This window comes from Perognathus longimembris, chromosome 11, assembly GCF_023159225.1.
Source record: "Perognathus longimembris pacificus isolate PPM17 chromosome 11, ASM2315922v1, whole genome shotgun sequence".
NCBI lineage: Eukaryota > Metazoa > Chordata > Mammalia > Rodentia > Heteromyidae > Perognathus > Perognathus longimembris.
The window spans coordinates 62,503,688-62,647,866 of NC_063171.1; the positions used below are offsets into that span (position 1 = coordinate 62,503,688).

General features: G+C 39.3%; 1 long non-coding RNA gene across 1 annotated transcript; it reads left to right on the forward strand.

Annotated features, from left to right (window-relative positions):
• Positions 1 to 57,892: 57,892 nt before the first annotated feature.
• Positions 57,893 to 114,725, forward strand: LOC125359551. The gene is made up of 3 exons (XR_007212575.1): positions 57,893 to 58,118; positions 92,819 to 92,970; positions 114,613 to 114,725. It is a non-coding gene; the product is annotated as an uncharacterized LOC125359551 (long non-coding RNA).
• The last annotated feature ends 29,454 nt before the right edge of the window (positions 114,726 to 144,179 follow it).

A 144,179-nucleotide genomic window follows, 5' to 3' on the forward strand; every position in this document is an offset into this window, starting at 1 on the left:
TCAAGTAGAGTTCTGTTGGGCAACCAACCATTGGGATTGATCCCAGATGTTAATTAAAGGTGAGATCTTGGAATAGCTTAAGTAGGAGAATGTCAGAACTTGGGTTCTGTTTTCAACAGATTGGTCCAGCTGTTATGTAGGAAAATGAATTATAAGAGGCGAAAAAAGAAGGTAAAATTACCATCCGTCATGATTTGTGGCTATAGAGACAAAGACTCAACAGAGCTAGAGAGATCGATAGGAAGACATTTACTCGAAAATCGAATTATTATATGATCATCTTCAACATGCCACCTGGCAGAGATGAAAGGTTTGCAATATAGACTTTAAAAGAATTCTCACCCCGCGGAAATCTCGAGAAATGAATTTGCAGGTGTTTTCCGAGCATGTAAGCGCTCACACTTCGAAAGCCGTATTGACAACACCGTGCTCTTTTCCAGAGTCGCCCGTGACAGCGTGACAGCGTGACAGCAGCCCTTCACGCACCGGGCAGCTTGACAACACAGATTCCAGCCAGGAAGGCGCGTTCGATGCAGATGGATTACATAGCAATAGTTGCTAATGTGTTTGTTTTCTGGCTTGAACAAAACATAGGAGAGACTAAGGCATCCATTTGCCATGAAGCTTACACAATTTCTGTTTACATTTGAGATCTTTTAACTACCTGAGCCCCCCAAATCACTTTTATTGTATAGCATCAATGGAGTTGTGCTTGTGCTATAGAATTAGACCTGAAAGGGCTCTTTCATTAAGTCACAGTCCTGAAAGTCAATATTTCTGAGTTTAGACTTTGGAATATACTGACCCTTGGATCTAATAGGAAATCAGCTAATGAGTGTAGAAGATAGATTAATCATGCCTTCTCAACATGGGCGGGGATGGCACACAAAAAATACTTTCCTCAGAGAAACCATTTCTGAATCTCCTTATGCTATATCAACATTATATATTACTACAGACTGTATTCAACATACTTATAAATTTCTTTAATGCTATGCATTTTGTGGTTGTTGTTTATGCTGGTCCTGGGGCTTGAACTCAGGGCCTGGTTGCTCTCCCTGAGCTTTTCTGTTCAAGGCTATTTACCCTACCACTTGAGCCAAACTCTACTTTCGACTTTTTTAATAGTTAGTTGGAGATTTGAGTCTCATAGAGTTTCCTGCCTGGGTTTCGAACCTCAGCCCTCAGTTCTCAGCTTCCTGAATAGGTAGTTAGGCTATGAGCAGCCTAAGCATTGTTTATTGAGACAGGGTCTCACTGTGTAGCCTAAGTTATCCTTGAACTCACAGTCCTCTTACGTCCACCTTAGGGCTGAGTGGTCCCTTCATGATTGCATGAGGTTTTGGCAAGGGCAGGTCCACAGGGACTCGTGCTTGCCCGTGTAGGTTTCCAATTCTATCCTGACTGAAAAAATATGGGGGTATTTTGTTACCAAAGGAGTGACTTGCATTTATTTCACTGTGTTGTGGCTTATTTTACATTCTCTGCTGGGGTTCAGCCACTCTCAACAAGTATATCCCACAACATGCCACCTTGGCATATTATTTCTAATATATTTTTGTTTGTTTTTCTAACTGGAAAAATAATATGGCTCATTCTAAGAACATACACAAAAGAAAGAGGATGCAAAGTTTGAAGTCGCAAGTCTTTCTGGAGAATGAGATACACGGTACTCCACATTAGCAAGTAGGACTGTCACAGCAAACACAGCGGATGTTGTCCTACGGCATTTGTAATCCAAGGAAGAGGCTAAGTTCAACCCAGTGCGCTGATGACCCTTGCTCTAGATAAATACTGAATTATTTTGTGTCTATTCTGATCATTGTTTTCCAGATTTAGTACCTTGGAGTTGAGTATCTGATTTCTACTTCATTTTGGGTCACATTTTTTCCCCTTCTTTGTAGAGCTGAGGATGAAGCCAAGGGCCTTGAGTGTGCCAGGCAAGTGCTCTCCAACATTTTAACACTCTTTTTCTTTTTGAGCCTGTCCTGGGACTTGAACTCAGGGCCCAGATGTTGTCCTTGAGCTCTTGTGTTCACGGCTAGTACTCTACCACTCTTCCACATCTGGCTTTTTGGTAGTTACATGAAAATAAGAGTCTCTTGAGTGTGTCTGTCTGGGCTGGTTTTGAGCCATGATTCTCACCCAAGAAAAGTTTCTTGGAGCTAGAACATATGTCAAACCTGATCCATTCCTTTCTAATCTCTCTTTGACATCTTATTCAAAGCCATGTAAGTGAATAGGTATATTTGCATGATTTAAAACAATCATTCTTTCTTTTTCAGCTACTAGTGTCTACTTTGACCAAATGGTGTCCTAAATTTAGTTTACTCCACAAAGCAAAATTTTCTGACAAGTGAATTTTTCTTCAGGTCTGAACAGTGTTCATAGTTAATAATAAATGTTTTGCAGAACTATATATTCCAAATTCACAAAGAAACATTAAAATCCTGGAAAGGAAAAGATAAAGAAAGGGAGAAGAAATCCCAACTCATTTAAAGGATGGCTAGTCAGCGTTCTTGATTTCCTTCTAACTCCAGTTACATACTAACCAGTTCGTTTTATTCTTCTAAAAAATGAATTGTTGGTTTCTTAACTACGTAGAAGGGTTTTTTCCCTCTCAGCCAGGTATTTCTAGAATAAAAAGGATTTATACATTGGAAGGCATAAAAAGAAAATATCTTTCCACCCTTTGATTTTAGCTTCTAGTCTTCAGGGACATGTGCAAAGTGCAATGGTGGTGATTTCGCTTTCTTTGCTACAGAGGAACATAGAAACAGACACAGTGTTTATTGTTAGAATGGATATTAGGATGGTGATGTAACTCAGAGACAGAAAACCTAACTATCTAGAGTTAAATAGTGGGTGGGCTAGGGCTATATCATCTTCTTGCTAGACAACATTTACTGGGTACTTACCAAATCTGAGTAAAAGAAGTGCTACCACAGAGGTACTAAATATGTCTATATTTAATTTTTATTTTCTCATTTTTTTTGCCAGTCCTGGGACTTGAACTCAGAGCCTGGGCACTGTCCCTGAGCTTTTATGCTGTTTTCAAACACTCTACCACTTGAGCCATAGCTCCATTTCTGGCTTTTTGGTAGTCAATTGGAGATAAAAGTCTCACAGACTTTCTTGCCCAGGCTGATTTTGAACCATGATCCCTAGCTCCCAGCCTCCTGAGTAGCTAGGATTACAAGCATAAGCCACTAGCATCCGGCTATAATCTCTCTTTTCTAGTAAGAGGCAACGACCACTGTTTAAGGCAGTGCTGACTCGTATTAAAAACATTTCTACCAGGTTCACAGATCTCTAGACTCCCTACCATCTTTATAAAGGAAACAGAATAGTAATAAAAACTAAGACTAAAATAACAACAAAAATATATGGCTTAGAAAATTGTACTCGTAAATTCTGTATTGAAGAGCAAACCTACCTAAATATTCTATATTATTTACTGTCAGCCAACAGACTCTTAAAACCTGGAGACTTAAACCACAAAGTGTTTGCATTTGGGATGTCAGTGACATCACAGGTTGGCTTTTCCATTGTCTTTCTTACAAAGGCACAGAGAAAAGGTGTTCTCTGCCCTCTCCTTCCTGTCTTGGTTGTTCTCGGGCAACTGGAAGAGTTTATCTACCTTGAAAAGTGAATCCACACAACTCTTTCCTCCTTTACTGTATAGACAAAGAAACAGGTTGGGAAGAGTATCTCTCTTTGTTCCAGTCATTTCTTTACCTATTCACTCATTTGTTAGAATCAGCATTTATTCAAAGTAGAGAAGCACGCATGGCTGGGAGAAGACAAAATACAAAACCAAGCAGGATGGGACCTACAATAATGAATGTCTAAATTAGGACGATCAAGCCCAGACTTGCAGAAATAGAGAAGGAGTGTAATTGAAACATAAAGGTGTGTGTATATGGGGAGGTACATGTGTGTGGTAGACGTGCATGTGGTATGGGTGTGTAAGTTCTCAACAAGCAAACAGAAGATGCCATTTTACAGACAAGCAAGACCCATTTGGAAAACTTGTTTACCACCTCGTGTCAAAGCATAGTTGGAACCTTGGGAGGGGTGAGCAGACATTAAGTTTTCGGCATAGGTGCCCAAAGAATGAATGATTTCACAGTGTGGAAAACTATCTTGGCTACATAAACACAGCCTGGCTTGCCTGAAGTGGGCAGACAGTGCAGGAAACTTGGATCTCTGACGATTGTGGTTTTTAAATTTAGCTCAGCCTTTGAGATACAGCACAGGAGGGATAAAGACAGCAAGATGTGGAGGTAGACAGTTCTGGTTTTGAGACTGGCCCTACCGTTCATGGACGTTAGAGTCTTGCTTTCTTACTTCAAGGCAATAGCAATATCTGTTGCCAAGGTGATCATATCAAATGCCTTAACGTGTAAGAAGCCCATGATGCTACTTGCTGTGTCTCTCTCCCATGTAAATGTTATTTTTCACCATCATTACACATTAAATTGGTAGTCATCTGAAAAGAGAAACATTGGCCCATCTGACTTGTAGAAATGTGATCTTTTAATAATCTCTTTTTGTGTAGAGAATTTATCTTAAGGGGAGAAAAGTCCCTTCTCAGTAGCATCTCACCACTGACAATAGACAGAATTTGCTTTAATTTTCTGTGAGTCAAAGAAAGTACACTTTAAAGAAACTGAAATTGACTCCTTCTTCTATTCTTTCAGAATACCCTCAACCCAAGGGCCCAGTTGTTCTCTGAGAACTGTTTTAAAATATGACCTATTCCTTTAAAGCTTCATATTTTATTACTTATCCCCCTGCTACCCCCAACTTTCAAATAAAAGTTACTGTATTCCTTTTAAATAAGGAGAGGTCTGTGTGGGGCACACATCTTGATTTTGATAGTGCCAAGGGAATTATTTTGTCAAAGCAGTAGTTCATGTTCAGACCGCACCCAACGGAACCTAAAGCTCAAAGGATTTGACTAAATTTAGAAACCACAGTGCTCAAAGTGGTTCTAAATTTGACAGACAAGACTAGAAGCAAGCAAACCATCATCATAGATCAAATGATCTTTTCTATTGTGAAAACAGATCAGACAAGATGCTGTTTTCCTAAGTTTAGAAAAATCAGACCCTAAACTAAAGATAAAATGAATTTTTTGACATTCAAAACAAAACTAAACAAAAATGTCTTGTTAGCACAGAAAAAAAATTGTCCCCACGAATATTTAAAATGACTCTCTTTCTGTTTGTAAAACAGAAAATATCAAAGTTACTAATTAAAATATTAGGGAGGAGAATGAAAAAAAAAATTCTACAGGCTTGGTGGCAATGTGTCCAATCCTAGTTTTAATATTCTCAAGGGGAGCTGATGTGTGGCGATGGAGTTCATGCTATAAATCTGAATTGTCTGAAGATGTCTACCTCATAAGCACAGTATCACACAATGACATTATCTAAATGAGAGTGTTGTCTGTGGTTTCATATTATTTAAATTATGCCTGACAGTTTCAGTTCTTAAAGTCCTTTGTCTCCATCCTTTGCTGTGTTCATCAAGCCCACTGATGAAAATTTACTAAGTCTTTGCTTTTTCAGGGCAAAAATCTCAGGAATCGGCATGCTACCTTCTCCCATTCTAGGGCTGTTCTTCAAACTAGTGTGATACAACTGTTTTCCAGAAATAATGAGACATCTAAATGTGTATAATTTTCAGTTGGATTGCAAAAGGAACTTGATATTCTTTAAATTTTTATAAAAATTAAATAATCTGTATTTCAAAATCATAGCAGTCTAGGATTTCATTAATATGGAAGCCAGTAGGCAAGTTCATTCAGAGTCAAGGAGAAGGTGAAAGCAATGTATTTTCAGAAGGGGAGAAAATTGACAATTTTAGAAACCAGTGGATAGGGAAACCAATCTGTAAGAGATCTATTTTAGTTTTGCTGTGTCTTTCCAGGGAGAACTCAAATAATATAATCTCTAAAGGCAAAGGCAAAATTCAACAAAATAATCACCAGAAAGTGGGTATTCAAAAAGGGGTGGGGCCAAGGGGAAAGCGATAGATGAATGAAGAGAAGAGGGGTAGAGAATATAGTCAAGAATACAACATATATCCTACAAAATTGAGAGTTATGGAAGAGAGGGGGGAGGAGAGGGATGGGTGAGACTCTTGAAAGGGGTGACATTGATGAAGGTACATTGTGTTCATGAACAGCTTTGTTAAATGGCAACCCTTTTGTTCAATTTCTTAAGGATAATAATAAAATCAAATAGTATGACCCTTTCCCAAATTAGGTTATTTCTAATCAGTACACCATCAGCTTTTTATAACATCTCAATTAAAATATAAATTCAGATAGCAAAAATTTTTTAAAAACCAAAACCCTACAACCAGTTCAAGCAAATGACAGATGTTGAGACATAGAATTTTAGACCAGAAAGATTCGTTTTATGCCATGTTATGGGAAAGCTAAAGTTGTATTGTTTTTATTAACATCTCTGTCTTCTGATAGGATTTGTTGCAACAGCTCATGCACAGTAATGCATCAATAAATTAATTTTGGATCATGAATTTGTACAGGAGTGGTATCAGGCATCTGTGTTCCTGGTGGTTATCTATCTCTATATTTATGGTACACTATTTGAACCCAGAGCCATGAATCTAAATTAAATCATACTGACTAACGGAGTAATTAACGACAGGGAATATTTTTACTGTGTACAGGTAGTTTATAAAACATTTTGTTTTACAATTAAGAAAAATACTATTTTTCTAATTGCAGCTATAAGGCATTTTATTGTAATGGCTTAGAATATCCATCTAAGAGAGAAAATGACAAGGTGTCCTGAAACAACCAACATGAATAAAATTAGGATGTAAACATTTCTAAATGCTTATCATTTGAATTTTATTTATCCATTTAATAATTAAGATGCTCTCATTATTGCTAACTCCCCTCAACATCTAAGACAGAATCTAGCATACCAATGACCCAATACATTTTCTTGAATAAATATAAGTTTACACAGAACAGCCAATGTAAGGCACATTAGCATCTAGAAAGTCTATCCCTGTGAAAACTTTAGATATTTGGCGTGAAATTTTAATACTGAAATAACCTCTAGATACTTGAAGCGGTATCACCTATAGAAGAGAGAATATAAAGCTTAGACTTCTGAAATTTCATTCCAGCTTGGAAATTTATGATTCATTTTTAAAAGGTCAATCAGAGGAGAGAATGCTTAAAAGCTAGTTTTAGACCCAAGAGAGCTCAAAGTATGTCCTTGTGATATACTCTTTCATGGGAAGACATACTTTACCACAACAATGGAGTAACGATAGTGTCAACAGAAATGGTTCTAACTCATGGAGGGATGGAGAGAAGTCCTGGAACTAGGGTGAGGGAATTTCTTCGACAACAGTAGGTCTTGTAAGCACCAGGCTACATGAGAGTGTGAAGACCAAGCAACAAATGTCTCTGTCTCACGGGGGAGGGTGAAATAGAACTAATAATTGCAAGATAAAGTACCTAGTGAGACTGGTCAAAATATCAAAGCTATTTTCAAAGATATTTAATGTTTAAAAAAACTCAGCATCCAGCTGCTAGTAGCTCATGCTTGTAATTCTAACTATTCTGGAAGCTAAGATCCAGAGGCTCACAGTTTGAAGTCAGCCCAGTCAGAAATGTCCATGAGGGGCTGGGGATATGGCCTAGTGGCAACAGTGCTTGCTTTGTATACATGAAGCCCTGGGTTCGATTCCTCAGCACCACATATATAGAAAACGACCTGAAGTGGTGCTGTGGGTCAAGTGGTAGAGTGCTAGCCTTGAGCAAAAAGAAGCCAGGGACAGTGCTCAGGCCCTGAGTCCAAGGCCCAGGACTGCCCCCTCCAAAAAAAGAAGTTCATGAGACTCCATCTCCAAAAAGAACCAGCAAAAAGCCAAGCTGGAGGCATGGCACATGTGGTAGAGAAACAGTGAAGCAAGGGTAAGTTTAAATACAAGATATAGCAATTCTGGGAGGGAAAGATAAAGAAGTCTAGGATAAACACAATCTTTAATAAAGAGTTCAAATCAGAGCAAGCTACTTTGCTCAGAAGTAAATGATATAAAATGATTTTGAAAAACTGTGATAAACACCCAAGTGTAATATAAATAAAATTTTTATGCAATTTTGTGGAGAGGAAGTAGAAATAAATGTGTTGATATCAGTGTTCAGTTTAACATCTCTAGTAGGAAGTCATTTGTAGCAATAATATATGTTGTTTAGTCATAAAGAGGCTGAAAAAAGCTAATGTAACTGAAATTTCTAGCACAATAAATAAAGGTACCGCTTTTTCCCTAACCTCGTTTCTACTAAGTGATACACAGTATTGCTGTTGATGAACTCCTATCACAAAACACTTTAAGGAACACTTTCACACTGATAGTCAATGTTTTCTCATTCTTCCTTCCTCTCAATAAAGTTATATCACAATTTTTATTCAAATAATGTCTTGGCAGTTTCTTCCTATGCCTTTAAGAATCAATGTGTTGTTAAGGTCTTGAGCTAATAGTGTGTTCTTTTTTTTAAACTAAGACAGTAATTTATTTTGAGAACTGAAGAAGTTGAAGTTGTTCGTTTATGTTGTTCCTTTATTGGGGTGGCGGGGGGGAAACCGAGGAGAATCTGAAAAGACCATAGACCTTGAGTGAATACAAAGAACGGCTGAAATGCACAAGTACTGGTTTCTAGGATTCCTTCATCACTCAACCAAACTATAGCAAAGAAGTTCCTGTGGCTTTCTCTAGCAGCAATCTCTCCCTTTAATCCCATCTTTCCCAGACCTTCCAAAATTATCCCCTAATCACAGATCTGGTCATTCATTTGCTTGTTCAAAAGTTCAAAAAACAACTACTGACTGACAGTGTGACATTTAAGACCTTCATTAGTCTGATTCCAAACTATTTGCTCATCTTTATTCTTAATTATTGTCATAAATCTACATTCTTGGTATCGAATAGTATACCATCCCATCTCCACACACGCTAGTCTTTCCCATCACCACCCATTTTCATGTTAGTGCCCGCTGGTTTTCTACACATAAACACCCAAAGACCCAGAAGAGCTACTCCAGGTCTCTCAGCTGCCACATTATTATGTCTCCTTGCCTGTTTCCAGGCTGCACTGAGTCCCAATGATCACAGGTGCAGCATATATTATTTGGATCCTGTGACATGCTTATGTCTACCAGGTTTTCCCCTTGAATGCAGAATTCCAGTCTTCTGCAGAGGTATAACTCTAAAACAGATCACAGGGCACTCCATACCCTCTAGAAAACGTCAGGTGAGACAATTTGGTAAAAAAAAAATTAACAATAATTAAGATAATTCTAATCAGAATCTCTCTAACTGGTTACATTTAAAATTAAGTACAATATGAAAATCCAAGTCTCTCTCATTTTATCAGGAGAAACGATTTTAACACAAAGGGATAGACTGGGTTCTGTATAGTAGGCACCAAGGAGCAAATCTTAAATAGTGGTGAGGTGGGGTTCTTTTGATTTTTAATACTCAATTTTGTTTAACCATTAAAGTCTATATATTTATCAATCATCTATCACTTATCTATCTTTTCCACCATCTGTCATGTTTGCTACCTATCATCTATCGGTCATATTAACCTATAATAAATCGTATCTAGCCCTCTATCCCTCTACCTACCCCTCTATCCCTCTATCTATCTATCTATCTGTCTATCTATCATCTATCTCATTTTAACTCTTAAGCTTTCCACATAGCTCAGGAAAGACAGTGCTCTACAAACAAGGAGACATTGGTCATTTTCCCCTTCTATCCATTCATTCCATTGCTCTTTAACCATTTCCTGAAATAGTTGAACGCATCCGTCAGAGGGAAAGAAGGGAATTGGCGATTGGTCTGTAAACCCCCGCTCCGCCACCACCACTGCGCTACTCCTGCCCATGGTGGAGACCATCAACACATGCTAAAGAGGGGCAAACCTTTTACTCTATTCACTGAAAAACAGAAATCTTCTCTATCCTCACAGAAACAAAGCCAGCTCTTCCAGACCAGTGTTGAAAGGGGAAATTAAATGTGCTCTGAGTGTCACTGTTAGAATTCAAACCCTCAGACTTCATGTAACTCATTTGCTGATTGATTCCTACCACACTGCTAAGGATGGAGAAATTGGAATGGCACTTTCATGAATACCAGATTGTGAGCTATTTGAGATTTCAAAAAGACTTGAATTACATATATTAAATATGAGTAACAATATCAATACAAATAGTTTATTAGTAGTCCCTTTAAATATCTTTGAAGCCATTTTCCTGTTTCATAAACATCTAGACTGCATACCATCTGCCAATGCTTATTTTAATTCATAAAAAATACTATGTTTAAATCGAAATGTAACTGACAGAATTAGAACAAAAGGGAAAGGGCAAGAGAACAAACTGAATAAATTCTAAATATGACTTCTAAAGAGAGACAATATAAAAGCTATAATCTTAGCTTAAACCTTATGCTCTTTAAACACAGTAATTACAAGACATCTGCTGGGAACACAGCTCTGCTATTGGGCGACCTTAATTGCCCTGTAATATTTCCTGACACTCCCCAAAATATGCCCCATTGCTAATAATTCATTCACATTTCAGCACCATTATTAGCTACTAATTCAAACAATAAAGACAAAGACAACAAATGGATGACCTTGAACAATTACCCACTCAATGAACAGAATTTATTTTGTGCTTTTCAAAGAAGTAACTGCTTTCCTGTAATTCTGAATAATACTACCAAATCAGGCAAATGCAGACGAGAGAGAGAGAAAGAGAGAGAGAGAGGGAGAGAGAGAGAGAGAGAGAGAGAGAGAGAGAGAGAGAGAGAGAGAGACGGACTGTGGCACCAATCACCAATTTAAGGCTCCTCTGATATTCTTGGAAGAATGAAAATAAAACATATTTGTGTAATGCTTTTAGTGAGGGGGAAAAAGAGAGAAAACATGAGCTGCAGGCAAACTACAGAAGAAAAATGTGAAAACCCAATGCAACCAAACAACCAACCAAACAACAAACCTAAATTCTCTTTGTAATAATAAGGATGATTCAGTCATGGATAAATGGATAGCCAAGTCTACACTCAAACCATGATTTCCTTTTTTCTTTCAACCTGTGAGAACATTTAGAGTCACATAAATTCAGAGCCAGAATAAATATTCACTTCTCACAGAAAAATGGTAGGAGTTTAATGGACAACTCCTCAGAGGCTCTTTTTGATATATATATATATATATATATATATATATATATATATATATATAAACACAATCTGCCAAGTTAACACTCCCTCCTCCTCACCACCTCCTTGTTTCTCAAGAAATTTGAATTTTTAAGGAAATGTATGTTTGGCCTTTACTAATATAGAATGCATTAAAAGGAAATCCGTAAATAAGTGCTTACATATGCTCATGAGAAATAAGACAGACACCTCAGATTGAACTATTTGCCAACAAAGAGGAGTAGAGGGAAAGGATGACTGAGGAGACCAGCAAAGGAAGTAATGAAGGACCTGGGCCAACTTCCATGAATGTAGTGACATTCCTTAGATGTGCTGGGAATGTCTGAATTGGTGTGATCCAGTCAGAAATGCACGCTTTTAGGAGGTTTACTGGAAATAAGAGCCTCACAGACGTTCCTTCCCCGGCGGGCTTCAGTGATTCTCAGATCTCAGCCTCCTGAGTAGTTAGGATTAGAGGCCTGAGCCGCCAGGGCCTGGCTCCATGGTTTTGATTAAACTGAGTCCATACGAGCCTCACCATACTTGTCTGCGATTTTGAAAATGTACATCTGTTTTGTAGAGCATTAGAAAGTGTATTTACAGAACAAACACTTCATAAAGCACAAACAAGCTAGCGACAAGTCCAGCCAGAACCTCACAAAGAGGAGTGTAAGCTGTGAACCTCCCACCATAACCCTCACCGAAAGGGCAATGGTGGCATCACCGATCTCCCCGACAGGCTAGAACCAGCAGCAAAGCAGGAACACGATGAATAGATTCGGGGTCTGGAGCCCTGATGCTTGGATCTAAGGGAGCGCTCAGCCTTGGAAGGTCTAGGTGTCCATGCACGGTTACTAAGCATGCTCTTCATCTGTGAAAGTCTGTCAAAACTAGCAGAGGCAAAGTAGGAAAACCCAGCTGAATCAGACTTCGTTTATTTTTATTCAGGGGTGTCCATGGTGTGTTGGAGTGTTAAGTTTTTGCTTGATGTATAGAACATGAACTTCAGGTCACAATGGTATCTTAGCTTTTAACTTTATAACTCACTGAAATTCATACCAAACTGACATATTCTTGCAAGTTGATCTCCACTTGCTCTTGGCAAAAAAAAAAAAAAAACAAGCACCTATCCATACAAAGAAAACAGGTCCAGGATAGATAAGTAGCTATCAAATACCCTTGCAAAATAACATTCTGATGAGAGGAAGGTAAATTAATCAGACTCATGGTGATTAAGTTTCCTTGAAAATACACTAAGAAAAAAAAATAACAGATGAATGAGCCAAGGGCTTTGTAGAAATCCATTTTCAGCCAAATCCCAAACATCACTCTGCACGCTCCTCAAAGAACTTGGACCTGTTTAAAAGAATGCATTGTTGAGCTACAGATAGACTATTTTTCACTTTAAAACACTCAAACGCATTTATATAAAATTTACTCTTGTGTGATTTTTATTAAAGGAAGGAGCCCTGTGGAAGTTTCTCCTCATATTTGCATATTAAAAATTAATTTCCAGGGAAAGGTCAACTCTAGGTGTGCATTTGCTCACTTCAAATAAAGCATGTATGTCAAGGATTTAATACTCCCAAATATAGCTTCTGATCAAAGAGTCAAAGAATTTTCTCTACTAAAATCCTGGTTGTAGCCTTTGTTTGGAAATAATCTCAAGTTCATTGTCGAGATTTTAGGATGCTGCTATTTTAGGAAGTAAGTTAATGTATTCAGGCTCCAGCCCACATTCCATTTATCTGGAAAATTATAGAGCACAGGCTAAGAGGCACAATTTTTCTTAATAAATAGGTGCACAGTGTCATGAAGTTAACTGCCTAGGTACAAAGACAAGGAGCAATGAGACAACTTCCTGCCAGGTTGAGTACAATTTCTGAAAAGGAACTTACTTGCCTTTTTAATTTGTTTTTTTTAGTTTTATCTTCTGCTTCAATTTTTAAATAGCTATTTAACCTAAAACTGTTTAGACTAAGTTACATCTGTTTCCTTGTAATTTCGATAAGTCCTCTGCAGAAATCCCCAAATTCCTACTTCAACTTTAGGCTGTAGTTTAAGCTACATATTTCTGTTGGGAAACCACAGTGTAGCTTAGATGTTAAGCCAACCTCCAGTCAGAATGGATTTTTTTGATTATTCTAAAAATTTGGGTTCCACAAGCTCTCTATGGTTATAGTTCATGTATGTTTAGAAAAACCTGGAGAGGTGAAAGGAGCGCATGGTCTAACATGAGCTTCACCATTTAGCCTCACAACACTCTCCTTGTTGAGTTTTCTTTGAAAAAGTAAAGAAAAAAGAAAGTGAAGCAAAGCTAGAACGGAGATAAGTGAATTTATTTAAGTAAGGCAGAGGGCTAAATCAACATGACTTCAAGCAAAATTACCATTTTGCTTGTCACATCCCATTATTGCTGAATATTTAACATGTTTGACTAACCTTTAGTAGCTCGAAATGGAAAGTCTCAGGTGAAGATTTTATGAGGTACCTTTTTTGAGGACATGAACGCTTAGCTCCCTTTATTAACTATATCTTCAAGTAAATCACTTGGAAATATTCAGCTTTTTTTTTCTTTTGTACAGTGAGCTGTGCTGTGCTGTTCTCTGATCTTACATCTTTGACTTTGTCCCACGGATGGGGAATGTGCGGGATCCTCTGGCAGCCAGGCCTTCCTTCCCAGGGGCCCTCGGCGGCGTGCCCCAGGGAGCCTGTGCCGTTGTCACTGGACACCCAACACTGACAGATGGCAGAGAAACTAGATGAGGCGTCACCACGCATCTGACCTTTCTTGCCAATGCGATGCAAGTTGTAAACAAAGCCAAGTGGCCATTGGATGGCCAGCCAGTAGATCAGAAGCTGTGAGGTCAGGAAGACTCTGCCTTTCTCTGCTTCCGGCTGGACCACAAAGACCCTCACCCACAGCAGAGGATTCGGGCTGCTGTTATTGTTTTTCAAAGAAAATATGACACATATACACAGTGGATTACTATTTAGTGATGAACAAGAATGAAGTTATGCCAAGTGCCAATGGCTCAGGCCTGTAATCCTAGCTAGTAAGGAGCTGAGATGTGAAGAATCATTGTTCAAAGCCCACTAGAGCAGAAAAGTCCAAGAGATTCTTATTTCCAAATAACCACCAAAAAAGCCAGAAGTGGAATCATGGCTCAAGTGGTAGAGCACCGACCTTAAACATAAAAGCCAAAGGAGCGTGCCCAGGACTTGATTTCAAACCCCAGAACTGGCACGCACATGTGCACACACACACACACACACACACACACACACATACACACATTCATCTTTAATTGCATGTATGAAAAAAGAAGTGCTGAGGAGAGCTGAGAGCTCTCTGGATGGACGCCATACAGAAAACCAGGAGTAAGAGCGGCAGCCATAAGGGCATGGTGGAGACTCTGTGCTTTGAGGAAGTACCGAGGACTTGTCTTGAACCCAGTCCAACCTTGAGGAAGTCTAAAGACAGGTGGACCTCACCATCTTTGTGAAGAAAGTCCCTAAAAGACAGTGATCATTTAGTTACAGCTTCAAATCAATGTATGACAATTACAGACAATGGAGTTCAGTGTTTTCAAGGACAAATCGTAGATACATTATTGACACAGACGTCAAAATAGCTATCATGATGAATTTGTTTCCTTGCTTTAAGGCAAGACATGCTCACCCACAAGTGTTAGAAGACAGAAAAAAGGCATTATGTGTGGTTTGTTTTGTTCCTCTAAAATAGCTTACTATTGCCTTCAGTGATTTGCATGTTTATGTCCATTTATATTTGCTGCGATTAATACCTATTCTGTGGATACTACACACTGAAGGCCATCTTAACTCGTGGGGATGTAAAATGTTAGCATCTTTCCCTGAGAAACTCAAAATATATTTAGCAAAGCCTGAACACAAGCATGCATAAATTTGCACCATCGTGTAATAGGTACCATGATATATTTATGTATTTGTAAAAGCTGAAATGACGTGGCTGTTTAGATTGGGCAAGAGGGGGAAAACATTTTCAAAATACACAGAGACGATCTTTGACCTGGGCATTGAAGGCAGAGATTAGCCTCCTTCAGTCTAGAGTTCTGAATTCTTCCTGCTAGAAAATCCTTAGCAATTTCTTATTTCCATTGCTTCATTTTGAGTATAAAGAAAATGAGATGCAGAAATGTCAAGTAATTTTGTGAAAAGCATAAAAATTAAAAAGCAAAGAGAAATGAAATAAGGGAATCTTGTTTTCTAGGTCATTAGACTTTCACTCAAGGATTCTGATCACAAATCAGTTTTCTTCTCATCATAAATCCTAAACCCAAAGACAATTCAGGTCAGCTCATTTAAGTCCAATTCAGATCAATTTATAGAGTTGCTACTGGATAAAAAAATAACTAAACTCAAATCTCTATTTCAATGGAACCACAAGTCAAGTAACTACATGGTGGTAATAATTTTAGATGTTTCAATATCTAAAATTTTCCCATTATTTACCTCACTCACTTGGAAAAAAAATGTACTATGAAGTTTGGCATAGGAGCACGAGACTACCTGGTTTTTTATTTGAAATACCAGAAAATTTTAAGTGACAAATGTTATGTATTGTTTATAATGGTTTGGAGAACCCAGCACCATCTGAAAATTCTTTGCGAGGATCTAGCAACTTTTAATTGGGCCTTTTGCCATTTTGACAGATGGTCAGAAAATATCACTAGCCAGAATGCCAAGGATGGGTACTGATCGTGAGCTGTGATTTGCAGCCCTCATTACCCGAGTAGCTTTCAAGGTTGATTTACAGACTCCTGATGACCTAGATGAGCAGTGCAAAAATGGCTCTTCACTCAGTGACTGGATCTGAGCGCTAGGATTTTCTGCTGTCTTGGAGTTCTTACCATGGGAAGCTACATGGAAACCCATCTGGACGCCTAGTGCAACTCTATGTAATTCCAAACATTTGTTTTTATAAGGGTGTAGCTTAACCCCAGGACAGCTTGACAACAAATTTGTCAACCAAGTATGAAATGTCACGATATGTTCTCTGATCAAATGACACAGATATCTTTGTCACTTTGACTTCATATTTTCATTCAAGACTGATTATTTTTAAGTTTCTGGTGTGTGTGTGCGGGGAGGGGGCTTGAATTCAGGGATTCAGGGTCTGGACACTGCTCGTTATCTTCTTTGATTGACCCTGGAGCTCTGCTACTTGACCCACAGCTCCACTTCTGATTTTTTGCTGGTTAATTGGAGGCAGGAGTCTCTCTTACTTCCCTTCCTGCCAGGGCTGACTTCAAACAGGGATCTTCAGATGTCAGCCTCCTAAGTAGTGATGATTATAGATGTGAGTTACCACCAGCACAGGCTTGATATTAAGTTTAAATATTTGCGCTTGAAGATTCAAATATTCAATGGCTATTCAATAAATCTTCAAATTTGAACTTAAGGCTTTTATTCCAATAGTTATTTATTTTCCAATAGTTATTTGAGATAACTGAATTAGTCTGATCCTTTGATAAATGGAAATTAGTATTGCTAATGCATGAGCCATTATAATCACATGTACATACACACACACACACACACACACACACACACACACGTGGATCAGTTTGAACCACAGGGACTACATCTCTTCTATGCATCACCTCTCTGGTCTTTCTAAAGATGCCAGTGTTATTATCAACCTCATTTTCACTTTTAATATAAGACTAATGTAATATAATTAACCTATTAATTAAATGCTAATACGGTCATTCGTAGAAGCAGATATCTTCAAATTAAAATAAATTGTAATAACATGTACTATAAATTTAATACATCTTAAACTGTAATTTACAAGGTGGAAATTGTCAAGTTTTATGAAGCTTTCTTTTGGTTTTTGTTAAGTGCAATCATTACTTTTTCTTCTGTTTTTCAGACATTAAAATAGGGTTAAGCATTTCACAATTATTCTCATGTGGAGCATAGCATACTATCTGTTTATGTCTTTAATTTTTGCACATCATAGTTAAATACTGATTCTACTTTTGCACCTGAAATATTGAGTAATCGTGTGGAAAGGAAATGGTGTCTTTTTTTCCTTATTTGTTATTCTGATTAAAGGAAAAGGACACACTTCTCTGACGCCCAGTCCTGTAGAGTCTTGTGGGATAATGTCAGTTCACGATGCAACAAATGACAAGACTCATTAATACATTCGGTAAAATTACCATGCACTAAAGGGGGGAAAACATTAATAATTGATCTTTCCCATTGGGGAAAGGAAGCAGGATAGATGATTGGCATTGTTACTTCTTTGTCTTCTTTGAAATTCAAGGACAATAATAATCAGTCAATTCCTCCATTCTTTCTCTAGTTTGAAAAATAGGATGTGAAGGAGGATCTGGCACTTCACACGGAAGATAAATTGTATTTACTAATCTTTCTTCCCACCCACCTGCCCTTCAAACAGAAGCACCTTTTGATTGGTTATTTTTGTACAGTGCCTATTGAAATGCAAATGGAGATCTTCTTTTTGCACTTGAACTCACCATGACTCACTTCAGAGCTCTTGATAAATAGGTCATAAGGTAAATTCTTTAGCACCAAACAAAGAAAAAAGTAGAAAATCTGGATTCTCATACATGGCTGACATGTTCGCGCGTGTATAAAGTGGAAGAACTCGCTAGTTGGGTGGGGACAGTAGGTGGATTGGGCTCAGTAGTGGCTAAACTGAAAGGAATCTGGAATAAAGCCATTCTTAGATTGTTTGTCATGAAGTGTGTTTTCTTTACCCATTCCACATTATGATCCTGTGTCCTAACACAGCATAATCATACCAGAAGACTCTCAGAGGATGACTGGATACCTTGAAATGGAAGTGCTTTATTATAAGAGATAGAGACGGAGATGTATATAGTGTGCACATCCATCTTCCTACTGAATATTATAGAAAGCAAATTTATAAGTAGACATTCTCTTCAGTTAGGTAAGTCTACCTTTGGATGCAAAAACAGAAAGGACCTAGAAATATCAAACAAGGTTTAAGCATAATTCCGGAAATTTAAATCATTATTTCTACTCTATTTTGGAACAAAATTGTTGATGGATCCTGTGATAATATAAGTATATGTAAATAAACATAGTAGAAACATTAAAAACCACGATAGACCATATCAAAGAAATGAAATATTTTAAGACTATTACCAAATGGTTGAGTTTCATGAAGTATTTTTTTCTAACTAGATAAAAGAGGAAGTGAAGACTTTCTATTAAATACTGATATCACAGAAAAAGAGGAAATGGTTAATATTAACCCCTTCTTCTATTTCCAGTTAGTGTCTTATCTTATGGGTCCAAATGGATTCTTTCCCTTATAGCAGAAATGAGTGGATAAATGGAGGACAGGATTTAAAACAATTTGTTGGATCTGGGCTCTGATGACTCACGCCTGTAATCCTAGATACTCAGGAGGCTAAGATCGTAGAATCAAGGTTTGAAGCCAGCTGGGGTGGGAAATTCCTGGAGACTCTTATCTACAATGAAGAACCAAAAACTCAGAAGTGGAGCTGTGGTAGACACTATCCTGGAGCAAAGAAGCTCAAGGACAGTGCCCAAGCCCTGAGTTTAAGCCCTCATTTGTCACACCGGGAAGAAATTTGTTGGTCAACATGGAATCACTGTACAGATTTATAGGAGGTGGTGTGGAACTTCAGCACAATTGTATCAGCTTTTACTAAATACATCAGGGTAATTAGCATTTCTTCCTCTTGTGTCATGCCTTTGTCTTCTCTCCTTCAGCTCCTCATAAACTGTCCCTTACGTCATCTGTAGTCTCTCCACTGCAATGGAGGACTTTAGAGCTATCTACCTGTGTTATGGGACTGGGTCTCCCCCCTCCCTCCACCTATGATCCTCTTTCTTCACAACTTCCAATAACCAGAGCTACATTCAGAACACCCCTTCCAGCTCCCACCTATCAGAAAAAAGCACATGGCATTTGCTTTTCCTGGGCCCAGCTTATTTATAGGGTGATTCCATATGTGAGCTAGAGTGAATATTGCCACTAAAAAATATAAGCCTGGGTAAATATTTTTGATATTCTGATTTAATTTCCTTTGCATATATGCCAAGTATTGGGACAGCTGACTCACACGGTAGATCTTGGAATTTTTTGAGGAATCTGTAGACTGTTCTTGATAATGGCTATGCTAATTTCTGTGTTCACCCATGGTGAAGAGGGGTTCCATTTACTCTATGTCATTTGTTGTTTTGGGCCTATTTGATAAAAGCTATTCTAATTTGGAGTTAGATGATGCCTTATTGTGGTCTGGTTTGTTATTTCTCCAATGGATAATGATAATTAATTTTCATGTATTTATTGGAAATTTGTTTTTCTTATTTTCAGAATTTTTATTTGGACCTACTGTAGATTTGTTGTTGCTATTAGGTTTTGGAGTTCCCAAAACATTCTAGATATTATCAGACAAATAGTGTGCAAATATTTTCTTATTCTGAAGATTGTCTCTTAACTACATTGAATATTTCTGTTACTGTGCAGAAGCTTCTTAGTGAAATAGTCCCATTTGTGCCGTTTTACTCTTATTTCTTGTGCTGCTAAGATCTTATACAAAAAGTAATAGTAATTGCCAGGTCAGGCAACAGTGGTTCATTCCTATAATACTAGCTACTAAAGAGACTGAGATTGGGAAGATTGCAGGCTGAGGTCAACATGCACAGAAAAGTCCACCAGATTCCATCTCCAAAATAATCATCAAAAGTAGGACTGGGAAGTGGCTTAAGTGGTAGATCACCAGCCAAGAGGAGTCTAGTGACTAGAAGACCCTCAGTTTAAACCCTAGTTCTCTGGCATTAAAAAAAAAAAGTCATTGCTTATAGCAATGTTTCCTTTTTGATTTCTCACTTTATTTATTGAGTTCTTCCTTTTCTTTTTTTAAACATATATCTGCAGTCCAAAGTGGTATTATTGAGATATTTCTATACATTCATATACTGTGTCCTAATCACATTCCTCCTTCCCCCCACCTTCCTCCTTAAAACTATTTCAACATGTTTTATTGCTTTATTTTATACATATATACAAAAAAATCATTCATCATATTCACCCTCCTTGGGCTAGAAATATGTTTTCAGAAAACCCAACAATTATATATATATACATATATATATAATTTCTATTTTGTTTCTTTTTGTGCTTAGACTTGTTATTTTCTCTATTAATTTTGGGGTTTTTTTTCCCTCTAGCTTTTCTTGGCCCTTGATTTGAATCACTACATTACATCATTTACTGAAAAATCTTACTGTTTTCTTATTACCAGAATTTATTGCCCCAAGTTTTCCTCTTAGTAATAATTTTGTAGCATGCCATACATTTTTAGCAAATGATGCTTCAAATTTCATTTGTTTTGAGACATACTTCAATTTTGCTTTTTGATTTCCTAATTGATTCATCATCAAAATAGCATGTTATTTCATCTACCTGGATGTGTATAATTTTATATGTTTCTTGTTTTCTCGATTTCAGGTTTTAGCACATGATGTGATTTTTATTTGGAAGAATGTGGGGGACATGGTTTACAGTCTAGTAAAAGAACTATTCTTAAGAGTATTTCCATGCCGATGGGATGAGTGTGTATTTGCCTTGTCTTCATGCCCAACTTTCCACTTGGTGAAATGTTCTGTGATGGTACGATAGGTCCATTTGATCTCAGGTATGATATGATTTCAATTTTTTTGTCGATTTCTATCTGGTAGATGCATTCTTGCATGAAAGTGGAAAGTTGATATCCTGCACTACTATTGTACTGGAATCTATATCTCTGTTTGGATCTGGCTCTGTTTGTTTTGTGCAATTATATGCATCAAGTTCATGTACATCTGTTGGTGATCACTTATCTTCTTGTGGGTGGATCCCTTGAACATCATCTAGTTACTTTTTTATGCCATTTTACAGGTTTTACTTTCAAGTCTATATTTTCTATTATATAAATATAGCGACCCTATATCAGCATTTGGTGTCATTTTGTGAGGAATGTTTGCTTTCTATCTTTTCCACTTGGGTCTGTGTGTATAGTTACTTCTGAAGTGACTTTCTTATGGTCAGCATTTCATTGGATTTTATCAAGCCACTGAGTAATACACATTGACATGATTCATATTTAAAGTGATTGATAAATACTTGTTCCTGTGATTTTATTAATGTACTTCTATTTCTTTGGATGTATTTTATTCATTTCATTTCCTTATGTTGTTCATCTTTACAGTTTGATGGTTTACTGTATTCCTAAGGCTTCATTCTTTGCCATTTCGTGTCTGTGTTTCTACAGTTGTAGTGGGATTTGTACCTTCCCAGGCTTTCTTGAGTATAGCTATTATTCTTTCTGTTATTCTCCTTGAGCATAGTTTGTAAAGGTGGCTTTGTGAGCGATTCTGTTAGTCACTGCTTGCCTTGGAAAGGCCCTTTCCTTTCTGAAGGATGGTCTTGCTAGGTAGAATATTCTTGATTGACAGTTTATTTCTTTCGGAACTTGAGTTTGTTATTCCACTGTCTTTTGGCTTAATGGTTTCTGAGAAGAAATTTGTTGTTATTCTAATGGAGTTCCCCTTAAATATGACAGTACTTTTATGATCTGGAGAATGCTGATTTTATTTAGACCATTTGATTATAATATTCAGCCCTGAGGATCTTTTCTTTTGTGTCAGTTTAGGACACTAGGAGCCTCCTCTGTCTAGTGTCCATATAAACTTTTCAAGCCAGGAACTATTTTCAGTTCATAATGTATTGTACTTGTATTTCCTGTCTCTTATCTTTGGTATTCCCCAAATTTTATTTATTTATTTTTGTTAATGCAATTTTTTATATTTTTCTTTGTCTTTTGAGATATCTTTAAAAATATTTTTCAAGTTCATATCTTCTTTCTTCTACTTCATTTCTTTCTTCTTGGCACAAGGTGGTGTTAAGGCGCTGTATTTTTTGTTATATTGAGTTCTGCATTTTTAAGATTTCTTCTTTCTTTTCTTCTTGTTTTCTGTTCCTGGGGCTTAAACTCGGGGTGTTGAGCTCATACCATTTGAACCATGCCTTTAATTATGGTTGTTTTTTTTTTCTGTTTAATTGGAGATACCAGTGTCTTGGATTTGTCTGCCTGAGCTTGCTTTGACCCATGATTGTCAGATCTCATCTTCCTGAATAGCTAAGATTATAGGCCTGATCTAAACACCAGTTGCATTGATAATATTTCTGTTTGTCATACTCTGCTGAATTTCTCATTCACATTATGAATTACTTTTGTAAATTCGTCGGATTGTGTTTTCTGTATTCCCTGAAATCTCTGAGTTTCCCGGAATAATTTCTTTGAGCTCCTTATCTGGTTGGCATCTGTCTCACCAGTAGGATTTTTGTTTTGTTTTGTTTTGTTGATGGCACAGTTGTTAAGGAGCTATTGTCTCCGTGCTATCTTGCTTTTCCATACTTCCTGTGTCCTTACGTTAAGCTTTGTGCATCTGGTGATTCAATTGCGTCCACCATTTTTTAGATGGTGAATTTTGCAGAAAGTAACTTTCTACTGGAGATGGATTTTCAGGTGTTCGTTTGGTGTGTTACATTGGCTTTAGTCCAACCACAGGAGAGATGTCATAGTGGAGCTTCCTTGTGGCCTTACTGGCTCTCCTTGATGCCTCTGGGAAGGCAAAGTCAGGGAACCCTCCCGACTGTGGAACTGAAGGAAGAGACAGGTTGGACTCCAGGTGCTGTGTGCGTTCACCCAACTGAGGCGAGCTCTGCTCAGTCCAGCAGTGAAGCGGAGACGCTGGTGGACGCTGGTGTAAGGATCAACTGTGGACACTTCTTCAGCAGCAGCAGTGGTGACCCTGGCTGTCCATGCGTGGGCTTGAGCTGAGTGGAGGTGCCAGGCAGCTGTGGGGGCTGCCCAGCCTGGAGACTGGAGGTGAGGCCGCCGAGGACCGTGCACCTGGCCCGGGGCCTGCAGCACTGGGTCCTCACCCACAGGGGTGTGGGCTCTGAGGACGGCCGCTGGGGCTGGGAACAGAAGTTGGTTTTCTGAAAGCAAAAGGTGGGGCTGTGGGCTCTAAGCAGCTTCCCGCTCCCAGCGCCAAGCCTGTGAAGACTGGAGCTCCCCTGTTGGTAACCACGGCAAGCAGGCCTGCGGGGAATGCTCTCCGCCCCCAGTGAGGAGTTTCTCATCTGGGGATGCACAGGTGCCATTTCCAGAATGCTTCTATGGTGTCACTGTAGCACTCCGTGTAGTTCTCCTCCAAGGGGAGAGGAGGCAAATCTATAACAGCTGTAATGCAGCTGTCTGTCTATCTATCTATCTATCTATCTATCTATCTATCTATCTATCTATCTATCTATCATCTGTCTATCATCTGTCATCTGTCTGTTTATCTATCATCTATCATGTCTGTCTATCTATCTATCTATCATCTGTCTGTTTATCTATCATTTGTCTGTCTAGATATCATCTATCTATCTTTTATCATCTATCATCTGTCTATCATCTGTTTATCTATCTATCATCTATCATGTGTGTCTATCTATCTATCATCTGTCTATTTATCTGTCTATCATCTATCTATCTATCTATCTATCTATCTATCTATCTATCTATCTTCCTATCAATCTATCATCTATGGGTTGATTTGGTTCCTCTTTGTGGAGCAGGAGGTGAGTAGTTGCAGGACCAGAGAAACTCAAGGTCAAGATTTTCCAAGGCCCACTGTTTACAACAGCATACTTAATGATACAACTCTGAAGCTTACACACAATGCCTTCTTCATAACCATTACATTTACTTTGGGGGGCTCACTTCATCCATGGCAGTAGGTCTAAGTCACTGGCTTTGTCTTGTTCAGGTGCTCTTACATTGTTCATTGATGATTGCTAAATCCTAGGCTCAGTGCTGACCTATTCAACCTTCAAAATAGCTTCTGTAGGGCTGGGGATATAGCCTAGTGGCAAGAGTGCCTGCCTCGGATACACGAGGCCCTAGGTTCGATTCCCCAGCACCACATATACAGAAAACGCCCAGAAGCGGCGCTGTGGCTCAAGTGGCAGAGTGCTAGCCTTGAGCGGGAAGAAGCCAGGGACAGTGCTCAGGCCCTGAGTCCAAGGCCCAGGACTGGCCAAAAAAAAAAAAAAAATAGCTTCTGTAGTTAACTCTCACCGCAGAGGGAAAAATGAAACTGAGCTTCTAAACCAATGTCCTGCTCCTTACATCCATATATTACAAAATATTTCAATGCAAGATAATTAGGTGATAACTCTGATTATTTTTCACAAAGTCTGAAGAGTATATTTTACAATCCTGGATTGTCCAATTTCTGTGCTACAGATTACAATTATATCAAATATTTTAGCCATATTAAGGGAGATATTAGAGTCTTTGAGAAAAGATTTTGTGTCTACTAAAGGAATGATCTGACACTTTTATTACAAGTTTTGGTACGTAAGTGAATCTTTTTTTCTTTTTTGTGCTAATAAAGTGCTTTTAGAAATAAATTCCTTCAATTTATATGTGATAGATGGGCATATTAGCATAATACTCTGAAGTATTAATCATGAGAGTCACTTATTTTTACCTAAGAATTATCTCATAAATTTTGAAATTGTGCACTAGCCACTACGTTTAGCTATATTTCTTCCTGTAAACCCACAATAAATGGATGTATTATAATAAATTAAATGATAAAAATTATGAGTCTAAGAATCTCTTCTATCAACAATGTTATACTGTTTAATGTCTACTAATGTCTGCTTATACCCAGAATTCAATTAGACTATGGATCTAATTTCAGTAAAGGAAACAGAAAAGTCTGTACATTTTCTTGTGAAGCCAGAGATATAGGAATTATTAACATATAAAAATGTTGTTACAACACTATTGCAAATATTAGAGCAATGAGCTCTAATGTGGTTTTTCCCAAAAGACTGAAAGAAGATTATGACACTGCTTGATGGGAAGGTAGGGCATTGAGCAATGATACTGCAACTATTCAGTCTAAAAATACATGAACTGGGGATGGCTTCCTGGGACTAACATGTCAGTGACATCAAAGATTCAGGGACTTGGCTCTGGTTTGCCAGCATTTCTATCCACTGTTACAATCTCAAAGTCCACAAAGCTAACACAACCATCTCCATTTATTTACCTTCAGAAAATGGCCCACACAGAAAGTTAAAAAGTTGGCTTTAGCCTTTGGTACTTCCAATGGGAGGAACCAAATTTGCATTACTAATCACAGTTGCCAAGGATGCAGGAAATGTAGTTTTTACCTTACCCATTATGCAAATGGGAGATATACACAGAAAGAGGGTGGAATATGAAATAACTATATCTAGCTGAGGTCTTGGCACACAATAAATGAACTAAATTCTTGATAGTGACAATTTAAGTTGCTTTACTGCAAAAGGGGACAAGGCTCCAAAATAACACTGTCAAAGATCCATATTCTGAAAATAGACAAAATTTTTCAAAATGGTGCATGTGATTTGAAAGGGACCTGTTCTTATGTAATACTGAGATGCTCAAGCAAAGCTGGACTCTATGTAAACTCTTGCCCTTCATCTTAAGATTTTTCTAGGAGACATGAATACTAGAATGGAACTAAAATTAAAAAAAAAACACATTTTGAGGGAGTTGGTCACAGGTGGCTCGTGCCTGGAATCTAAGTTACTCAGCAGATGAGATTTGAGGATCCCAAGGTGAAGCCAGCTTAGGTGAGAAACTTTGTAAGACTCTTATCTCCAATTAACTACCCTCCCCCCCCCCAAAAAAAAAACAACTGGAAATGGGGCTGGAAGTTTTAAAGTACCAGCCTTGAGCAATAAAGCTAAGAGACAGTTCCTGCATCCTGAATTCAAGTACCAGCATACACACTATGCACACACTAAACACACACACACACACACACACACACACACACACACCCCACAAAATTTACTATCTTGCTACCAGTTTCCCTCTAATTCTAAATTATTTCTCAGGTTTCACTTCGATTTAAATAACAGTGATATAGTTTGACTCCAGATAAATATTTTCAGTCCTGATTTCTCTTTCACAGGCTGAACATGAACACCTAAATTCATATCCAGCCCCTCTCCTTAAATGTCTCCTAAATATATCCTGAAAGCATAGATCTGATGACCACACTCATTCTAAGTAAGAACTGAATCTCCTTCACCATGAAATGGAGATTACATTCTCATAAAGTAGTGTCCAGTCACTCGCCAAAGAAAGAAGCCTAAATTGCTGCCACGGTACTTATTTTTCTTAGAATAAAATACACTTACCATAGAAATATAAAATACTGATAGAATCCAGAATAAGATAAAATTCATCTGTGATCTTGCAGTACTAGTCAACATTATCGCCCTTATGTGTGTGCATAGAAACATTTTACACAAATGTCCTGACTTCAAACTGATCTGCAAGTGTCCGTAAAAACCGATATTTGTCCAAAATAAAGTCAAGAAAAACAACACTAGAAATAAAAAACAAGAAGTTTGTTCTATCTATCCTAAATAGCCACCATTTCTAAGTACCAATCTCCCTAGCTTTCCACTACTTTGAACTATAATTATCTAGAATGAATGTGATTTCCAATAGCAATTTCTTCAATAATAGACATTTTTCACCATTGAGATCTCCAGATTCTAGGTCTTCTCACATTTCTTTAGAAGCTAAAGGTAGTTGTAGCCTTCTGTGCCTCTGCTTATCTGCCTCTCATAAGTTTGAGTCTAATTGTTTCTTGGTCTTACAATGCTCTTGTGAAGATGATAGCTATGGGAGAACCTACATATAAATACAAGAACCACAAAAGACACTTTGTGTCTGTTTTAACCAAAGGTGTGTGGGGAGGGGGAATAAAAGGATAATACCAGATAAAAGGATAATAGCAGCCATCACCTCCTACCTCTGATACAAGAAATTGTCTTGGTCAATGTCTGCTGAATTTTGATTCTTCCAAACAGGCCCATGAGAAATGATGGAGTTGCAATGCATTTCAGATTGAGAAATTGAATCTTATAAAAAAAATGAAATGTTAAGAAATGAAATAAAACAATTAAAAAACCCCCAGCACCTGGATTTGATACAGCCTGGCTGATTATCCGCTTTAGGCATGCTGGGAGCTATTTTGTTTAAGCCTGAAATTATTTATTTCTAACCAAAGAATGCTGAAACTTTTTCTTGTAGAGATTGTCTGCTGGCAATTCCTTTTCAAGATTAACAAGCCTATCATCAACAATAACACATATGTGGTTTGTATGTGTATATGTACAATGTAGCCCTGGTAAGTTCCATGAGTGTGCAAAAAATTGCATCTTTTCATGATATAGATATAGTTTGAAAAATCAGACAAGTTCATAGTTGCACATTGTAAAATGTTTGTTTCATATGTTTTTTTAAAAAGTTTTCAACAAGTTGAAACCATAAACTTACTTTACTGCAAGGAAGCAAAAATCTAAGCCCTATTTTCTCCTACTCCATGTCACAGGGTTGAGATTCTCCATAAAAGCTGTGATGAACCACAGGCTATGGATTTGAAATCTCCCTAGAGGGGAACATGACCACATTGTCAGTGTTTCCTAAAGGCCATTTATAAAACAAAAACAAGGACTGAGGTCTAGAGTACAAAGTAATAAATATACACACACATATACATATATTTATTCATAAACGTACATTTTATAGTCAACACTAAAAACAAATATATGTTTGCATAAATAAATGCAAATATTTTAATATTTATACCTATACATTAATATATGTGTCTATTATATATAACACCCACTTGAATGAACTTGCTGGCAGGGCTGATTTAGTTTCAGTTATGGTTGTGTGGGCAGGGGACACATTTTTTGCCTTTGTGGTTAAGGGACTGCATAAGTCAGAGTTCTCAAGGTTGCACTGCATTTACAAACAGGCTCAAAAAAAACCTTCGTGGTTTACAACAACTATTTATTATTCACATAAATAAATTCTTCCCAGACACTGGCAGCTACAGGTCGGCCGGCTGCTGTGTTTGCCTCTGGCTGTGAGTCAGGTTGGAATCTGCTTCTCGGAGCTCATTCTCAGAAGAGGCTGCTGCAATCGCTCTTTCCTGGCACCTGGCAGGAGGGACACACGTGAGAAGCTGCCGCAGAAAGCTGATCCTCCTTTAGGAAGTGTCCCTGAGTGCTTGTGTATGAGGGTTAGATCACACCCACTCTCAGCAGCTGCCAAGGCAATTCACCAACACCAGGAGTGAAAGGATACATCACCACCTGTAAGAACAAGAAGGAGCATAAAATTTACCCCCCACCCCCAGCTAAAAAATATTACCAAGCAACCACTTGGAAACAATAACACACATCCTTTCATATTCCCAAGAAGTCGGTGAGATTCACAGTACAGGGCCTCATTTAGCAGACAAAGGAACACTCCGGCAAGTACATCTCGTGACGTGCTAAACACTCATTGCCAGCCACACTCCACTCCATCTCCACTACAATGCTCGTTCTAGTACACCATGGAATTGAAGGTTGCTCATCCTCGTATTGCCTCTAGTGATAAGCACAGAGGATTGCTTATGACGTGGATATAAAAATAGGCTACTCATTCATTGAGCCATCCATTTTGATTGACTTTCTTGGGCCAGGCTCTATGGTAGAGGAGCAAATCCTTGAGTAAGATAGAAACTGTTCTCCTTAAGCCTACGTGAAATGAGAAACAAATTATTTTTCAGACATTTTTTTTCCTTTCATTTCTTCATTCTAAATTGAAATTTCCTTCTGAATTTTCACTGACATAAGCCTATTTACATGTGGACAGAACTAGAATATTACATATATTATTTTTTCTCACATACTAGATCAACATCTAGGGTAAGAACAAAATAATCAACAATGAGAAGAGGTTCACGGTACGTAATCCCCGGGGGTTCAACTTATAGAAAATATTCTTCATAAAGTATAGTTTTCCATCTTGTCATTCTAGATCCTTCTATGTGAGTCTTTAAAGTTTTCATCCCAGTAACAAGTGATTAGTATTTACTTTCAGATCCATACGCTGAAAATGGAAGATTAATAATCAGCAAAGTAGTCAAATGTGGTTTGTCTAGAAATACCTTGGGGTTCAGGGAAGGCAGCCAGGATCAATGGCCGAAAGCAAAGGAGAAACAGGGCCTTGTTGGTAGCCCAAGACTGTAGGAGGCTGAGATAGGGGGATTGTGGTTGAAGCCAGCTAGGACAGGAAAGCCCGTGAAACTCTTATCTACAATTAACCACCAGAAAAGCAGAAGTGGTACGATGACGCAAAGTGGGTAGAGTGCTAGCCTTGAGAAAATTAATAATAATAATAATCTAACTAGTATCAAATCACTACTATCTTTAAAAAAATAACATAGCAAAGAGGTAAATCTCAGCCTTACATTTACAGTTCTGCTCAGTTATATTTTTTGTCAGTTTCCCTCACAGCTGGGCCAGTCTTCCTCTATCACCGACCTGCCTTGTGCCTTCCTCCAGTCATGAGCAAGCTCACCACAGCCAACCATGGTGCCCTACAGCAGGGAGTCTCCTTCACAGAGGGGGCAGTCAGTACTCCAGCGCCCAGACACTCAGGGGAACAGCCTCGCAAAGCCAGAAGGGTCTTATTTTCATGGTTTATATTTTACCCCAGAAACAAACAGGACATGCTTATTGTACACATGCACATATCTGTTACATTGTCACACTAGGCTTAAAGGTACATTTTGAAAGCCGGAGATGAAGAAGACTTCAGTGGGAATTAAATAAAGAGCAAAACCCAGGTGGCCTTTGCTTTCTTGAAGCTTTTACAGGTAAAAAGCGACAGGGAAATTCTAAAACCGTTAAAGTCAGGTGTTTGTTGGTACATGAATAAATTCGATACATGCTATAAAAGCATCGTCATGTCCATGATGGAAAATTCAGTACCCCCCAAATATAGTTAATTTGATGTTCTTTACATAATTTAAAAACTATGTATTTACTTGTACTATTATTACTACTCCTTAAGTAGTTATACATGGGGGTGTTGATACAGCTTCTTCAATGTCACCTCTTCCCTTATTCTATTACCTATTCCTTATGTCAAGTTCAGTTTTTAATTTTATTTAAAAAGTGCCGATGATTAATTAATTGTGAGTGGCTTTAAATACAGCCTAGTTTAGGTTCTTTACACTTACACGCTTAATTAATTTATAGGCACCTCAACATTTTATGTTTCATAGTTAAATGTGTTGCAGTCTACTTTCATTTCAGCATTTTTATCATATAACTGCCAAAAATTGCAAAAAAAAAATTCCAAAAGGTCTTTCATCATTTCAAAATCGTCATTCGTTTCTTATTTCCTAGGTTCTCTGCTCTGGCTCAATTGACAATCCTCCCTGAACTCCGGCTTCAGTGCTCTTCAGTCCCTCCTCTGTCAGAGCAGAAGAGCAACCCTCATCAGCAAGCTTCAGATGTGGTGTTCCATGGGCCAGGGGCCTTCTCCAATCCCTTGTGTCTTTTGGACTGCTGGATATGGAGGAGCCTATGGTGATGGAACAGAAGGCTTACTTGTGCATGTTTTGACTCTGTGATGAGGCATTAGTCTCTGTGATAATCCTAGGTGGAAAGGATTGTTCTCAGTTTGCTATTTTGGTCAAGAGCAGGCCTTCTAGGAGCCTGTTCTTGTCTTGTCCAATATAACAGTTCTTCATCTGCCTGTCCGAGTGAGCCAGTGTTGAGTATTCTGCCAATAGCTGAGAATATTTCAGGGCCCAACTCAGAAACTGAAAATAGAGCCATGAAATGGATTTGAAAACCCAATGAGTTTTCTGTGATGTGAGCTCAGATCTACAGTCCACTATTCAATGTCCCTCTGAATCGCAGCTTCTTGATTTCAAGAGAGACTCCATTAGGCAAAACCCCTGACAGCCCCTCCTGGGTATCTAAAATGTATAAGCCTTTTCCTTTTCTTGGTGCAAGGACTGCCTAGTAAATTTAAACTCATGCTGGGGATATTTGCTGAACAATTTAAAATATGAACTTGGAATATTATTACAGGGACTTTCTTGAAGATATTTAATTCTAGCAGCTTTTATCTGTGAACTGGCTAACTACACTTGGTAAGTGTAGTGGACATTTCCCTGTTTGATGTATCATTTCATAGCTCTTTCATCAAGTAAATTTTTCCTGAATGAGAAAAAGAATTTTGTCTATGGTTCTTCCCTTTCAACTCTAGAGATCATCTTGATACTTGCTGGATGACAATCAAACCAATCTAGTGAGCACAGTAATTGCTCTTTGTTTGATGTGGGATCGGCATTTATTTCATCAGCAGAACTTGGCATTGCCAATAACTGTCACTCTTGTTGAAATTCGCCATCAGAATACAAAGTCTATAGATATGCACACAAAAAAATGGGTTTCAAGAGGGTAAACATTTAAAGTCTTGGAATCCTTTCTCCATTATACCAGATACATTATAGGAGAAACATTCTGCTATCTCAATGGTAGGAGTATAATCCCCATTGGAACCAAACCCAAACTAGGGAATACTTCAAAGTACTCATCAAGGTGTGAGGCTGGAGTTCATGGTAAGTGCATCCAAGTTGATACAGTCTGAAAATCATTTCTGCCTTCCTCATCCTATCACCTTAGAATTAATTCTTACAGAGACACGTTCTATAAAGCAGAAAAGTCTTATGTTTCTTTTTTCTAAGGCAAGCTTACAGATTTGACAAGACAGATTAATTTAGGAACCACACATTTTTCTCTTCTATGTCTTAAGGCCATAATGTGTCAACATACCCCCTCCCACAGATTTACAAAAATATGCAGCTATAAATGGCAACCATGGTTTCTTCATGCTATTTTATGTGTTTTGTCCGGAATAGCCAAGGAAATCAGGCTACAAGCACTGCCAAGTACATGTTCAGAGGTAACATTTATAACTTCATCTTCGTAGCTATTAATGAAATCGTTGGCCTCATCATTGCTACACAGTTTAGCAGCGATTTGTTTTCATTGTATAAACAATAAAACTCATCTCGCAGGTTTTTCATGTGGTTATTTCCCTAAAAGTAACACACAGGCACACACACACATGCACACACACACACACACACACACACACACACACACACACATTCTTGAATTAAGTGGTTCTCACATCTTACCTAGAAGGCAAAGTCTACTTGAGCAGAAGGCAAGCTTTAAATGGAATTAGTTCTTGCATGTTTCTTCCTGTCTTACCCTACAGTGTAAGATCCAGGATGGTTTGAAGATGGCCATGGCCCCATCTCTGTCTGGTCACATTAGACCCTGCGCACTGGGCTCCAGGGGACAGAGCTGCTGCTAGCCTTGCAATGAGCCTCTGCTCCCTGCTCCCTTCCTTTTGTATCTTGCTCTTCACCACTCACAAATGCCTGAGATGATCACCTTAGTAAAGGGTTATGCTGGTCTAGAGTTTGGGATATTTCAGTCCACAAGTGGCTGGTCCCAGGGTTTCTAGTCTTGAGGGAAAGCAGTGTTGGATGGTGAGAGTTTCTACAGAAAAAAGCCCTCACCTTAGAGCCAAAGAGCAAAGAACAACAAATACACCTGAGTCCCCCAACGCCGTGGAAGCTTCCAGAAGTGTCTTCATGGCACTCATTCTCTCCCCAGAGTAGCAGCCCTCCCACACATGGGCCTTTGGGGAACCAACTGTAGCTGATGTGCTGTCTCCCACTGTCAGGTGAGTATCCACCAACTCACCTTGAGAAACATGCCATCCCGACATCCTGGACCACAGTTAGTGGGCAGGGCACGGCCCACTTGATCTTCTATGCAGTGTCATGCTGGATTCAGCACATGGTTTGCATCTTTGCTTACCTACAGGTGAGTAAGCTGTGAGACTTAAAGACACATCCCACGTAAGATAAAAAGGGGTAGGGAACTGTGGATAAAAGAGAATTATTGTGTGTGTGTGTGTGTGTGTGTGTGTGTGTGTGTGTGTATGTGTGTGTGCTGGTACAAGAGCTTGAACTCTAGGCCTGGGCACTATCTCAGCTTTTTCACTCATGGCTGGCACTTGACCACTGAAAACAACCCCCCACTTCTGGCTTTTCAGTGGTTAATTTGAGATACAAATCTCATTAACTTTCCTACCTGGGCTACTGTCTAAACCATGATCCTTCTATGTCAGTCTTCTGAATGACTAGATTCACAGGGGTTAGTCACTGGGTGTTAGTCAAATTATCCTATCTTTAACCCTTTAAATCAAGTGGTGAGGGAAGTCTTCTCATGTTTGTAAATCTCTGGAGATAAATATATAAATATATGTATGTACATACACACACACACACACACACACACACACACACACATTTGCTTCTTTTCATTCCTTCCAAACCTTTCATTAGTCCTTTAGCTCATTTTAGTGGGTTCTGCTTCCAGACTACAGCATTTCTGGTCTGCTTATGGCTTTGAGTTCATCTTAGGTTAATGTAAGCCTTTATGTCTACCTCTTCACACAAGAATGCATTAGTAATTTATCTCTTTCCTCCCCATCATGAGCAAATCTTCATGCAGTTAATTTATTTATGACCTGTGGAGAACTGATAATAATAATGAAGCCATATAATTTATGATATTTCAAAAATATCATATCTTTTTGAAACAAGAAAAAAATATTGATGAGTCAGTTTTTTCAAAATAATAACTCATAACCCTGGGATATATCTTCCAGGCTTAAATTGTGCTTCTTAAATTGAATTTTTTCAGTGATGAGTTGCAATATATCATATGCAACCAATGAAAACTCCAAATGCTTTATTTTCCCTTCTGTATTATCATATTAAAGCCAATTAATGTTTAAGCCTAAAAGTTTCTATTACTAATGATCCTTCGCTTCAAGCTATTAATAAAATGCTAGACCCATTAAAAACACTGTTATAAGAACATGATTAATGATCATTTGAAAATCACATGGTCCTTTTTACCTGATAGAATATACTAAACATGAAAATTGATCACTCAGATGAAGTAGTTATTACATGAAGCCTTTGCTATTTATTTATCTGTTTATTTATTTTTGGTGCCTCTACCAAGGTTTGAACTCTGGGCCTTGAACTTTTGCTTGGCTTTTTTTGTGTGTGACTGGTACTCTACCACTAGAGTCAAACCTCCAGTCTGGCACTTTTCTGATCTAATTGGAGACGGAATCTGAGAGACTACCCAGACTGGCTTCAGACCAGGATAATCCTGATTTCAGCCTCTTGAATAGGTAGGATTACAGGTGTGCCACTACGCTAGGCTTTTACTTTTAACAATAGTGCAGAAATTTAAAAAGAAATGTGGATTGGTGGGATATTTAGTGATCTTATTAATCAATGGATAATGTATGATTGTCGTATGATTTTTAAAGTTATATTTTCGGAAACAATGAAGTTTGCCAATTATAAATATAAGAGAAATAAAAACAAATAGTAAAAATTGTATTCGTCTATTGTACATGCCACAAAAATTGCACATAATATCATATTCAGTCTGGATATCATGGTGCATCTACCCATAACCCCAGCTCTGAGGATGTTGAGGCAGGGGAAATCACAAATTTGAGTCCAGTTTTCACTATATAGCATGATCTTATGTATATGTACATATATATGTATATGTATGTATATACATATAATATAGAGGCAATAAAAAATCACATTCCATCTCAAGTAAGTGAATTATATATATTATCTATTGGTTGGACATGAGGTGTATAAACTAATTATTTTTCTGGATCAAATGAAGTTTAAATGTATCATCTGCAGTCACAAATGACATTTAAAATCTACAAAAAAAGGAAACTCTTAATCAAGTATATCTAAAATGTCCACATCTGGCTGGGTGCTGGTGGCTCACGCCTGTAATCCTAGCTAGTCAGGATGCTGAGATCTGAGGATTGTAGTTCAAAGCCATCCCAGGCAGAAAAGTCCCGAGACTAACGTTAGCTCTAATAACTACTCAGAAAAGGCCAGAAATGGTGTTCAGTTGTCAGTGTTAGCGTTGAGCACAAAGAGGTTCAGGGACAGCGCCCAGGCCCTAGACTGACAAACAACAACAAAACAACATACCTACATCTAAGGACTAGTGTTGAAATATTGTTTTACTTATTGGAGTATGGATAGCCTGTCTTTGTACTTTCATGCAGAAATATACTAATTGTCTGATCCCAACTATTTTTGCTGAAAGTTTGTGCCGTGAGTCTGTAAGGCCAAGTTCTAGTGAGATATTGGCTTCCTTTCTCTACTAACTCATTTATTTACTCACTGTGTTCATTCATTCACTCACCCAGTCATCCATGTGTTTATTCATTCCATTAGTAAATACTGTGCTGTTCCAGACCATGGGTTTAATGACGGAGGAAAGCCATAATTCTTGCCCTTGTAGATGGAGTATGGAGCCCAATGAACAGGGAGACATTTATCAAGGAAACACACGGTCAGTGCTACTATGTAATTACTAAGCAAAGAACAAGATAAGCTAACAGAAGAGTTATAGGAAGGTAACTAACTTATGTAAGATGTTCAAAAGGTGACATTTATACTAATTTCTGGATAACAACACCTGCCTTAAAGACAGTTAAAGAGGTATTCTATACAAAGATACCTGAGGAACTAAGGTGAAATTTTCACACATCTAAGAATATGAAGGGCTACTTGGCCAAAGAGGTATGTATGAGAGAGAGAGACAGACAGACAGACAGACAGACAGACAGGCAGGCAGGCAGACAGACAGAGAGACACACAGAGAGAGAAACAGAGAGAAACAGAGAGAGAAACAGAGAGAGACAGAGAGAGAGGAAGAAGAGGAGGAGGAGAAGCAGGAGAAGGAGAAGGAGAAGGAATGGGAAGATGGAAGTTGGGGCACAAATGTGGATATTCAGAACACTTAAAGGCACTGATTTTATTGTAAGTTCAAATGGAAGGCTTCTTAGGTTTTGTCAGGAGGGTGCTGTGCTTCTCCTTGATTGCCAGGTAAGGTTTCAGGTTGGATGCTTTCCAGGATGGAATGAGAATTAGCAAGCCTGCCCATGTTGACTAAAGGGACAGCGTAGGAGTGGTCAGAGATGTGACATTCTTTAAAAGCAAAGTTCAGTATGTCCGTGGGAATTTAGTAGGGACAGCACTACTATATAGTCATTGAACTGGAAACTGAACTTGATGATGGCTTTTCCTCTCGCAGATTTTCTGGGTCTGGCTTCCTTCCCAGATAGAAGGGAATGCTACTCAAATATTTGTGACTCCGTCTACCTGTAGCTTTCCTGTAGCTCATCGGGTTGAACATTTCTTACTGTGCTCTACCAATTGCAATCAACTGCCAACTTCTTTTACACACCCCTCACCATGATTTTTGGCCTGTCCTTGTATTTGAGCCGACACTATACGCCCGCCCACACATGTCAGCCTCCATTTCTATGTCTCTTTCTAAATTCTCCTCTCAGATCTTAATCACTTCAGTAGGTTTAAATACCACATAGACATACAGATTTCTCAATTTTCTTCCAGACACAATAATTCTTCTAAGTGCCAGATTTGTGTCTCTCACTTGACATATCCTCATAAATGCCTTGTAAGTATCTCAGCCTTCATAGATTCATGTTTTGATCTTTCTTGCCACTCCTACTAGTCCCCAACTTTAAAAAGAGCACAAACATGTCCTCTGTGAATATTCCGTTCTACACAATGACACCAGCATAAGCACTGCTGTGCTGCCATCACTTCTGACTTTCTTGATTCACGATCAACAGCTATGGCTTGAGTATAGCCCCAAAGTTCATATGTTAGAACCTTAATTCTTGCGGGGTGGGGGATAGGGACAACAATGCCAGGTAGGAGAAAACAGGAGGAATTCACAAGAGGTGAAGACAAATGGATGGATGAGGCCGTTCTCATGGAATGGGTTAGCTATCAGGAGAACCCAGCTACCTCTCCTTTTTTCTCCTTACTACTTCTCCTCCCCTACCTCTCCTTCCTCCCCCTCCTCCTCCCCCTCCTTCCCTCTCCTTCCCCATCTACCCCTCTCCCTCTTCCTCTCACCCTTCTCTCTCTCACACACACAGACACACACTCGCACACATCTGTTCCCAGTTCTGATTTGTACCATGTCAGGAAACCGTGTGTGGCTCTTACCAGGCAAGGTTCACCCTGAGCTGGGCTGTTCATGAAGCACTGAACATCTTTCCTTCATAAATTACACAGTCTCAGACACGCAGTTACAGCCACAGTCAACAAACTAAGACACTCCTAAGCAAGGAAAAATCTCAGCATTCTTTGCATAATGTTGTTCAGAAACTGCCTGGAATTTATTTAATTTCCTCCTCACATTCTGCCCTTGCCTCTCCCTTTGCCTCTGCAAGAGCTAATTGATTTACCTGATTGCTCTGTTACTTGTGTTACTTTCTTCCACTCCATGGCAAAGCAGAGTATCCAGTGGTGTCTTATCTCCAGAGGCACAAGCAATCCAACACAGCAGGATGTCTATTTACAGGTAGTGCTTCCCCTTCCTTTTAGCTGCTACAAAATTTATTCAGTGCTACAATTAATTCAGAGAGGAAAGTACCAAGAGGTTGAAGTATACCACCCAAGAAGTCAGGCATACTGGGGACTGGTGGGCTAGTCAATACTTCAACTCTTTTTGTTTTTGTCTTAAGCCAACCCAGTGCTGTCTCAAATGCTTCCACACAAAGCATAAAGAGCAAATAAAACAAAATGAAATCATGCAGTCAAGATAAAATAAAAGTATATGATTTCCGCACTTCAGTACTTACATTCCTTAAATGTTACTGCGTTTTGGGTGAAATGCATGTTTGTAAAGCTGGGTGTTCAGTTTCCTTGTGTCTAATTTTCTAGTTTGTGAAGCAGCAAGAATCTTTTACAAATAGCTAATGAAACAAACAAACAAAATCTTTTCAGAGGGCATCATTTGCAAAAGTATGAAAACCCAATTATTCATCCCTTAATGGCCAAATCACAATCTAAACTTAACATGCTGAAAAATCTCATCATCAAAGAGAAATTCCTATAAACAAAAATTTACAGGACAAAGTATTTGGTGAAAAGATGGGATAAAAAGGAATTTTGTTATGGAGACAAACATCTCTCTCACCCAAAGCAAAGTAGGTAGTTTTTCAGGAAAAAGAGTTCAAGGGATTTGCTTTCGTTGTTATTCTGAATGGAAAACAACAGTCACCAACTTACACATAAACAAAGAGTGACAAGGCATTCAGTCCTCTCATTGTCATACAAAAACAAATTTTCATTTACATTTATAAATAATTGGGAAATCCATCAGTCTGTATTAGGCCAGAAATATGGCCCAGGAGCTGAACTCTTATTGCAATCTCCTCATCCAACCTAAGTTGTTAAACCATTGAAGGGGTGTCCCACATGCCCTGTGGGAATACCTTTTCTATTTCAACTTATATAACAGTGGATCTTATCCATCTCTCTCTTTTATATAACTTTCATCACTGTTTGTAACTTTTTTTTCCGGGAATTCTTTCCTGGCTATTATTTTGAATTCATGTCAGAATTTCAAGTGAATGGTTTCCAGAACATTTGCATTTTTGACCCTTCAGAAAAACCTTCATGTGTCTCTTGATTTGTTTGGAAACATTTTTACTCTCTCTGAGTTGCTCCCAAATTTTCCAGACTCATGTTTGAGAATTATTTTAGTGTCTTTATATGTGATGCTTTTGATCATAAAAATTTGAATACGAATTCTTTTTTTGTCATAATACAATGCAAGTTCCAATTTTTCTTAATGATAGTTGACAGCTCTTTTCAGATGAAGGATAAACCTTAATAACTGAATATCAGAAAGCATGTAAGAAAAAAAACAACAACTAAACCCAGACAACACTTTCCTCAGTGCCATTCTGCAAGTGCCTTTGCCCAGCTGAAATCTAAAGTAGCCAGAATGATCCTGATTTTCTATTACTTTTGTAAGATTCAGTGCTATTTTTTTCCTGCATTAAAAAAAAACAAACAGGAGAGTACTGGAGTATTCTAGGTGATGCTTCTTTCAATATCAGGTATGGATTTTTTTTTCCCCCAGAATCAAAGGTCTGGTGTCAGAAAACACAGAATTAGATTTTGAAGAAGTGTAATCCATATTTACACAGTCTCTACTATGTCACACAAACAGAATTCTGACTATAGAATACATATTAATCTGTGATTTGTGACTTTTCCATCCCCCACATATTAAAAAAAAAAAACAACTCAGATTTATTTCCTTTGGTGCTGGTAAGACGCAAGGGAAGTGACAGCGCTGAAAGAACCTAGTGCCTGCTCATGACACTGGCTACTAATTCAGCATATTAAACATAACCACCCCATCTTCTTGGTACTGGTAGTATGCATGTGATAGAATTTCAACAGCTTTTTTTTTCTTTCCCTTGCTCATTAAGGAACAGACATTGTAAGGGCTAAAAGGGGTCGTATAATAACTGGATGAGATCTAATTATGGGAAAAATCGGAGCCGTCCTCTTGGGCAAACGGAAAGCTGGACTAAAATGATCACATGGCTACAAATTAAGGAGCCTGAAACCATTCACTTTTTTTGTTTCAAGATAATTTAATAGATAAGCATCAGTAACACTGTGATTCAAGTGTCTTCTCATAAGTTACAGAGACCAGGTAATGGCTAGAATTCCAACAAAAAGAAATCATTTCTGCCATTTAAAAAAAAATTCATATTGGATAGTTGCTAGTGTGATTATTATTTAAATTACTACAGATGGGCACATTTGGGAAATGTGTAATTGAATTATTTATTTGAAAATAATTGAGGGATACGATTTTGGCTTTTGACTGGTATTTAAAATAAATGTCTATTTGAAGTTACTATCATTAGTGTGGATGAGAAGCACCATTTCACATACAGTCCGACAGCCTGAGTCCATACACTGGGATTGTTTAGAACCGAGTGTACTATGCAGAGACACTGTCATCAATGGAATAGTAAATGATATGGCCAAAAAGCTGTTGATATAAGCCTGTATCTGTTTTGACAGCAGAAAATAAGCATTGTTTATATTTAAGTTCTGATGATAATGTATATAACATGCCTTATGTCGAGAAGAAACGTTCTAGACTAGAATTTTCCTCTCAAAAAACCTCTGGAAGATGTTTTAAGTTGTGCTTTAATCACATAAAGTCTTTTAAGACTGAAATCCTTTTCTTATGTTTGACCTTTCAGAGGTTTCTCTCCCCCTGCACCTCAGAGTTTTGTATGAAATATATAAACTAGTTACAAGTAGATGTTTCCAGCAGTAAAAAAAACAAACAAACAAACCATGTATTTCAATTCAATCCTAATTTTGTTCTATGTTCCACAATGAAGAAGGCATGTATGGAAATACCACAGGAGACACCTTCAGATTGCTCAAAAGAAATTCAAAACAGAAGTACCATGACATGTGCCTCTACATTATTTCCATGTAAACATTTCTGAGAAGGAAATTAAGAAGGAGTAGGTTGTATCTCCAAATCTGTTGAACACATTTGATGTGAGAAACTGATTAACCATTTTCTGTTCCAAGAAATGGCTCCAATAAGAACGAATGCAAACAACGAGAATTCTCACAACACACTAAGGAGTGACACAGATCCATGTGTGTCTAGTGTAGACTTGTCCACGAGCTACAAACTCCTCCAACAGGAGTCAGAGAAGATGAATATATTTCTGATGGAAATAAAGTTGATTTAGCATGTACCCAGTATCTAGCCAGATTCTCTGGGGAGTTCACACAAATGTAAGAGATACAATCCGTTCTCACCACAAAATCCAGTTCAGATTCTGCTGATTAACATGGGTCAGTTTACGCAAAGAAGATCTTTGCAGGGAATGCAAACCCATATTTTCTGCTGGAACTTCCTTGGGGGAGCAACGCTAAACAGATACCTGCCTGCTTGTTCATTCCACTGTGGCTAAATCAGCCCTGCAGATCTCCAGCCACTCTGTCCCCATAGCTATCAATCTGGCTAAAATTATTATTATTATTATTTTTTTGCCAGTCCTCAGGCTTTAACTCAGGGCCTGAGCACTGTCCCTGGCTTTTGTTTTGTTTTGTTTTTTGCTCAACGCTAGCACTCTATCACTTGAGCCACAGTGCCCACTTCCGGCTTTTTTCTGTTTATGTGGTGCTGAGGAATCGAACCCAGGGCTTCATGCATGGTAGATAAGCACTCTACTGCTAAGCCACATTCCCAGCCCCAAAATTAAATATCAATAACCAGAGAGCATTATCCCCTGGCTTATATAATTTGAAATAAGGAAGGGAAATGCTTCCAGATTATCCTTTTTCTAATTGTTTTAGATAATCAGTTGTGTCTGTGTATGAGTGTGGGCATTTCCATTCTCATGTGAGAATTGCCTCTTCTCCATTGCTGTGGGAAATGCCATTAGAATCCCCATGAGGTGCAGGTGGGTGGCCTGGGCTGGTTCAGGGTTGCTCCTCCTCTCCATAAATACAAGAAATCTGTATCTTTTCACTTACTTAGGCCTTCTTTCATTTTGTGCACTTATGTTTAATAACTTTCAGAGTACAAATCTTTTACATTTTGGTTAAACACATTTCTAGGAGTACCTTTTATTGTTCATTATTATAAATGGAATTTTTAATTTGTTCTTTGGATAATTTGTAATGCATAAAACGCCATTTTCATATGTTGACTTTATACCTGGCAACATTACTAAACGAATCGGTTTTTCAGCAATTGCGGTGGTTTAATAGATTTAAGTTTTTAGATATCTAAAACTTTTAGGTATTTTAGTCTTTAGATATGTAGATTTTTCTCATTTTCAAACAGATATACTAGTTTTCTGTGGTGACTGAATTAAATTCCATAGATGGATTGGCTTCAAAGAGCAAATTCTCTCACGGATCTGAAGTTCAAAAGTTACAAAATGGGTGATATGGGCCGCCCCAATCCCGGGAGACCCCTGCTGCCTCCAGGCTTGGCTGGGGGGGTGGGGCTTCTTCATGCTTTGTTCCCTGGGTTTGTGACAACCTTGGACCTGTCCCTGAACTGCTCTGGTCTCGGCCTCTGCCTTCACGTTGCTTGCTCCTTGGTGCATCGCTTCATCCGTGTGTTGCAAAACCCCTGTGCTTCTGAGATCACATGGGCTTGCTGGAACTTCCTGGATAATACTCTGTTGACATCTTTAATTACAGGTTGACCACCTACATAACAGTCCCAGGTCTAGGTGTCCCCTTGCACCCCCTTCCATCTTTAGAATAAAGACCTCCACTGAATGATCGTCACTCAGAGACTGGAAGAAGGTTACCCACCATTGCTAAGCCACACTCAGAGGAAGCTAAAGCAAAATACAAAGCAGTTATCTTATTAATATTTACGGGTCATTTTGCTTATTTTCGAATTTCACTTTATGCCTCCATTATTTCAAAGATGGATGCATACAACAAGCACTTTGTTCCCTTTGAAAAAAAAATAGAGTACAACACCCTATTTGTTTTTAGTGTTCATCCCTCTACTCATGAAACAGTTTTTGCTCCTCTACCCATTCTGAGTTAGGACCTTTAAAGTTTTGGTGTTTTTTTTTTAACCTGGAGATTTTACAACAGGTGTTACCAATTATGGATTTTTTTTTTATAAATTCCAATATAAATGAATCAAGTTGATTTGCCAAAATTTCTTAGGATCCTGGCTTGAATTAGCACATTCCCACTGAAAATGTTTTATAGAATGCTAAGTATGTCCTCAGAGTTTTACCATCTTCTTTGAAAAGCCAGAAAGCACAAACGCTACGGTGGAGGATTCACAGCACTTTGAAGGAGCAGAGAGGACGGCTCCAGTTTGGGTAGACACAGATCCCGGCCCGCACAGCAGGTTTAGAGCAAGGTATGACTCATGCGGTTCACATTACAGCACCCTGCCTGTGTCCTGCGTTTACTCCCTCATTTAGTACATGGAATTTAACATCCAGTGGAGAAACTACCCACATGAAAAGGGCCCTGAGCAGGGTGAGGGGGCAGGAATTGAGGATCTGGTAAACAAGGGTTGGTTTCCTGACTCTGACACAGGAATAAGAGGGAACCACAGCATTACTCTCTGCACTGATTTCCATCCCGACTAGATATAGTACACTGTGCCAGTATAACAGTTGTGTGTGTGTGTGTGTGTCTGCGTGTGTGCACTCATGGGCATGCATGCCTGCTGGTGGGTTAGTACTGAGATTTCAGCAACTCAGAGCCTTGAGCTCTTGTTAGCTTTCTGTGCTTAAGGCTGGAACTCTACCACTTCCACCACTCCTCCACTCCTGGCTTTTAGCTGGTTAATTGGAGATAAGAGTGTCCCTAATTTGTGTTCCGGGGCTTGCTTTAAACCAGGATCCTCAGATCTCAGTCTGTTGAACAATTAGGATTATAAGTATGAGCCACCAGCTCCCAGAAATAACAGCTTTTATTTTTATTTATTAGATATTCAGGACTGAGTGTGCAATCCAAGCAAGCGCTCCATCACTAAGCCTCACCCTCAGTACATAATATCCAATATTAATAAAGAGAAGGTAAATAAAAAATATGAAGGAGCCCTATATTATGTGGTCATAGACTGTGTGCCTACAAGATTTTCTAAGATACCAATCTAACTTTGAGGGACTGAAAGGGCATTAAAGAGGAGATTGCCAGCCTTTCAAAGTCAAAGAATGGAAAGGAACGAGAAGAAAGGCCAAACATAAGCTCTCTCTCTCACACACACACACACATAAACTCACAAATATAGACACACTCACTCATGTGCTCATACACACACACATGTACATATGCAAAGGAGAAGGTGGGAGATACTGGCATGACTGGCATGACAGGCTTTTGTGTTCTGTGTGTCTGTCATGAACACACTGCAGGGAATGTTAGGTCAGACTATCCCAGAAGATCACATTCTATAGTTAGAAGAGGGCCCAGGAGCCAAGATACTGAAAATGGGGTACAAGTGCTTCCATGCAGTATGACAGAAGACAGGAAATGCTGGAAGGCCTCTGAGTGCGAGAATGCCATGATGGGAGTGGTCAATGATTCGCATATATAGTGACGGAGTTGAAAGAATACTAATCAAATGAAACGGGGGAACTGAGACCAAAAAGAGGATCTTCTGAAATAGACAATTTAATGGAAAATTGTGACAGTACCCAAGTAAATAACATAACAAGAAAAAGACATTGCAGAATGTTGATTTAATGCATCACTTAAACAGCAGCTTATCTCCAGTTTGCATTATCTCTGCTCTATTTCTTGTACCTTGGACAGCTTATCTATTTACCTCCCTCCAGAACAGGCATGGTTTTCTACATGAATAGTTTGCTTCTGATGTATAGTATTTAACAGCATGATAAACCACGTCGCAAAGAGAATTCAGCACATTTCAGTTATGTATTCTTGAATATGCCATGGGTTAGAATATCATGAATAAAAATGACTAAAATTAAATTCAGACCATCAGCCGAAGACAACTACCAGCGTCATCATCTGTTGAGAAGTTATCACTGCCAAAGCAAATCACTTTCAATATGCACAAAAGTTTGCAAATTGCAATTTGACCCCATTGTATAAATTTCAATAGTCATCTGAAACATAGAAAGAACCCGTTTAAAATAATTATGTGGATTCTAAATTGTGCATTCAAATGATATGTTCAGTTCAGAGTTTGGGGATAAGACAAGAACACATGCCATAAACACAAGATGAAAAGTTGAAGTTCGTTATCAAGTCTATTGTTAATTTGAAGACGTAGGTAGAGAAAATTTGCCTCTTTCAAAAGCCCAAAATTCTTTTCCAAACCAGAAAGGGTGTGATGATATGTATATGGCTATAAAATTAGCCTTTATTATGAAGTGAGCTGTGTGGAATGCTTTGAGGATAAGAAAGTAAATGCCAATCCCTATTGAAGTGAAACAAGTGCTTTATTTGGTTTAGACGCTGTGTACAATTTAATTAGATGCCCCAATATTCTGGAAAAGGGGGCAGCTCAAATATGGTTACCTGCTTCAGAGTTCACAAGCACGGCGCCTAAAGACTACACGTTCTTAGGGAGTCTCTCACAGTTCCGTCATTTTTGTTCAAGGGGACCAAAAGAGCGGGTGCAGGCTGTCTGCTCCTCTAACTTAACAAAGCACAGCAGGCAAAGCCAGGACGGGACTAGAAGTGCAAGTTGAGCAGTCGAGAGAGCATGCCCAATGTCCTAAGAGCTATCGGAAGCAACAGGGACTTAAGCGGTTTGAGGTTACTACAAGCTGCAAAGGATGTGGCTTTGGGAAATGGAGTGCAGGGAAGAGTCCTTGTAATTGAGATTCCTTTTGGGGGAGAATACTGATGTTTTCTTTGCCCTCACGAATATAAATCAATATGAAAAGTCATATATGGATGGGAACTGGTGGCTCACGCCTATAATCCCAGCTACACGGGAGGCTGATTTCTGAGGAAGCCAGCCTGGGCAACTGGTGCTTACCACCAGTTAACTACCAAAAAGCCAGAAGTAGAGCTGTGGCTCAAGGGGTAGAGCACCAGCCTTGAGTGAAAAAGCTAAGGGAAAACAACCAGGTACTAGGTTCAAGCCCCCATAGTATCTCTCTCTCTCTTTCTCTCTCTCTCTCTCTCACACACACACACACACACACACACACACACACACACACACGAGTAGTATATTGTTAATTAAAAGCTGATCTAAGGAACTTAATAAAAGACCACACATGGAAACTAGAGAATGTGACTTGTCAAAGGGAAACAACCAGAAGAAATATTTGTGATGCTATGTCCAGTGTTAGTGCTGAGGTTGACTGGTTTTTGTTATTATTTTTCTTAATATAAGAGATTATTTTTCCTTCTTTTAGCTTTCTCATACAGAGTACATACAGTTTAGTATATAATTTATGTAATGTAATGCATATAATCTATGATATTAAAAGGCACCTAAAGTTTGATATTATATTTATCGCTTTTGGAAGCATTTCTGTAATTCCGTAAGGGTTTGCCATTGCAGGTTTAGACACACCTTATCATTTCCTACTGTAATATAAGAACTTGCCATCCACACCTTCATTTACCCAATTGGATTGAAGGAAAGACACCAGGAAACCAGAGGCTAGGGCATAACTTGTCATGAAGAATAAATTCTGACTAAAGCAGGACAGAAAGGTCAAGAATTATGCCACTCTCTTCTCTAGGCTCTGCATTTACTCTTTCTAAAGATAACGCTTACTGTCTTATTTCCTACTCCTAAGCAAAGGCATATGATTAAAGGAGTTTAGATCAAGTCTCAAACCTAGACCATTGCCCTGGGGCCTATTGTGAATATGCCCATGGACAGCGACGAGGCTTCCTAGAAGAGCTGTGCAGACAGAACTCATACCTACCGTTACCCTCTGTCTTCAGGCAGTGGCAAGAGTTCTCATGTAGTGCTCTAGTGCAAAGAAATGAACGTAGATCTGAATGGCTTTGCTGCTTTTCCTCTCTATCAGGCTCTCATATCATTTCCAACGTTCTTGGCTTGAGTGAGCAATGGAGTTTTGGTTTGATTTTATACATTTCCTCATAAAGACCAGGTCCCCAACCGAGATAGCGTTCACATTTGAGCTCTATGTTAGTTCCTCGACTGTTGTCTGCCTACCTCGACCTGCAGTTCCGGCTCCAGCAAGCTTCATGTAGCCTGACTGTGCCCAGTCCGGTCTTGTTCCTGTTCCTTGTGGATGAACCTCACATTCGTCACCCCTTCCAGTGTTCTTTCTCTTCTGTCCCAACCTCACCCATTCTCCTCAATTTTCAGTTCCTCTTTCCTACATGTACATTGAATATTATAATGATATTTGCCCACCTATATGACTCTTAAGCATAAGCTGGCCCAAACAACAACTATGATGTTTAAGTGGGAAAAAATAAGAATGGGAAGAGAGTAACTCCATATTCTTTTCAACCTCTGCTTCAAGCTTGTTCTAAAATGATTGTTTTTAATATGATCTTATTGTTGTTAGGTTTTACATCGTAGGGTTGCCATTTCTTAAGTCAGGTAATGAGTGCATTTCTTTTTTTCAAACAATGTCACCCCTTCCTTCGTTTTCCTCCAGTTTTCTGCCTTGGGCTGGCCACAAGTTAAATAGCACATTTTCCACGTGTCTACTGAATACCATAACTACATTTGTTCACCCTTTCTCCCTCCCTTTCTCTAGCGCCTCTTTGTCCCTTCTAAGAAGCAGAAAAGGAAAGAGAAAAGCCACATACAACACAGCACCACATCACCAACAACATAAATAACCCACATTTCTCTTTCCTGGAATTCCTTTCAATGAATAGTAACCTCCATGTTCAGGAGCGGTTTTATGCCTTTGGCTTCCTCCCCTCCTTTGGTCTTACTGTGTGTGAATGTCTGTAGCCGTGTGTATGCTATCATGTCCACTGATATCGCAAATGTCGCTTCCACACATGAGAAGAAACATGTGCCACTTGTGCTTTGAGATTTCTGCTGTTAAAATGATGGAAGAGGTGACATTGACCAATACTGATTATGTTCCCATAAGTTGACATGTTGAATTGAAACCCCTTTGTACAACTACTTAAAGATAAAACATTAAGATTTTTGTTTTTGCTATTATTTATTGTTCTTAGACAAGACCCAAAGAAGCATTTTCCCCATTTTTAGTACCTTTTAAGACAGTCTTTAAAATAGTATATCTAGCAACACATTTTCTAACTTAGATGCTCACTGCTTCTCCTAAAGCTTTAAAATTTTAATCTTCACTGATAGAACTTTCTACTTAAATTATTAATCCAATTTAATTTAGATTTTCATAAGTTATTAAAGAAGATTGCATGTGAGTAGCCAATTTTCAGATTTGGCAAGTTCTAATTGAAGTCAGTGCTAATGCACAGCCTTTGGGTATTAACTTTCCTTAAGTAAAGCATGAAATGATTTCTCTCATCCCAGACAGAATGTGGAAGGCAGATGCTTTTCATAGGGTTTAATTAATTATCTCAATTTCAGACCACCCAAGAGTTGGAAGTGGAGTCAGAAGTGAACCTACAGACATGATTCCAAAGTAATGTGCTGTCTGGGAGGCCTAACATTGTCATAATTGAACACCTTAGTAGATAATTTGGTGTGTCTTTGAAAGCTTTGTGTTCACCTGGGTTGAGAAGCTGGTGTTGTGTGTGGAGTTGTGTAACTTTTCATGTTCTTTTTTGGAGTCCAATTTCTTAAAGTTAACTGGGTATAAGGTCTGTGTGATTTCTGGCCTTTGGTGACTCTAACCTGTGAGTCCAGCGCCTCCAGATCTGAGAACTGTCAAGACCAGCTGGGACAAGAATGTCTGTGAGACTCTTATCTAGGATTAAACTCGCAAACATTGGAGGTGGAGCTGTTCTGCAAGCTCTAAAGCATAAATTGAGCTAAAAAAGCTCAGGGACAGCACTAGGCCTTGAGTTCAAGCCCAAAATGTGCACTAAAAAAGAAAAAAGGATTTCCATATGGAGAATGTATGTATGGAGAAGTTTCCATACATACATACAACTTCCTGCTGAGCTGCTGTAAGTGCTATAGCCTATCATGCTTTTTCACATGTGAATGTTCAGCTTAGAATGAAGAAGCCACTACGGCATAAGTGAATCAAATGGGCTATATGGGAAGAAACAAATATCCCCACAGCATGGACTAAAGAGACGGTCAATGGTTTTACTTGTAGGTCATAACACTACCTTACTGTTTATCAAAACATGTTCTCTCCAAGTAGTCACATTGCCTAGATCTTTTTTTTTTTTAACCACTGGATACCCAAATAAAGAAGTGTCTTTTTTAGATATATTTGTTCACTTGTGTGCTGTTTATTAAAACAACACATTTGGGAACTGTGGAGGTTTTTTTTTTAACAAAACAAGTCTAAATTTACACCAAAAAAAATTCAGAAAAGCAGGAGGTTATTTGAAAATTCACCTTGGCAAACTAATACAATCACAAGCTAAAAGATAACCAAAATCATTTATCAAGTTTATGAAAAGAATATCTCAAGAGCTAAGAGAAAACATACCAGATTCAACACTGTAGATGAAAGATAAATGTAGTAGCCTTTCATAGGTGAACAAGGTCACAAGAAGGAGGACTTTGATTAGGAGTTGTATAGTGGGGCAGATAAATTATAGACCCAGGTTGCTGAGAAAAATAAGGACTAGACAGGTGTGATGGTGCATACTTTTAATCCAAGCTCTTGGGTGGTCTTCAGAAAAGTAACTGCCAACTGAGGCAAAATAAGGAGACCTTATTTGAAAAGTAAATTGAAATTCAAATGTTTGAGGGACATGACTAGAGTAGTAGAGCCCTAAACAGCATGCCCTGAGTTCAATCCCCAGTATAAAAAAAAGAGACAGGGGGAGGGAAAGAGGATGGGCAGGGGAAGGAAGAAGGAAGGGAACAGGAGGAGAATAAAGAGGGAGGGAAAGAAGAAAGGAAAGAGGTGAAGGAGGGAGAGAGAGAGGGAGGGAGGGAAAGAGGGAGGAAAGAAAGGAAGGAGGTATGGAGGGAAGAAGAAAGGAAAGAAGATAGGAAGGAAGAAAATGAAAGAGAAGGAAGGAAATAAAGAAAGGAAGAAGGAAATAGAGAAAGAGGAAAGAAGGAAGGAAGGAAGGAAGGAAGGAAGGAAGGAAGGAAGGAAGGAAAGAAGGGCATTGTGCCTGAAGGTATAATTTGACTTGTGCACCTGTACAAGATGGTCAAGTGATAGCAAAGTACAACAAGACTTGGAAGGTGAGGGCCATAGCTGACAAAGAGAGGAAGGGAAAGAAAGGAGAAATTGCAAACCATTTTAGTGACTTACAGTGGTCATTAGCCACCATTGAACTGGGAGTCTTTAACACTGGGTCTTAATCTCAGAGCATTAAACGGTATTTCACTAGCCTTGCTAGTGAAAGTGTGCTGAGCTAGTGAAAACAGCAGCATCTCCCAGGAGCCTCTGACACACACAGAGCATAGACACTGCTTCACACCTATAGAATTGGCATTTTTTTTTGTAACAAGGCCCCCAAGTGCTTCACATACACATTGATTCTGAAGAAACATCACAGTTTGGCCTTTAGATATAAAATCTTGATATATTGACAAGAAGGAGTCAGAGTCCAGTAAGCCCCTTGTCCTTTTCTCTATATAACATCATATTTTAAGATTAGGTCATAATGATCATTTGTTTAGGTCTATTTGATTATAAAAATTAAGGTATCTCTTCATAGGTTTTATGTTACCTGAATAGTTATTTTCCTGAGCTGTAGAAGAAAAAGTAGGAGAGATGCTATGCTTCTCATCAATTGAAGCTTTGGAAATTGGGGACTTCTCATATCAGTAGGTCAGCCTGCTTGTCTTTCTTTTGCTTCAGGATATCAAATATCACATTAAGAAATAACATGAAAACCAATATAATATATTGAGTCATTGTATTTGTTCTACACAAATCATGCATATTTGTGGGGGTCCCCTGCGTCTGCATTGCATAATTTTGACTTACTTGAAGGAAATGTGATCATCCCACTTAAAGAGAGAGTCATAAACCACAAAAAATCAAAAGCATACCAGCCGCTTAATGTTAAACTCACAGGAAGATTTGTAACTTACAGAGATTGACAAAAAAAAAAAAAAAATCACAGGCCACCTCTGTAGTCTGTCTGGCTCATATCCCTGGAATCTGCCCACAACTCCCAGTGTAATTCAGCATGATTGAGACACTTCCTGTTCTGATAGCTCTCTTTATCATCTGATCCCAATTTTCCCACCCAATGCTCAGACCACCCACAACACACACAAGAAAAATTACTACCAAGGACTAATTTTTTTTAATGAAAACAGTTTGTACATAAATGCATGAAAAACAGATATTTATATGCATCTTCTTTAAGATCTAAGTTTGAGACCAAGTTAGGAGTCTGACTCATCTAATTGGCAAGTCCATGATACAGAGCCTATCGTGGTCTCTTGGCATTTTTCAGAGTTTTAGAGATTTAGACACTTGGTTGCTGTTTCTGTGCTGGATGCTGTCTTTCCAGATATCTTATCATTTTCCAGGTGTTCATATTCTCAAGGTAACAATCAAACCACCATGCTCATTGTGTTGTGATGACTTTCACAAGTAACATTACACAGCTTGGAGATATGTCACATTCTTTATAAATATAAGTAATCTGATTTGATGAGTGTTCCTAAAGACATTTTAGTTTGTATTCTGGGCTTATGGAATAGCATGTAATTAAGGCTGCCCAGTTGTGACTTCTTCCACATTCATTTTTTAATAGGTTTCATTTAGAAACTTGAAAGTAGAAGCCATTCTATTTAAAAAATGTGTGATTTGTAACAAGGCACAAACATAGACTTAAAAAAAAAAAAACTTGCTTGTTTCAACTTTCTACTATTCTTTTTGTTGAACTGCATGTTAGCTGTCCAATGGGGCTTTCATGGCATCTCACCCCCTCAGTGCCGTGTTTGATAACTGTGGAGAAAAGATGATGCCTTTCGGGGTTGGGCATATTGGGTTTGAGGTACTGGGCATGAGGGGTTATGATTGTTTCCTCCGGGAGACAGTGGTGTGGCTAACGCGAGGTGAGACAAACCCAGCTCGCACAGAGAAGGAGATGGCATAGGAAAGGAAAGAAGAAGAGCGGCATATGAGACTGGAAAGGAGAAAAGCAAAAGGGAGTGGCCACTGCACAGATATTCTAGAGAAAGCAATCAAAAAGCTGAAGATTATTCATGAGATTTAGCCACAAAAAAAATGTGGTGGTTGGTTTAATATATGTACTATATGCATATTATATACATATAATACATACATGCACATATAAAATACATCTACACACCCATTATACATATATACACACAGGTATATAGGTATGTACATACATATAAAACAACAGCACGCTGAGGGTGAAAGGTAATTAACTAGGTAGAAAATTATGAGAAAAGATAGTAGGGATTTGGTGATATTTACTTATAGCACTAAAATCTTCCATGAGAGTTACCCAGGTAAAGGTAGACAGTTGAAAGGAGGATCTGATCCATTTCTAGAGGAGATTTTTTTTTTTAAATACTGATAGTGTGAACTGGTCATTATTAGTCTAAGAACTGTGGAGAATTTGAGAAAGATGGCGACCTAGGAGGGAACCTTTCTGCATGGTAGCAAGGGTGGTAAGGAGGCTCACAGGGAGGCTCCACCTTGGATGAGATGAAACTCACTTCTCATTGTAATGAATGGGAACAAGAAGAGAATGGATGGGTGGCAGAGAATGATGGAAGGAGGGACACTGACGCATGGTTCTCATAAATGAAGGTGATTAACTGAAACCTCTTGGTACAACTACTTGATGGTAACAGCAGTAAAAACAGAATCTACATGTTAAGTTTTTGTTGGTCCTCCCAAAAAGAACGAAGGCCACCCAATCTGGTGAGAGCAAAGGAAAGATGGATTGGATGGCTTGTGGTCAATGATGGGACCTTAAGCCATGCACACCCTGAATTGCTTTCTTTCCGTTCATTTTTCAGGAAAGGTCTCATGCTTTCACCCATTCTGACATTGAACGGGGAACCTCCTACCTCTGTGTATCTCCAGTACAGTAGCTGGGATGACAGATGTGTGCCACTCTGCTCAGCCACGGAAACATGGGCTTTCCATGCAGCATGGCATAACTAGTGAAGTCGAGAGGCTGTCAGTTCATAGCGATGCCCTTCATGGACTATGAGAATATATTTAGCAGCATTAAGAAAGTCCAAACCTAGCTTAAAGAAGATACCCCATACATTGATCCAAAGCTGGGTTTTGACTGTGGTGCCAATGGACAGAGGTGGATCAGAAGAAAGATGGTGAGAGTTGAAGATAATTAGCCAGATGCTGTGTGACATCACGAGTCATGGGTGCTAAAATAGATAACAAAATATAAAATGCAAACAAAAAACACACTCAGAGACAGTGCTCAGGCCCTGAGTTTCAAACCCCGTGAATGCTGACAGAAACATGCCATCCCAGCAATAAGCACCTGAACTCCTGGGACTCAGCCAGTCTAAGAAACAGGGATATGGAGAGGAATAAGAGGAGAATGGTGTCATATCCTAAATGGAGTTGCCTTGTCTCGCCCTTTCAAAACTAATCAGAGCCGGGAAATCAAGAGGAATAGTTACCTGTCCATTTTCCTTTTTTATGCCACTTGTATATATGTATATATATTTATTTTAGCCTCTGACTGGCTACTCCAAACTGGACCACTAGCACTAAACACTTCCTTCAGTTATTCCTCCTTCTTTGTAATTGACCACAATTGGGTTTATGTTCCAAATGGAACTTTTCTGGCTTATGCCCAGGGTATGTTCTATGTCATTCATGTTAACTAGCTCTGAGAACTTGTCAGTCTTTTGCTTGATCTTTTCAAAAGTCTCTCTTAACAGAATAACATCCCTCACTAAAGTCACCACCTGGGAACTTATAGTTCAAGGAGGCCATCTTCTTTCTACACTGATGTGCCCAAGCTGCAGGGGCTGGCCAGAGGATACCATAGCACCCTCTGGCCCTAGTGACCATTCTCATGGTAATGATGAGGACTTTTGCCAACCAAACTGGATGATGCCAGGCAAATCAGGGGCCCCTGACCACTTCGCCCCCTTTCAGCAGGAAGTAGTTTCAGAAGAAATGACCTTCGCCCATACTCCCAGCCTGGTGCCCTCCTGTGTCATTTTTTAAAAAAACAAAAGGGGGGGACAGCCCCCATGACTAGTTAAGGACAACTATGCTTACATTAAATATCCTAATATCTTAAATTTACACAAAAAAAGAAATTTTAAATATTCCCAAAACAGTACGGGAAGGAGCATGGTATGTGCCCTTCCAGATCAGGAAATTAAGTCTGGAGCATTCGCTCTGGAGAAATGTCTTCTTCTTGTTCTCTCTAGGAAAACAAATATCATGCTGGATTTCTTCTACCCTTCCAAGGGAATATGGGGAGACTGCCTGCATACAACAGCGGTAGACAGCAGGAGGTAGCAGTAGGAGGCAGCCAGTTTCCCTTCCCTGCTTGCTTTCTAGACTCTTCCTTGAGCGTCTCCCTTGGCGCAATGTTTTGCTGTGACAATATTGCCTGCAGCCTTGCAGAAAATTGGAATGGAGTATTATTAACTTGTTGTTTCACTTTTGCCTTTCACCCTGCTGCTGAGTATAGGGCTCACGTTGGAGAAAGAATAGGTGTGAGGGTTTAGACACCTTCAGTGTTTGTGATAAAAATGCTCACAAAGTAGATGCAAGGGTTTATTGCCTTGCCTTCAATGTTTATGAAAAAAATGTTTTACTAGCTACATGTGTTAAGTTACCAGCTGCTGTGGACTACCAGAGTTGTCAGAGTTTGAGCCTGCTTTTACTTCACCGCCAAGAGGGGAACGATGCCTGCATTATCTTGAGTGGCGCGCAAACGGGCTAAGGATTCCAATTTCTCCGGACAGAGCCAAATGGATGGCCCCTTCACCTACCCCTTCCCTTGTGAAAGGGGCCCCATATATATCTTATGTCAGCATTTGCCTCATGCCTACATATGCCATATGTTTACAGCATTTCCTGCCAATTTAAAAAAACAAAAGAGAGGGAGATGTAGGGGATGGCTTTACCTTTAAGACCTGGATGCTGGCCATTCCCATCTCCTTCTGGGTTCTGCCGGAAGAGATGCCAAACCAGCCTCACCCTCTTGTCTGTGAGCACATGTCTCCTAACGGCGCCAGAGACCCCAGAGGCCCAGTCCTTGGGGGGCTGTGGTCTCCGCCAATAGAGGAAGTTCCGTGACATCACCGTGATGGACAGTTCATTAGCCAATCATTAATACCCAGTTAGTCCCTCCTCTTCCTGCCGCCATTACTGTTATATAAACCCCTCCCTTGAATAAAAGCCTTTGGAAGCCGGTAGACCATCGGACGGCGCCCCCAGAATCTCCATGTGCAGTGCCTTCTCTTAAACGTAAGGGGGGCTGGGGACACGCGGGAATTTCAGCAGCCCTATCTCTTCTCAGCTTGGCCCAACTGGGACACGCTCTGCCCTCCCGCCGGCGGGAGCAGCGCGCAGAGCCGAGTGTCCCCCATTATTAGAAGCTTGGCGTCTCCCCAGGGGGGACGTGGAGATTAAGCCCAACAGAACACTAAGAAAGACATGTTGGGGACAGAAATAAAAAGGAGGAACCAAATAATGTGGGGGTTTCAAAAAGATACGAACATGTGTAATCATAGAGTTATAAGGCTCAAAGTTGACTGGGAGTAGGTGGCTTGATTTTACAAGTTCAAAACTAAGCTTCAACCCCTAAGAGTTGGGCATGGGTAAGATGAGTGGAAGTGGAGGTTACAGACCGTAGAATTAGGGAGGTGAAATAGGAAGTTCAAATATGAAGTCACAGTGTCCATGAACACTGAATTGAAGCAGGATCTGGGCAGGATTGGAGATGAAGGAAGAACCTGAGAACCAGATGCCTGGTTTTCAATGTGTGAACAAGCGTGAAGTAGACATTAGTAGACAATGGCAGAGAGGATGGAGGGAGTTGCGTGCTCACGCTGTGACCATGTACAAATGCCCCATGTGATTGGTTCTGACCAGTCCTGGGAAGAATCTGTAGTCTTATTTTTATTCTTCTGTTTTCTTTTCAGTGCGTGGTTTATTTATTTTGCCTTTGTTTCAAATTTTCGCATCAGCATTACAGCAATAAATACATTTCTTTGGGCAGGTCATTACAGGAGTAAAAATAAATAAATATAATCAAGTGTTCATTTCCTGTTCACATTGTTAGGCAGCATAAAGAATTTTTTAAAGATGTGCTTAGATGTGGGAATAGTTGGGTGATAGTACAGAAGCTGATTTGGTGAAAATAATGATAATCTAGTGCAACTACATAGGGGCTGTGTGTAAGTGCAAACATGGAAGCACTTTAAGTAGCATGGAGTGATCAGCTGAGGAAACTAAGCCATCAGTGGACTCTACAACCCCCACGTTGATGTTCTGAAGGAAGGTGCTCAGTCGACACACACGGAAACTCTTAATAGTTGTAAACTCCTTGGGCCCCCTGTAGGGTCCCAGAGGTAGTAGTCAGGCTCCATTGCTACCCACTAGGCCTGTTTGTAGACCTAGAAAGTCTTCAAGATTTATGTTTAAATATTCAAATGGGCCTTGAAGAACTCTGTGTGCTGCGCGGAGGACACCATGACTAAGTGTCAGTGACAGTCAGCTGAAAACCTTTCCACATCACCTGGCAGAAAGCAAGAAGGTGCCTCCTCTCGCTCAGGAACCAATGTCATTATTTTAGAAGGCAACACACATACCTGGTTGGAAAAAGTAGGCATCCGCCATGGGTTGAAGTCCAAGGAGTGCCACCATGGCAAAACATCTGAACTCACTTGTGCCACTGAAAATGAAAGTCATCATAGCTTGACTCCATGAGATGCTATGGTGGTTACACTGAGCTCCCATGGCGCGTGAGAGAGGCAGATATTGAAGGAGGTCTCAGAGCCAGCAAGCAAGCTTCAATTCGTAGTGGTGCTTCCTTCCTGCATTTTACATACCTCAGAGGATCAGGACTAAGAAGAGTGTCATTCTTTGTCACTGCCTACTTTTGTTTGTCACCTTCAAGACCAGGAGGGTGGTGTCTGAAGATCTATAAGGTAATTAGCCTCTATGTGTTCATAGAAATCAGACACAATCTGGAATCGTTGGAAAGTGCCTTTTGCCTCCTATTTTTGTGGACATTTCAAATTACCGAAAGAAATAATGAAAGGAAAGCTTTTAGTGAAAAAGTCAACCTTCTTTTGTAACCCCCACATTGTTAAAGCGCGTGCTTTGATTTCTTTGACATTTTTCCTTTAAGTATTTTCCAGCTATTTTTCCCTGTGCATTCTGTAAACTCTGTGAAATTAACAAAAAAGTTAATTCTCTTTGTGGTGTCATTGATGAGCAATTTAATCTGCTTGTTTAGAACTAGAATAAAGCCTCTTTCCGTATCAAAATAAAATCTTGAAATTCACCATTGGAAATTCTTGATTTTGTGCTTCAGAAAAAAAAAAAAAATGACGGGATTCTGCCAGGGAATGCCCTGATAATTTATTTTCTGTCACCTCCAGAGTTCACTGGGGGCGGGGGACATGGGGGAGGGGAAGGAAACAGTTTATCTGACAGGCAAACAGGCGAATCACAGACAAAACTGCAGGGCAGGGATATGAAAAGGGCATCCCCCCCCCCCCCCCCGCAAACCCCCCACCCCACCCCCCAAATCACCAACCATCATCTTGAAAAAGCTGAGCTTCCAGCCATCTCCCACCAGTGCCTGGGAAGAATGACTTCAGTCCTTCCCTTAACGAATTCTGTCACTGTAAAACCCTACAGTCATTCTTCTACACCGAGAGGACAAATAAGCTCCAAAGGAGGAGCCAGGAGCTTTCAGTTTTAACTACTCACCAATAGTGGGAAAGGCAGAATGCCTAAGCTATGGCTCAGTTGGCCAATGGGGTGGGCCTGGGTCACATGACTCCCTGCCTCTGTCTTTCACATGGGCTGTAATTTAGTTCAATTCAGAACTGCAGATAGTACAGCTTCCTCAGCAGCAGCAGCAGCAGCAGCAGCAGCAGCAGCAGCAGCGCGGGCGGCGGCAAAGGATGCCTGTGCACAAGTGGCCCTGAGCCAGGGACTTTACCCCTCATCTCTGCCTTTCTCCAGCAGCGTCAGGACAGGCGCTTCTGCTTCTGCACCTGCAGCAGGAAGGGTCCCCCGGGGTTGTCTTGTTTGCAGAAACCAGGAGCCAGAGCCTCGACCCATCTTGAAATTGTAAGTCTATTTCTTCCCATCAACTGTGTGGATTCAAAGAGTTGTTTTCTTGGTGGGGTGTTTTTTGTGTTGTTTTTTTTTTAACCCCCTGTCATGCAACAAATATTTGAAGATGTGTGAAGGTGTTCTTTTATGTGGGTATTGAATGGTATTTCAGAGGACAGGAAGGTAATCCATGAGCAATTGTTGCATGGTTTTGTGAGGGAGGAAAATAAATAATTTAAAAAATAAGAGTCGGGCATTGCAAAGAGTATCTGCAGGAGGCGGCTCACTGGAACATTCCTTGCTCTGCTTTGTTCATAAGGAAAAAAAAATGAAGGCACACACATATGTACTTGGCTCACTTCTCTGTTCTTTTCTGTCTGGTTGGATTGCATCTGTCCTCAAGAAAAATAAAAGGCAAACTTTACTGACTTCACTGACCAGGGAAGCTAGCTTTGGGAGACATCTGACAGTTATTATAATTAGCTAGGAGAGAGGACTGAGGCAGTTGGAAGCAAATAGCCTTAAAAACCTGAACAATGGCTTCAAGCCAGGGCTTTCCTTCGATTCCGGCTCCCTTTTTAATTTTATAATTTTATAATCTGGCTAAAGATGGGACCCGTTTCAGTTTTTTGTTTTTTTTTTTTTAATTTTCTCCTCACAAAATGCAAGATGAAGTCCCAGCAAAAGTAAGTAGTTGGTTGGGTTAGAGGAAGGCAGACAGCTTCCGTCTTAGGATTCTGCCATGTAAAAAGATTTTTTTTTTTTTGAAATTTCTATTAGGGTGGAGTGAGGATATGGGGTGGGGGTGGGGAGGTAGCACGCAGAGCCTTCTCTATAAGAAGAAGGCTGGAAGAATTAAAATAATTGGAGATGGCTTCCTCCGGGGGGCAAAAGATATGATTAGCATCTAAGTTGAATTCATGGTAAGGATTTTTTTTTTCTTCATGGGAGTTTCAAACAGAAGCAAGCTCCCGAGCAGTGGGTTTTTGCTTTTTTTTTTTTTTTAATTCATTTATAAATTAATTGGAAACAAATGGAGGAGAATGTTCCTGTATCCCTTGCTCTCTTTTTAACATGCAGCGAGGGTAATCTAGCAATGCATTATGCCCTGACTTCTAGAATCATCCAAATGCTTCAAAAGTTGTAAGCTAAGTCTCCTAAGAAATTAAGAGACAAATCAATGTGATTATGACTGATGAAGATTCTGAACCACAAAGCCTCCGAGACACACACACACACACACACACACACACACACAAAAGAGAGTTTATGAGCACACACGACCCTCCCCAATTTTAAAAAGGAATATTAACTCCATCAATTATTGAAAGGAATTATTCAAGGGCTCCAGACATAACTAATTATGGCTCAGTGAGCTGCCAGAACAGACCATGTTCTAATTATAAGAAGTCCAAGATGTTAAGAATCTTTTTTTTCCCCCCCTTGGAGGGAGGACTAGGAGGATATACATTTTCATAGGCTCTTTTAAAAACACACTGAATTTTGTTTTCTTTGTCTGCTCTCCTGTTATCTCCACCTCCCCCACGCCGCCCACCGTGGGCCGGGACACCTGAAGGCTAGACATAACGATCACACAGCTCCAGCCTGTCTGGACTCCAGCCAGGTTTTTTTTTTTTTTTCCCCCGCTCCCTCCACCCCCCCCCCCCTTCTACAATCAAGGAGCTTGCACGCAATGCACGCGGAGCCCGTCCTTTCCCACTGCTCTGTGCAGATCCGAGATGGACGTCTTGCACATACTGCGGAAAGATTAAAGACAACAATATCCCCTTTCTCTTACCCTAGACAGACTCTAGCTTTAACCCTTTCCTGGCCTTTAAAACCAAGATGTCTTTTCCACTCTGCACACAGACCTGCAAGGACCCGGCCAACTCCTCCACCGTGTTCCACACACAGACCCATGCCTCACTGGGGAGCAAGGGCTCAGCTCAGCAAACCCCAGCAGGATGGCTTGCTTGCTTGCTTTTGGAACAATATGTTAACTAAACAAAACAGTTTGTTTGGGTGGGGAAGGCATTTTTTTTTTTTGGAATGAACTTAATCTGTATGAAATCTGGCCAAAGTCTTTATGAACCTTGGCAAAAGGTGACACACCATTTCAGAGAGAGAGAGAAGAGGAGAGTCTGTGTGTCTCTGCGTCTGTCTGTCTGCCTGTGTTTTCTCTATCACTCTCCACTATCATACACACTCAAGACACACACATCTTCCAGGCACCTATGTCATTATATCACAGGATAGCTGGTGGTGTCATCATAGATTATATTTTGCCTTTGTGGAGTGTGTTGGGTGTGTGGTGGTAGGAAGTTCAAGTGTACGTGGGGTTAACACATGCCCACAGGAGAGGGCTCTTGTGTTTTGAGCTATCTCCCCTTGAAAATGAGCTCAAGGGGCGATACCGGTATGTGTATCAAGGTATGTGGAGGCAGTTTCTCGGTCTCATTCATGTGCTCGTTGAATATTTCAGATGGGGCTGGCTCTTTCCTCGGAGAGGATGTAGAAATAGTTGAGCATTTCAAAATCATTTGGCTATGAATGATATCCAGATATGATTTATTATGACTTGTTTTCTATTTGCTGTTTAAATGTTTGCAATCATTCAATAATTTTACTGTGAACTTGTTCCTTAAAACCAAGATTGTCATATAAATGATTTATAGCTTATTTCTTAGGCCTTTGTATCCTGCTGGATTAGATGGCAGTGGATTAATTTTTGTGCAGTGGTGCCGTGTGCTTATTTTCCAAGTTTATTTAATGGATCTTAAACAATTAGTCCCCAATATGTATTAATGTACTCAATGTGCTTAAGTACATTAATTATTTGTCTTAAATCAAAGTTTAATACTTTTAACCAAAACATACTGCTGTATTTGCAATATAAACAGAACGAGTATACATAGTACATTTTAATGTAATTTAAATTAAACTGCATTTTACAAATTGATGCTATATATGTCCTTCATTTCTCTTACATACCAAGTATTTGATATAAGACCTTGAGAGTTTTCAAATTTACTCCAAAGACTTTTTACTCTGACATACTAAAAAAATAATAATCTTGAAATGATTTGCAAAGTGTATGTATATGAATCATACTATTTGTCAGCACAAAAGCTAGTAATATGAGTTTCACCAATTATGTGATTGTTTTAAAGCAAGTGGAAAAAGTTTATTTCTTTTTGCTTTCCTGGTTGAGAAAAGTACATAGCATAAAGAACTGGTCCATCTTGTCCTCAGAAAAACAAGCTGCTCAAGTTGGGTGACGTTCTGTTCAGTAACTCTCCACTCTGAACTCATAAATAACTTTTCTGAGAAATACTTGAGCCTGACTAATTTTTATGGAAACAATTTTTCTAACATACAGTGGAGTTCTGGCTTGCCACTGAGTTCCCAACTTATTGCTGTTTTTTAATTCCAAATTTGAAAACAAACAAACAAACAAACACCAGAAACTGTTGTGTCTAAATTTTACCTCCTTTCTAAAAGCAATGTATGGCATGGCCCAGGGGAGATACAGGTTACTAAAAAGGCATCTTTCAAAGACGAGAAGATAATAGACTTGATTGAAATAGTGGAACTACGTAACGCTAATTCAAGAACAAATGGGTTTTCAGAGCATAACGAAGAAAGAACAATTTACTATAGTACAGTGTATTCTTCACACACAATGGTAATGATTTATTGGAAATGGCAGAACAAACAGTAGATGTACCAAAACAACCAATGGGGCATCTTATGTCAGGAATACATCAAGATTCTTGTGTTTCATAGAACATTCCTAATCCAATTATTCAACTGAAAATTTGGCTCAAACCTTTGCATTGACACATATGTGGATGTTAGGACCACCTATGTCCTATACACGCATGTACATATGTAATATGTATCATTTATTTGAATATAGTCTTAAGGCCCCAAATAATTTCTGTTACTGTATCTTAAGAAGAGGTTTTATAAAATAAATGCATTGGAGTACCTTTGAAGACAATGAAATATACATAGCAGTGTCAGCTAGCTGTGTCCATACTAGCGGAAGGACATACTCAGCCAATAATAAACTAATACATGGATGTTTATCACAGACATCAGAAAAATTTCCAACCTAGCAAAAGTTGGAGACTCTAGTTAGGCAAGCAATCATATAAAATATGATTCCCAAAGTCCCTTCTATGTTAGCACTCTGGTGATGATGCTATCCAAAAGTAGGCTCAGCAGTCACAATCTGTCTTTGTAAATCAGAGATTGGTTTTTCTAGTTTAGGCTTGGGGCCTGAAATTTCTCTGGACGGACGCCTGACTACTGTCTAGGGAAAGCTCAGGAGCCACCAGTGAACAGGAGCAAAGAAGGGAAACTGGTTTGGCTGCTTCCGATTTTATTCCTCCATGCTCATATGCACATAGCACTCAAGCGTTTCTGAGTCGAAACTATCAGAGCTCTATGCACGGTCTTTCAAAGGAGCCAAGGTCCTGAAGCTCCCCTGTGGAGGAGAAGAGTTCTGAAAGTGATTGCCTGTCCCCTCTGCCTGACGCCCAGGCCAGCTCAGCGAGGACCTGGGGTCAAACGGGCTCATGAATCACAGATAGGAAATGTGCTGTGTATTAAATATTGGTAGCTTTAAAAAAGAAATATTGGGAATATATATATAATATTTTCCATATATATGTATATACATATATATGTATATGGAAGCAGGCTTTGGGTTCATCTTTTAAAACATCAAGCCTTCAGTTCAGCTGAAAAAACTTTTTATATGTATAGCTAACGACCAGATGGCCACGTGCTCTTTTCTTATTTAGATGAGACATTTCCTTTCAATAACATCTTTCTTCTTGACCTGCTTAAAAATTCCAGCGAATGAAATCAGCACAGGATTTTCAATTCTAATTGACCATGTGCAGAGGAAAGGGCTAGTGGAGGAATCAGAAGAGGCTTTGTGAAGGTCCCTTTCTCTGTTCTGTCTTTGTGTTGGCCCTTTATGAGCCAATCCAAACTAATTGAAAATGTTTACTTTTTATTAGTATTAATATGACTGGAAGATTAGGGTTCAATAAAACTGATGTGAGTGGTATGGGTATCACTCTATCACCAGAAATCAAAAGATTTTTCTAAAGTTATCCACTTATAGTTTTAGCTTTTTAGTAGCAATTTATTGGATAAAAATACATTAAGTGGCTAGCATAATGATTGAATAAAGATGAAAGTGTGAGGCTACTAAATTTATGTTGCTAAATATGTGAAGTAAGTCAGTGTTGGAGGGTATGTGTGTTTTAAGTTTATCATGAAAATATTTGGGGGAAGCTTCTGGGTTTGTTGGGTGTACAGTCATTCCGCTAAGAAAAGTGTTTTGTAAAGAAAAGGGTTTCATTTGGATTTAAGTTAGTAAAAGAAAAAATATCAAGAATAGAAGGTGATCTATATTTTTCAGAGTTCAGTGCATTATTTGTGCTTCGAAAGTGGCTGTCTACTCAGGAAAATCTCCAGGTTTTATTCCTTTTTTTTTTTGTCAATACTTTTTCTTTCCTTCTTTTTTGGTGCTGGGAATCAAACCCAGGTCTTTATGCATGCTAAGCACACGCTCTATCCCTAAGCTACAGACTCCCTCCTTCTTTGACACACTGGTGACTTAAATTATTATCTTCATCATTTATTTATTACTACAGTTAAAAATGGCCTCTTTCAAAAATCCATTTTTAAGATGGTAAAAGTGTACAAAGAAGAAAAAAAAAGCTAACCTGATCCTAATAGTTTTTACCTATGTAAATTAGAAGAAAACACACACTAAATGTGCATATTTTAAAATATATAATAGAAATAAGGAAAAAGAATTCCAAATGGATTATCAGTGTCATTGAAATATTGTGGCATCCTAGCAACATTATCCTGGTTTGATATATCCTACCTATTATTTTCCAGGCACATTTTATTTTTGCCAGTCCTGGAGCTTGGACTCAGGGCCTGAGCACTGCCCCTGGCTTCTTTTTGCTCAAGGCTAGCACTCTGTCACTTGAGCCACAGCACCACTTCCAGCCTTTTCTGTTTATGTGGTGCTGGGGAATGGAACCCAGGGCTTTGTGCATGCTAGGCAAGTGCTCTACCACTAAGCCACATCCCCAGCCCCACCCGGCACATGTTTTTTTTTTTTCTCAAGTTAACCTCCTAGTTGCTCAAAAAAGCCAGACTTCCTGTAAAGCTCCCGTTGTCTGGCTTTAAAAAAAAATGCATGGCTGGTATATGACTATTCATTAGAATTCCTTGCATCAAGACGATACACTAACGCTTCCGGTCAGATGTACAGTTCAGAAGACCTATTTGAGGCTGCCTGTTTATGAACTTACATTTGTTTTTGAACCTTGTAAAGTTTCAAGTTTTGAGATCACCCTGTATGCAGCTGTCCTGGAATTCAACTTATGTTACCTCACAGTACATGAGCATCTCCCTCCTGCCTTTAGGTATGTGCTTCTGAGTAGCACTTCTCACAATGAAGGGCCTTCCCATGGGTGAATGAGGTACAACATAAATACATGCGAGGGGTCTAGATTTAAGAAAACATTTAAAGAATATCCCAGGATAAACTTAAGGCCAGTAATAATCTAGCATCTAAGGAATTAGATTAGAACGATGTCTAGGTTAGGTGTGCTTTTCAAACAACAGATTTTAATTGGTAAGGAATCTTAAAGGGTGTGTCCGAGATGATGGACAAGGAGGTCCTGGGGAGAATTGCTAAAAACAATGCATTATGACATTGTTGGTTAATGCTATGTTGCTTGAAGTGTTTATGTAAATAAGGGCGAGCACTGTAAATTACTTTGATTGTCTGCTGTTAGCTTACTCTAGTCCAACAGCCTTCGATATTTTGGAATCATGGGTAAGGACAAGTGTAAAATTACATATTCAACTCCGTGTCACGGAGTGAGGGTCGATGGTTTTATTTGTGGGGTTCCATGACGAAGTCTACCTCCTCTGTGTGTCTCCGTGCATTCCGATTTGGGGGGTGGGAAGCTCAGGAAGGGTTATGATCCATATGGGGCCTTACAGCCATGCAAACTGTCTACCCTGGCCATATCCTCTTTCCTGCTCCAAAAGACTGTGATCCACCAAGACAAGAGGTCCTAGAACAATCCAGACCTCCTTCAAGTCTCCTGGGCCATTCATTGTGTCTATTTTCAGGCTCCTTCTAAAGGACCCTTCCCCAGATTCGAGTACCCTCTTGAGTTGTTCATATTCTTTTCCCTACTTATCTCCCCCTGTTTAGCTAGGACTCTGCCTCAGCTTTCGTGGCACAGCTAAGGCTGCTGTGTTTTGCTGTTGTTACGTTCTCATTTTACATTTTGAGCCATAAAGGAAGTGAGGCGAGCAGGGTAGACGTGGGCATCAGTGGGGGGGGGGGGGTGCAGACACAGATGTCTTCAGCATTCTGCAAAGCTGCAGTGTGGTAAACAGAATAATACGATTACACTGAATCTGCCTGGGCAGCTCTCACGGCTGGCTCGTGAAGTAAGCCTGCAGCTTTGTGGGAGAATACACCACGAGTACACTGAGGTCCACTCTCCCAAGTCTCCTCTTGAAGCGCATCCCTGATTTGGTGTAGTTCCCTTGGGGAGATAGATGACTTTGCTTTCAGTAAATGCGGAAGTTGTAACACAAAGCACAACCGCGTTTAAAAGGGGATGTCACATCAAAGAAAAGACGAGAGGCTAAACAGTAGCAGAAAGTCTGAATTTAGGAGTAGGTGGCAAAAATTGCTCTAGATATCTTTATCAGACAGGGGAATTGTCTAGAAAGCTTCATGTGTTGCCTCTGTGGGATGCAAATAAAAATTTCCTTTTTAGGGTTTTAGGTGTTCATTGAAGTCCCCTGCTGTAGAAACATTCGTAAGAGCAACAGAGTTCACTGATTTGTGAATTGTCTGATTGCCTCATTACTATTAGTCATCTAGCCAGAAACTAGCCAAAATACACTGGGGGTGAGTGAATACCCAACTATTTCTCTGATTGTCCTGAGCTATTTCACAAAACTCCTTGCCTGACAAGGAATTAATGACTTAAGCTTACAAGAGCGATTATGAAATAATTTATTTCTATGGAGATTCTGATGACCTAAAAGGGGTTAGTTTTTTTTTTTTTTAAACTATGTGAAGGGAAAGGGATAAAAGAAAAAAAAAAGCCTCGAAGATTAAAAAAAAAATCAAACCAAAGGCTAAGCTGCTAGTGATTTGGTAGTATTTATGGATTATTCTCCATGTTGAAAAGAGGAAAATCAGAGCTGTAAGGGGACGCGGTAGGGGTCTTCTGGAATGTTCACTGAGACTAAAGTCTGCTCCGTCAATGCTTATTAAGGCCTGGCTTTGACCTTTGCCCTTCCAGTCCCAGGTGCAACATTTGTTTTCCAGTGCCTTACCCTGGCTGGAATCAATGTGCAAGTTTCCAACTGTAAGTGAATGGAGTTGGTTGAACATTAAAAATAATCCAGGAGCTATGATATCTATATTTTTACCAAGTTTTGTAAACTTAACTCTACTTCCTTTGTAATTTATAGTGACTGCAGTCCCTCTTTAAACTCTACCTAAGGATATTCAATTGTAATTTGCAACTAAAACAAAAGTCGTACATATGTAGTTATAACAAACTGTTGTGAGAATACATTAGAATTGTGGGAGTTAGTAGAATCCTTGTAGTGAGTTCAACCTAAGCCAATTCTCTTTGTTATAGCTAGAGAAAATGTCATGGCATTATTCCCTTCAGACTGGAATGCTTAGGTGCATTCTAAGTAATCCGTGAAGTTCTTTATGTTATAAATTTATTTTTAAAGGATTACTTTTCTTTTAAAAACTGCATTAACTAAGAGACTAAAACACAAAATAGACTAGCATGTTTAGAACAACCTCTGTAAACCTTTATGCTCCAACATCTTATAAAGTATATCTATGTATTTACATAGTATTCAATAAATGTATGAACATATGACTTTCACATGCTAATTAATAACTTGAATAAAATAGTCATATTTGTCTCCATAAAATGAGATAAAACATGCATAAAGCATAAAATGTCTCCAAATGAGCTATATAAACATGAAACTGGGAGACAGAGCTATGTAAGTATCGGACATACATTAAAACGGTTCAGATACTTTACATTTTTCCACTAAATGTTTTCATAGACAATTTCCTAAGTCACATCAATTCACTCATTTAAAAGTTATTTTTTGAACCCTGAAGAAAATTAAACCTTGCTTTTTTTGAAGAACAGATGTCTTTAAAACTTCATGCAGCGGAGTCATAGAAAAATCTATTTTTAACTATCGTTTAAAAAGTAAGCTAAAAACCATTTATAATTTTGAAATCTTTCAATGTACACTGAATATTAAAACCAATATCACTCATACACTCATGTTTCCATCACCAAGACTGACAGCTTTGTATATTTAGCTCTATTTATTCCAAGCCATTTCCAGCTATTTACATTCAGTTGAAGATTCCATTTCCATCTCCCTTATTTCTCTCCAACCAGAGGCATTATTTCTACTCACAATATGGAGATAGCCTTCACAACCTATTTCACACTTTAGCCAGTTACATATCCAACAAAATTGAAAGGATCCAGTGTAAAATTCCTAATTAGCTGATAAATATCCTAAAAGTCATTGGAATTGGAGCTGTGCTTATGTATAGATTGTACTTAAAATATTTAATGTTGATTACATATAAATATTTAAGTTGAAAAGGGTTTTTTTCCCTTACCTCAGCTAATTTCTGGCTGCAGAAAAAAAAAGCCTCCTGTCTCCTTTTTATTCAAATTCTTCAGCAATGAATCTTTTAAATTCTGTTCTCATGTTAGATGAGGGATATAGCTAGAACACACTTCAACGTATCTGTTTTCCTCATATATTGTTTTGATAGAGGATCATATGTTAGAGTCATGCACAGCTATTAATGTTCATGTTCTTCACTCATGGTACAGTGTAAAGATGCTTATGTTTGAATATATTAACGTACTATAGAAAATATGTTGTTTTCTTTAAAAAAAAAGTAGTATCTGTCTAATTAAAGAAATTTGCATTGATGCAAAGATTGCTTTTTGCCTCATCCATTGGAATCATATTTCCCCCTTAAAGAAGTGGTGGTGGGGTTGTAAGAAATGCTTGTTGGAAAAGTGAACTGAAATCAAGATCCTTCTTTGCATATGGTGATACTAGAGATCTGCATAAACCATGTTGTGGTGTAATGTTATATTCCTCATTATGGTCTTATCTCGGCCTGTTCATCAGAGTGTAAATTGCCTTTACTACTTTTACTGAAATAGTGTTCCTGCTATAGTGAAGAGAGAACTCTTACATTTAAGGCAAAAATCAAGTTTGAATTTGTGTTCATGGACTATGTGTTATTTAAAGATTCTATAAGTTATGTCCAATAATAATTATTTATTCCAGGCAAAGTTTGGGCTAAATTGACCTAAAGATGAAAAGTGATGGATGTGAAAATTTTTCATGTCATTTTCAGGTTCTATGTCGAATTTTTATAATCAATCCTCAATTTAAAAAATGTGACTCTTGATCTTTTATGCTAGATATACATCAAAACAAACTTCCTACAGCAATTTCAAATATAGTACAAAATTAAAACATATTACTATATGATATTTTTTAATTCTATTTTCTACATTTGTGTATCAAATCATTTATTCACAAATTAAATTTAAGTGTATGGACAGTTGCTTTTTTTTTGTTTTGTTTTGTTTTTTTTTGCCAGTCCTGGGCCTTGGACTCAGGGCCTGAGCACTGTCCCTGGCTTCTTCCCGCTCAAGGCTAGCACTCTGCCACTTGAGCCACAGCGCCGCTTCTGGCCGTTTTCTGTATATGTGGTGCTGGGGAATCGAACCTAGGGCCTCGTGTATCCGAGGCAGGCACTCTTGCCACTAGGCTATATCCCCAGCCCTGGACAGTTGCTTTTAAAGGTTGTCAATTCCTAATATTTATTCCCCATGGCAGACTGTATTTGTATGCCACCGCTAAAAACCATTTTATACATAGACCACAGCCTAAATTACTAGGAGAATTTATAACTCATAACTGGGCCCAAATAATTCCAGACATATTCACTAATGCTCATAAACTTTTCTCTTCTTCCCTTTTGCTCAGCTACTTCTGTTGTTAATCTTCACTTTGCCAATAAGCTTTCCATGCAGATAATCACATAGTCACTATCACTCAACTGGGTAATTTCTACTGTTGTTTCTCCAAACCCCAGTCATGTCATTAACAACTTCAAAATTCTGATAGCTGTTTCTCATTAGAGCAACATGCAAATGTAAGAACCCTGGGTAGGAAGTGAGATACATTTCTAAACTGTTAGCCCAGTTCCTTGCCACCTCCAGGTTTAGGGCTTGAGGACCTCCAGGACCTGAGGACCTCCAGGTTTGCACAAATAGCTCCAAATGAGCTCTCTCAGAGACTCTCTTGAGCACTCCAGATCACACTCTCTGTTATGAATATTCCAAGTGCTCCATCTCACTGAAGAGCAGCCTCACACTTACACAAGACTATTCTTTTGTAAACTTCTTGACGGCCAAACATTTATTCCAGAACAGAGAGTATCACTCCCATGCACTTAACCAGCCAGAATATGGCCCTAAGTTCAATCTTTAAATAGTCTCACCATAGATAGATGATAGATAGATGGATAGACATCTAAATGACAGACAGATAGATTAAGAAGAAGATAGATAGATAGATAGATAGATAGATAGATAGATAGATAGATAGATAGATAGACTTGTGTTTTTCTGTGGACCTTCTGGAATGTATTCTTACATCTGTCTGCATGAAATATTCCATATAAAGTCACAGGGCTACTCTGATCAGGTGTCTTCTTGGGAGACCAAGTAAAATTAGGAAACAATACTGTCACTTCTTTGTGAAGATCTTTTTGGAATAACAACCATTCTCCTCAAGCTTTGTAACAATCTGGAATGATTGGGTCATCCAATGGGAGGAATTCATTGCCTAATGGCTATTTTGATTGAAACCACATGATCTGGCCATAGGTGTTTCGCAAGTGCTGATGCAAACATTCCTAGTAAGTGCTATCAATGCATGTTCTCTACCTATCATCAAATTTAGTCTCTTGAATTAGCACTACTGTTATTAGCACATAAGTTGATCATTGAGTGACTTCTGAAGTACTTTGCCAACACCTTTACCCTGTATTTTACCAATATAAATGTACCCAAATTTCTTACTTATGAACAATTGGAGTTATAAATTCTCCTAGTAATTTAGGCTGTGGTCTATGTATAAAACGGTTTTTAGCTGTGGCATAAAAATACAGTCTGCCATGGGGAATAAATATTAGGAATTGAACTTAACGTTTCAAGTATCAGAGTAAGCATAGTATTTTTTTAAAAGATCAAAAGTACATCATGAGTTATAGGAGCCAATAGAGAAAGCTATTTCATGAAGTAAGTTAAACAATGAATATACTGAGTTTTTAAATAATGCTTGAATTATAAAGAATATTAACTGTAATTCATCTATTTTCCTTTCTTTTCTTTTTCATGTGTGTGCCAGTACTGGGGATTGACCTTAGGGCCTTGCCCCCTTGCTTGGCTTTTTTTTCTCAAGGCTGGTGCTGTCCTACTGGAGCCAAGCTTCTATTTTGACTTTTTGCTGGCTAGTTGGAGATAAGAATCTTTTGGATTTGTCTGCCCAATCTAGCTTCAAGCCATGACCCTCAGAACTCAGCCTCTTGACTAATTAGGATTACACTGAGAGCCACTGAGAATATTTTTCTTCTGAAGTCTACATAAGAGTTTTAATTCATTTATATACCACACTGTGATTGACGACACTCACAGCATCTAATGACAGCAATTAATTTCTGATCCCGTTTGCTCACTAAAACAATTTGCTTCTTGAAGATGCAAATGAGTTGATTTTGCAAGTACCCTTAACATACAATTCCAAAGTCATCAACTTATGCGTAATACTTATATTTTAAGGACATCCGTGGTTTTCTTTTGTCTTTTAAAAAGTACATCCATTTTTCTCAAAGAGTCATATAAGTCTAATCTTTAGGCAGGGAAAAATGAAGGAGAATAAGTCAAAGAGGCATCTGTGATCACATTTCATCTAGAAAACAGCTTGTAACTGAAATGAAACCCATTTGGATTGTACATGACACACGCGTCTCACAACTCTGAATGTCGTCACTGTAAGGGACTGGCATGTCTGCCCACAGGCCCATCCATGATTAATGATTACACTGGGACTTAGTAGAGAAAATTTTAATTCCATAACCCCTATCAGTGTGGAGTTAATAGCTGTGAATTCTCCTTCCAACACATTTTGAAATAGAATGTCAAAGCAAAGGGAGACTGCTCCAGGTGTCTCATGCCTGTAATCCCAGCCACTCAGAGGAGTCTGGGATGGGAAAGAACACTATGCACAGCCAACCCAGACATTAAAGTAAAGTCTCCATCCGCCAAATAATGAGCAAAAGGCTGGAAGCATGGTTCAAATAGCAGAACTCCAGCTGAGCAAGATAGAAGTTTTAAGTTCAAATCCTGAACTATGAAAGATCAGTACCTACTAGATGTATATAGAATAAAACAACATTTTGCAACCAAAATATAGGTTCCTTTCTTTAAAAAAAAAGTTGTCCAGTTACTAGTCCTATCTTAGAGCTTGATGGTTTTCATTTGCCAAATAATATTACATTATGTTTTTAGTCAGCAAAGGATCTTAAAGATTACTAGAAGATAAAGAAACAGGGGCTTACAAAAGAAAGAAATAATTCAGATTAGTGGGAAAAAAATCTCTAGAATGAGAATCTTTCCACTTTGTGGGAAGATAGTTAGATAGAAGAAAAGATAAAATTCATTATTGGCCCATTTGGCTGAAAACATTAGGTCTGATTTGAAAAAGAACAGTACTACTGGGGATAAAGCTGACAGCTAAGAAGGTAGCTCAGTAGTGGGCCACTCATCTTGGGTAGACAGAGTGACAAGTTTGGTTCCAGTATTGCACAGAGGAAAAAGAAAAACAAAAACAAAAACTCACCATCATCACACTTTCTATATCACAACAGATGCCCAATATGTTCATCAAATATGAGACCGCTATTAAGAATTCTCTAGAACAACTCATAATATTGTACATATTGCCTCTGATTTTCATCAAAATTTTATAAGGTATCTCCAATTACTATTCAACTATGAATATGAAAAGACTCAGAAACAGAGCAAGTAAGTGGCCTAGGTTGGTCTTAATGCTCAAAACCCAGAGAAACTTCACCCATGTGTCTAACTGACCTCATGCGGTTCCTCAACTCTTGTCTTAGAACATGGAGGAATAGATTTGCGGAATAAAGCATTTCTAAGATGCACTGTAATGTTAATTCTTGTCTTTCTCCCATTACCATGGTAATCAATATTGCATATGCAGCTCAAATCTCTCATAAGTGCCATTAACAAGGGAGATTGAAATTGGACATACATAAGCACCACAGAAAAGCTCATTTATTTGACTTATTTATTTACAAGTCCTATTTACCCCCATAAGATTTGACCTCTGTGGATAGTACAGCCTTCAGTTCCACAGAAATTCCCTTGTCTCAGGAAATTTGTTTCTTCTCAGTCCTAGTTGCCTGTGATTCTTTGGTTTCCGGTTTTCATCTTCTTTACCTATTCAATATGTTACACTCAGCTTTTCCACCTAAACATAAGCAATGCCTCAAAAAAGTATATCAACAATGGTTGCAAACATAAAACTTAGACTCCCAGCATTTTGTCAATGTACTGAACTTGACTATGAATCATTGCCCAGAGCCTGGAAGTTTAGCCTGGCTTCCATTTAAATGAATAGAGCCACTATTAATCCTTACAAAAGGACCAAATTGAATCCAAGGTGCCTTTACCACACTGTTACAATCTAGCCTTCCCATAATCCATCCCAAATGTTTATTGAGGTTAAATGCAACCTTTAAGAAAGACAGGGGACATAATTCCTGTTCTCATATTTTTTAAGGTGAGAAAGGTTTGTCAAGGATTAAACATGTGTATTCAGATATATGAAAGTCTCTAAACTCTTGGTTTTTCCTCTGAATTTAAATTTTCCCTTAAGCAACTAAGTTCTGATTTCAGTAGAGGCTTGCTTGGACTCACAAGATCTCCTCTCTTCTAAGTCACTAAGTCTTAAGCAGCTCAATGTTTCTACATCTACAATTGTGACTCAAACTGACTTCTGTCTTGGAGGAGTGTAAGTCATTGCTCAATATGTCTCGGCTTTCTATCTGACTTCTTTTTTTATCTCAATTGGTGGATTACTCTACAGAAATTAACGTGTTTCATAAACAAATTTTGCTACATGATAGAGCTCAATGGGTTCTCACTTGAGATATTTTTTATTCCCTTAATGATGTCCTTGAAGATGCCCACTAGTGAAAAACATATCTAATATGTCTATGTGCAAATTCAGCCATTGATGGTGGAACTTTTATTGAAGGTCAAGGGCAATATGAGAGCTGGGAGCTGAAATTGTTATGGCGAAGTGACCTGACCAGAGGGCTTCTCTAAACTCTGAAGAATTTCTGCAATACATTTGGAAATTATGGGTCAAATCCATTTAGTAATTTCCAAAGATTTTAGAGATGACCATCCAAGAATTAATCAAACGTTCTAGTACATTTTCAGAAAAAAAAATGACTTTTTTTGGTCTTAAATAAAATTTAGGATTGTCTTATTGAATCTGCTACTTTTTACTTGCTTAGAGGGTGTTTTAAAGCTGGCAAGACAATGAGAGGACTGAAGCCATAGTCCTTCATTTCTGTCAATAAGAATGTCATCAATGTAGCTGAACAGTAGCCTTCTATTGAAGGGTACACAGTCCAATATGTCTATAGACACTTGAAGGAACTGAGATATATTCCACGTAACCCTGAGAATCTCAGAATTAATTCATATCATTCTTTGTGCTCCGCAACCCAACAACTTTACAAAACTGATGGTACTGATACTTTTAATGATGCCATAAAAGCCTGATTGGAATAAACACTGATCATACGTTGTGAATTATTCAGTCCCATGGGGGGTTTCATCAATAATCTTCAAGATCAGAACTAGCCTCCTCTAATAGCTTGAACTCCCTATGCCATGCACATTTTCAACCAACTGGAGTCCAAAAAAATGTAGTGGCCTTAGAATCCTATCAAATGAAGAAGAGGAGGACAGTCATCATGCTTGTGGAATTAGACAGATGGAGACGGAACACCCTCCTCAAACTGTCATTTCGTAGAAAGATTGGCCTCTCACAGCCCTGGAGCCCATGGACCGCTGATCTGAGAGAAGTGGCCATTTGACCACCTCCACAAATGAATTTCCATTTTGTTTCTGAGATCCTTGCCCCCCTACCCTTGATGTCTCATGTTAATGAAACCAGTTCTGCCATCATAATCTTCCTCCTTATTTTCCATGTTTTGTAAAGCTGGGAAATCACTTCTTTTGGCTTTTATTCCTCTACAGTTAACCTTTTAAGAACATTGGAGCCATATGGACATACTCACTCTTCTTAAGAGTTGCACACATTACCTGGGTGCTGGTGGCTCAGGCCTGTGATCTTAGCTACTCAGGAGGCTGAGATCTGAGGATTGCACTTCAACACCAGCCTGGGCAGGAACTGGGACTCTTATCTCCAATTAAATCACAGAAAAAGCCAGAAGTGGCTCTGTGACTCAAGTGGTAGAGCACTATCCTTGAGCCAAAGGAGCTCAAGGGCTGTGCCCAGGGCTCCAAGACTGAAAAATCATTGCCCACGTCAATGTCAAGGATTTTGATACTCTCTGGAGATGGACTACATAGGACAAGGGGAGAATCACCATCCTCTACTTCAAGACTTTATGCAGTTGATGTGAGTCTCAGTACAGCAGGAGAAGGGACAGTATTTGTGTTTTTGAAATCCAAATTCTTAGTCTAAATGCATTTAACTTATTATCTGAGTGTCAGTACCTATTCTTATATACCTCAGCACAATTACTTGAAGAAATAAATTTAGGTTGTTAAAAGAGGAAAAATAACAATGCATTATATTAGACCCCAATATGTCTATTTTTCTGCATCACAATTTTCAAAACAAAGCACCATCAACATAATATGAATTACATTTGTAAGGAAATATCAACAGTATGTATTCCCATGTGGAAGCCAAGAAATATTTGCTTGTTTAAAGCAATGCACAGCATACTAGGATTCTCACTGATGCCATAAATCACAACTCAAATTCCTAAGTAGAATGAATGGGGATAGAAGGCCACCTTTGATGTGGACACAACATTATCATTGTGTAGAACATGGCTCATGTTTCCAGCCATGTGGGCTGAAAAGGCATAGGGTGGGGAAAGCTCTGTGGAGAAGCTTATGTATTCTGTAGATAGAGCTGCTCCACATGAAGAATAATAGAGAAAGTAAGAAATGGAAAGAGCCTCAGAGAAACAGATAAGCAAGGAGAGAGAGAAGAAGGAGATATGCCAGTATTCAGGTTTCTATAACCCACCTTTCCTTCAAAAATTCCCAATTACACCCATCAGGGTTAGAATACCTAAGAATGTTTGACCAGGGAAACACTTTACACATGACAATTTAAGACTAGGTAAGAAACTTCCCATAATGTTATACATGACAGAAATAAAGGGTGGAAAATGGAGTACAGAAAGATATTTGTAAGGAAAATACAATTCTAAAATCCAACTCTATCTGGTTGATAAGGTAAAGACAGTAACAAATAACCTGTATACAATCTACAATGCAGACCGATTTCTCACATAGACTAGTCACCAATGGTTAATGTATTACCCAACTCTCCATTTAGACACACATTGAGAATTTACACTAAAAGAGACTCCATATTCTCCCAGGAAATAGGATTACAATCTGTGAAGTAATTTACAAACTAGCATGAAAGAATTTCCCCCTTGAACTCCCACCCACCTCTATGCCAACCACTTCAACTCTGACTTCACCTTCAAATTTGGCATATTCTTTTGAACAAAGAATTCCATTCCAGGAATAATAAAAGACCAAGAATTCCATTCCTTGTTTCTGCAGAAGGTCTTCCTAAAACTACTGAACCATTATGAAGCACTTAAAGTCATAGGACAGGGCAAATATCTAGAAAAAAAAAGGTTTGTTATATGAGAAGTTTGGGTGCCTGTGATCCATAGTGATAAAGGCCTTCGAATGATATATTATGTGTGCAGACGTGAAAAGGTAAGAGAGGGAGGGGGAACAACACAGAGAAGGAAAGACAGAAAGACAGAGAACAAGAGAACATTTTAGGAAATCATCTTTTGCATTGGAGTTGAGCCAGGCCAGAATCTACAGATGGGCCAGCAGGCTGTAGCCCAAAGATGGACTGTAGTCAGAGGAGAACACTGAATTTAACATCCCATCCCCAAAGTGAAACTCAGATTGTAGATTGCTTTCACTGGAAATCCCAACTACTTCTTTGTGAACAGGTGGTTTATTCACACAATGTGCGAGCACTAGTTACGTATGGGACACGACAGGTATCTGAGGATGATAAGTGCAGGTATGATAGGATCAAGCTTCTCTATTAGGGGGATAGATAGCTCAGCCATTATTTCAGATGAGATAACTCATCCTGCTTGCCCAAAATGGACTATGGGGTTCAAGTGTGAAATACAACTTGTATTTTCTGTTTATTCTCTAAACAAAGACGGAAAACATGCAAAGACTGAAAACTTTTTGTCCTTATCTACAAAATGTCCTTTCGGGCACACATAATGGTGCAAGTTCGGAGAATAAGAAACAAGTTCAGGCCCCATGGGAAGAACTGGTAGTTAGTACATATGGACAACTTCCAGTGAGCATGTGCCTCAAGCGCCGAGGTTGCTTTGCTCTCTCAATCCTCCATCTAACTCCTCTGACCTGTGCAAATCCACTTTGCATGAGAATGTTAGCGTGATTTATTTTTTTAAAGAGTTATATAAAGGAAAAGAGGCCTTCTGATGTGAAAAATGAACATTGCTGGCATCCTGTCTGAAAGTCACTTTGCCTTCCTCTGCTATACATTTGAACAAAGCAAGAAAGCTGAAGCCAAGTCATGAATTGCATGCACAATTAAAAATGTGGATTCTCACTACAAACATAGAAGCACAGTTTTTACCTTAAGGTTCTGTAGAAAGTTCTCTGGGTTTATACTCACTCACTCACTGGGTATACAAAATATCTCAATAGGCGTAGACAGGTTTGCATCTCATTACGTAAGAAAAGATCAAATAGTGTTAACACATTCACTGTCACACAAGTAAATTCTGATATGGTTAACTCATGTCTCGCTTATATTGAACACGTAAAGCCTGGTGGAAATTATATGCCATTTCTATTTGCCAGGGCTCACAGCTAGATATAAGGATATTGCTTAAAATAGTGTATCACCACTACTTTTAATTTTTTTTAAATTATCATTAAGTAGCTTTACAAAGGGGTTTTAATTCAACTTATTACATTGTGAGTATAAGGTATCTGGATCACTGTTACAACTTCCATCTTTCTCCCTGCCCTCATGTATCTATTGCTCTCTTTAATTGTTCCTTAATACCTTTTCTAATCTACCTTGATCATTTCCCCCTGTCTTAAGTTATAAAAGTGGAGGAAACAATAGGAGCATTTTATTTTATTTTGTTTTATTGTCAAGGTGCTATGCAGAGGGGTTACAGATACACAAGTAAGGTAGTCAGTACATTTCTTGCCAAATTTGTTACCTCCTTCCTCATTTTTCTCCTACCTTCCTGCCTCTGCAATCCCTTCCCCTCCCCCCCGAACATTTTATTCTTAAGCCCAGATCTTGAAATGTATACACAACTGCATACATAACTTTAGACAGTATATTATAGTAGAGTTAATACCTTCTTATTCAGATAATTTAAGTATAGAAACAATCACAGCACAAGATTTCCCATTATTATGAGGACCTCTTGTTTTGTTTTCCATATCACTCCTAAAATTGCTTATGTTATTTCCTCCAATTGAAAGTACTTTTTTCCTTACTCTTTTGTGAATGTCCAAATATAGCCCAATTCAAAGACAACCCTGTCCAATGTATTCATCCTCTCTATCCTTGCTAAATTTTATCTCTCCTTTTTTGGATCTCAGTTCAGAGAATTTCCCACTTTTTTCCCCTTATGTTATTGTCTTTTCACTCTCAGAAGATCAGTCCCTAAAGGCATGGCCTCTAGTATTTAACAAAATGCAAAGTGAACATTTATTGAAATGCTGAATGAATAGAGGACTTAGAAGAACCCTGAAGAAATCTAAAAGTTAGATCTAGAACAGAAGTGGCCCTAAAATTTTAAATCCTAAATTCTGTCTTTCTAAATGGTAATTCCTCAACATTCTTACGAATACAAAACTTTCATAATTGAAAGGAATCAGACAGGAGCTGAATTTTTCTATAAATACTGCAATGTGTTTGATTCCCATGACTTTAAAAACCTATGCTTAATAAATGGTGAACGTGGGGCTGGGGATATGGCCTAGTGGCAAGAGTGCCTGCCTCATATACATGAGGCCCTGGGTTTGATTCCCCAGCACCACATATACAGAAAATGGCCAGAAGTGGCGCTGTGGTTCAAGTGGCAGAGTGCTAGCCTTGAGCAAAAAGAAGCCAGGGACAGTGCTCAGGCCCTGAGTCCAAGGCCCAGGACTGGCCAAAAAAAAAAAAAAAAAAAAAAAAAAAAAGTGGTGAACGTTGAAGGCAATACTTTTAACAAATTTTAATGGGGGCATATGCTAAGTGTTAATCATTAAGGAGTACAGGTGAGTTCCTCAAAGAATTATCAGAAGAAACAAAACAACTGAATAAAATACAAGTAGCATGCTAAGACTAAGATATACGTACCAAATGCAGAAAGTGCGTGTCATCATAAGAGATTTCTGGTTGTACACTTTCCGAGGATGCTTGCTTTGCATTCATTCTTCCCTTCCACAAACATTTGATGAGTGCCAATGTTTAATCTTGTTGCTGTGTAGACGATGGCCACTTAGCAGGTAAATCCCTTGCTCAGAGTACACACACATACATAATCAGTCAGGTGAGCACCAATCTGACAGGAAATAAAATGACGGGCAGGGGGCATGGCTTGTGAGGCAGGGCTCCCAGAAAAGACCTATGTACAAACATGTCTGCGCTGAGCCTTAAGTGAAAGAGGAACGAGAGAAAGAGGAATCTCCCAAGACGAGCTTCCCAGACCAAGGCCATTGCACATAAATGTGTCCTGAAGCGGGGATGTTATTTGAGCACTTGAAGAAGAGACGGGAGTGCGTCATATACCCCAAACACCACGAATAAGGAAATGGTGGGGGGACAGAGTAAAGGAGGCAGGCAGTCCCGCAGGCCCTTATAAGCCGTGGTTAAGAGTTGGCATTTTTCTTGCGAGTTGTTGGAGCATTGGACCAATGGACCATGAGGATTGCAGTACGATGGCAGGACCATCATCTAGGCCAGAGGAGCAGGTGCCTGGCTGAACAGTCAGAATGTTGTTTGTGAGAGGGAGCTGGACTCAAAGATAATTTGAGTTAAAGCCAAGGCCATAGTTTCCCTTAAGACTTATACTAAGTAATTTTTTACTGGTTGTTGATGACAAAAGAGACATGTTCTTGAAAGGATGCCATGATTTCATCTTTCAAGGGTAATGGTTCCCACACTTGCTCCCTCGCAGGCTCACAGTTGAGATTTAACCCTGGCTTCTGGGGGCGCCTGGGAAAATGGCAGATGACACAAGTCAAGCTGGAGCTTGAGTGTCCCACTACATTTCACATTCTCCCAGATTCCTTCTGAATATTCAAAACAAGGGTGCTGGTGTAATACCGTTGATATAAAGTACTGCTATAAAGTGTTGATAAATAAAAAGGCATTGCCAGCATTAAGAGCAATTCTAAGGACTAACTGGATGGATGGGTAGCTTTATAGAAACTGTTGGGCTTATTTTGAAAAGATGAATGGGGTGATTTTCAACAGTTTGGGATTTTGTATTGCAGATAATGACAGATTTTAAATAACGGAGAAAACAGCCACACCAACGTTTAATTTTTAAACACTTTTATTAACAATGTGCTATGTGTAACCATAGCTTCTATTATTGATGATCCTCTTGTATCGCCTTCCTGTGGTTGTACCTGCACTATCTCTGTATCTTATCTGAGTACACTGGAAACCGTGTATACAGGTATTAGAACTAGGGAAGTGAAAGGGAATACCAAAATCAAGAGACACGGGGTAAAAAAAAGACAAACGACTACAAAAGCAATACTTGCAAAACTGTTTGATGTAAATGAACTGAACAACTCACGGGGGGCGGGGGGGGGGGAGGGAAAGGGGGAGGGGGAAGGGGAATGAGGCACGAGGTAACAAACAGTACAAGAAATGTATCCAGTACATCAGTTTGACAATAAAAATTTTAAAAAACCAAAAAAACACTTTTATTAAGACTTACACAGTGGCCATGCGTGCCAAGATTCCATGGCCGTGTTGCCTGTGTTGCCTTGGTTTTGAATATATTTGTCTAAAATTTAAATAGTTTGAAAGCTTGCCTAAAATATCATTTACCAAACTATTTCTATGTTTTAAAAGTGTCTGTTTATCCTGAAACACTAACCCCTGGCATTGTTGTTCTCAAATATTTCTAAATCAGGTTTGTATTTCTGTGAATACACTAGCCAGTCACCTAACAAATTTCATTAGAATGAAGTGATTGTGCCAGAAAAAAAAAGTATTGCAACATTAACCTACTATTGAATAAGAATTGAAGGATTCTGGGAGGTTCTTAGCTACATTTTGTTTAGAGTCCCAGAGCGTGGCACACATGATTGTATTTCAATCAGAAACTGTGAGTACTGGCATTGAAGTCTTCCTTCTTTGTGCACCCAGTGGTTAATTTTCCTCTAGAAGATTCTTACTTTGCATATTTCCACTAGATACACACCTGACTCAAATAGACTCAGCCTCTTAACTCAAGCATTTGTATCATTCTTTTCTCTTCCTCTTTCCTCTAAAATCTCAGAGAGAATTCAGGGCTTTGTGCGTTGTTGACAGACCTTCTAATGCTCTCCATCTTGGCTAAGCTGCAGGAAGTTGAACAGAATCAGACCCAGGTCTGGTTCTAATGGTCTGACTTCGAAATGATCCTTTAAATTAAATCCAAGGAGAAAGCTGGCCATTGTCTTGAGAGGCCAAATAATTCATAATACAGTGGTGACTACCTATTGTCTGTCATAAGGAAATCAAAAGGAACATTTGTTAAAGTGTCCAAACAGGATTTTTACCCCTTTGCCTGCTGCATTAAAGATCACTCCCATCATCTCTTTCAAGGGATTTTCTTCTTAGATGCTGTTTTCCCTATCCTGAATTGTATCAGAATCCCTACTCCTGGATTGTAAAGAAAATCAGAAATGGAAGATGGAAGAACGGAACAAATGGGAGCAACTCAAGTTCTTCCATCCAGAGTCATTGATGTTTACTGGATTAAGAATAAGTGCAATAACAAAAGGAAAAGAGCTTTTGTTTAAGAATATACAACTATAGGGCAAGATCATGTGGTGAGTTAGCATAGTACTGAATACTATTGGACAGTCTCCCAGATTAAATAGTCTTTTTCCAACAGAAGCAAACGTACATTTTCTTTTTCTCTTGTTTTCTTTCCTTTTCGCTTTTCTTTCCCAGTTCTGGGGAGTAAATTCAGGGCCTTGAGCTTTTTGTTCTCAAAGATAGCACTCTACAAATTGAGCCATAGTTCCGTTTTCAACCATGTTGGTAGTTCATTGGGGAGAAGAGGAGTCTCGCTAATTCTTGCCCAAGCTGGCTTTGAACACAATTCTCAGATTACAGGTGAGTCACCACAATCTAGGTTTGGTAAGCCCAGAGAGAAGTAGAGAGACACAAGTGATCTTCCTTTCAAGCAATGAGCTATAAAAGGACTGCATATGTATTTGAAAATAGTAGGATACAGTAATTGATTCTTTTGGAATCACTGATGCTCACTTCCTTTTGGGAATTCAATGGGCTGGAAGTCAATCATTTGGGGTTTTTTGTTGTTGTTTTGTTTTGTTTTTTGCCTGTCCTGGGGCTTGAACTCAGGGTCTGAGCACTGTTCCTGGATTCTTTTTTTTTTTTTTCTCAAGGCTAGAACTCTACCACTGGAACCACAGCGCCACTTCTGGCTTTTTCTATGTATGTGGTGCTGCGGAATCGAACCCAGAGCTTCATGTATACGAGGCAAGCTCTCTACCACTAGGCCACATTCCCAGCCCAAGTCAATCATTCTTAAACCCTGCACTACAGATTTTTTTCAACATTTTCAAAAGATTAAGTAAAAGTAGCTGGGAGCTGGTGGCTCATACCTATAATCTTAACTACTCAGGAGGCTAACTTCTGAGAATCAAGATTCAAAGAAAACGTAGGCAGACAAATCTGTGAGACTCAACTCCAGTTAACCAGAAGGAAATCAAAACAGAAGAACAGAAGTTGAGGTGTGACTCAAGTGTACATGCTGGCTATAAGCAGAAAAAGCCAAGTGCAAGGCCGAGTTCAAGCCTCAGCAACAGATTAAAAAGAACAGAAAATATATATATATACATATATTATATACATATATACATATATATATATATATAACTATGTGCCATGAGCACTGTTCTGTTCTGTTTTATTCTGCTTTAAAATAGGACATAGTACATATGAGGTCAACAGGAGAGAATGCAGTCAGCTAGTTATTTAGTTGCTTTCCTCAGTGCCAACATAATCCCATTAACAACAACAGGGCAATCTCTCTGCCACTCAAAACCACAAATATCTCAAATATTTAACTTTATTAAGTTCATAATTAGTATAGGAAATGCCTTTTAATAGACCTTATAGCCCATCGCCAAATAAACTGTAGATGGGAATCTAGAAACATACTATAAAAAGTAGCAAGATTTTAAAAATAATGTCAATAAATTTCACAATCTGTGTTAGTGTTAACTTAGAGAAAATTATATTTAAAAAGATTTGGCTACTCAAATGAAAACTGTAATTTCCTTAAAGAGAAATGAATAAATGTCAAGTTGCTTTTTGCTTAATAAACATAGTTAAGGGGATTTTTTTTATTATCTGTAATTATAGGATTTAAATTCATACCATGGCTTTTGGCTTGATTACTATTTTCTGTCAAAGAATTTACAAGAGAATGTGAATATATATGTGTGTGTGTGTGTGTGTGTGTGTGTGTGTATGAACACATGTAAGTAGACATATTATATATATATATATATATATATATATATATATATATCCTAAAAAGTTAAGAAAAGTGAGGGAAGGGGTATGCCAGGAGGGGTAGGTCAGAACATTGAAAGGTGTGACAGTGATCACTTTACACAACTACTTAAAGATAGTTTTTTAAACATTTTAAAAAGAAACTCAATGGTTTTCCATTGACTAGAGCTCTCTCCCCAAATATAAAAATGTTTGTTGATTTCTGTTCCTACCCTCTGAAATTTTAAAGCCAATGAAGATATGAGATCTTCTGAAGGAATTAACTCCAGACCCTTTTTGTATGAACAATGGATGATCATTTAGGGACAAAGAAAGCGAAGGACAGGCTGAGTTGGCTGAGCCCTAGCCCCTACGTGAGGTTTGACGTGGTATCTTGTAACTGCAAAGCTCTGAGCTTTGTCCCATGCATCAAAGGACTCAGAACTGACTGTCACTGCCTCGGGTGGGATACACCAGACTCCCATTTTCTCACCTACAGGATAAAAGCTCCCTGGCTAAGATGCCAATAAGCCATCTATCTTAGAAAAGTAAAATCTGGCCACGTGCATGATACATACCTTGGTTTTATTTTAAGCGATCTGAAGGGAGATTCGTTAATTCTCAAAAGTCAAGACTTTTCCCAAACTACTTCATTTATGTTTTATTTTTAAATGCAAATCATACTTAAAAATTATGGTTCACTGTCCACAGTTATGTTTAAAACTGACCTCAGCTGGTTTCCGAATATGTCTGACATAGATGGAACACATTATAAATGACAGTGACGACTTTCAGTTAATAGTTAAACCAAGATGTTATGTTTTTACTATTTAAGTGAGAATTTAGAAGTCTAAGCTCCCTCTGGCAAAGCAGATTTTATTTCTTTTTGTAAGCAGAGAAAGCAGAAGAGGGTTGCTTATTGGATGCCAATAATACTTCTCTATTTGATTCTAAGTTCATGGCAAACAAAAGATTTTCATATCATGGGTGTGTTGTATTTTGATCACAGAAAAAAACAGCATTTCTTCTACTTACAGACAATATCTAGACCCCCACCTAAACCTATATTTATGCCACAAGTAAAGTTGCATATAGGTGTTCATAAATGTCCACCACAACGCCATTCATGTTTGAATAGATTGAAAAAAAAAAGCCTGCTTCTTCAGTCTTTGTAATTTCTGCTGTGGTCACATAATTAATAAAATAATGTTTCCTCCTGGGGGGTTCAATGTGTATTAGAAGTTGTTGTGTTTAGAAAGATGACAATGACAGGAAATAGATTGGGATGTGCTAACTAAAGCACATACAACAGCAAGACAAAAAGTTCCTCCATAAACTTGGGGCGGGGGAAGTTTGAAAGAATGCAGTTGTTTTGGGAAGTCTGGGAAAGTCTGAGCTCTGTTTGCTGATCAACCAATGTCAGGGCATAAAGGGGAGAGATGGGGAAACAAGAGCTGTACCAAGAACTCACTGTCTCCTAGGCCATTCCTGTCCTTTCCAGGCATTACAATGCACCTGCCACGCACTATGGAAATTAAAGTAGATAGCACCTACACTACACTACACTAGTAGTGGAAGGCAGGTCTTCCCAAGTAGTCAGGAAAGAATCTTCACCCCACCCCTGCTCCTAGTCATACTCACATTTGATCTCCTTAGAGTATCTATTAGAGAGAAGGTACACCTAACTAAATAAATAACAGAGAGGAAGACAGCAGGGGCCCGGAGGTGAGGAAACCATGTCCTTTTTCTTCCTGAGAGACTCCTTGCCACAAACACAAATGGAAACTGGAAGGCAGTGACAAAGACGAAACCTTGGCCCATATCAGCAGAAGAATGAAACTCATGGGCTACATGCAAACCATGTGAGCCGAGAGACATTTCCCAGGCTGCACTGGCACAGATCAAACTTCAAGTTTTGCTTTATGTACTTTAGCTCTTCAATCAAGTCGGTTTGTCAGTGCTGGGAGCAAACCCAGGGCCCCACACTCACTAGGAAAGCACCAACCCACTGAGCAATGCGCCTAGCCACTTGGGATCCAACTAGCATTGTAAATCCAGTGGCATCTATATTACTGAAGTTCATGTTTTGATAATTTTTACTTCTAGATAGCATTTTCAAGACATAAAAAACTGGGTGTGTTGCTACAAAACTGAAAAATTACTTACTGTGTGTGAAAAGTATGCACAGAACTTAAAACTATTTTCTTAAAAATCTCACGTTCCTCATTTGTTTCCTCAAAGGGCTGGCCCTGGGTGCCTTTGGAGGACTCACAAGGAGGGGCCTGGGGTGCTCATCTGTGGAGAACTGAGCTTCGCCAGGTCTGGCGAGGGTCTCGGAGGCTTCCATTGGCATATGTAACCTCTGTCTCCTCTCTAGACCATTCACAAACCACCCCCCCAAGAACAGATTTCAATAGCACACCAGAAAAGAACTGCATTATGAGTCATCCCGTGAAAATAATTATTTCCTCATTTATTTTCTCAGTCGTGTCCATAAACCCTTATGGTTCATAGCTAAAAGTCGACCGTTTACACTTATGAGTCTTCCGTAAGGAGCTGTAGCTTAAAAAAATATTTTTAATATTACATGTTTTCCATGCCCTCATGTGTAAATCACCTAAGTCTGGTGAGAAGTCTAGTGATTTTTATGATTCATTCCACAGGGAGGGTCCTTTTCTTTCCTCTCCTTTTTTTTGTTTTTTGTGGTAATGGAGCTTGAACTCAGAGCTTTACATACTTCCTTGGATTTTTTGCGTAAGGCTGGTGCTCTACCACTTGAGCCACAGCTCCACTTCTAGCTTTTCACTGGCTAATTGACAACAAGTCACACAGAATTGTCTGTCTGGGATTGCTTTGAACCTAAATCCTCAGATCGCAGCCTCCTAAGTAGCTAGAATTGCAGGTGGGAGCCATCACTACTGTCACATGGTATTATCAACCCTGCTTATATAGTAGCAAGAATTAACTTTTACGTTTTTGAAAACACTAGTAACTTGGATTTTGTCAATAGAATACTGTATGTACAGTCCATTCTATGTCTAACAAAACTCCAAATGAAGCACACTTTAAATGTATTCCCTCATTTTTTTGTATTTTTCACTTAAAAACTCACTGCAATTTTACAGCCTAGCAAATGTTTTAACTACATTTGCATTGAGCAAAATTCCATTGTGATATATTTCTCCAGCTTGACTGCTCAAGATATTTGACTGTTTCCAACTTTCACAAGTATCGAATGCCGGAAAGATTAAAGTATGCCATATTTTATTTTCTGCATTTAATATATGTATACATACAATTATTTGTAGTTGATTCCAGTTAGCTCTCACCAAAACCATTCTGCTTCAAATTCATAGCTATTGAAAATTTTACTTAAAAAAAGAAAAATTGATTTTTAATTCTTATGGCAATTAGGACTGGGTCAGAGACTGTTGTTGTATTATAGTGAACATTTTCTATTCTTATATATCTAAAGTGTTTAGATACAAGTACCCAAGATCCTCCCAGAAAGACACACAATTCCAGTGCCGTGACACAGTCTAGGTCATTATTTGTTACACTAGACCTGTCATAATACATTCGTAATTTATAAGATAGTATATCATAAATTCAAAGGATTTTCTCTTGCTACTGTTCATTAGCTGCTTCTCCATCCCACAGAATCTGAAATAAACATAGATTATGGTGAGTCTCATAGTTAACAGTTTTCAGAAAATCCCTGTCTATATGTAGTTACAAACATTCAGACACAAGAGCATGCAATTCATTCCTCAAAAGGAACTGTAAACTAGCTATGTAATTCTGCTGTACAAAAGTTAAAACCTAGTTCCATGTTTCTCCGATCCAGGAAGGTACAGAGGGCTTCAGTTTGCTTTTCAAGGTCAGTACTGAGATCAGACAGTCCCACTTCATGATAAAATTACAAGATAAAGACACATTATCTGAGGGGAAGCTTTGTCCGGAACTTCGGACACAAGTGGGTCAAGTTGCCTGGTGATTTGTGTCCTCAGCGATTGTTGCATTTAGCTTATCTGAAATTGTGTGAATATAGGCCCCACTCCACTCCCCCCGAAAGCCATATGTACAGCAAAATGATCCCACTTAGGTATTATAACTTCCACCAATGTGCAGCATGACTAGACTTCCAGCAGGAAGCCTGTGGCTCATGCCTGTGACCCTAAGGACACAGGGCTGAGGTCTGAAGCCAACATAGGCAAGGAAGTCTGGGAGACTCTCATCTCCAATTAACCACTAACAGGCCTGCAGTGAAGCTGTGGCTCAAGTGGCAGAGTGCTAGCCTTAAGAAAGAAAAAAACAAACCCAAAAAACAAAGCTCAGGCCCCAAGTTCAACACAGTGCACACACACACACACACACACACACACGCACACTTGGACTCCTTTTAAGGTCTACGCTGTACTATTTTTTTTAATGTTTATTCTCCCTGTTTACTTGTCTAGAATAATCTCTATTCCAGGAAATAATAGTTTTCCACCTAAACGTGAAACACATAAACAGTGTGAGATCATGTGCTGAGAATAAGCAGGAAAAGAAATGACTGCACTCTTCCAAATGCATGTTTAAATAGCAAGAAATAGAAAATTCATAATCTCTACTCTGGCTTGCTGAGAAGAGAGTACAGAAGCTTATCTGAACTGAAATCTACTTTTGGTATAACCATACAATGCCACATTGTTTCTTTTCCATGTTTCTGTCTATATGTTACTGTTTCAGTTTCATTGGTCAGCAAAAACCTATTCACACAGTTTCCTGTTATTAATTATAGGAAACTGAATTCCTTGAAACAGAGGAGAGACTCCTTTAACTCTTATCCAGACACTTCAAGGCAAGATATTGATGAGTCCTTTTCATGTTCATACAAAGCTAGAAACAGTGCAAAGATACATTGTTTCCTCACGTAGCTTATAATGTTTTATTTTATAGAATATAATAATAATCACAATAGCTTTTATCCTGGTTACTAGAAACTGAGATAACAAAGCTAGATAGAACTCTGTTCATCTGCTGTGAAGAATGAATAGATCACCCTGCTAATTCTGAACTTTATAACCCACAAAAGAAGCTGCAAAGATCAACTCAAAATGGAACAACTGAAAGACCCAATGTATTCTAATGTAAATCTGCCCATAAACATAGAAATACTGACCTGCTCATTCATGCGTTACAAAACTTTTCATATAGAAATATCTAGTCAGTTCTTCCTCCCTCCCTCCCTCCCTCTCTTTCTCCCTCCCTCCCTCCCTCCTTCCCTCTTTCCCTCCCTTCTCCTCCCCCTCCCCGCCTCTCTCTTACTGTGTCTTTGAAATAGGAGCAAATATACTTGCATGAATTAAGATCATAAAGAAGCCAGAACATCTGGAAGTTTTAGAAGAAAAGCAAAATGGTTATGGAGGGAAAAATCCAGATTAAAAAATGCAGATGCTTAATTGGGCTGTCAGTTTTGCTACAAGGAAATAAGAGCAGAAATAACCAGAAGCCACCAATGGAAAATTAAAATACTTTCATGAGTCCTTGCCAAGGTAAAAGCAACAAAATTGGTAACACAATATGGACAGGGGCTTTCTAAACCGAGATCTCAAATGTTACCATGTGCAATTTTGCAAATTAGCCATATCCCCCTGCTCAAACCACCCCTTCCCCCAAAAAATCTTTTCCATTAAAGCACAATAAAAGTTTTTTTTCCAGACATTTGCTTCTCTCTTTGGTCATTAACATTGGGCAGCTATTCCGGGTTTGGCTTTCATCAATGACAAGTGCCCCCCCCCATCCCCTATGCCCGCTTTCTATGACTGTCAAATACTGCTGAATGGGCAGAAATTACAGATGCAAGAAGGCAGGCAAATGACTGCCAGGCCCCTCCCCCGTGCCTCGACAGTCAAAGCTCCTGCCAGAACATGTCTGAAAGCAGCCAGCCTTGGAGACAAAGACACAAAGATTCCATTTTCTCAGTGAAAATAGATTTCATGTGCAAAATACTAGTGATCAACACCGAAAGCTGACACGAATGTGCAATTTCAGAGAGGCTGAATATTTCAAGAAGGTTGAAATTGCATTTGATTGCATCAAAGTCTAACCAATGTTGTTTAACCTAAAAGTCTTTTCAGCCTGGAAAAAAAAAAGAAAGAAAGAAAGACATTCAGTGGCAAGATATTTTATTTAAGCACATGGCAAAAAGAGGAAAAAGAATCTTGAGCTCTGTAGAGAGAGATGCTGATTACGCACTAGTGTTTTACAAAGAATTAACACTGGCTCCCATCATGGGGCCTAAAAAATAGAAAAGAAACTCTTTTCTTTCTTTCTTTTTTTAATACTATTGAATCAAAGGGTTCAGAAAGATAGTATTGAATCCTTATGAGTATGTCTCCTATAAAAAGAATCCTCTCCTCAGTAGCCCCAGGGTATCGTTACCGGAGACGCAGGGGATGGTTTATGAGGGGCCTAGAGCTGGCATCTGAGCCTTGCCAAGCCGGCACGTTTCAGCATGTGCGCTGTGCCCAGAGCCCCGGGCTTCCTCCCCGCCATGCCAGGCGGTGTGTGGGGGTAAAAGAGACAAAGGAAGAGCATCTCCTAAGCACAGCTCTGATTTTCTTCCTGCCTGCCTTCCAAGACACCCAGGCCACTCAGGAGTGAGCTTCTCTTGGGCAGTGAGTTCTCTTCCATGAAAGAGTTGCAGAAAACTTGGATTACTACATTTTGGAAAAAGTGTAGAGCGCTAGCAGGTTAAAAATATATAGAATAGTGGCTGTCAGGGAAAAGAGACCAGGAATATCTCTTGGTAGTGTTGTTTTGATTTTTTTTTGTCCTTTAAGCATTTCACATTTTAATTTATACATAAAAGTATTAATTCTCAAATCTCTTTTAAAAGAGTTTAGAACATTTTCTAAACATCAAGAACATATTTTGCGTTCTTTCACAAATTTCCAATATTCTTTCATTCTTAAATTTCTTCAGCCAATAAAACCAGAGAGAGAAAGAGACTGAAAGAGAGAGGAAGTAAAAGAAGGAGACAGAATAAATTAATAAATGCCCTCCTAACCTAATATGAGATGTCTTGGGCAAATATGAGAATATCCTAGGCTAACCCTAGCATCGTCAATATTTTTTACAAACTCTACTTATATACTATTCATGTCAGAAAACACATGAGTTACCATTTCCAATAAAAGGAAAATATATATATATATTATTTAAAGAATATGTTTGTAACCATAGTTAATAAAACTTTTATTTCACTTGCAGTATTAATTATCCTCAAACCATTCATCTATGTACCAAAAATCAGGATAGCAAGAAGATATAACTCCCATTTGGTATTTGGAGATCATAGTGTTCACTCTCTTCAGCCCTATTGCAATCATCCCGGATCTCCAAGATTCAGTTTCCCTGTTTGTAATGTGAAGAATTTTGCCAGCTGTAGTGAAGCTGTTTGGCAATCCATGTTCAAATGTGTCCTCAGCTCAACTCCAAAGCGCTCACCTGTAGGCGGGAGGCTGGGAGGGGCATCACGCATTTTCTTGTTTGTAAAACTTTAAGCGGTGCAAGCACAGCAGTCCCATCTCACAGGTACGGGCGAGGAGGCCCTAATGAATTCAGCAACATGAGCCAGTCCAATGCTGCAGGGTAACCACACCACAGAGCAATGACTGGCCTGCTTTCTCAAAGGATTTCAACAGCTTCATAACATTCAGTCTGATACTCTGCGATCTCACACTTCCTCAAGCGCAGCTGTCCTGTCTGTGTGAACCTATTCACTTTCCTACACCTTGCTAGGCATTTCCAAGATGTGCACAGAATCACTGAGCAAGACAGTCAACCAGGATGACAGAGTCTTCAGCAAGAAACAGGGCCCCAGTTACATCCCTCCCATCCTGTAGGGCCCTCTGGCTCTGCCTCCTCTCTCTGCCTCCTCCTCTGCCTCTCTTGTGCTTCTGCCTGCCAAAGCCAAGGCCAATGCCATGAGCAGAGCAACTGCGCTTTCTTCTGTGCTCTGCTACCTGAGCAGCCCCTGGAGTCTCAGCCCGGGGAACCAGTAGACAGAGTATGCCAGAAAGAAGACAGGCTGCAATGTAGAGGATATTTCAGAAGATTTCTTTTTGAAATAAAAACAATAGGAATGGAAAGAGACTACAGAAAATCAACAAATTGAGGAATTAGAAATAATGTTTCGATCGTGCATTTGTTTCGGTGTTCTTGCCATTTTATGAGATGTTGTTCAATATCACAAAGAAATATATTCAATTGTCTTCATTAGCAATGTAAGTTAATTTTAGTTATCAAAAGAAAAAAAAGTTGCATGGTTAATCATATTCAAGACTTTTCTTACTTGAGTATATGAAAATTCAATAATTATAGAGCAGAAGAATGATACAAATATAGTACTCATAGATAAATTTGGCTCTTTAGATAAGTAATGATGAAAAATAAAGCTAAGGATACATCTAGATTTCATTAGTAATTGAGATAATATTACTCAATATTAAAAAAAAATCTTTATGTCGTTATACAAAAGAGTTTCCGTTCATTCAATATCTTTTACATATGGGGAATGTATTCCAACGGGTGCTATGTAAGTGGTTACAAGTGAATTGCCCGAAGTACAATAGACTCATGGAGAACTCAAATAATGTAATTCTTTAGAAAGACTAAGTCAAAGCCCAACAAAATCAACACCAGAAATGGGTACCTGTAAGAGGAGGCTGAGGCCCGGAAGAGAAGTAGAAGAATGAAGGGGTGGGGGGTGGGGGTGGAGAATGCAGTTTAGAATTTATAGTATATACCACAAAATTAAGACATATAAGGGAAGAGGTGGGTTGAAGGGGGTGAAAATCTTGAAAGGGGTGACACAGATCAAAATGTATTGTATTTGTAAACTGCTTCGTTAAATGGCAAAAAATATTAATAAACATATACCTAACAAAATGAAGAAAAGTGAAGGAAGGGTTGGGCTGGAAGGCATGGAGCACAGTGAAAGCAGGGACCTTGATCGAGATGAACTGTGTTCCTAACGTGCCCTTTTGAATGGCAACTGCTTTGTACTATTTAAAGACAGTAAAACATTTAATAAAAAAAATAAAGGAAACTACTCTTTATTGTTAATTAGCAGGCTGGAGGTGACCCAAATGATTCGTTTATCTTCTCTAGAGTCTCTGGCTTATTTGACATGGCATATATATTAAGGAAAAAGCTCAAGATTTCTGGTGCCAAGATAGTAGCCTTACAATGGGAATGATACTCAAAACCATGAGGCCTCTGTAGGTTGCTTGACAGGCAATCATTCCAAGACAAAAAAAATAAACAGTCTTAGCTGAATTGCTTAGCATGGGCTGCATTTCACATATCTTTTTCCTTTTTTTTTTTTTTGTCATTATGGTTTTACACAGGGAACTTGGCAAAACGCTCCACAAATCCATGAAGGAAATTGAAGGCAGTTTGAATAGCAGCTTGAATGGCAACTCTACCAAGAAACTGTGATACCTCTGAAGGCCAACAGAGGGTGTGGTTGGGTGGACCCTAAAATTAGGGCTTGATGAAGGTACGTCATTTCTTTGAGCTCAGTAAGGTTTTGTTCTTTGTTTCATTCTGAGTATTTCTCTCTTCCCCATCTTCCTGCAGCCTCTCTCTCTCTCTCTCTCTCTCTCTCTCTCTTTCCTTCTTCTCATTAGCAGATGTCTTTTTATGATTGATGTTTCTTACATCCTTTTTATCAAATCTATGCCACGTTACTTAGGCGAGCCAACAGACAGGGCCCCTAAATACACAGGAGAGGAGCGGGGCCTGCCCACGAGCTCCGACTGTCTGGTTAGGGCAGTTATAATAAGCATCTTGGTGCCACTGAATACAGTGCTGTATTCAAATAATAGCTTTCATCCTCCCTCTTTTAAATATAAAAGTATACCTTGAAGCCCTTTGATCGACGTAACCAAACAACATACATATGAAAATATATCAGGACGGCTTTGAAAAATAACCGGATGGAAAGGCTCTACAGCATCCTAGCATTTTTTTTTCCTCCCCCAAGAAAAGCCTCCAGGTAAACGATGGCTTTTAATAAGACACATGACAATCTCAATTGTGAGAATGATGACTGTGTGCCCCTGCAGGCCATTTTCCATCCCCAGCAGGATAGGTTTCAGCCTCATCAAGGGTTTCCAGGGCTGTCTCCTCCATCCCGTTCTTCCCTGGGTGTAAACATGAGCGAGGGTCCCCTGAAGCTGCACTCATTGGAAAAAGAAAGAAAAAAAAAGGTCAACAAAACTACCAAAAAAAATAATAAACCCCAAACAAAAAACAAACCCCCAAAAAACCTTTGTCAAGTGGTGAGACCGGCTGGAACTACAGGATGATCAGCAAGAGGAGTAACATAAAAGGTTGAAAGCTCTAATTTCTGCGTCTGTGGTGGCCACCAAATCAGCTGCTGGAGTCAGACAATGAAAGATGTGGCCACTTCTGAGCCTGGGGCCAAGTCTGGCTCTTGTGTATGAGATGCGATACACAGTGGTGATCCTTCGCTATCTCTCTATCCCAGGCCTTTGTCCTTCCCTCCTTACACCCATAACCCACTCCCCACTTGATTTAACCGATGCTACATTTGATTTCTTCTCCTCATCGCAAACCAAAGCATAGTTGCCAGGCCCTTGGTGACTGTTGTTGTAGGCTGGGTGTCCTTTGGGGGTGGGGGTGGGGGAAGGGGACAATAAAGAGCTTGTGTCACAAGGAGACATTGTATAGGTCAGGGCCAGCTCAGTCCTGTTCATTTCCGAAGTACATACTTGGGAAAAGTGCTCCCCCAAGGAATGGGAAGATTTCACACATGACACAATCTAAGTGTGCGTTGAATGTACACATTCCCTATGAGCTTGAGAGCATTAATTCCTCATGCATCCTTACCTTTCTGTTTTTCTTGGAGTCTGTAGCGTTCTAGAGCTGATAGAAAGCGTAGGAACTGGGTAATACGACTCACATTCAAATAGAGAGAAGGAGCCCACCAAATAGTCTATCAAGGGAATCAACTCACATGTAGATGCCATTGGCTCAACCAGAGGCTTTGGTGAGCATACATTTAGACTAGGAAAATATTTCTCAGAAAGTTTCTAAGGGAAATGCTTGAAGAACATAACCAGCTAAATATATACCCAATAAATTTACAATTGCCATTCAGTATAGGCAATTTCATTAACTTGCCTGAGAATATTATCCATACAACAAAACATTTTCAATACATATATACTAATGCCTGTATGTATTTGGGATACAATCAAATTTTCTACATAGGTAACTATTATATTTCCTATGCATGCACAACTACTGTGTGCTTTATTTTGTGTTCTGGTTAGTTACTAATCATAGTCCTACGGTTTTAGCCAGCACAGAGATTTCCCCCAGCCATTCCATAAATTGTATTGGAAAATCAGCGGTTGCAACCTCACAGCTAGCTTTGCATACATTCACGAACTGCAAAGGAGGCCTGGGAGGTTGTTCAGTGGTAGAGAAATGGCCTAGCTTGTGTGCAAGGCCCTGGATGCAATGCCCAGCCCTGCAAGAAAACATAAGCCAACCAAAACGGATAGGGAAAAAAACAAGATGCTATTTTGTCCTGTTTGAGTATTCCCCTGAGGATGGACAGAGGGGGCATCACAAGCAAACAACTGCATCCTCCATCCTAATTGCTCCCTCTCCCCCAGCCTTGGGCAGCCAGACTCTGTAGGAAATAGAATTTGCTCTGCACAGACACATTGTTTAAAGAAAACAAGGTGTTAAAAATACCAACAAGGGCTGGGGATATGGCCTAGTGGCAAGAGTGCCTGCCTCATATACATGAGGCCCTGGGTTTGATTCCCCAGCACCACATATACAGAAAATGGCCAGAAGTGGCGCTGTGGCTCAAGTGGCAGAGTGCTAGCCTTGAGCAAAAGGAAGCCAGGGACAGTGCTCAGGCCCTGAGTCCAAGCCCCAGGACTGGCCAAAAAAAAAAAAAAACAAAAAAACAAAAAAACCAACACATATTTATGTCATCTGAAACTTGAAAACTCATTGAAATAGGCCCTTAAACCAACTTTCAAGATTTCCTAGGAAGGGCTGGGGATATAGCCTAGTGGCAAGAGTGCCTGCCTCGGATACACGAGGCCCTAGGTTCGATTCCCCAGCACCACATATACAGAAAACGGCCAGAAGCGGCGCTGTGGCTCAAGTGGCAGAGTGCTAGCCTTGAGCGGGAAGAAGCCAGGGACAGTGCTCAGGCCCTGAGTCCAAGGCCCAGGACTGGCAAAAAAAAAAAAAAGATTTCCTAGGAAAATCAAAATCATACGAGAAATATTTACTTATGTTTTGTGAATTCTGCAAGTAGAATAGCTTTGCTTCAAAAACATTACCACCTTGCCTTACAGTTACCAAGATAAGCCCTGAAACATAGTTAAGGAATTACAGCGTGAGCAGAACATTGGTGGCTCCTACCTGTAATCCTAGCTACTCAGGAGGTTGAGATTTTTAAGGATCCTAGTTCAAAGCCATCCTGAGCAGAAAAGTCTAGGAGATTTTTATTTCCAATTAAGCAGGAAAAAGTCGAGTGGGGCTGTGACTCAACAAGGAGAACACCAGCCTTGAGGGAAAAAGCTAAGAGACAACACTAAAGCCCTGACCTCTAGCTCTAGTACCAGAACACAGACACACACACACACACACACACACACACACACAATCATGTTTTAGTTCTAAAGATGACTTGATTTAAATGTTCAAAGGCAGTAATCTCTCCAGATAAAGATGAACATTTTGATGAATTTGAGTGCCTAACAGTCTCCATGATCAAACTTTACTTGCTACTTATTCAGAGTATATGCCCCCCAAACGCTGAGCTTGTATCTAAGTAAAATAGGAATGTTATCATTACTTTCACAAGAAAATTAAATTAGAATTTTGAGTTTGCTTGTAGTTTTCATTCATGTGTTAGGGGCTTCAGATTGAGCAAAAAATATCTTATAAGGTCTGACTGTCTCCACAATTGTCATATTTAAATAATATCCAAAGTTTGAAGTATTATAATCTGAATTCAGACTTTCCAAAAAGTATGTCCCTTAGCCACAAAGGGGCAGAGAAATCGCCATAAATAAAGACTAATGGGTTTTTCTTGGTACTTCTATATACATGGTACAATTTGATGTGCTCTAGCTTGATGCTACATAATGAGAGCACTGGCTAATATCAGATATGCAAGTATATGATGCTTGTATTCTTAATAAAAAATATATCTGCAGAGTTAAATATGTTTCGCACCACTCAGTCTCTCCTGAATATGTCTGGGACAGGAAGTACAGCTTAATCGTAACTGCCTATAGGATATTAGAATATTCCAGAAATAGTACAAAAGGATGTAACTCAATAGAAACTCAAATCTGATTGTACAAAAATGCCACTTCAAATTTCCAAATGAATGATAAATTCACACTGACATTCCTGCGTTGATCGCTTTATCTTTAAAGCTCTACTGAACTTTAATGGCATCTTTCACCAGGGAAGCCAAGCAATGCTGGAACTAATTCCAAACTGGGGATTTTTTTTTAAGGCAAGTTGACACATATTTTTTTGTCAAACTCTAGTTTGCTTTGACTCTAGGCTGTGTGGATTCCTACTCTAACATCTAATTTTTAGTCAAGAGACTTTAGAAAGTAATAAAACATAATTTTGCTTGGACAGGAAAATGTTTTCCTATCTGTTATGGTTAAATAAAGCAGTGTGTTTTCAAAAAAAAGATAACTTTTACAGAAAAGAACAAAGTAAGACTTTTAGAATGAGTCTTCATGAATATAGTGATGGAAGAGTGACTACCCTTCACCGTACACTCCCAGAAGTGGTGACTTTATCCTCCAGTAAAACACAGCTTTTCTGGGGGATGGTGCAGGAACTACTGAGAGAAAGGGGGAAATGAAGAGAGCCCCGGAGATCGCCCGCGAGATGGACTGCTCTCTGTTAGTTCACTAGTGATGAGGTGGTAGAGGAGCTGCGTACACGTGACTTGCCTTTGTGCATTTTCGATGGAAGGGTGGTTGATAGATAAGAAAACAGTAATAGCCATGGAAATCTAGGAAGGAAATCATCAAAAGAGGACTCTCTAGAAAGCGTGGAAGTTATTAAACGAACGCATACTTGCTTGATTTGCTCTTAAACATTTTAATAAACGATTCAGCTTTATTAATGATGGCATTTTCCATCCAGAAAAAAAAGATTATGAATGTCTATGATGAGTATCTGTGTTTATGTGTGAGTGTGTATCCGTGTGTGTGCAAGGCAGTGTGTGTACATGAGTAAATGTGAGTGCGTGTGAGAGCTTGTGAGCACATGTATCAGTGTATTGTGCGTGCTTGCGAGTGTTAGGAGTCTGAGTGAGTGTGAGAGTGAAAATGTGGTTGTGTATAAGTGAACGTGTGTGAGTGGGTGTTCCCTTGGAGTACCTGCTCTTTGGTTGATTTGCCCTCTGTTCTTTTTGCTTTCATTTTTTTTTTAAACCATTCCTGAGGTGTATATGATCTCAGGCCTCTGCCAGGCTGCATGCCAGCCTCACATTTAAATGTGCTGTGTTGTAAATATGTGAGAGCCTAGTAAATTCTCTGGACCCCGGGCTGGTGAGAGCAGTGGTTTCCCCTTCAGAGCCCTTGATCTGGGCATTCCGGACAGACATGAGCCCTGTTCATGTCAGGCAGCAGTTGTAAAATCACCAGGAAGGTGTAATGTCGGGATTCAGACTTGGAACGTGGAGGTTCTAGAGCTCCTCCTTGTAGGAACTGTGGCATAACATGGTCCTATGCTTAGCATTTTCTCCTTAGGAAGAGCTTAGGGTAAATGGTACTTTGTTTCTATAGGTTGCAATTTCCAATTACAATGAAATCTTTCCCTGGTGATAAAAAAATATGATCATCATGAAAACAAAAATAAATGTGAGCACTTAGCATTGCTGGTGGATGGGAAATGCATTCACTGGAGAATAAAGTACAAATCCATGTAATGATATACCATGAAGCCATTTATGGCAACATAATTACCAAAACATTTTAACTACCCTAGGGTGTTTAGGTCAAAGTTTCCCAAACTGTAGCAGTATCAGAACTACTTCATAGGTCTATTAAAAGACAGATGGCTGGCTTTCTTGCCCAGAAAAGTCTTATTCCTACCAAGTTTGTGTGTGACTCAGGACCACAGCTATTCGAGGGACACACTGAATTTCATGTACACCTTAGCTTGATGGGGTAACATTCTCTTATGGAAAAGGCCAGACAGATAGAACTAAACTAATAAATAAATAATCATTTGCATGTGTTGGGGTTTACTCGTTCCTTGTGGAATAACTTGGATGGCATTGTTTTTGATGGAAGATTCATCACATGTATAGAGAGGGAGGAAACCTTAACAGAAAGACGAAACTGACTATCTGCTCCCAAATCGAGAGCTTCAGATTGAAGTAGCCTTAAAAAACAAGTTTCATACCCACCTTACAATAAAAGTCTGCTTCCCTGGACTACCTAGTTTACCTCAATATTATGTTCATATTTCCGTTACTTACCCTTTTACACATTTCCTCAAAGAATTAACCATTACTTCATCTTGTTCTCTATGTTCAGCCTACCTGTACCACAAGGCACTAATTCACTGCGTCATTCAGCGTTGTCAAGGTCCAATGAAATTTAAGACTGCCCTAAACTATAGGCTATAATATACTGAATAGATTAGAGCTGAAGTCCCATTTCCAGGGCTGTCATCCATCTCCGTCAAGGCTGAACTCCTCTGGGTGTGCCCTCCAGAGGAGTGACAACGCATCTGGAATGGTGCGTCCAGGTGTCGCTGAGTCAAGTAGAACCAGCTACATTTTAACAAAACAGGCATCATGTGTAAGTCCTGCCTCCAAAAGTCTACAGAATGGGAAGGGAGTGGCAGGCACTGGGATTTGTGGCTCCTTTGCAGAATGTTAGCAGCTCAGGGTAAGTCAACAACACTGTCTGGCTTCCCACAGAAGTGATGGAAAGCTTACTGTCTTGGGGGGAAGGATGGGGAGCTGGGATGGAAAAGGTCTCTCTCTTCACATTTGGCAGGAAGAATCTAAAATTAAGTCACAATGATCTCAGTATTCTCCATCATTGATTTGCTTGGGTGAAACCCAGGCATCGCCTAAGCTACTCAGGGAAAGAGGTAATATCCACATTTAATAACATGAGAAATGTCGACCCTTAAGAACAAAAGGAATTGTCAAATTGAGTCAAAGTGAATAGTATGCAAACAGATATGTATTGCCTTGAAAATGGAATAGCCCCAATAATACGCTTGCCAAAATTTCCCTATCGAAATAAGGCTTCTGCAGTCTAGCTTCCGCAGGGAACCTGACCAAGTTTTGTAATCCTCTTTTGAGTAAATAGAAAGTGAAGCTGAGAAATAAAATTATTCCTGGTTAAATACTGGGAAAGTCTGGCCTCTGCACTGTACTCTTATCCAAAGATAGCCATAAAGAGTTTCAGATGACTTTATCTGTGCTGACACACAGATGATCTGTCTGTCTCCTTCCTTCATCTCTCTGTCTCTCTGTCTCTGTCTCTGTGTCTGTCTGTCTTTCTCCCTCTTCCCCACCTAGCTCCACACTCAGTATCAGAGCCTTGGACACAACAGTTTACTTTCTCGCAGTGCAGTTGACACATGTCAGATCTAGAAGAGGAACCATCAACCCTTTTCTTCTTTGTCTTATAAAAATCATCCTTTGCTAACACATGTTAATACGGGCACTTTATAAATGGAATAGCCCAGACTTGAAACTGTCTACTTTCTGTTTCCCACACAGTTGAACAACTCTAGCCTGTCCTTGGCCACAGAGACAAAAGGGCCAAACAGGGATGGCCACGCCCCCACCACCGGCTGGCCACACCCCCACACCGGCTCGCCCCGCCCCTCCCCAGCGCAGGGCCTGAGCTCCAGCCAGATCAGGGTTTACAGTGGGCAGGGGAATCTGTGATGACACAATTGTGTCCTTCCCTTCCTGCCATCAACCCCGTCCCCTCTGGAGACCCAGGGCTACTACAGCAGCGGCGGGGTCCTGGCCCGTGGCAGGAATTGTTTCTCCTTGTTTCTGATGCTTTCTGGAAGCTCAGGAAAGCTTAGGATTTGGGAGATTGGTTTCCGAAAGAAGCATGCAATAGAACCCGTCGTGACCCACAATGTCCCAAACCACTTACAGGCATTGAATACGGCTTTCTAACGACACATATTTCACGCTGGACCATCTTTAACTCGGTGTAGAGCAAGAAGCCCCATTCCACATACATCTATGCGATTGCTCCTATTGGGCTGGTAACTCCCCATCCATCATGGTTCTCTCCAGCTGTCTAGGTAGATGAAGACAGGCCTACTTAAACATCTGCGAGAGACTTGATTAAGAAAGTTAGGAATTGCGACTTTATCACTGAGCTCTGAATTTTCCCACATAGCCATTCTATTGACACACATGCTTTCAGGAATTTAAGCGTTTGCTACAAATCAATAGAGCTTGAAAAAAAAATCATTCCCCCCCCCCCGCCCCCATTATTAAGTGGTGGGTAAATCCAACAGTATTTTGACTTCCCAGAATGCCTAAAATGACTTCATGGTTTTGAGATGATGAAATGTGTAAATTGTTTATTTTAGATCACTTTTACTCTTTAGGAATGAAATCAAGAGGACTAGCTGTTGGGCTGAGTTATGCTCATTTATCTTTGAAATGGTGATAGATAATTATTATCCTCATTTTAAGAGCATTAGTGGATTTTTTTTTGTTCATAACACTGAGAATGAAATGGATTTTAGTAATGCACTAAAATTACTTTGTTAATCAAAATGATCGGCAGTGATCTCTCAGGGACGAAACTACTTGGCTCTGTTACTGAGTACTTCTTTGATTTATGACACCACACTGCAAAAATACAAGTGCATATGGGTTTTTATTTAGTTTACCAATGTTTTGCTTTCCATTTAGCCCTCTCTCCTACATTTTACCCAAAAATATAGCAACGTTTTCTGCTATGTGTCTTTATTTGTCTTAATTTTCTATTTAATTTGTCTCATTTCTTTTAACATTTTTACATTCAAGAGTGATTAAATAGCAATCTCTTCCTCCCCTTCCTTTCTCACAATGTAACAGTTGCTTTCAAGTGATTTTTTAAATAAAGGCTTAGGCCTTTTCTTCAGTAACTGTAATGTCTAATACACTCTTTGGGTTAGAATATTTTTGCACTGCATGATATATTTTTATGACCCAAATTTTCTATATTCATAAGCATTTTGTCAGTTTTAACCAAATAGTCTTCTGGTAACCCAGAAGATATTTTATGCTTTCCTAATACTTAAATACTCCATTGCAGTTAAATACTCAAAGGGCTTAAATTGTCACAAAACCCATATGTGTTTAGGTAGTGGCTAGTTTGTCCACTGTAACTGCTCTAGGAAATCATGCTAAGCAGTCTGCCTGGGCTGACATTTGTAACCATCAACAATCAGGACATCTAGAAAGATGTTGACAGAAATTTTTAAGAAGTCATTTCAAAAACAGGCACAGCTATGTAGCACATCCTCTAAGACTGTGTTTTCTTGTCCTTCATGCTGTTGCCTTTCTTCACTGTAATTCACACCTCATCACATGCCACAAGTACAAGCAAATTCTGCTTCCACCTAGGGTTATTCATGGCATTCATAAGCAGATGAATTATTTTCACGACCACTAAACAACGATCATTTTTGTGGGATTTTCTAATCGCACATCATGTATTGCAGAGGTTGGATACAATGCTACTTTTCATGGCCAAGTGCTTCTCTGAACCCCCAAAAAGGTGTACTCAGGACCCCACTTTGCCGGGAGAATAACAACCTTGAGGATCCCTAACGTGGGATCTGCCCTCAAGGAGGTGAGCGCAGGGACTTGCTCCTGGTAGGTAGGAAAGATTTCTCATAGTCAAATCTAGTTTGTCCATAGAAATAACTCCATTAGCCCTCACTCTGGGACAGAGAGCAACAGCACCCTGTGCTCCTGTCAAATGCAAACCCCTCCCAAATCATTAGAGGAGTAGATTAATGAACAACTCAGTTACAGTCTTTCAATTTCATTTTCTTCATCTGCCTGTTCATTTTGTTTGGGAACTATTTGAGTCAGAAATAGTGCTTATTACTACAGTCTGCCTCTTGCTGTTTTTCTTGTTCTTCATGCTTTTCTCCTTCTTTTCCTCCTCCTTATCTCCATTTTCTTCTTTTCCTCTTCCTCTCCTCCTTTTTCTGAAAGTCACTTCTCACGTCTCCTTAGCACGCATTGAGGCAGACCGTTTAAGATAACTTTTAATTTTCCAAAGGCCTTTCAGTCTGAAAGCTGACTTTGAGAATTTTGCTATGTATTGATATAAGATATATTGAGGCAAAAAATGTCTTTCTTTGGGAAAAGAAAAGGAAAAAAAAAACATGATTTATTCATTACACATTGCCTTTAAAAATTTCAAATCTGACTTTTAAAAGTCAGTTATCAAATCTTCCCATATGACATCATAAATTTTGACAGAGTTGAAAACAAATGAGTGTGTGTGTGTGTGTGTGTGTGTGTGTGTGTGTGTGTGTGTGTTGGTCCTGCTGTTTGAACTCAGCGCTGGGGTGTTGTTCATTAGCTTTTTCACTCAAGGTTGGTACTCTACCACTCAAGCCACAGCTCCGCTTCCAGTTTTTGCTGGTGAATTGTAGATAAAGGTCTCATGGCCTTTCTTACCTGGGCTGGCTTCAAACCTTGATCTTCAGATCTCAGCCTTCTCAGCAGCTAGAATAATAGTCATTGGTGCCCAATGAAAAAAATATTTTTATTTATCACTAAATACGCTGCCTTCATTTATCTCAAAACTTTTATCTAAAATAAGTGGAAATCAATCTTGCTTGTAGTGAAAAGAGGTAGAAATAGAAATGTTATTTTTAATATTAGCTTAAATCTTGACAAAAACAGTCTTATCTAGTTTTTAAAAAGAACTGCGCTCATTTCATTTTTAGGAAAATAATATTTAACATACTAAGGTTCAAGGCCTAAAATATGTTGGATTGTAGAAAATACCATCAACATGCTGTCGTCCAAAAGTAATACATGTTTTTTAATATATATCTTTTGCATAAATTTAATGAGTTCATATGTCATGAGCTGGCTACCCAATTTCCATTTTGAGTGATTGCTTCTCTTTGTTGGATTTTCCAAGGAATTAAGACAGCATAAATCTGTTGTGAAAAATCTTCCTTATCTTTCTCCCCCTCTCAAATGTACCACCCAGATTTTAAAGTGGAATTCAAAACCCCAAATTGAGAGTTAACGCATTGTTTTCTTTTGTTTTAGTTTTAGTAATTTATAGACAAATATGGGGAACATGAGGATGACTTTGTACTGGCTGGAGCTTGTATTTCATTGGAGACTGCCGGCTCTTGACTTCCCTTGTACAGATAAAAAGACATATGTTTGCATACTGCTTAGTTTCAGGAACAAATATCTCCCTATTGCTTTAAAAGAAAATGTACAAAGAAAGAAAACTATTAAAATTTTGTGTCCTACCATACAAGCCTCTCAGCAGTTCATATCAGGACATGGGAGGATAGCATCTCGTCACTAGAAACACAGATGTGTGTGTTCGGGGCACATTGTTTTGAACACTCCATAATCATAAAGTACCCTAAAATACCGACAAAACTGTAGTCTCAGCTTGATGAAATATGCTCGACTTTTTTTTAATGTGGTGTTAACAAAATGCCTTCAATGGGAGATGAAATCTGTCTTGGTTTAAGACACAAGCGAAGGAGCATTTTCCTTCTGGACAACACACTTGGGCTCTGTGAGATCAAAGGAGTGATTTTATCAGCCTTGTGGTGACAGACAGAAGGTTTCGCAGTGCTTGTCTCCAGGCTGGGGCCGCGTGTCTTTAACGGTATTTCAATTATACCCTCTGCACTCAGGCAGTCCAAACACCGCAGCCCCTGATGGGACACGGTGTTATCATCTGCCAGGAAGTCTCAACTTGAGCATCCTCGGCTGCTTCCCCTTTGCCTGAAACACTGAGCATGCTATCTCTTACAAGTACAGCAAACAACTGCTGTGTGCAGTTGACCTAATCAAGATCTGCAGAAGGCATACTCTGGTTTACATTACTTTAACATATTCTATTTGACCTATTTATAGTTTGTCCCCTGCTTTCTTCAATATATTCTCTCCATATGTTTCATTGCTTTTTTTTTTTTTTTACCATTTTATGGTCTATCACGTGTCCCTTAGTATATTACATGAAAATTAAAAATGTGTCCATCTGACAGTAATTTCTTTACTCTCAACACAATGTTTAATGTTGATGTGATTTATAATAGAATGAATGTTACATAGAGAAAAGAAGTTGCTCTGTGTATTTTACTGTACCATGGAATACAGTTGGCATGTTCCAAAAGAAACAAGCTTTGATTTGAATGTGTACTTTCTGTTCCTTCCTTTCTTCCTTCCTCCCTTCCTTCCTTCCTTTCTTTCTTCCTTCCTTCTTTCCTTCCTTCCTTCCTTCCTTTCTCTCTTTCTCTCTCTCTCTTTCTTTCTTCTTTCTTTCTCTCCCTCCCTCCCTCCCTCCCTCCCTCTCTCTCTCTTTTCTTTCTTTCTCTCTTCTTTCTTTCTTTCTTTCTTTCTTTCTTTCTTTCTTTCTTTCTTTCTTTCTTTCTTTCTTTCTTTCTTTCTTTCTTCTTTCTTTCTTTCTTTCTTCCTTCCTTTCCTCTTTTCCTCCTTTCTTTTTTTGTGTGCTGGTCCTGGGGCTTGAATTCAGGGGTTGGGTGTTGTTCCTTGAGATTTTTTGAGGGACAGCTCCACTTCCAGCTTTTTTGTGTTGCTTAATTGAAGATAAGAATGTCATGGACCTTCCTGCCCAGACTGGCTTTGAGCTAAGATCCTCAGGTCTCCGCCTCCTGAGTAACTAGAATTGTAGGCGTGAGCCACCAGTGCCTGGCTGAATATATACTTTAACATCACGTATATTACAGTGACTGAGCGATATCTTTCTCAAGATTATTTCAGACTATCCTCATGGATACAAACTAACATGCTACACCTGCTGTGAAAGCAATGGATTCTTATTTGAACAATTGGACCTAAGTAGGAAGAATACTTACCCCATGTCTTCATGACAGCTAATGCTTTCCACATTGATAAAGACAAATCATAAAGCGCAAAACTAATTTATTTTCTGGAGACTTCCATTCCATTAGTAACTGCTGCCTAACTGTTGGCATGCTTCAAAATATAACGTAGGCTCTGTGCATTTTAAATCACAGATTTAATTTATTTTAAAAACAATGAATTTTGACATCATCTGTTCATGGTATGATTTAGAGGCAATATACGCCTTTGAAAATAAGAGTTGTATACGAGTCAAGCACTCTTGCCACTAGGCCATATTCCCAGCTCCATGAAAATAAGAGTTGTGAACATGCAAGAGATTTTCAGTAAGGTGACTCTCTTAGACAGTGTTTAACTAAGAGTATTTATACAAAATTCTCAGATTTTTTACAAAAACTTATTTCCATACAAATGCACAAGTTCTAAAATACTCCAGAGTTTAAGGACTATTGACACATTGGTATCCAAAAATAATTTCTAAGAGTCATCTACACTGCTTCTGTATTTATTTCAGTGCTAAGTAGTATTACAAATCACATCTTCAACTTATTTATTAATCCTCATCCTTGACATTTGAGTCATTATATACCTGCAGCTACATGCACAGCCATTGTCCTAACTACACATGTATGTGTCTCTTGGTGCAATGATCATACATAGTCTAAAATATGACAGACTTAGTAATTTCTGCTTAGGTTTCATGGATGGATTAAGACATATGTATAGAAAAGTAAAACTTAAAAATTCCAATCACTGTGGATAATCGATAGATGATAGAAGATGATAAACTAGATAGATGATCAATAGATAGAACATTATGGTTTGCAGTCATTAAACTTACCTAAACCATTCCTAGAATTTTCAACATAGAAACAAGGACTATGTATAAGGTTCATTTCTTCTCACTGGTAACTACCTGTGCAGTCCATAATATACTTACCCTGCTAAATTAATCCTTTATCAACCCCTGTGCAGTCTCTATAAGTAGAAACAATGCCAGAAACCATTTTGGTGATTGAAATACTGATTAATTATATTTAGGTTAAACTTAGAAAGTGAAGACTAAAGCTAAGTATTCATTCAAGCAAAACTGACCAGTGTCCCTTCTCTTCCCACAACTCCCTCAAAGCATTTTTAGAAATGTTCAACATAAACACCAAAACCTGAAGATTAGGATTTCAGTTTCAAGCTTAAAGACGCAGAGAAATGTACAGAAAAGGATTCATAAGACGTTTCTATAGTAGCACCAAAACACCTAACGTAAAGTTTAACACTTGGAACATGTAAAAGTGCAGTTCATGTGCATTAAGTGTCTTATATATCTATTACCAATGTTCATCTCAAGAATTTCTCAAAATGAAATCCCACACCCACAACACAGTAAGTAAACACCACTCCACTTTCTATAGCCATGAGTTTGGCCACTCTCATTGCCACATATAAAAGCAAGCATAATGTATTTGTCTAATTGCTTTAGTATGGGTTTTCAGTTTCAGAAGATCCTTCCCTTTTTAAGGCTGAGAAATATACCTCTGTGTGTATATACGACATTAAACTTACCCATTTATCTATTTACATAGATAGCTATCTACATATGTACATAGGTAAATGGATAAATACAATGTGACATATTCTAACAAAAGGCCAGAGCCCATACTACTATCAATAGTCTACTATCAATAATGCTGCCATGAAAATGAGTATAAAACAACTTCTGTGTCTTGTTTGCCATTCATGTTAGATATTATAATTTTAAGAGCTCTCTTAAGTTACCATGAAATATCTGTGACTCTAGATGTGCAAAACAAACATTTGCGTTAGTGTGGCAGAATGAATGGCAGAGGTAGTATATTTTTTTTTACAATACTGTTCTGCTAGCTAACTACATGTATTGCTTCCATGAATGAAAGTTTGATATTATCTTCCATCAATGTTTCTACAGTTTAACTACAAAAATATAAAATTGACAATTTTAGCTATTGAAGAAGTTGCTAATGAAATTGCTAATGTGATGAGCACATTGTATAGACTGTTTTTTCTCATGCCATTTCTATTTAAAATTATACTCGCATGAACTTCTAACCTGAAAAATAATTTATAGTTTCTTATGACTTATGATAAATTGATCAATAAATCTTTAGATGGATAATAGCTTGGTAGACAGTTGGTTGAGAAGTCTGGCTAGACATTTTCCTGCCCTCTTAGTAATAGGTGAAACCTAGATTTCAAAGAGATAGACTGTAAAATTCTCCAATTGGAAAGTGTCAAACACAGAATTTAAAGCCAGGTTTTCTTGGTATCAAAACCAATTTCAAACACTCTGGGTTCCAAGCTTCCTTGGCTAAGATAATTCTTACACAAATACCAGGCTGTAGGCTGGAGGATTAGCAGCTGCTCCCTTTCTCTTGAAAGATGCATCTCTGGGAGGTTAAACCATACTTTTAGCATTTCAGTTCTGGTAAGCGGTACAATGAACATTCAAGGACAAACCCTGTTTATACTGTTCCCATAATCTGTGGTACTCAAGGCAATCACTGGTTTTGTTGACGTGAACAGACCATATTTTCCCCTAAAGGTAAAGGTAAAGCCATTTACCTGAATACCTATTAAAAGGATTAAGTATGCAACTCACTCTATACATTTCATATTATTTTGTCTTTTTTGTTTTGTTTTGTTCTTTGCTTGTTTCACTTTGTTTTGCATTGAGCTGCCTTGCCTGCTGGCCTAGAACTCACGATTTTCCTGTCTCGTTCTTCTGAAAAGCTATGAGTACAGGCATGCACCATCAGATCTAGCTTACTATGTATGTTTTTATTGGAAGAATGAGCCTCATATTTTAGATTGATTATCAAGCATTTGGATCTTCATCACACTCCAGTTAAGAATTACTGATCAAATTTTCCTTAAGCAAAAGGGTCATAATGCTTGTACAGCATTAAATATATTTTGTAATCTAAGGCACAAATCCTACTGGTCCTGACCTGATACTGTAGAAACATCATAGGTGTTTCAGCTCAGAGTCCCATGGGGCAGAGCTGGTCCCCAGGCCAGTCTTTGTAAATAGCTCCAGATAATAGCACACTTCAGCCTCTTCCAAAATGCTAGTTATCTATTCCTAGAAAAGTCCAGTAATTATAAACAGAACTTTTTAAAAATTTATCTGCTTTTGAATTCCGGTGAATAGAAATGTCATTTTGTGCATGAACACTCAGAGAGAAATCCCCCAAAGGTAGCTGCTCATTATCTCTGGATTCATCCACTTGCATGTCAGTGATCTGGACTGTCATTCTTCAGGTGCTCACATGCAAATGAAGAGGCAGAAGAATCAGGAATATACTTTTCTCTTTGGGGGCCTAAAAATACCCAGACCTACTTACCGTGCTCATACTCTACCTCTTCTAGTAGACTAGCCTTCCGGATAGAAAGGAATACAAATGCAAGTTTCGAATAATTTAATTAAAAATTTACCAAATAAGTCACAGAACGTGTGTGAGGCTTGTTGTATTAAAACTCCACACCTAGATCTTCTTAAGGATTTACTAAGAAAGTAGTTATCATGCATTCTTGATACAAGTCATTTATTCCAAGCTGTTTCTTATCTCCACAACCACAGGGCCTCTTTTCCTCCTGTAACAGAGTGTTATGGAGGCTCAGAAGAGCCCCTGTCCTCTGCAGCTAGAATTATTAGGGCAGTTTGCTTTGATCTAATTGATTTCCCTCCCTCCACATTTTGGTTTAATTAGTATAGGAGAAAATAAAGCTTAACAATTGATTACTTAAGGCAAAAATAATAGAGTGCGAAAAGTATGTTGGCCAAGGATAGTGGATAATAATGCTACAGTATTTTCAGATGTAAACACAGCGTAGTTCACTAAAGATGGAATCATCCTCGTGTGGCTGACGCTTTTGAAGTGAACATTAATTCAAACATACACACAAATGTTTTGGATATCAGCAGAACATAGTCAAATTCACAAAGGACAACAGTCATGTGTTCTCAATTATTATTTCCATTTAAGTGAGTGATCAACTAGCTTCTCATAGTTCTTGTTTGGTTTTTCCAAAGGAGAATGAGTTGTCCACCAGCCCTCAGCCTTGTAGGAAGCCTGTCGCTGATTGCTCCTAAGGTGGGTTACTTGGGCTGGGAACGTGGCTTAGTGGTAGAGTGCTTATCTAGCATGCATGAAGGCCTGGGTTCGATTCCTCAGTACCACAAACACAGAAAAAGCTGGAAGTGGGTGCTATGGCTCAGTGGTAGAGTGCTAGCCTTGAACATAAAGAAGCCAGGGACAGTGCTCAGGCCCTGAGTCCAAGCCCTAGGAATGGCAAAAAAAAAAAAAAAAAGAAAGAAAGAAAGAAAGAAAGAAAGAAAGAAAGAAAGAAAGAAAGAAAGAAAGAAAGAATACACAATGAATTTCAATTCTGAATGCAGTGTATTCTATAGTTCTATAATTATATATAGCATGAGGTCACTTTCTTAATTTGGCATAATTTATTAACATTTAAATTTAATTGAATCTACTGATTTAGGAAAAAGTAACATAAAAACTAAATTTGAAAGTAACTTCAATTTTCTCCTATGGTCAAAATATCCAGACGTATCTGGATTTTTTTTTTGCATCTGTTGTTAAATGCTTTTTGTTTTCCTTGTATCCATTCACAATTGGAGTTTTATGGTGTTCACTGAATTTTACAGGTGAATTCTGAAACCCATGTATTGATTTCTCATAAGTTCTATGTAGTAATTATTTTAATGTACTACCATATGAAACACGGGGTAAAACCATGCTCTCTAGCTAAAAAAGAATGATAGAATTGTCATCTCCAAATGAAGCTTTTTGCAGATTTTCCACACCAAAAGTTGTTGTAAAACCTAGAGAAGGAAGAAGAGTGGGTTGGAAGCATGGCTTTGTACCAGCATTACATAGTGAGCGCAAGTCCTGATCTGGGACCAAAACCATTATCATCATCAGCATCATCATCATCATCATCATCATCATCATCATCATCATCATCATTATCATCATCATGAAGAAGAAGATGTGGGAGAATAAGTGAGAAGACAAAAATCATTTATTGTGTGTGCAAGTGTGTGTGTGTGTCTATGAGCGAAATTCAATATCCTTTAACATCTGACCACTGACCTCTCCTGCAATTAACCTTCTCATGTACTTACAGATGTCTAAAACTTCTCAGTTTGGCCACATGCCATTTGGAACGGTTCTTTTATGGTCTACTCTCAGGTAATTTTGAGAGCAAGTTTGTCTTTGCGGGATAGTCTCCCCCATCGTAAGTCACGGGAGAACAGTAGCATGACGTCTTCCACCTACCAGTGTCGCGCTACGCGGGTTGAAGTGGAAGGCAGAAATGAAAGTTTCTCAAGGTTATTTCTCCACCCTAGTCATTTATCCCCGTGATTACTCAAATGTATCTTTCGTGTCTCCCCCTGGCCTTGTAAATACCAGGTCAAAGAAAGTATGTCAGAATGAAAACCATGTTCAGCTTCACTAAAGCCCATTCTGCGTGTGGATCCTGAGAGAGAAACCCCATTCTCCCTCCTCTCAGGAGGAGTCACCCATGCATTCTGCCACCCCCAGGCAGAGATCCAAACGCCTTGCTTGGTGTTGACCACCCAGAAACCTTGGCAGCTCCATGCACTTGCCCGGCTCCGCACCCTGTGACCCAGCCACTCGAGTTTCATGGGTACGCACGCTTCCCTGACACCTGCAAGACCACACTCCCCTGTCTTCTCCTAGCAACCCTGTTTCTAGTCAAGGACAGCTTCTAGTCCTATCTTCATGGGATGTTCCAAAGCTGTCTGACCCTCCGGAGTGATGGGGAGGAGAAAGCATTTAGAGAAATGCTCATAGCAGTCATCTAGGGGAAGAGTCCCAAATACATACACGACGAGGAAAGATTGAGAGGTCACCTCAGGTGGCCTTTTTCTTTTCCAGCTAAAGACACAGAGACACATAGTCACCAATGACAGGGCTGAGGTTGGAAGTGTGGCTCAGTGGTAGAGTGATTGCCAAGCAAGCATGAGGCCCTGAGTTCAAAACCCAGTACAGTAAGAGTAAATAAATAAATAAATAAAATAATTACAAATGACATGGCCAAGAATAACAATCATACAGTCAACATTTTTGCCTTTCCTTAGGCAAGGAAATCCAAAGTAGGTCCCATCTTTCCATTTTGCATTACTGTTCTTTAACTTTTTGACCATTGACCTTTTCTGCAATTAACATTCTCCTGTACTTAGCAAACTTCCAACAATTCTAACGCTGACCACATTTGATATAGAATGGTTCTTCTAGCGATGACTCCTTATAGATTATCAGGTGATTTGGGGGACTTGAGAACCATATTTCTCAACTAGTTCCCCCAGTAGAAAAGTCTGTGAAGATTCTTATTTCCAGTTAAGCCACAAAAACAACTAGAAGCAGAGCTATATCTCAAGTTCAAAGCACTAGCCTTGAACAAAAGAGCTACGGGACCGTGCCCTGCCCCTCGGTAGTCCTTGGAGGAAATGATCTCTTATTTGTTCATACCAATTTCAGTATATTTTAATACTCATTGTGAGCAAGAAGGTAGATGGGAAAACTCAAGATCGTTGTTTTACATATCTTCAGAAAAATGTGTACTCACTATTTTCCTGCAGTCACCAAATTCTCTTGTTTCCAATAAATCTGATGGCATTTCTGAAGAGCCATTATCAGATCATGGACAAACTCTTTGAAATGTAGCTTTTGCATCGATTAACACCAATGCCTTCCCCTAGGTTTTTACATAAATATTTAAAATGTGAAGTCTTTGAGGCCATACATTAGTCTTTCCATCAACTTCTGGGCAGCAGTCAGAATCTACTGTACGTAGCAGATTTGCGTTTGTCAAGTGGAGATACGTATTCCATCTTCAATGTCAAAAGTCTAATAGAAATTAGCTGGAACAAAATTCTCATGGACTTTGTAAAATATGTGGGCTTTTAATTATTATTTTTTCTTGCCCAAAGGGCATGGCAATTGGGCAGCCTGCCTACTATACATTATAAATTAATTCCATTCATTCTGAAAACTCATTCATTATTTGCCTGCTTTGAATTTCGCCTGCCCTAATTAATCGCCGTTGTATAATTCAGGCCGCTGGGCCCTCGCAAGGCTGCATTTCTCCAGCTGTAATCACACACTGCTCAGACAATGGCTGCTTCCCGCTCCCAGCCCACCTCCACTCCTCAGAGACAGACTTGCTGCGTGATTTATGGGCCGAGTCCTGGCGAGCTGCCGGCCGGGGTGGGGACAATGCCAGGCCCAGAGCTGATTACTTGCCTTGGGCTTTGGCCAGGTCACCTGAAGGCTTTCCCTTGAGCCCCGAGAGAGTGCTAAGAGGCCCCTAGAATAGACCCTAAGAAACCCAGCTGGCAGCCCTCCGCTCCCGCCAGCCCTCCGCTCCCATCTGCTTGCTCCACTCCCAGTCCTTGCAGTGGGTGGTACCCGGGCACCGGCATCCTGCTCGTCCCTCTGCTAGAGAAGCAGCGAGATGAAGCAGAGGCGCACCGGCTGGCTGAGGAGCTGGGTCAGCTCAGGCCTTCCCGGCGGCTAGCTCGCAGGGTCAGCTGTGGCCCTACTCCTGAGACTTGCTGTCACAGTCAAATAGGACTCCTCTTGTTCAGAGGAACAGAAAGTGAGTCTTAACACGGTAGGCACTGCATTCAGAACGCAAGTATACATGAGGCAATGAGCAGGGCAATTTGGGATCACAGAATTTAATATGTGAAAAAAATATTAAAAAGGAAAGGAAGTGGAAGTGGACTCAGAGGCAGAGTTCCAATCTTGAGCACAAAAAGCCAAGTGAGAATTGAAGGCCTTGGGTTCAAACTCCAGAACTAGAACTAACAAATGAACTAAATAACTAGCTAACTAACTAAACACAGTTTAAAAACGTTTAGCCGAGAGCCGTGGCTCACGCCTGTAATACTAGCTACTTAGAAAGCTGAGATCTAAGGATGTCCATCCAAGCCAGGACCAGCAGACAAAAGTGAAAGAGTCTTGCACTGGAGGCATGGCTCAAGTAGGAGAGTGCCCGACTTGAGCAGAAAATGTTAAGGGACAAAATGGAAATAGACATTTTTTTTTTAAAATTTGTTGCTGTTTTTGTTTTCTTTTCCTTTTGTCTTATTTGTTCATTTATCTATCTTTGGGAAGGTAAGGAGGGAACAGAAATGGTGGGACAAAGGGTGAACAAGTGTAACGGTGATACTCACTAGACTTTCTGTGGAAAATGAACTCTACAACTTGTGGATGGGGATGGGAGGGAAAAACTAGGAGAGAGGAAGGGTGGCAATCATCAAAAAGAAATGCACTCATTGCCTGACTTACATAACTGTAACCCCTCTGCACATTGCAATAACCATAAAGAAATTAAATAAAAACGCTAAGGGATTATAGCACCCAGACTCTGAGTTCAAGCCCCAGTACCAACACAAAAAGAAAAAACACACACAGAATGAATAGAACTTGTGAAGTAGTTTGTTTATTTGTGAGAAATCTGTCAACCATCTCATCAAGCACTTTTCTGCTTGCCAACTCCCAAGGCATGTGGTGGCAAGAACGGAGAGGGGCCTCTGTCCAGTTGCACATGGTATTCAGGCTCCTCCTGAGAGCTGCCCCCCCCCCGCCCCCACACACTGCGGAGAATGTCAGACCTTGGCAATGAGCCCTGCACCTAGCCAGACCCATCGTCTTAGAATCCAATTAGCTACATGCTGGCCTGCACAGGCAGGGCCAGGGGCAGCAGCCAAAGGTGGAGCAAGACATGAAAACCAGTGTAATATCCATACTACATTACCTAGATATCTACATCAACAAGTACTAGTAAATACCTCTTACAAGACTGTGTTCAGTTTTAATCACATGGTTCCATACAATGGGAAATTCCTTCCATTGGTTTATAAGGCATCAATTTCAATAATGGAAAGCTATCATAAGAAAATACAATTTTAAGGTGCAATGTTTATTTTTTCAGATCAAACATATGCCAGTATTCAAGTCTGGATTTTCTCTTCTGCATTTCAGATATTGAGAAGTAAAGGTAACAATTTTGGAGGAGGAGAAGGTATGGTGGGGGAAATATCAGGAAACGCGTAGCTTCAGAGTTGGAGGCGGAGGAGGAGGAGGAAGAGGAGGAGGAGGGGGGAAGGAGGGGAAGGAGGGGGAGGAGGGAGAGAGGGGGAGGAGGGGGAGGAGGGGGAGGAGGAGGGAGGGAGGGAGGGAGGGAGGGAGGGAGGGAAGATGAAGAGGGAAGAGGGCATAGTTACATGACATGAAAAATACCTAAAGGTTGACAAACTTGTTAAGAGGTTTTGTTATTTATTGCTAAGAATAAAGCATCCAACTCTATATCCTAGAGGAAAAAAATCACAAAGAAAAATATTCTATTAAGCATCCTTGTTTTCAGGAAAGTAAAAACAAATACACAGATATAGCTTATGATGTCTTGAGATGAAATGCAACTGGCCTGTGGCGTTGGAGTTAGCGGAAGAGCTGGGGCTGGTGACTGTCCCTGTGGAACAGTGTGTGTGTGTGTGTGTGTGTGTGTGTGTGTGTGTGTACATATATGCACTCATATATATTTATAAGGAAACATAAAATTCCAGTTGTTATCTCTGAACTAAAAAGCAAAATGAAAATAAACTTACAAGGTGAATGGAAAGCCAGGTGCCAGTGGCTCACGCCTATAATCTCGGCTCCTCCGGAGGAAGGAATGTGAAGAAATTGCTCAAAGCCAACCCCGGGCAGGAAAGTCCAGGAATCTCTGATCACCAACTCACCAGCAATACATGCCAGAAGTGGAGCTGTAGCTGAACTGGACAGGACTAGCCTCAAGTGAAAACGCTAAAGGACAGCGTCCGGGCTCTGAGTGCAAGTCCCAATACTGGCATCATAAGAAATCGAAATGGAAAATAGTAGAATAAAAAGTGGAGTTGTAATCACTGTCATAAAAGCCAAAAGGAAATCGATAGACTCCTGAGCCCCTGAGAAAGGAGGAAATGATGATTTAAAATGGTCCTGGACCATGTATTAACTTCTCTCCACTCTTTCTCCCTCCCCTTCCTTGTCAGTACCGGGACTGAATTCAGGACCACACTTTAGCTAAGCAGGAATTCTACCATTTGAGCCATCTCTGGCTTTCCCTTTATATTTTTACGGGGCTTCAGGGTTCCAGTAAAATCACTTACATTTTCTAAATCTCCATTTCCTCTTTTATGAAATAAAGTGACTGAATAAGACTACATGATAAAATGGAAAAAAACAACCCACCCAGGAAACTAAAGTACTAATCTATTTGGATAAGATATAAAATCTGAGAATATCTTTCTATAATCGCAAAGATTGGCTTGAATGATTTTTCATCACTTTTATGAGATAATCGCTTATTTATAAATCACGCCTTAAGATTTCTTGTTACCAGAGAGTGTACATTTTTGTTTTTTTAATTAAATGGGAAATGGTCCAAATTTGTACTCATTTTCAACTAATGCTCTATATTTATAGTAGTGGCTAAGTATAATTATAAACCTTATTAAGTATCTATTTTTCATATTTATATTCTCTGAATTAAATCACAGATTTGTATAATTTGCAGTTTCATAAAGGCGAGTATAGTAATCTTTAGGGCTTCTTATTTCTTTTGTCCTTTCCTTAAGACAGAACTGCTACTCAGTCATGCATTTCTGGGGAGAAATGCAATCTGTGTCCTGTAACAGTGTGTGTGTACATTTGTGTTGTGCGTGTGTATGTGCATGCACAATATCCAGTTTTGTCAATGTAAGACTGTCCCGGAGTACAATAGTATAAATGGATTCTTCCTCAGCCTAGGTATGGAGTCTGCAGAGGGCCCTGGAGGAGAATGAGGAAAGGAGTATTTTACTTAGTAACAGCACCTGAATGCAATGGAACCCTGTTGTCTTGGTTCCCATTGGGACGTATGTCAGGCCTGGGAGGTTTTAGGAGGCTGCGAATCAGCCCTGCCCGGCCCCATGTGCTGGCGATGCCCACAAGGCAACTCCCGGCCGCCCCCAGCCAGGCCCATCTGTTACAGTGGCACTGTGCCCGTAGAAGAAGCCGCTCTCTGCCTTCCCTTTCCTTCCATGCGTGCTTGCTTTCCTCTTTCCTTTCTATCTTCTTTCATTTTACTAAGAAACAATTTCAAAGAAAGGCAGCTTGAAATGGAAGTGCGATGGCAAATGTTTGACTTATCTGTAGAAAGGCATTTCCTGTGCGAATTCTTTCTTTTCTTCCCTTCTTTCCTTCCCTTTCTTCCTCCCTTCCCTCTTTCCCTCCCTCCCTCCCTTCTCCTTCCCTCCTTCCTTCCTTCCTTCTTTCCTTCTTTCTTTTGTTCACGTACTAGGGCTTGAACTCAGGGCCTGGACACTGTCCCTAGCTCTACCAATTCAAACACACCTCTACTTCCAGATTTTTTGGTGGTTAATTAGAGAGATAAGACCTATTCCAGGCTGGCTCTGAACCTTGATTCTCACATCTCAACCTTCTGAGTAGGTAGAATTTTAGTCATGAACCATTGGCAAGCTTGATGTGCAATTTCCAAATTAGTAATAGAAGAAGAATAGTTGACTTTTCATGTTTGCTACTGTAATTAACAAAAAGTAGCAAAACATCTTTTTTTTTTTAAGGTGAAAAGGCAGTGTTTGGGGTCACTGATAGCTTGCACCTGTAATCCTATGTATTTAGCAATCCTGTGTATTTAGATCACCAGCTTTGAGGGGAAAAAAAAATCCCAGTAAGAATATGAGGCCCTGAGTTCAAGTCCCAATGCTGGAAAAAAAACAAAAAAGTAGAATCATGAGGAAAATACATTCTTCCCCCCCCCCCCCCCGCATCCACAGACATACCCAACTGCCCTAAAGAAGATGCAGGGTGCTAGTTACAAGCATGTGCACGCATGTACTAAATTTAGAGACATCTGTTCCTGATTGCTCAGGATGGTGGGTATAGTTTAATTCTATTATTTCTCTCGAAGTATTCCAAACAATGGATATATTTCTAATTTTAACTTTTGACTGTCCATTCCAATAAGATGTTTCTGGTAACCATGGAGAATTTAACAAAAATTATACTTTTGGTACGGCATTGGCTCTCGGTAAAGCAAAGTGCGGTGCTTCAAGCAAAAATGAGAGCTCCTTTTCCTTAACTCTGCCTGATTTCTCAAGCTACTTCCTGTCATAGCAATGCAAGCTGGCTGTTGGTGGCTTTTTCTCTATTTTTAGGTTTTTGATATTAATTCCCTAATCTCAAACAAGTGATAATATTTTCTAGGATGTCTCTAAATGTTTCCAGTAAAATATGAGAGAATTCAGAGGATTTAAAATTGCTTGAAAGATATTTTTTGTAAAGTTACTTTTGTTCAGTACTGATACAGTCCTACTGTGCGAGGCTATGGAATGGTATGCAGAATGGGGCTTTGAAGTCAGTATATTTTTCCATTCTATGTAGGGTGGAGAGGGTGAATTGGTACTGGGGCTTAAACTCGTGGTCTTGCTCTCTAGTTTGGCTTCTTCACTCAAGGCTGGCATTCTATCATGTGAGCCATAACTCCACTTCCGGCTTTTTGCTAGTTAATTGGAAATAAGAGTCTCACAGGTGGGTCTGGGGTGGCTCTGAACAATGATCCTCAGGATTCAGCCTCCTGAATAGCTAGGATTACAGTTGTGAGGCACCAGAAGTGACTGGCTTTCAAATTTTTGTCTCATTGACATGATCTTAACAGTAAAATGTAGAATTGAGAATGTGGAATTGACTGTTCATAAGAGAATATTTAGGTTAAAGACTCTCATTCAGGAAACAATTGTGTATATTTCTAAAATGTTACTGCTTTTTTTTCCCAGAAAACAAAAGCCAGAGATAGAATGCAGTAAAATATATTTTTTTGTAATTCTATACAGAATAGTCAAATTTCTCTGTAAATTTCATTATGTAAAATATGCCTGCACTGTAGCTAAGTGGAAGGCATGGAAAAGCACTAATTGGATTGTTTAAATCAGTCAACATGTTCGAAACTATTTTCAGTGACTTTGTAATTCAATGTGTTGGGCAGCATTTCTTCTTTTGAGCAATAAGCAGAAACCTAGTGTAACACTAAGAAATGCAAGCCAGGCAAAATAGGATGACCACAAATTACCATATAAATAGGTGTCTTCAGGAGAAAGCAGGGCTGAAAGATGAAAAAATGGACCATGTGACTGTGAAACGCTTATCAACTCTTTAGACACTGATACAAACTGAATTTCATAAAAGCTAAAAGAAGTGATGGGACATGGAGAGTATAAAATAAGTTATTTTATATTATTTTAATGCTTCTTCTTCTGGTATCTTTGGGGAAAAATATTTCCCAGCTAAAATTATTTCAATTAAAAAAAACCCAATAATGTTAGAATATTTTCTCTTAAGAACTTTATAGTTGGCAGTTTCTTAACCATTAGTAAGGAATCTTTGGTTTTCTTTAATTTGGCTGACGAACACATGTTCCTCTTGCCGAGATTTTTTATAAGATCAGGAGCCTTATTAATGTAACTGACTTGTGGAAAAACCTCCCGGACTTACATATCTGAACACTGCTGTCCCCTGAGAAGGTGATACGCTGAACCAAGGACTCTATTACTGGTCAAACTTTGGGGATTATCTTAAATCCAACTCTATGTAGCTTATCAGGCCATATTTTTAAGTCGCTCAAATGTCGCAGCTGCCTGGCTGCTAGTGGCTTGCACCTGTAATCTTAGCTGCTCAAGAGGCTAAGATGTGAAGATCAAGGTTTGAAGTAAACCTGAGCAGACAAATTCATAGGAGTCTTATCTTTAATTAACCAGCAAAAAGCAGGAACTGGAGGTATGGCTCACGTAGTAGAGGACCAGTCTTAGGTGTGAAAAAGCTAGTGGACAGCACCCAGGCCATGAGTTCAAGCCCCAGTATAAGAGGTGAAGGGTATGATAAAGTGTGGAAATGCTGGCCACAACTTGTCACTGTTTGAAAAGGAGTCCATTTTCAAAAACAGCTGAGAAATACTTAATGTTTAGTGCATGAAATAGCTGAAGGATTGCTGTAAGAAAGAAAACTGCTTTGGTCTGTGCAAACTGGAATACTGAAGACTATCTCTGTGAACAGAAATACATTAGGATATCAGTCTTGAAGGAAAAAGTATGCAGAATATAATGAGTTGAGGAAATACTTAACCCCCTAGGACTTACCCCAATGGGGAATTATGTAGTGAATGTGTTTGGGTGCTGGCTCAGGAAGAACTCACAACAGAAACAGATGAGAACTGAAGTAGATAACTCATTTCAAAGGAAGATTTTTTTTTTTTGGTCGAGACATGTCATGTTCCTCCTGTCTTCCATTTTATTTTCACCTACTGAAAATTGAGATAATGAATTAAAATGTTTTTCCTGGTCCTTAAATTATTATTACACATTTTTATTAGTACTAGGGCTTGAACACAGTAGGTGTTCTACCACTTGAGGCATACCTCCAGTCTGACTTTTTGCTGGTTAATTGGAGATAAGAGTCCCTCAGACTTTTCTGTCCAGGATGACTTGGAACTTCAGTCCATCAGATCTCAGCCTCCTGAGCAGCTGGGGTTTCGAGCTTGACTCTTAGTGTCAGTCCATATTATTATACATTCTCTAATACTCTAATACCTGCATGTCTTAATCAACAGAGCTAATACAGAAATATTTTCAAAATGAGCATCCTTGGGCAAAGTATACAGCTTCTTTAAAAAGAATCATAACAGCAATAAAATACTTAAAATGCGAGATTCGAAAAGATTATGACTTTTTTTTTTGCTCACATCCTTAGAAGAAGACACACTGTCCATTTGCACAGGCAGGTAAAAGACCTCCTTTAACAAGCTTTGCATTAGCAGCTCAGACAGGATACTTGGTCTCCAGTCTAGTTCTATGCATTGTCATATAGTCACTGATTCTGCAAGTGGCTGAGATCCCTAAGGAACATTAAGCCTGTTTAACCTTTTCCATGCTGGGACATTCAGACTGGGGAGTCCAGTGCATCCATTGCACAGGGCTCCAATGAGAAAGCCATTAAGTTCCGGGCTGAGGGCTGGAGGCTCAATAGATTCTGTATTCTTGATCATCCATATATTCATGTGTGGTACAGAATCAAAAGGAGGCACAACAAGCACACATTGAGCAGCAACTGTATTCTAAGAAATATGTTAGCTTCATCAATGGACAAAGAACCACTTCTGAACCACCGGAGCATTCTTATTGTCACATGAGAGACGTAGACAAAGAAAGAGAACATGGATGAAATCCTTGGCACACATCTTTTGCAGTTTCACAGGGAAAGAAGCATTTTGTATCTTCCTGCAGAATCAGTCCTTCGTGTATTACACAAGCCTACTCTTCTTTACTTTTAAAGGTTAGTCAAAAATACTAGACCATTAACTCTCAGAGTTCGTGGAGTAAATATAATTTATGATGTCTTCTTTTACAATTTTGGGGATGAAAAGCTCTTCAGTCAATAAAAACAAAGTAGAAATAAAACCATGTTAGATACATGAGTGGATACCTTCTGTGTGTAGGGTAATTAATAGAGGCTGAATGGGAAATGAACATCAATTCTGTCACTGTTGACCCAAATGATTCTATGATTTTGAGTCTCTGTGGCAATTTGAGTATGACATTTGATTTTTTTGAGACTAAATATTTGCCTTTTCCTGTAGTGGTATGATAAGTCTGTTTATTTTTATGGTAATAATATATTCCCTAAAGTACTGCATGTCTGTGAGTATATTTATACTGTCAACATACAGAATTTGTGACAACCAGCCTTTTTTTTTCCTACTTGTATTCACATATAGCTCTGTTTTTAGAATGTGTGAGAGAGAAAGAGAAACAAGGATGGAGGGAAAGAGGGACGGTGGGGGGGTAGGAGAGAGTTTCTTGGGTCTTGAACTTCTCTTCTGGGCACTGTCCTTGAGCTTTTGTGCTTAGGACTAGTGCTTTACACTTGAGCCATAACTCCATTTCTGGCTTTTTTGGTAGCTCATTGGAGATAGGAGACTGATGGACTTTCCTGCCCAGGCTGCCTTTGAACCATGAGCATCAGATCTCAGACTCCTGAGAAGCTAGGATTACAGGTGTGAGCCCCAGCACCCAGCTTTAAATTTGTAATTGCCTTTGTACTTGTGTAAATCACCTATGGCTAAAGTGCGTAGACTTCATGGTTGGAATTTTGCTGCCATTGTGTAGTTTGAAGGTGACACTAAAAAACCTTGAAGACAGGAAACTAGGGGCAATATGCCTAATTGGAGCTCTAGATGGAATGAAAAGAAAAAAAAAAACACCTACTTTGACTTTGATTCAAAATTATCTATGTAATAAGTCATTGATTTAAAAAAATATAGCCACCCTATTATAAATGGCAAATAGATGGTTGAAAATGTGCTGTCAAGGGGCTGATGGAGTCAGGTTTCTTCTGCATTGATCTTCAATAGTCACTTATGATTACTACAGGAGGGGAGTTGCTTTGAAATGCAATATAAAAGGAATAACTCTGGAAAGCAATGCATTGTGTTTACAAGAAACTACTAATCTGGGTAGTCTCATTTCAGGGTGCTATGTAATACATGCTTTTTTGTTTTGTTTTGTTTTGTTTTGTTTTTGTCTGGTCCTGGAGCTTGAACTCTGGGCCTGGGCGCTATCTCCGAGCTTCGTTTGTTCAAGGCTAGCGCTCTACCACTTTGCGCCACAATGCCACTTTCAGTTTTTGAGTGCTTAATTGGAGATAAGAGTCTCACAGACTTTCCTGCCCAGGGCTGGCTTCGAACCACAATCTGCAGATCTCAGCCTCCTGAGTAGCTAGGACTACAGGTGTGAGCCATCAGGACCTGGCTGTCATAAATGCTGAAGAATTTCTTAAGACAAATCATAATTTTTCTGCTCTACCAAATAATATCAAAGATTATGGATTTTTACCTCTCATATGAAAAGCAAAGAAGCCCAATGAGGAGGATTTAGAAGTTGAGATGCAGGGAAACTGCCTTATTCTGGAGAAAATTTCTCTTTTACCTCTGTGTAGCTGTTTGGAAATGCATATTATCGTGGCTTAACTTTTCAGAAAGAAAGAAGTTATAAAGAATATAAGTAATGTAAATTTGTTTGGACATATGGAATGGGTATACATAAAGCATGCTTATAGTAGTAGGCACAGAATGATAACCAAATAAATCCTTTTTCTTTCTTAAACTTAGATTTCAGTGAATCAAGTTGTCATATAGTTCTGTTAAAGTTCTGTATAAACTGACCGATTAATATATTTAAGAGCAAAAGAGTACTCCGAATTACTAAATTCTTAATATTTTCTTTTGAGGGGTAGAATGAAGGAAAAATGCTATTAAGTCCCTTAGAATTATTCCCTTTGACTAAAAAATACACAATGTGCAGAAACAATCAAAATAATAGAATTTTAGAAGAGATTATTTATCAGAGTGCAAAATCGAGGCTTAAACCCTTTGCACAATGAATGCAGACGTGTCATTTTTCCATATATTTGTGAAACAATTTGAATTCTGATATTTAATTTTCACAGCTTATTGGAGAGGGAAAGGGGAAGGGGGAGGCAGGGGAAAAAACGAAGGAGGAGGTAACAGGTTGGATAAGAAATGTACTTGCCTTACATATGAAACTGTAACTCCTCTGTACTTCACTTTGATACTAAAGAAGAAGAAAAAAACAGAAAGAAATTCCCAAATGTAACAGTTAATTCTAATGGAGTCTTGATTTTTTAGCCAAACTCCTTATCACACAACTTACCTGTGGAGAAAACACAGCAAATCTACTTATATGTGGGTAAAGTTTAGAAGACTATGTCTATCCGTGTTTCTTTACATTAGTCCTTCTTAAGGGATAAATTCTTAAAGGCAAATATGTTGGAGAAAATCCCAATTCATGTTGTATCTAAACTCCATCATGTATCTAAACTCCATTTTAAATAATCTACAAATTTCTCAAAGCAACATTTTACATGTTATGAATACTATAAGAATATTTTTAGTAGAGATGCAGATTTGTACCTCGGGTCCCATTAATTGATTTTTTAAAGTTCTATGTACACTGGTTATCTAGCTATTATATTGAGGTCACAGCTCTTAACTTTGAAATGCATTTTTTGTGCACTCCTTTTAACCCTCTTCACCATCTTAGCCATTCAAATATTTTTCTAACTGCAAACTTAGAGCCTGCTAAGCTCATGGGAAACCAATAGTGTAATATACATTGTTTCACAAAGATTGATGTAAAAAACATTTGGTATCCTGTTGATGGAGGGAACAGATGCTTGAATAATTTATGAAGCCAGAAATACATCCACAATGTCCTCTAAAAATAGTAAGGTATTGTAATAACATGGTTAGTTAGGATCTCAGTATAAAAGCTTAGGAGAGTAATATTTTTGAATCTGAATTGGAATGAAGCATAGAAAACTTGGAAAAGATTATGAATATTCTAAAAATACAATTATATTAACTTTCCTTGTCCTATATCATGATAGAATAATGAAGTAATGTTTGCATTTTTACACATGGGTAAAACATCAACAGTCTAACATTGTGGCTTTTTGTTTGGTTTTTGATTATGCTTTTTGTGCTACTACTATATTGGCAATTTTTTATCAGTTTGTGAAAGAAATGAGGAACCACCTATTTTCAAAGATATGATGTACTTTTTCCCAGCAAAAGATTCAATTTTGAAAGATTAATTTCTGTTACTACTAATAACCCAACAAAAACTTACATGGATTCTTGCAATTCATTGTAACATTGTTTCAAATATAAGCAAATATGTGACTTTTCCCAATATAGAGAATAATAAGTCATTAATACAAAGCCTTGGGTCAAGGACATTCCATTTCTTTGCTAAAATCATGCTGTGGCATTAGACAGTGTGGTATGTCACGGGTTTGCATGACAGATCTCAATGTCAGTAGAGAATCCTAGCTTCAAAGATGATTTAAATTGCTTATTATATTTACTACGAACTTTACATTAATTCTGCCATTTGTTTAATAAGATTACTTTTTCCTATCAGATGTTTTCTTATAAATTGTTTAATTTATTCGTTATTCAAAAAGAACTAATTTGGATAGCCAAATACAATTCATCTGCAATATAAGATTATGGACTTTGGAGAAATGTAATAAAATATTTTTACTTCCTCCCTTCCCTTCTTCCTGCCCTCTTTCCTTTCTTTCTATTTTCCCTTCCTATATTATTCCTTTCTTCCTTTGCATTCCTTTCTCCTTCCCTCCCTTCTTTCCTTCCTCCTTCCTTCCTCCCTTCTTTCTTCTTCCTCTCTTCCTCTGTCTTTTCTTTCTCCATTTATTGCTTCCAGATGAAGCCTAAACTTCAGAACACACATACACCCAAGTAGTTTTCCAGTAGACAAAAACAAAGAATTCACACATTTCTAAAAAAAAGAACGCAATCTTATTTAAATGCCCGCATCATTCTCTGTTGAATCAATGGCCCATTGGGTTGATCTCAAATAACTGAGAAGTTTAAGCTTTAGGTCAAGAGACTTGTTTGGAAAGGCGATGGGGAATTGTCATCCTGGACACACTGTGCTCCCGCAGTCTGCGCTCATGTGGGATTTAAGGACAGGAGATTTGGGGTTCATGGAAGACTCTCAGCTTTGAAGACTTTGAACCTTGCTTGTAAGGAGACCTTGATTCTCCCCAGAACTCCCCGTGGTGGAAGAGCGCCCCCTGCCTGTCACTCACCGCACAGCAGGTAAGGGAGCCGCGTTGGGGGCGGGAGCTCACTGGGCAAAGTTATTCTGCCATTGCAAAACTTCAGATAGGGTGAGACCAGTTACAACAGAAAACAAAACCAAAACAAGAGCATGTAAAACATAGTGTATGACATCCATATGCGGGTATGTTTAGGAGTGGAAGAGAAATAACAACCTTTCTAAGGAAAAGGATCGTTAGGATTGTAGGACCCCTGTATTTCATTTCTGTTTGTTGAACCGTAAGGTGTGCTAAGCTATACCTTGCACAATATCTATCATCTAAAGGGTTATTCACAAGTTGGGCTAATCTATATGAAGCTGGCTTTACTACACAGACGTTCACCCAGGAACAAAAGCTCATAGAGGTTATGTAACCAAGCCAGTGATGGGCAGTTCCTGGCCCATTGTCTCAGCTCTGTTCTTTATTTAGTGATTATATCATTCTGCCCAGTAGAATGCAGAGCCTGGCACTTGATGGCCTGGCGTTTTATTAGTGTGCCACATCCCTAGTCTAATGCACACTTCTTCAATTTCTGTAAATCATACATATAAAAACAACTTACACATATGCTTTGTGTGTATACATTGTTTACTAAAAGCATTTTCCCACTGGGACTTGAACTCAGGACCTGGGCACTCTCTGAGCTTTGTCGCTCAAGTGGCTCTACCACTTGAACCAGAGGTCTTTTTCCAGATTGTTTCGGTGCTTATTTGGCGATAAGTACCTCATGGATTTCCTGCCCAGGCTGGCATCGAACCAGGATCCTCAGATCTCAGTCTCCTTCGTAGCTAGGATTAGAGACGTGAGCCATGGGCACCCAGCCTACTAAAATTATTTTAATCTAGCTTGTGATAACAAATGCTTACCATAAGGAAAACATAAGAAAAATCAGATATTTGTAGGCTTTTATTAAAAATGATGTTTATAGTGGAGTCATGCTCATTGACTTTTTAACTTTGACTATTGAACTATAAATATGTTTCTATTGAATTATAAATATTTAATCTTGTTTACTGTTTTTTAAACAAACAGCACAAAACAATTTATAGATATTTTGTTATAAGTAGTTCGTGGGATTTTATATGTAAATCTAGTTGAAAGACATATTAAAAAACTAATCCATGTTAAAAATAAACATTGTTTCTTTTCACTAGCAAATGTTTTACCAAATAGTTTATAGGTTGTGTTAAAAATTCTTACTTTCTCCAAAGCGATTCGTAAGACATGTTATGAAGTGAGTAATGTAGATTCATAGTTTTCTGGGAAATGGAGCCAGAAACGTTCAGGCCATTGCTGTCAGCAGGAATAAGGACTATCAGTAATTACAACGCGCTTGGAAAACGGCCTTGACGCCCCCTCTGAGTTGCCAGAGTTTCAGTAGTAAAAGCCGACTGTTTGAGCCAAGTTCTGACATGACTTGTCCTGATTTTCCTTCTTGCTCAGTGGAAAACCAAGTTGGCTCTGGGTTGCATAGAATCTGTTCTGACTTTCTTTGATGGTTTTGTTTTACTCCTTCTATTGCTGTAGCCAGAAGCCTCAATAACTACTATTATGACTTCCCAGCATGAGAATTTCTGTGTGTGCTGCTTTATCTATATTATTGGGCAGATAAAAGTGCTAGTGCTCAAACCTTTCATGAGATTTCTCATCCTGTACAGAGGAATAAATCCCCTAAGAGTATCAAGACAGACTGGAGAAAGGGATCCCAGAACCCCCAAATGAAGTTGGAATTTTGTGGAGGATAATTTTGAAAAGCAGGATCATTTCTGTTGAGAGAGAAAAAAAACCAGTAATGATATAGTTTTGAATATTCCTTATAACATAAGACATTGAATAAAATACACACCTATTCATGGGTATGTGTTTTCCAGCCCCAATGTTTCCATTAACTAGCTAGCATTGCGAATCGAAATATGTGGGGAGCAAAAACCTCTTTCCCTCTTCTCTGTCCGGCTCAGTGCTTGTCTTCCCAATTTAGGTCAAGGCATCAGGCGAGGGAAGGGCTGGGGACCAGCGTGGAGATGCTCTATTTCACACACTGGCCCTCCGGAAGAACTGGCAGAGACAGTCACTTAAATTAAATGCAGGTCATCACACAAGATGTATAATCTAGCTCTAAAACAGACAACATGAACATCCCCAGTCCCTATGGCCTTTTACCAAGGCACATGGCTGTGCTGCTGCGTGTCCCTCTGTCAGTTCATGTTAAAGTTTGCTCTGTTTACAAGTGGTATTTCATCTATTCCGTGACCCTCTGGCTCAAAGAGAAGAAATTACTTTGATTTATTTATGACCTACTAACCTTAAGCAACACTGAAATGCCTAATGTTTCTTCAAGTCTACGGATAAGAAATAAAAGCTAAAATAAATGGCCTGGGTGCAAACAGGTCTTATTCTGCGCACGCAAGTCTCCAAAAGGAGGAAGGGCGGAATAAGGAAAGGCTTGTCCTGAAACAACCTATTTCTTGTGGCTCTTTTCAGTCAAGGAAATCCGTGTGAGAATTTAAGTTGCTACCATTGCTTTAGAATTACGGAATTATCAACATTGTACCCTAAAATATGACAAGGTATACTTTTCAACAGACAATGTGAAATAGCATTTAAAATAGAAATTATTTATGGTGAAGTATTCAGTTATGAAAATAATAATGTGAGAGAGAGAATTTGAAGTTACGAGATAATGATTGAAAGGCTATATGAATTAACAGAGAACTGAATTGAATCTAAGTAGAGTCACTTTTCTTTGTCAGTCATAGGGCTTGAACTCAGGGCCTAGGCCCTGTCCCTGAGCGCTTCAGCTCACGACTAGTGCTCTACCATCTGAGTCACAGTGCCACTTCTGTTTTCTGGTGGTTAATTGGAGATCAAAGTCTCATGGACTTTCCTACCCAGGCTGGCTTTGAACCGGGCTCCTCAGATCTCAGCCTCCTGAGTAGCTAGTAGAGAAACTTTTAGGAAGGAAAAAGAAAGTAGTTTAGAAAGAGAGGTGGAAATTTTTTCTCTTCCTTGACATTGGAGCACACGCAGCAGGAACAGAGAACTCCATTTCCCATTGCAAAGACCTTCAACTCCAATGAGGTTTTATTATCTTCAGCATACTACTCGTTAGTGCAGGGAAAAAAGTGAATGAATTATTGTCTTTACTATTACTATTTTATATGTGAATGTGCTTTCTTATTGTTAGGAATTAATTCACTGCAATTCTTCCAAGAACTTTAAATTAATTATATTTCAGGTTTTTATTTTAGGAAACATGAGAAGTTTAAGCTTATGTTCATTATATTCTGCAAAAGAATTTCCAGGAGAAGGTTCTGAGAAAAACCGAATAACATGGTTATGAATCACAATTAGTTTTAACAACCCTAGAGCTTTGCTTATTAGTGGATGAAATGCATATGTACATTGAGGCAAAAACTATGGTTGGAAGCCTTTTATTACAGTATCTAGGTTAGACAAATGTTCAGTGACGTAGCAAGAGCTGAGTGGACATAATGGAAAATGGTTGTACATTGACGTAACAGGAATGCTCCAACAGGAAAGCAACAGAAGTGATATGGCTTCAGGTGTAATTGATAGAGCAAACAAGTGGGTCCTTACTCCCAAGACATTATTCTTTCCATGTGCAGCAACAAAATATATGTATGTTTGTCCCTAAAATGTTCTCTTAATAAGTTGTCCTCTAGGAAAAATTGCTTCTTTCCAAAGAATCAAATGGTATCAAGTTCAGATGAGTCAGCTTGGTATTCTCTCTGCCGTCTTCAATACATACTTTCACTAGATCGTTTACCCGCCCCCCAAAAAAGTATTAGCTAGAGAAAATCTCCAAGTAGAATTTTTTTTTAATCTAGGAGGTATTAAACAACTGATAGATTCAAAATGCAGAAGGTTAAGGAAATGAAATGCCAGAACACATAAAACTTCAGGAGATCGACTTCCTTCACAGTTCAGGGATATTTCATCAACTCTGATGAACCCTGAACACCTTCACAGTCAAAGTACAAATTGTTTTCTGTTATCTAGCTTGCAGATAATCACTGTTTTTGGATGTCAATGAACTCTGTGAACTAAGGACATTCTATCCTGGGTTTTGAAACATACAAAGGGACTTTGGCTTGAATTGATAGTAGAAATTATTAAGTGGTTGTAAAATATTTTCACTAGAGTTCACATTAAATTAAAATTAAATATTGCTCATAGGGTACCTTTCATGGCATAAATGAAATATGTGTGTCATAAAATAAAAAATGGGGTGGGGGTTTGAGCTGTTTTCTTCATTTATAATATACTCAATAGTCTCTAAAGCAGAATATTCTTAAGAAATTTTAATAATTTTAAATCCAATATTATATTAAAATATGTCTAAGTGAAGACAATAGACAGCTATTTAGTTTGAGAAAATCAAAGATAATTCTACACAACTTTTGTAAGTTTTCCTGGGTCGTGCATACCTACAATAAGCATAGGCATATTTAAATGTTATGGCATTGTTTTATTTGATTCCTAAAATTACTTTGAATAACAGATTCTCCTTTTATTTAACAGTAGGATAATCTCACCCCTGGAACTAAGCCAAAATAGGCATTCTTTTATTAAGCTTAAAGAAACAGATCTTTCTTTTTCACACAGAGATATTTGCACGCTAGCCAAGTACTTGGCTAGAAGAATCATTTTCCTTATTGTTTTAAAATGCCTGTAAAGTTTATAAGTAAAGGCACCTTGAGTTTTTCTCTTTCCCATTCCCCTTTTCAAGCCTCTCGACACTGCAAAGTCAGCAGAAATCTGAGCTTTAGAGGTTGCTTCAGTGAACATTCAACGCTGTCGGTGAGTTTGGAATTAAAATCAAAACCATCGACCGTTGATTGTACCCTACGGCTACCCAGCATCTACTCTACAGCTTGAAGAATCCATCGAAGACAGAAAACCACAGCACGAGGACCTCCTCCTTCCTGTCCAGAGATGATCTTTTATAAAAAGGTCACAATCAACATTCATTGCTGTCGGTGGGTTGAACGTTGTAGACAAGCTCACTGAACAATGAATGCAACTGTGGCCCCGCTTGGTGCTGTGACCAGCAAGCCACGGATGCCCGTTCCTCTAGGAGTTGTGAACACAGTTACCTGGTTCTCTGCTGAGCGTTTTCACTCTGAGTCTTCTGGTGCATTGATCCAATGTGTATCCAATGATCAGATTTCACTGTGCCAGGCACTAATGTCCACAAGAATAATGCTTCCATCTACTTCGGTCTGTTACAGCACTGCACGTTTTATTGAAGGTCAACTATTTGGTCTACAGTCTTAATGCAGCATTCTGGCAAGCACAGCTCCTTGCAGTTGCCATGTAGATGAAGAACACACAGGAAAAATGGCATCCCCTCCTTCTTTACAAGGCTTACACATAGCATTTTCAATTTTTTGGTTAGATTTCCTCATCAGATTGGAATAAAAAGACGAAGCAACTTGCGCTCTGGGTTTCTCTTAGCACGGACTCACTCAAATGCTTTCTCTTGCTATGGGATTGGCACAGGGGAAATAGTATATAATCAGCTAAGTAAACTATCATAATATGTGTGCTAACCACATAACATACAGTCATTTCCCTCATTCCTTACATATTGGAGATAAGATTTTACCCAGTTTCCTTTTGTCTGTGTTTCTCCCTCCAATAACCTGATTTCAGTCACCCCCAATTACTGGTGTGACTTTTCAGGTAAAAGGCCATATATTTCATTTTCTTGTAGACTTCATCTCCACATTTTTTAATGGATCAGTTGTTATTAAGTATGATCTCACGGTTTTGCTTACCACTTGCAATGAGAGCTATAGCTGCATTATTAATTGTGCTAAGAAAACACCTCTGTGTTTAAAGTGCCTAGCACGCTTCAGTTTTCATCTGAAAAGCCTCTCACGTGTTCTCTCCCTTCGGTTCCTTCATGTCTCTCTCATTTGTCTTCAATACCCATCACAGAAACCCTACCCAGGGTACTATCGCTCCAGTCTTCCTCCAGGTGCACAAGACTGTACCACATTCAGTCTCCATGCCATCACACCCCTCCACCCACTGCTGCCTACCAGTCTGGTTTTTCCTTCTTTTATCCCCAGCACAATTGTCCTTTCTGAATCACGGTTAGGGAGGGAGGGAAATCCCTCGATCCTTTGAAAGTATGTCCACACAATCACGGCTCCAAATGCCTTGGCCTCCCAATGCTGACTTGGCATTTCTTCTGCCCTGCTACCTAGCAGTGAGCTCCAATGACCTCTTCCCTCCTCCACTCCTCTCTGTCCATTTGCTCCCCCTGTTCCACTATCAAGACATAATAAGCTCACCTCACCTTGCCATTGGAGGCATGCTCCATCAGCCTCGCCAAGCTTGATGATCTCATAGGCGTGCCAGCTTCTTCTTTCTTCACTCCTGCACACACACACCCCCCACACACACCTGTGGTGCCCTCTTCCCTCGCCCCTGCCCCTGTGGTGATCTCCCCCACACCACTGAGCCTGTGGTAGCCTCCATGTCCATTTATGGCCCTTTCCATTTACCATGTGAGAAGGCTTCATATCTCTCTTTTCAAACAGAAACACACTTGGAGCCCATCTTCTGCACCTACCCCATCCTCCCACCATTGGTCCCATTTCTCTCACTTCTTTACATCTTTCACAAGCTCAGACTTCAGAAGTGGGGTGCCACAGACTTCAGCACTGCCTATGTGGGTTTCCAGCTCTGCGATCTATAGTTCTGCTTCTCTGCTCATTCCCCACCCAGCCACTCATGCCTTATACTCTTGACTGTCTTGCCAATCACCAAATAAAGACCGCCACACTCATTTGCCAGCAACCCACACTGGGCTGTCCTTGATGTTACACACCACTGGCTGCTTTTGAGGAGAGTTTCCTTCCCATGGGGGTGTGATCTCAGCCCTTTGTACTTTCAAATGTGTTCATGTAGGATCTCCCACTTTTGCCCTGGGACCTTCCCCAAACCAAGATTTTCCTATTTCTGGTTTCTGTTGAGGTAGGATTACAGACATGCCCCACCATACCTGGCTCATATTTGAGTTAGAGTCTCACTAGCTTTGCTTGGGTTGTCCTCATGCCACAATTCTCCCATCTTCTCTTCCTGGGTAATTGGGATTAGAGATGTGTTCCAGCCTCGCTCTGTGTGGCTATCATTTATAAATTGTCTCCCTTATTCAAATTGTTTATATTTTTCTGAAGAGCAAGAATTACTAAACTTTTTAAATTGAGGACTTTCTTTAATTTCTGATTAAACTTTGTACTTTTCAATTTTTTTTTAAAGTTTGTCCCTCTACAGCTTTGTTTTAAACTGACAAGGCAAACTTCCTTACTATGCCCAAAACTGAAGATCTCGGATTAAAAAATTGTAATGCAAGTTAGCTTAACTTTTGGCCAATTCTCAAGTAATTTAATGAAATTGTTACTTGCTACATCAGATGCATAATAACATAACATACATATATTATGTCCTTAAATTCTCATAAGCACCACTTGAGAGAGAAAACACTATTATACAGATTAAATAAGTCAGCAATCTCCTTAATGTCAGAACGGGTGGGGCAATGGCATGAAACTGCACTGTCACATTAATAGTTAAACTCTGAAAATCTACCTTCTGGTGAGACACAAATAGATTTTTCCTCTCCAAAAACTAGCTTGGCCTGAATTATGTCTCAATAGGACTTAAGTGAAATATAAAAGTCTAAGAATATGTTAGGTATCACCAGACTCTATTCTTGACAAGATAATACTACTGTTAAGTGATTGAAGACATGATTTTGCTTGTTCATAAATGAAAATAATCTCCACAAAGAAAAGGCATTACTCGGATTTTTTTGGCTTGTGGTGTTTTTAAGGGGGGGCAAGGGAGGTTGGTTTATGCTGCTCTGAACCTTGTTTTGAATAATGTTGTCAAATGTATGACAAGAAATAAATATATATATATATACAAACCTATATGTATGCATGTACATATGTATAATATATACATGTATATGTAAATATATATTTACTGTATAAATAAGCAAAAAGTTATCTACTTAGCAAGCAGCAACCTCAGTGACTGCCTCATAAAGTCCTTGATTTGAGTCAGAGGCTCTGAGTCAAATTTGAGTAGTGGATATCTCAGAAAACTATCTACACAAGAGTCACACTTCATGCCTGTAGAAACCTGTAATTTACTTATATATTTATCATACATGATTGTAACTTGTGTATTTCTTCAAGTCTAAGAAAGTCTTCATGGCAAGACAAAGCATTGTTATAGGAAGAAGCATGACAAGAAGAGAGCGGAAAGGAAGGAAGGAGGCAGGTGGGAAGCAGGAAGGATGGAAAGAAAGAAAAAGGTCTGATCATTAGAATTTTATTTAGTTAGTTATTTTGCCAGCGCTGGAGCTTGGTCTGAGTACCGTCTCTGACTTGTTATGCTCAAGGCTAGCACTCTGTCACTTGAACCACAGCTTCACTTCCAGTTTTTTTTTTTTTTTTGGTAGCTAATTGGAGATGAGTTTTATGGGCTTTTTTATTATTATTATTTTTGTTCACCATTGGGCTTGAACTCAGGGCCTGAGTGCTGCACCTGAACTTTTTTAACTTCAGACTAGTATTCTACCACTTTGAGCCACAGTTCCACTTCTTGTTTTCTGGTAGTTAATTGGAGATGAGAGTCTCATGGACTTTCTTGCCTAGGCTGGCTTGGAACCACGATCCTGAGAGCTCAGCAACCTCCGTAGGTAGGATTATAAGCATGAGCCACAAGCACCAGCCTATTATTATTTTAAAATTCTTCCATGTATAAGGCATCTCAGCTTCAGAGATGTGAACACGGGGGAGAGAGGCCTATCAGAGTGAAGGGCTTCATATTATCCCCTCGGAGCCTCATCACTCATGGAGTTCATTGCTTCTGTTAAACACGAAATAAAGTTAAACACGAATACATGAATCAAGTGAAAAAATACAGAAAAAACAACTATGGGAATTATTTAAAGGTTAACCACCCTCAACTATACAGCTGTATCAAAAATTTTCAAGGGCTGTTTGAACTTCCATGTGATTATTTTTGCTTGTGTGTTGACTTGAAAACGTAAACTTTCCGCTGATCTTAAGGTGAGGGTGACTTCTAGGCACAAACTCATTTTCTTCCTTTGTAAGAACTGTGGGTGTTAGAAGGGAAAGCATTTAAGTAGCAATCAGATTTCACCTTTACAAATCCTTTCCATTGCAGGATGGATGTCATTAGCATCACTTCCAATTGTACCCAATCTCAATCACTCTTTCTTCCATCTTTTGTGAAACAAATTCTCCCAAGGCAGACTGTAAGTGCGTTGTGTTTCTTAACCAATTCCACGCTGTACAAATATCCATAAACCATCAACACCAAGTAATAGGTATAAAAAGAATTCTAGTGTGTCTCTGAGCCTCTCTAAGCCCTAGGCAGACGGCTTGGATCCACGCACAGAAAGCCTTAGCTAGTGGCGCCAAATTACACAAAGCCATTTTTAAGATGCCTGGTCAGTGCTATCAGTCCTCTTACCTTAGTCAACCCCCTCCTGCGGCTTAAGTGCTAACACATGCTTCTCAACTGCAGGAAGGGATACGGTTTACAGATTAAAATTAGATGCAGAGTTAAATTGCTTGGACACAGCAGAGTTTAAAGAGAGTAATGGATAGGGTAGAGAAAACAACTTGGGCAGGCCTACACTCCCAGATAGTTAATTCCCAGACTTGGATTTCCATGAATTTCCATTAAAATTCTTAGGTGCAGGGTCTGCTTTCATGACCAAGAGTCACTTTCAGAGCACTCATGCTCTAGAGTCCATCCAAGAGTGTACTGCCCCGTGGTAAATGCAAGTTCAGTTTGTAGAGTTTATAGCCATGGGAGATTGATGAGTCAAACACCAATGCTCTTTTTGAAATCCAGATAGTCATTTAATGACGACTAATGCTATTTGTAACTTTTCTGGCTGCTTGACTGAGAGGAATCAGATCCCAGGCTGTAACACGATCACCTGAGCTGTTCAGAAAGGAATTTTTGTGCACATGGCAGGACTGCGCAGCTGGCCCAGCACATGATTGGTAATGTCAGAAGCGAGAGAGGGGAGGGATCGCCTTTCTCCAAATCATTAAATGGCTTTTGCACCCGATCGACAAACACTAATGTAGCAATTACGATCTATTTGTCTTTATTAAGTAAAGAGAAGAAAGAGAAAGGGAGGAAGGAAGGAAGGAAGGAAGGAAGGAAGGAAGGAAGGAAGGAAGGAAGGAAGGAAGGAAGGAAGGAAAACCTAGTCAATCATTACCAGAACACTGAAGAACATTAAACCACCAAGAAAGAAATGAATATACTATACGCACTTTATTGGTTGTGTACATGAGGTCATAAAAATCAAATATTATTTGCACAATCAGCCAATAAACATGTGTTTGGAAGCATATGTTTACCAGCATTTCACTAAGTACTGGAGGCTTTATTACGATAAGCCCAGACGTATTCATTACCTGCTAGGAACTTGAAGTCTAGTGGCAGAAGATGTCAATCACATAGTTGTGCAATTAGTGTCCTGTAGGATACTTAAAGGGCAAAAGGATAAAGACTATTGTAAGTGTAAAAAGACAAAAATTAAAGTAATGAAGGAGCCAAGCAGGGGAAGACTCACCAGTGAGGAAACTAGTAGAATCATTCACTCATGGGAAAAAGTTACAGATTGTGTGTGTGTGTGCATGTGTGTGCACGTGCATACGCACACACGCATGTGCATGCACATGTGTGTACATGCTAACTTATGTTTTCCAGTACTGGGGCTTAAACTCAGGACCTGGACTCTGCCCCTGAGCTTTTGTGCTCAAGGCTAGTGCTCTGCGACTTGGGCCCCAGCTCCACTTCTGGCTCTTTGTCAGTTAATTGGAGATAAGAGTCTCATGGACTTTCCTCCTAGACTGGCTTTGAAACCCTATCCTCAGATCTCAGCCTCCTGACAGGATGACAGATATGAGCCACCAGTGGCCTGCACCTTTGCTTAGTGTACATGTATTATACATGCTTATTGTACATCTGCCTCCTGACAAACTGAAGGCTTTATTTTATTAGCTATTTACACACCTATTAGTAGACAATTATCTTTGCCTTCAAGAGAGAGAGAACAAAACTGAAATCCAGGCTTCCAGCACCTCTGGCTCACTTCCACAATGAAAGGAATTAAGAAAGTCAGAGAAGAAGGTAATCATAGGGCCCTCAAATCTCAAACTGCACACAAAACTCATAAACATAATATTTAACCATCCAACCCAAGTGTCCCCTGTCTTCTGTACGAATGTGGAGTTGCCCTGCCCTGATGCTGGCTCTCCTGGGTCCTCCCTGCTCTGAGTGTGGGCTGCCTGTTTGACTTAACTGTTACTGGTAGAGACAGCAGAGGGGACAATGCTCTTACAAGGCCCCTTACCAAGGTGCTTCTGTCTGCATTTGTTTAGTGCTGGGTCACTCACTGCAGGCCTACAGGGACAGCTGGCTCTGGTGTTGGTGCTTTGGTGGGTGTGGCTAATGCCAGGTGGGGGTGGGGTGGGGGACCTCAGTCATCAAATGCCCTTCCACTTGCCTTCTTCCATATTCAAAGAGATGGCCAACCCCTCCTCCCCTAAAAAATTAGTAGTCTTCGAAAGACATGAGCTGAGATGAAAATTCATCCCAAACGTATCAGATTCCAGACAGGGTCATCTTCCCATCACTGTTACAAAATGCCAGAGATAACCAACTTAAGCGGAGGTTTGTTTTCACACCTGGTCATAAAACCAAGTTCTAACACATCGGCATTTGGGGGACTTTCCAGACCCAAACCACACACTAACCCACAGAAATGGTGAGGGAAGAAGTCTTTCCGCATTTTAGCAGCTTAAAAGTCACTGACTTGATCTTGTACCTGCTTTACCAAATCCTTATCAAAATATTATTTGTAAGCATTCAGTACAATAGATGGATGTCATAGAGTATTTAGGTGACCTCACTTGCCATGGTTTAAAGACAGCTAAAAGCAAAAAGAATTAGGGAGTGATAACTTTGTGATGGTGCTCTCTACTAAATTTGGCACTACCAAAGAATAGATAGACTGAGTATAAAATAATATCTGCATGCCTTATCAGCTTCATTACTTTTTAATAACTCTAGTCGATTGCTTAAGTAAAAAATAACATCTTTCAAGCTGGGCGCCGGTGGCTCACGCTTCTAATCCTAGCTACCCAGGAAGCTGAGATCTGAGGATCATATTTCAAAGTTAGTCCATGGAGAAAGTCCATAATACTCTTACCTCCAATTAACTGGCAAAAAGCTGGAAATGGAGGTTTGTCTCAAGTAGTAGATCAAAAACCCACATGAGAGCCTCTGGCCCTAAGTTCAAACCCCAATCCTAACACACACACACACGTACACACACACACACACACACAAATACAAACTAATAATAGTAGCCTTCATAGACTCACAATAATTATATAATAGGAGAATGATATTTTATATCTTTCTAAAGGTTTTTGTTTTTTTTTTACTGTGGCTCAAGTGGTAGAGTACTAGCCTTGAGTAAAAGAAGCTTCGGGACAGCTCCCAGGCCCTGAATTAAAACCCCAGGACAGGCAAAAGGAAGGAAGGAAGGAAGGAAGGAAGGAAGGAGAGAGAGAGAGGGAGGGAGGAAGGGAGGGAGGAAGGGAGAGAGGGGGAGAGAGACGAAGGAAGGAAGGAAGGATCAACCATATATGGGCTGGAATGTGTGACTCAAAAGAAAAGAAAGCAGAGAAGAGAGAAAAGAGGGGAGGAGAGAGGGGGAGGGGAAGAGATGAGAGAGGAGGGAAGAGGAGAGAAGGGGAAAGAAAAGGAGAGAGGAGAATAACACATGGAGGAACAATTTCCTTCCAGGAGATTGCCAGGCCCAGATTACAGTCCCTACCTTATGTTTTACTACTGAAAATAACAAATATTCAGCTGTGAAATGTCTTCTCACCTGGGAGCCTAGTCCCAACCCTTTCAACCCCCAGGAGTTGCTGTCTCCTCTGGGCTGTAGTCACCACCAGTGTGCCCATTGCAGAACAGGGTAAGTACACTTCCCAGGGAACTGGCTACAAATCCCTGTTGTCACATCTTAGAAAACAACCAAGTGAACTCCCTGCCACCAATCCCAGTGCATCCTTGTGTGTGCAGCCAATCAATGCCAGGATGACTGACTAAAACTCCTCATCTCTCTCCATTTCTGGAGACAGGCTGGTGCAAACCTAGCCCATGACATTATTCAGATTCGTCCAATTGAGCTATGGGGGCAAAGGCGTGGAGGAGACTCATCAACGAAGGACGTCTGGCACTGGCGTGGACCGGGTGATCAGATTCGCTTCCCTGTGATTACACAAGCCTGGTGCGATGACTTGGGCATGGGGGAGTCTCCCTAATGGCATATGCATATATTGTATGCATACAATATGACATGATAGTTTCCCTTGGAGACATCAGATTCTCCATCTTTCGTAATTTCCTCCCACCTCTCTACCACATGCTCCTGACAGACCCCAGTGTTCCCATCGCCAGCCAGCACCCCTGAACACCTTACCAACTGCTTCCTTGGCTTCTCTGGGGAGTTGCGAGCACTCCCAGGGAGCTGCTGTTCTTTTGGCTGTGTGAAGTCACCTCAGCGGGCTCTGCTCCCTCCCCTCCTGCTGACTAGCTGCCCCCCCCTCCTCAGCCCCCAGGGGTCCCCCACTCCCCCTCAGCTCCCCTGCCGGCTCAGCAGACTGCCCCAGCTGCACTGTGTGCAGAAAGCAGAGAGAATGTCTCTTCTTTCTGAGCGTAACACTCTGGGAAAATGATACCACAGAATTCATAGTTTTAGTTTTTTCCTATATCATAAAACAGCTTGAACAGAGTGGCTCCGCTGAGTCATAGAATCCAGCTGAAATGCAGAAGGTGGAGTGGACGGACTTGCAAGCGTGGTCATCGTCTTGCTAGATACACTACTGTCCTCCATGAGGAGCCTTAGACGCTTCGTGCCCAGCGAAGCCCAGACTCTCCCTGGTGCTCCTTTTAATGAGACTGTGGGAAAGGAGTTTCCCATAAGAATCATCTAAACCCCAGCACAACATCAAGGGAGATGAATCCTCCATATTTTAACCTCCTAAACATGTCATTTCACATCGTCACACTCAAAATAGTGAAGAAACAGTTCATTCAATGAAAGGTAAGCTATGGCCGAGGGATGTATTTCCTTGGTAGAGCACTAGTCTCAATCCCTGGCACTACTGCGTAGTTCTCGGTGGTTCTCAGCAAGTAAGCGCTAATGGCGCCTTTGGCCCTGTGTCTCTGCAGCCTGGCACAGGGCTCTGCTTTGTCCTGGGAACAAAACAGCTTCTCCCAGCCATCTTTCCACTAGGTTAGAAAACTTTAAGGGGTCTGGTTCGAGGCTCTTCTGGACAGACTCTGCCCTAGCCCTCTACTAGCTGGCCTCTACAATGTAGAATGCACTGAGAAAGGTCAGCCATGGGCACTTTGGAGGCTATTAGAATTGATGGGTTCCTTCCTAGCAGGCTGTCTTTCCAGACTGGCTTAATTTCTTCCGGACACCAGTTCTCTACAGCAGATGCACTGATGCTATAGCAACTGCACTGCCGGCTTCCCAGACAGGACGGGACTACAAAAGGTTTTGAATGGACCCATGTTGCAACATCTTTGAACAGGATTCTGGTTGAATTGGGCCAGCAGACCAATCAACTATCAGTCTAGTTGGACAAGGAGGCAGAGTCACCTAAATTTATGTATGTGCTGATGCCTCTCCACTGTGAAGCTCAGAGCTGGTTGGAGCACTTCCCAGAAGACTGGGAGAGGGAAGGCTGCATCAGTAGCTCACTGATGGTTGGAGGGATGTCCAGGGACCGTGAACATTCCCTTGGTCACATCATGGGATGGACAAGGAGACAGTACAAGCTAGTGCTTTTAGGATGTGAACTTGTTCATAAAATAGCAGAGATGTGTTGTGAAGTGGTGTCTTTTGGGATCAGTTCTCTGTTCACCCTCTTTCCTATCAGCACGAATAAATTTTTCACAGCTATCTAGTGTTTAGTGTAGGTAAATACTCCTTTTAAATATAATGAAGAGATTGAGTACAAAATGGAGCCATCAGTTATTGATTAGAAACTTTCGATCACTTCAAATATATTAGTTTCCTATAATAGCTCTAGTCAAAGAAAGGCTTTGAAGGGTTGAGTTTCACAGCAACAGGATTTTGATGTCTGTGTTCATGATACAACACCCATGGAAAAGACAGAACAGACTGTGGAATCCAGTGGGAAAAACACATATTTGAAGACCTTACTAGAATATCTTGTCTATAAAACAGTTAAGAGGGATTCTTTATTTTTATATTATTACAACTATTATTAAAATAAAGCAGGGATTGGAGAGTCCTGAAGAATTCAGATCTCTTCCCATTGGCTGTTCTCAGTTTCCAGGCAGAGTAAGCTAAGGATGGACCAGAGACCCGCCCAGGCCTCTGCTGCTATCACGCACATATTTCAACTGGAGTCCCTACTTCTTGCAAACTGAAACCCATTATCATGCCCTAGAGCTAATTTACTATCTTTGTAAAAATTTCCTCTCTTAAGTGACTTTATATTTTGCACTTCCCTACATTAACGCTTCTTAAAATATATTCTTGAAGATGCATCATCATTTATTTTGAATGGAACAGTCAGTAAACCACTACCAAGAAACCATTTGTGATATTGCAGCTTCTCTCCTATTCTTTATCCTGATGGCCCCTCCAAGCAAATCAATCCCCTTGTTTGTTATGTATTTTAATACTTATACGCATCGATGAAGTCTGATGTCATTTTTTTGTTTTTGTTTTTGTTTTTGTTTTTTTGCCAGTCCTGGGCCTTGGACTCAGGGCCTGAGCACTGTCCCTGGCCTCTTCTTACTCAAGGCTAGCACTCTGCCACTTGAGCCACAGCGCCCCCTCTGGCCGTTTTCCATATACGTGGTGCTGGGGAATCGAACTGAGAGCTTCATGTGTAGGAGGCAAGCACTCTTGCCACTAGGCCATACTCCCAGCCCTGATGTCATGTTTTGAACCATGACGATTAGCATATCCATCATCTTAAATGTGTCATTTCCTTATGCTGAGCATATTCAAAATATTCTCTGATTATTTCAACTTATCCATTGCCTTGCTGTTAATTAGGTTCACTGACCACTGACCACCAAACCTTAATTTTCCTATCCAACTCTAACACTACACTTTTTTGACAGACAGCTTTTCATCTCCCCTCCCTTGCTCTCCAAACCTCTGGTCCCACCCTCGCAACTTCTACAAAAGCGACTTGTTTATACTGCAGCTCTTCTAAAAGGCCACTTGTACTCCTGGCTTACAGTCTTTGCATAAGATATTTATTATGCTTGGTGCATCTTCCAGCAGACATAGCCATAGTTAAAGTTCTCCTTATCCCTTCTCCATCTTCGACCAAATACCACCAGCTCAATGAGAATTATGTTGGGTTCTGCTATTTTCTGAGGTAAATAGATCTACTCTCAACTCCAAATCCTTCTTATTCTTGTTTATTTTCTTAATACCATCACATTTAACACCTTGTAGTATACTACATAATCTAGGTATTTATTCTTCATCTTTATTGGATACTTTCTTGTGCCTCTAGAATGTAAGATCTTCACACATTGAGATCCTTGCTTTCTTCAAAAGAACCCACAATGCATCCCAAAGGTTTGATAATATACCAGAAAAGCAATGCAACTTTAGCTGACTGACTGATTCAACCAATGCATACATGAATGAATACATATTTTGAGGTAATTTAGTGAGGACTAACTGAAATAATCTATTCATATCACCTACCATTGTGCCTGCCACACAGAAAATATTGTGCTTATTTTTGTTCTTTAGCAATTTGTCCAGAATAAATTCCGAGGACTTTCAATCATTGAATCCATCATTTTCAACATGTTGGAGAGATTTCTTTTATAGATTCTAGGAGAGTGCATGTGTTACAACATCAAAAAAAAACCCTAATTTGACAGATTTTGTTTAAAAAAATCAAATCCCTTCTGGTTTGTAGGATGAAGTTTTTTTGAGCATGGTAAAAAAAAAAGACTTTACATGTTCTCCAAGCAAAATGGGCTGTACAGTAAATGTTGTACTTAGTGCCCAGTACACCAGAATTTCAGCCATCTTACAGACTGTGTTTATTGTCCCAAGAGAAAAGACTAACTGTACTTTGAAATTTTTAAAAAGAAATAGCAGCCACCGATTTCCCACAGGTATTTCATTTGAAAGAAAAGAATTTCAGAGTCTACTAAAAATAAAAATTAAAAATAAACTAAGGTTTTCTTGACATCACAATTATTCAATTCCTAATGCACGTGAAGGCTAGCTTTCGACAAACCACAGGGATTGCCTGCCCTTGGAGCAATCGCCCTTGCTGGAGCTACCAGCCTCCCAGCTCCCATATTGAAAACTTCCTGTTACTCTTCCTGACATGATTCTTCAGAGTGAATCAAATTTCCATGCTTGGTTTAGAAGTTGACATAATGGCATCATGGCAGAGTAAGTGGTTCAGAGTGCTGTAGCCCTGTATACAGCAAAACCGTAGAAATGGGAAGCCTCAGAGAGAAGTGTCGGTGAGAAGACACGAGAATGAAAAAGCAAATCAGCTGGGGAGGTGTGGGTCAGTGGAAGAGCATGTGCCCAGCACGGGCAAGATCCAGGGATTTATCTCATGCATTCCCTCACAAAGGACAGAAGGAAGGAAGGAAGGAAGGGAGGGAGGGAGGGAGGGAGGAAGGAAGGAAGGAAGGAAGGAAGGAAGGAAGGAAGGAAGGAAGGAAGGAAGGAAGGAAGGAAGGAAGGAAGGAAGGAAGAGAGGGAGGGAGGGAGGGAGGGAGGGAGGGAGGGAGGGAGGGAGGGAAGCAGGGAGGGAGGCAGGGAGGGAGGGAGGGAAGAAAAGGAAAAGGAAAAGGAAAAGGGAAGAAAAGAACAAAGCAACTTGCCATCACTTTTCTATTGTTACAGAGATTTGGAAATGATGGCAAGGATAGAATCCAAACACAGAAAACAAGACTGACTCCTTTCCTTTTTCCCCCTTCTCTTTCCTTTCCTTCTTCTTTTATAAAGAAATAACACTTATTATCATCATGATTTTAAAGGTTAGAGTTGACAAGGCTCCAGTGTGAACACCGTTTAACATTGGGGCTAAATGTCTGCAAGTGGTGTGTGTCACTTTCAAGTTCCAGCAGGTGCCATTCTGGTGTTTGCATAAAGGCTTGGTTCATTAAGTCCTGACATTCCAGTACTGTACTCTTTAGGACAAAGAAAACAAGAAGGAACAGTGAGTCGCTTATAGTCAACCCATAAAACTTAACATACTGACCTAAGCTTTATAAACCAGAAGTGAAAGGAGCAACTGCAAATCTGAACAAGCTAGTAAAGCACTTGCATGCTGAGATTAGAAGAATATATGTCTATGTATATGGAGAAAGGAACAATTTGCAAATTTCTCTATGTCTGTGAGCACACAGCCAGACTAAGCTATTCTTTGCCTACATGTCACAGATTTTGTAGTGTCCTACCTGGAGATGGCTACTTGACACACTGGGAAAGTCTCTTGGATAGAAAGATACAATACAGGAAGGGCCAGGATGGTCAAGAGCAAGAAGAAATTTACATTTATTTGTTGACCTCATACCGGGTCTGAAGGATCCCAAAGTGTCCAAGGAAGAGAGAGA